The 142,874-nt window shown below is 48.1% G+C and overlaps 2 protein-coding genes and 1 long non-coding RNA gene across 4 annotated transcripts; 1 reads left to right on the forward strand and 2 right to left on the reverse strand.

The window, feature by feature from the left end:
* Positions 1-17,922: 17,922 nt before the first annotated feature.
* On the reverse strand, positions 17,923-43,021 carry IL10RB (interleukin 10 receptor subunit beta). Its single transcript, XM_053903117.1, has 7 exons — positions 42,870-43,021; positions 41,359-41,482; positions 37,620-37,777; positions 35,183-35,349; positions 30,653-30,800; positions 24,810-24,964; positions 17,923-18,439 (listed from the first exon to the last, which is right to left on the reverse strand). Exons 1-7 carry the CDS (start codon positions 42,916-42,918, stop codon positions 18,125-18,127), a joined length of 1,116 nt encoding a protein of 371 aa, XP_053759092.1. The 5' UTR covers positions 42,919-43,021; the 3' UTR covers positions 17,923-18,124.
* Positions 43,022-44,766: 1,745 nt separating this feature from the next.
* IFNAR2 (interferon alpha and beta receptor subunit 2) lies at positions 44,767-75,417 on the reverse strand. Of its 2 annotated transcripts, XM_019420221.2 has the most exons (10): positions 75,217-75,417; positions 68,142-68,249; positions 66,933-67,020; positions 65,854-65,895; positions 63,838-63,961; positions 61,851-62,023; positions 59,196-59,356; positions 54,420-54,588; positions 50,248-50,378; positions 44,767-46,575 (listed from the first exon to the last, which is right to left on the reverse strand). In XM_019420221.2, exons 3-10 carry the CDS (start codon positions 66,985-66,987, stop codon positions 45,871-45,873), a joined length of 1,560 nt encoding a protein of 519 aa, XP_019275766.1. In that variant the 5' UTR covers positions 66,988-67,020; positions 68,142-68,249; positions 75,217-75,417; the 3' UTR covers positions 44,767-45,870. The 2 variants fall into 2 exon arrangements, with proteins under 2 accessions (XP_019275766.1, XP_019275768.1); XM_019420223.2 differs by lacking the exon at positions 68,142-68,249.
* Positions 75,418-75,520: 103 nt separating this feature from the next.
* LOC109249713 (uncharacterized) lies at positions 75,521-100,644 on the forward strand. Its single transcript, XR_002072725.2, has 2 exons — positions 75,521-75,921; positions 100,193-100,644. It is a non-coding gene; the product is annotated as an uncharacterized LOC109249713 (long non-coding RNA).
* The last annotated feature ends 42,230 nt before the right edge of the window (positions 100,645-142,874 follow it).

The raw sequence follows: 142,874 nt of genomic DNA on the forward strand, positions 1-142,874 counted from the left end.
CAGTGATTCATTCCCTACATCTAATACCCCGTGCTCATCCCAACAAGTGCCCTCCTTAATGCCCCTCACCCGTTTAGCCCATACGCCCACCCAACACCCCTCCAGCAACCCTCGGTTCTCTGTATTTAAGAGTCTCTTATGGTTTGTCCCCCTTCCCTGTTTTTATCTTATTTTTGCTTCCCCTCGCTTCTGTTCATCTGTATCATTATCATTAACGTGACTTGTCATCGTTATGTTCTACTAAAAGCTCAGGCCATGAAACATATTACCGGACATAAAATCTGACCAAAAAGGATGCTTTTCAATGATCTCGTGAATATAGATTCTCACCACTTAGCTGATAAACTCAAAGTTGTTCGTTTTTATTTCGGTAAGAAAACCCCTTACAAGAATGATTATGGATCAGATGTTATTTGATGCACTTCCCACATTGAATCCGTAATTATCTCTGAGATGGGCATCCTTTTCATCACCTTCCATGTTACAGAGTAGAAAGCTAGAGCGGCTAGATGTTAAGCATCTTGCCGAGGTCACTCAGCTAGTAATGGCAAAGTCAGAATTGGAACACGAGCCAGGCTGCTTCCCGAGTGAGGTCATTTCCCCGTGGGTATGAGTTTCCCATGATTGCTGTAACAGATGTGAAAATCCATACAAGGAAACCTCATTTCGAACAGAATCAGGAGGCAGGCAGGGGAAGCTCTCATGCCCAGCACTAATCTCATTGCAGACCCAGCAGAAAGGGAGGTACCTTGCGAGTTGATATTACTCATTATCCCAGCAGGAGGAGGAAGGTTTTCTCCTCCCACCAGCAACAGTGCCACCAATGAGAGACAGCCTCAGCTCAGCCAATGAAAAGCCACTATTACTTCCAGCTCCCAGTTTACTCCAATGGGCTTTTTGTTTATAACGGCCCTTCCCACCTCCCTCTTGTCCTCTATAAGAGGGTGGTCTTCTTTGTTTTCCAGACTTGCCTATGGTTTTGCCACATCTTCCTTGTGCCTGATCGCGATTCTCTGCTATTCCCAAATCAACCCATCGTTTGCTGGTAAAATAACTGGCAGTTTTATTAATTAATTAATTGACTAATTCATTGTCTTTTAAAGCAGGCATGGTGTCTAGTAAGAATCCAGTGTGGGGCTTGAACTCACAACCCTGAAATCAAGACCTGAGCTGAGATCAAGAGTTGGACGCTTAATCGACTATGAGGGATAAGCTTAGGAACCCCCCTGGGCTTACACCAATGGGTTAACATGGCCTAAAGAAATACAAAGTCATAAAATGCTCACACCCGAGTTTGAGTAAATCAGATTGGCACCCCAAGAATAGGGGGTGCAAAGACACCTTGAGAATAGGGAGGTGCAAAGGCACCCCCAAATAGAGAGGGGGTGAAAGCCCCCAAAATAGAGAGGGAGAGACAAAGGCCTAAAATAAGAATGGCGCAAAGGTGCCCAATACATAGGTATATGAAATAAACAGGATTAGATAATCAGGGTGAAGTCACCCCAATTTAGTACTATAGCTGAAAAGGTGCTTTCACAGGAGGATAGGGCCAGGTTAGGTAAATTGGAGGACTATGGACCACTGCGCTGCAGGCAAGCAGCCCAGAGCAGAGATGGTTAACAAAAGAAAAGGTGCCTTGTCAACCCTGAGGTTATTGCTGCTGTCTCATCCCCGAGGGTAAGAAAAACAGAGGTGCTGCCTCCTGTCCACTGTAAACAACCTTCCTCCCGACTGCCCGGTGCCCGGATTTTGTTTTGTATTAACCCAAACCCCCAACCACAAATATCCTCAAGACTCCCTTTCCCTCAAGCCCACAAGTTAATGTTCACAGATTCATTGTCCCTTTGTGCACGTCCATCACCGTGTTTGTAAGCCTTCTGATCCTAATAAAAACGGGGCAAGGACCCTTATTCAGGGCTCTTGTCTTTTCCCGGACATTAGCCATTTCTTGCTTTCAATCCTGCATCCTGCTGTTTTACTAGACAAGAGAGAACTTTAGACCCAGAGTCTATGACAATCCACTGAGCCACCCAGGTGCCCCTAACTGGCAGTTTTATTTTTTCTTTGTTTTTTATAATTAATTTTTTTTCTTTTCAAATTTTAATTTAAATTCTAGTTAGTTAGCATACAGTGCAATATTGGTTTCAGGAGAATTCAGTGATTTAACACTTCCCTATATGTCACACCCAGTGCCCATCATAACAAGTGCCCTCGTTAATACCCATCACCTATTTAGCCCATCCCCCCTCCCCACTTCCCTCCATCAATCCTCAGTTTGTTCTCTACCTTTAAGAGTCTCTTATGGTTTGTTTCCCTCTCTCTCTCCCCCCCCCCTCCCATATATTCATCTGTTTTGTTTCTTAAATTCCACATATGAATGAAATCATATGGTATTTGTCTCTTTCTGACTGACTTATCTGACCTAGCATAATATACACTCTATCTCCACCCACATTGTTGCAAATGGCGAGCTTTTATTCTTTTCAATGGCTGAGTAATATTCCCATACACACACACACACACACACACACACACACACACACACGTATATATATATGCCACAACTTTTTCTTAAAAATTTTTTATAGTTTATTTATTTATTTTGAGAGAGAGAGTGAGCAGAGAGAGAGGGAGAGAGAGAGAATCTCAAGCACGCTGTCAGCATGGAGCCCGATGTGGGGCTTGAACCCACGGACCATGAGATCATGACCTGAGCTGAAGTCAGACGCTTAACTGACTGAGCCCCCCAGGCACCCCTACACCACATCTTCTTTATCCATTCATCAGTTGATGGACATTGGGGCTTTCTCCATAGTTTGATTATTGTTGATAATGCTGCCATAAACATCAGGGTGCATGTACCCCTTCAAATCTGTATTTTTGGATCCTTTGGATAAATACCTAGTAATGCAATGGCTGGGTCATAGGGTAGTTCTATTTTTCACTCTTTGAGGAACCTCCACACTGTTTTCCAGAGCAGCTGCACCAGTTTGCATTCCCACCAACAGTGCAAGAGGGTTCCCCTTTCTGCACATCTCATCTTGATTTGTCTTTCCCTGATGATGAGTGATGTTGAGGATTTTTTCATGTGTCTGTTGGCCATCTGGATGTCTTCTTTGGAAAAGTGACTGTTCATGTCTTCTGCCCATTTTATAACTGAATTATTTGTTTTTTGGGTGGTGAGTAATGCATTCTTCATGGATTTTGGATACTAACCCTTTATCAGATACGTCCTTTGCAAATATCTTCTCCCACTCACTGCCTTTTAGTTTTGTTGATTGTTTCCTTCGCTGTACTGCTGTACTGAAGTTTTTTTTTATCTTGATGAAGTCCTAAAAGTTCATTGTTGCTTTTGTTTCCCTTGCCTCTGGTGACCTGCCTAGTAAGAAGTTGCTCTGGCAGAGATCAAAGAGGTTGCTGCTTATGTTCTCCTCTAGCATTTTGATGGTTTCCTATCTCACAGTTAGGTCTTTCCTCCATTTTGAATTTATTTTTGTCCACGGGGTAAAAGAGTGGTCCATTTGCATGTTGCTGTCCAGTTTTCCCAGCACCATTTGTTGATGAGACTTTTTTCCATTGGATATTCTTTGCTGCTTTCTCGAAGATTAGTTGACCATATAGTTGTGGGTCCCTTTCTGGGTTTTCTACTCTGTTCCATTGACTTATGCGTCTATTTCTGTGCTAGCACCATACTGTCTTGATGACTGAAGCTTTATAATATAGCTTGCAATCCAGACTCGTGGTGCCTCCAGTTTTGTTTTTATTTTTCAGGATGGCTTTGGCTATTCGGGGTCTTTTGTGGTTCCATACAAATTTTAGGATTGTTTGTTCCAGCTCTGCGAAAAATGCTGATGGTATTTTGATGGGGACTGCATTAAATGTGTAGATTGCTTTGGGTAGCGTAGACATTTTAACAATGTGTATTCTTCTAATTCATGACCATGGAATGTTTTTCCATTTCTTTGTATCTTCAATTTCCTTCACAAGTTTTCTATAGTTTTCAGAGTACAGATCTTTTACCTCTTTGGTTAGGTTTATTCCTAGGTATCTAATTGTTTTTGGTGCAATTGCAAATGGGATCGATGTCTTGATTTCTCTTTCTTTCTTTCCTTCTTTCTTCCTTTTTTTGGTTTTTGTTTTGAGAGAGAGAGAGAGAGAGAGAGCGCATACAGGGGAGGGGCAGAAAGAGGGAGATAGAATCCCAGGCAGGCTCTGCATTGTCAGTGCAGAGCCAGATGTGGGGCTAAAATCCATGAAGCGTGTGAGATCATGAGCTGAGCCGAAACCAAGAGTTGGATGCTTAACCAACTGAGCCGCCCAGGCGCCTCTTGATTTCTTTTTCTGCTGCTTTATTATCGGTGCATAGAAATGCAACAGATTTCTGCACATTGACTTTCTATCCTGTGACTTTGCTGAATTCACATACTAGTTCCAGCAATTTTTTGGTGGAGTCTTTTGAGTTTTTGGCGTTGAGTATCATGTCATCTGGCAGTTTTATTTTTAAGGTTGACACAAAGTACTGCAAAACTGTGTGGCTTAAAACAATAGAATATTCTTCCACCACAGTTCCAGAGGCCAAAAGTCTAAAATCAGTACCACTGAGCCAAAATCAAGGTGTCAGCAAGGCTGTATTCCCTCCCGAGGCTCTGGGAGAGAGTCTGTTCCTTCCAGCATCTGGTGGTTCCAGACCCTCCTTGACTTGTGGCCACATCAATCAATTCAATCTCTGCCTCTGTGGTCACATGGCCTCCTCCTTTTCTGTCTGTGGAATCTCTCTCTGCATCTTTTATAAGGACACGTGTAAGGGCATTTCGGGCCCTCTACAATAATTCAGGACAATGTCAAGATCCTGAACTTAAGATCCTGATCTCAAGATCCTGAACTTAATCCCATCTGCAAAGACCCTTTTTCCAAATAAAGGCACGGTTCTCAGGTTCCAGGGATTAGGACCTGGATATCTTTTGGGAGTAGGAAGTTTTTAGCCCACCACGGTGTTATTCCCATCCAATAGCCTGATTAATTCCATGATGGAATTAATGCACGATGCTCTTGTGGACCGCGGGGAGAAACATAGCCTCCATCATGGCCCGGTCACGGAAAAGCCAAGCGGTACAGAAATCATAGACTGTAGGAAGGTCAGTTGGAAATGTTTTAAAATAAATTAAGGCTGCCACCAAGGCACAGTGGAGAGGAAGAGGCCCTAAAAATGGAAATTCTGACTGTACAGTAACATGTCAAGATGTAAGCGATGCTTTCATAAATAAATATTTATTTATCACACATAAATGTATTTATTTATCATAAAGAAATATTTACCCAGTAAGGTTTTTGGAGCCCTGACTCAAATCTCTAAAGATTCTAAGCGGGCACACAGCCAAAGGCAATTGTTTCCAAGTGGCCAGAACCTTCTAACAAGAGTCTTACCAGAGACTGCAGCACCAGAATGAGCGGAGAGTGTTCTGTGAGCTCTTGAGAAGCCAGAAGAGCAAAGAGGGGCAGGCCCTTTCCTCTGGGCAGAAGGTGTATTGTAAGTGGAGACCCAGGAGGAAGCAAAACTATTCACCTGTTATTTTTGCTTCTGGCTTGTCATCACAGAAACTGGAGGGTGGGAACCACGTCAAAGCCAGAGATGCGTGGGCGGGCGTAGTAAAGGGGCTGTTAGATGACTTTGCCGAGCCAGCCCCTGTAATAGCTGAGAAATGCCAGGGCTGGTGGGGGAGGGGGTGGGGATGGGCTGCTGGACAAGGGCTGGAGGAAAAACCCAGGAAACTGCAGATCAGGGTCCTTGTGTCATGAAATCCTCTGGTGTGATGCCTAAGGCAGGGAATCCACTCCCCAGGGGCCAGAGGGTAACTTTGAGTGCAGGGAGACCTGCTGGGGCTGGAGACTTTAAGCTGGAAAAGCACTCATGAGATTTATAAAATACTGGGTATACTGGGCCAGCTCACCAGCCCGCCAGTCTCGTCTTGCAGGGTTTATCTTCTGCCCTTTTCAAGGAGAATCAAGAATTGTGTATCTCTTGAACCCATTGAATTCAATTTTGGGGAACTCCCTCCTACTCTTCCCCCGCCCCCTCCCCCCTTGTTTCTGGAAGCCAGCCTGGATGCAGATCGTCTTGTGTAACCCCCCCCACCCATCACTTTTCCCCTTTGATGCAAAGAGGGGGAGCCCATAAAGGGAAGGCCCAGCAGACATCCCTTAGCACCTGTTAAAAAGAAACCACAGGCCCCAGATGGTGTCACTTAGACCAAGTTCCCAAAGTGGGTCTTAATACCTAATCTAACTGCAGTTTCAACCTCCCCCAGAAATGTAGTCTTAACTGGGCAGGGATTTTTCCATCCGTGGCAAGGGGTCTGCCACACGGACACTCTCTGTCCCCCAAAGGAAGATGAGGTAATTTCTATGATAAGACCCCTTGCTTCTCCCCCTCGGGGAAATCCTTGCCTGGAACAACCTTATTCTTCTGCTAATACCTTTCTTGCCCCTCCTCCGAAAACTTTCCATTTTGTACAACTCCTCGAGCTTCCTCTACTTGCTAGATGGGCGGCTGCCTGATTTCATGCATCGTTTATTTGTTTGTTTACGTAGGTTTCACGCTCGGGGCAGAGCCCAACGCAGAGCCTGAACTGGTGACCCTGAGACCAGGACCTGAGCTGGGATCAAGGGTAGGACGCTTAACCAACTGAGCTACCCAGGCCCCCTATGAATCGTGTAATAAAGCCTGCTTGGTCTTTAAAATCTATTCAGTTGAAGTTGTGTTATTTGACACGGCTTTGTGGTTCCAAGTGTTGGGGAGACAAAGATGAGACCAGAATATGGTCCTGCCACTCTAATAATGAACAGTGGGGACGGATGCTGCGGAAATGTAGCCGAACTAACGGGAGTTCGCTCCTTGGTGAGTTCCAGGTAGAGACTACACCAGGTGAAATTGTCGCGCAAAGGACATTTTATCTGCAGCACATAAGGAGATCGTGGGGAATAACTTCCAAAGCAGTGACTCCCTGAGTAAGGGGGGGTGGGTTTCTTCTATTTAGGGTTGGGATGAATCTTCAGAAAGCGGGGTTTTGTCATCGTGTGTAAAAGCGGGTGTAAGGTTCAACAGGCGTGCTTAGAAATCATGCCTATGCACGCATCCTATGTTATGTTAAAGAAGCTCGTGCTCCTTTTTGGGTGGAGATTTTTTCCCCCCTATTCTATTCTATTCTATTCTAGGGTGCACATGAGAGAGGGAGAGGAGGCAGAGGGAGGGATAGAGAGAATCCCAAGCAGGCCGTATGCTCAGTGTGGAACCTGACATGGGGCTCGATCCGATGACCCTGGGATTGTTACCTGAGCTGAAATCAAGAGGTAGATACTTAACTGACTGAGCCACGCAGGCGCCCTTTGGGTGGAGATTATAACATTATAATGAGGAATTGGTAACTGAGACACTCAGTTACCTGTGCAGGCGTGAGTCGGTGGTCGAGCTCAAAATGGTCCAGGCCACTGGAACTCTACTTGTTCTCCCCTAAAAGATGAGGTTAACATACCCGTGAAGAAGAAGAGGGGTCGGCGGGGGGTCTTGCTGGTGACAGGTTTAACCTCATTAACCCTATGGGGCATGGTTTCAGAAAGACTGTTACAAAGTGCAAAACTGCTCTGGAAAACAGTCTGGCCGTTCATCAAGCAGCTAAACAGAAAACTGTCGTATGACCCAGCAGTTCTGCTCCTGGGTGTCTCCTGAGCTGAACTGAAAACACGCGTCCACACAAACACCCGTAGGCAAATGTTCATAGCAGCTTTATTCATGGGGATCAAAAAAAGAAAAAGAATGGAAGTGTCCCGATTGCTCATCCGCTGGTGAATGGATAAGCAAAGTGGGGTCTCTCCGTACAATGGAATGACAACCAAGCAGTAATAAAAACAAATGAAGTTATGACCACACACTACAGAGCTTGGATGAGTCTTGAAAACATTACGCTAAGTGAAAGAAGCCGGTTACAAAGGATCCCATACTGTGCGATTCCTCCTGTATGGAATGTCCAGAAGAGGCAGATCCATTGACACGTCAAGTGGATTAGCGGTTGCCAAGGGCCAGAGGGGAGGGGAGAATGGGGAGGGGCCCCCTTTCTTGGGGAGATGAAAATGTTTGGCCATGGTGGGGCGCCTGGGTGGCTCAGTCGGTTAAGCGGCTGACTTCGGCTTAGGTCATGATCTCGCGGTCCCTGAGTTCGAGCCCTGCGTCGGGCTCTGTGCTGACCGCTCAGAGCCTGGAGCCTGTTTCGGATTCTGTGTCTCCCTCTCTCTCTGACCCTCCCCTGTTCATGCGCTGTCTCTCTCTGTCTCAAAAATAAATAAACGTTAAAAAAAAAAAAAATTAAAAAAAAAAAAAGAAAATGTTTGGCCGTGGATAGTGGTGTTGGCTGCCCAACTTTGTGAATACGCTGAAAACGTTTGCCCTGTACGCTTAACGGGTGCGATGTACCGAATTACATCTCAGGAAAGCGGGTATTATTGTTATTTTTCAAAGTGCTGAAATTGCAGTACACACAGGATGCGGAGGCAGGACCGAGGGGAGCCAATGACTCCCTTGAGGGTTCACGGAGAACTTCCTGTGTTCTTTGCACTGATATTAGCATTGGGTGTGTGCGCGGCTTCCTGGAGGCCCTCCCAGGTTGTCATCAGCCACAGGTACGTCCTCCCGTTTCCAATAGGAACCCTCCGAGTATGAACGTTCCCTGGTTGTATTTGGCAAATGCAACCTGTTGTCCTTTCTTTTTTTTTTTTTTTTTTTATTACATTTATTTATTTTTGAGACAGGGAGAGACAGAGCATGAACGGGGGAGGGTCAGAGAGAGGGAGACACAGAATCTGAAACAGGCTCCAGGCTCTGAGCCGTCTGCACAGAGCCCGACGCGGGGCTCGAACTCACGGACCGCGGGACCATGACCTGAGCCGAAGTCGGACGCTTAACCGACCGAGCCACCCAGGTGCCCCCTGTTGTCCTTTCTTAAGACTGAGTTCTACACAGAATGTCTGGAAGGCTAGAAAAAGAAAGGGAAAGCAGCGATTCTTGAGCTTTTCTTCCACAGTATTTGATCCACCCTCATCATAGCTCTGTTTTTGGCGAGAGTGAAGGTATAAGCTAAATGGCGTGTCTGAGGACTGAGGCTCGAGCAAACACCAGGTGATGATGGTCGTCTCAGGATCCCGTCTTGGGAGGAAGCTTCAGAGCCAATCTTTGAGGAAAAAACAAACTTGGGGGGCACAGCAACACCTTATTCTCACATCTGCCTCTAAGGATGATCAGAGCATTCGACGTGGCCTGAGAACGCCTGACTAAACACTGACTCAGAGAACTCCTTGACACTGGGCTCATCTTAAATGGCCAAAGCTTAAGGATGGCTTTTTTTTTTTTTTTTTTTTTTTATTTATTTTTGGGACAGAGAGAGACACAGCATGAGCGGGGGAGGGGCAGAGAGAGAGGGAGACGCAGAATCGGAAGCAGGCTCCAGGCTCCGAGCCGTCAGCCCGGAGCCCGACGCGGGGCTCAAACTCACGGACTCACGGACCGCGAGATCGTGACCTGGCTGAAGTCGGACGCTTAACCGACTGCGCCACCCAGGCGCCCCAAGGATGGCTTTTAATACGAAGACAGAGTTTACCATGGGGCGCCCGGGTGGCTCAGTTGGTGAAGGGTCCAACTTCGGCTCAGGTCACGATCTCACGGTTCGTGGGTTCGAGCCCCACGTCGGGCTCTGGGCTGACAGCTCAGAGCCTGGAGCCCGTGCCTCCCTCGCGCTCTGCCCCTTCTCTACCTACTTACTCTCTGTCTCTCAAAAATAAATAAACATTGAAAAAAAAATTGAAAAACAGAGTTTGGCATTGAGGGCGTGATTCCTAACGACTTTACCGCTTCTGACTACAATACAGGCTACATTTTAGCAACAAGCACCAAACGGATGAAAAATGGGGAACGGAATGGAGCTGCTGTAAACTTCTACGTTTTTTATTTATTTTTTTTTGGGACAGAGAGAGACAGACAGAGCATGAACGGGGGAGGGGCAGAGAGAGGGAGACACAGAATCGGAAACAGGCTCCAGGCTCCGAGCCATCAGCCCAGAGCCTGACGCGGGGCTCGAACTCACGGACCGCGAGATCGTGACCTGGCTGAAGTCGGACGCTTAACCGACTGCGCCACCCAGGCGCCCCTGCTGTAAACTTCTGAGTGACTTCTGATACGCAGCTGGACGTGACCAACGACTCCGTTTAAAAGCAGTCGGGGTCCCCTGACAGAACACCACCCTCTTCTTTCACCTGGAAAACTTTCACTGGTTTTGTTGGGCTCTTTTACGTGTTTTATGGCGTCTTGTTAGCCTCTTTCACGTGAGCAGAGTCAGCTCTGTTTAACCTGCGTGTTTATGACACGTGTCATTGTCACGTATTCAAGAAGGCTTCAGGTTGCCGCTTTTTATTCGCCATTAATTCGATAGAGGTCACTTGGTCCGAGGCTCCGTGACGGGTGCTGGCCCAGAGACAGGGGTAACAGCCCCAGAACTGCTTCCCAGGTGACCCCTGGCGAGCCGATCAGAAACCTGAAGTGGGGCTGGAGTGTGGGGCCGGGGTTAAGGCGTCAGCTTCCCAGAGATGTTCACGACCCCAGACCCCAGACGACTTCTGACCTGCCTACGAAAGCTGGGTAGTAAAAGCAAGATTAACCCTTTTGAAGGCTAGAGACCAGGAAGACAAAGGGAGCGCAGGTCAGCGGGTACGTAGGTCATACCGTTAAATAACAAGAACTCTACCAAGTAAATTGGAAGACCTAAGTGGTGCTATTAAATGATTCGTGAATGGTGCAGCATCCCATCTAGCGAGCAGGAGGGTGCTCTGCGGATTTTATAGAAGGAGGCGGGGCAAGACAATTATTAGCAGAAGCAAAAGACTGTTCCAGGCCAGGCTTTCCCTCAGCCCCGAGGGGGGAGGGGGGGAAGCATGGGTTCTTATCAAGCAGATTACCTCATCTTCCTCTGGGGGATGGAGAGGGCCAGGTGGCAGACTCCTTGGCACTTGGTGGCAGAACTCCTGACTGACCAGTTAAGACTGCGTTTCTGGGGGAGGTTTCTGCAATTGGGTCATGTATCAAGCCCCAGCTTGGGGACTTGGCCTAGGAGACGCCATTTTGGGCCTCCTTTTGAACAGTAGTAGCATAAATGCTCTAAGGGAGCCGCTCTTCTCCATCATGGTTGTGCACTGGAATAACCCAGAGGGGAGTTTTATAAAATAGAGACACCCGAATCCTGCCCCAGAGAGCTGGAAGTAACTGGTCAGGGCAAGGCCTGGGTATTGACATTTCTAAAGCTCTCCAGGTGGCCACAATGGGCAGCCACAGATGCCAAGAGGGGAAACAATGCCTTGGAGGCTAAGGGCAGCAGGGTAGCAGCCCCATGAGGAAGTGCAGTGAGTTCCTTTCCCACAAGGTGGGTCTCCCAGAAAGAGCTGGCAAGGGGAGGGATGGGGGTGGGGAGGGGAAGTGGGATGGGCTGGCTTCCCTCAGGGGAGCCTTTTCAACAAAAACAGGACACACGGTTCTGCCACAGGGTCTTAGAATTATCTTGGCCCACAAGATGATCTGATGAATCCCCTTCTGGTCTCAGACTTTTTGGACATTTTCCTCCCAAGTGGGATTCTTCCCTCCTTCCTGACTGTGAGGTTTGCAGCCTCAGCAGCCTGTCGGCCACATCTGCCTCAGTACAGCCGGGCTCCAGACCCTCAACAAGGCAGCAACCCCCCCCTCCACCCCCCCCGAACGACCTGCAGGGCTCAGGACACAACCCTTTCTGTGCATCCTGGAGGAACTCCTTCTGTCACATAGTTTCAGAGGGTCCTGCTGAAGGCTCAACCACAAAGGATCCATGAGATAATAAATCACAAAGCCTGGCACGCAGTAAGCCCTTAATACACGATGACTTGGTCAATATTATTTCTTCGTTACAAAGAAAAGAAAAAAAAAAAAAAGAAGGTTCAAGTCCGTTTGAAAGGAAGACCCCTCAAACGGTTCCATCACGGGAGAAAAAGAGATTTGAACAATTCTGGGGAGAAAAGCCTCTGGGGGCCTGAGCCAACAAAAAGCAAGAACACAAGTGAAAAGAAATCGACCAGGGGCGTCTGGGTGGCTCAGATGGTTAAGCGCCTGACTCTTGATTTCAGCTCAGGTCATGATCTCATGGTTTGTGGGATGGAACCCCGCCTCGGGCTCCACGCTGACTGTAGCCAGTCTGCTTGGGATTCTCTCTCTCTCTCTCTCCCTCTCTGCCCCTCCCCTGCTCACTCTCTCTCTGCCCCTCCCCTGCTCACTCTCTCTCTCTCTCTGTCTCAAAATAAATAAATAAAACATAAAAAAAGAGAAAGGAATCAACTGGACAGTTAGCTAGGACAGGACTCGGTTGCCCAGTGTCCACACCTGCATCCGTGTGGCGTGTGAATGTGGCGTGAATGTCAGGAGCCCCACTGTTTTCTGGGACTCCGCCAGAAAGCCCAGAAGGCTCTGCCAGGGACCCCGGCTCAGGCCCTCCCCCTCACCACCAGTGTGGACCCTTCACATCCCAGGGTGTGGTATCCTCTGCTTTTCCCAGTTTGGGGGCCACCTCTCCATACAGGCAGACAGCAACCCCTCAAGGAAGGTCCCCAGCAACACCTTCCCTGTCAAGCCGCGGTGGAAATGTTACCTATCAGACAGGAAGATACTGGGACAGAGTCACTGATAAGATTAAAGCCTCCACAGATTTTTTTTTTTTTTTTTTCTGAGTCAAAGACGCATTACCTCATTCTGAGCAAATTCTATGTATTTTGAACATATGTGGAAATCGAATACTTGATTTGTAAGTATTTGTATACTTATTATAATTTTCCCCAGCTATGTCTCGTGAAAACTTTTAAACCTACAGAAAAGCCGAATGTCTAGGCACCCTGCATTCTATTAACACTTTGTCACATTTACTTCCTCTCTGTCTCTCTCTCTCTCCACGCACGCGCGCACACACACACACACACACACACGCTTTAAAAAAAAATGTTTACTTATTTGGAGAGAGCGTGTGTGCACGAGTAGGGGAGAGGCAGAGAGAGAGGGAGAGATAGAATCCCAAGCAGGCTCCCCACTAGCCTGACACGGGGCTTGAACTCACAAACCGTGAGATCATGACCTGACCCGAAACCAAGAGTTGGATGCTTAACTGACTGAACCACCCAGGCGCCCCCCCATCCTCTGACTTTGAAACTCCAATTATTATAGTTTGCATTTCTGGAGGGTCTATTTGCATGATGCCCTCCCCCCTCCCCGCCCCGTCTCCCCCAATCTGTTTGGTCATTTCTCAGTTTGTAGCAGATTATAATTATTGCTCCCAATTCTCTCCCTTCCTTGTAAGAGGACTGTGAATTCCTGCTTGTTGCTCTATGACTCACAGTTCCCCTCAGGAGGAGTCCTTCCCCAGTCTCTTGACCTTGGCTTTGGCCATGTCTTTGACCCAAGGAATGTGGACAGAAGTGACATGCTACATGTCCAACCAGAAGCTCTAAGAACTATTGTAGGGTTGGCATTCCTTTCCCCATTTGGCTCGTCCGTCAGCCTAGATCCTAGAATGAAGCCACTGAGATTGGAACGGTCTCACAGTTGACCTCTGGCCACACATCAAATGAGTGAGAAACAAGTCGTTGCTGTTACAAGTCACCGAGGTTTGGGATTCATGTGTTACCGCAATAAAGCGGAAGGATCCAGCCTCTTGCGGTTCCTGATGTTATCAGGACCCCGTTACTTGTATTTAACTATCCTGTAGGGGCGCCTGGGTGGCGCAGTCGGTTAAGCGTCCGACTTCAGCCAGGTCACGATCTCGCGGTCCGTGAGTTCAAGCCCCGCGTCAGGCTCTGGGCTGATGGCTCGGAGCCTGGAGCCTGTTTCCGATTCTGTGTCTCCCTCTTTCTCTGCCCCACCCCCGTTCCTGCTCTGTCTCTCTCTGTCCCAAAAATAAAATAAAAAACGTTGAAAAAAAAAATAAAAAAAAATAACTATCCTGTAATATTCTCTGCTGTATATTCTCTGTTTATACGATGATCTGAATGGAGTCTTTGTGGGTCTGGCTCAGCTGCTTGTTGTGTCTGCTGGTTCTGGCTCATGATGCTTTCCTTTTGGGTTTCGTGATTTCTAACGAGTTTTCCTTGACCACCCAGACAGTGTGATTTGGGGCTGCAAAGCTTTGGTTTGAGATGATAACCTTTCAGGGAAGATGTGTTTTGCCCCTCCACTCAGAAAACACAGCTAACACCCAAAAGGTTCCCTTGTAATCCCTCGTAGGGGTATGCGGTAGGCTGAATAATAATGCCCAAAGATGCCGGGTCCTAATCCCTGACACTTGCGAATGTGACTTTATTTGGAAATAGGGTCTTTGCAGAGGCGCTTAAATTAAGGACCTTGGGATGGGGAAACTGTCCTGGATCATCTGTGTGGGGCTTGAAGGCAAACACAAGCGTCCTCATACGAGAGAGGCAGAGCGGGGAGCCTGGGTGGCTCAGTCGGTTAAGTGTCCACTCTTGGTTTCGGCGCAGGTCATGATCTCACGGTTCTGTGAGTTCAAGCCCCACTCAGGCTCTGCACTGCCCGTGTGGACCCTGCTTGGGATTCCTTCTCTGTCCCCCCCCACCATTCTCTCTCTCTCTCTCTGTCCCTCCCCCCCACACTCTTTCTCTCTCTCAAAATACATAAACTTAAAAAGAGAGAGAGAGAGAGGAGGAGGAAGACACACACAGAAGGGGGGAAGGCCATGTGGACACGGAGGCAGAGACTGGAGTAAGTCTGCCATGAACCAAGGGTCACCGGCATTTGCAAGAAGGAATGGATTGCCCCCCAAAACTCTGAGGCACGTTGAATTAGGCCTAGTGATACTGATTTTGGGTTTTTGGCCTCCGGAACTGTGAGAAAATACGTTTCCGTTAAGTCACCGAGTTTGTGGTACTTTGTCATGGCAACCCCGGGGAAACAAATATGGCGGTGGGATGGGATTCATTTATTCCTAGTCACCCTGACACAGAAGGCTGGCTCTTTGGGATTTCAGATTCAGGGGAAGGGCTCCTTTAGACCCCACCCTGGGTAAGCCCCGGTCTTTGTCTTCTGTCCCCTGAGGCTTCGTGAGGAGCTGATACCTACGGGGTTTGTCAAACGCCCCCAAAGGGAAAGGTGGCACTAGGTCAGCTTCTGTGGATTTTGGTCTCTGAATATTCCTTCCTTCCTTGTTAGGAAAACATTTGAAACGGTTTTTTAAAACATTACATCCAGGGGCGCCTGGGTGTCTCAGTCGGTTAAGCGTCTGACTCCTGATTTCGGCTCAGTTCATAATCTCACAGCTCATGAGTTCAAGCCCTGAGTCGGGCTCTGCGCTGGCAGCTGAAAGCCGGCTTGGGACTCTCTCTCTCCCTCTCTTTCTGCGCCTCCCATGCTCTCTCTTTCAAATACATAATAATCTTTAAAGAAATAAAAAGTTAATAAAATATATTAAAAATACCCATTACGTCCAGCATTTCAGTTGATTTCATCTGAGGGTCAGGGACATTGCGTAGTCAGCCATATTGCGGGAAATGGAAGTCTAAATGGGCATTCCTTATCACCAAGATTGCCAAAGGATAGATGTGTCCCCTATTTACTGTTGCAGAGACGTGAGCCAACTGCATCATTAGCGAGGTGGACAAGAGATAAACGGAGAGCTTAAGAGGATGGGGACTATGTGGGAGGACTTTTCAGCACCAACCAAATATCGACCAGCAGTGGGGTTGGGGCGTGTGTGGAGGGTCCGGGGAGCAGACAAAGGGCTTTTCTCAGAGTGCTTAGAATCCTCGGTCCCAGAGATGCCTCTGGTTCCACCGCCACCACACAAAATACCTGGGGGGCAGGGTGGGGGGCTCACCCAGCAGCATGGGGCAGAGGCTCCGTTGTTAGCTCCTGGCCCAGGAGGACCCCCGCTTTGCTCTCCCTTTGTCCTCCCTCCCTGTGTCTCTCTCCCATTCGAGGTAGGAGGCTGATGAGCCCCCCAGACTCCAGCTAGCCAATCTTGGGCTTCAACTCCTTCCCCTGAAGCCCTTCAGGACCTCCCACCTCTAGAGGGAAGGTGTTATTACCGTCAACTCCCTCTGCTGAGAAGCCAGACAGAGAGAGATCTCATTCCCACCTGCCTCCTGCGGTTGCTCGGTGGATTTTCAGGACTGGGAAATCGACATCCAGTCCGTTTCACTCTTGGAGGCCCGCTCCGAGTCTTAGATGCGAACACCAGAAGACGATTCTGACCGATATAAGAAGGAAAGGAATTTCTCAACATGATCTAGAGGAGCTCACAGATTCTCCGGAAGGCTTGGGGGAAACAGACTTAGCGGGGACCCAGGCAGGAACAAGGTCCAAATCAGACCCAGTCTGATGGGCACGTCGCTGCTGATGGTGTCAGCTCCCCTAGCCACTGGCTACGTCTCCCAGGAGCCCTGCCTCTTTCTGCTGCCCGTCTTCTAGGTCAAAGCTGGGCTGGAGCCTGGCTTGTGGGCCCTGTAGCCCAGCGGCGAGGGAACTAGGAAGCAAGCGTGCGGCATTTAGAGCCCCCAGAAAAGGGGAGGGGTTCACATTTGCAAGGTGACGGAGATTCCGGTGTCCGGTGGGCAAAAAGAATCCAAGTGTCCGCAGTAAGAGAGGGTCGACAACCGGGTGTCTCATTTCTTCCCTCCTGAGCCAGATGCCTCCACCCGTGGAGAACTTGGCAGTCGCCCCCTCCCCCCTACTCCACGTGTAGGGAGGAAGAACTCAACCGGGGGAGAGAATCAACGTCTCCCCTGTCATGAGACTAGCCTCACGCCAGAGGAAGATCTTTGGGGGCACCGAGAACTGAGAATATGGTGCTCGCTCCTTCACAAGGCTATTGAAAACAATGAAATCATACTGAAATGTCAAACGAGAGCCAGGAAGGTCAGCAATCCTCCGATCTCCCTCCGCCTCCCCCCTCCGAACGCCACCCATGATGTTTCTTTTTAAAAATGTCGAGTTATTTGAAGAGTTGTTTCTCCTACCTTTGTGGCCTTCGAGGCAGCTGTTTATTGGGCAGTCTGGCGCAGAGGAAGGGACATTTGTCGCTGACCTAAGTTAGGAGTTAAAGTCATACCCATGACTGGTTATGTTGCTGGTAAGAACAGCTACCATTTCCTGAGTGCCTACTATGTGTGGGCACCGGGAGCAGCACTTTTTTTTAATTAAAAAAAATTTTTTTTTTAATTGTTTTTATTTATTTTTGAAGGAGAGACAGGGCATGAGCAGGGGAGGAGCAGAGCGAGAGGGAGACATAGAACTTGAAGCAGGATCCAGGTTCTAAGCTGTCGGCACAGAGCCCGATGCGGGGCTCGAACTCACGAACTGTGAGATCATGACCTGAGCTGAAGTCGGTCCCTCAACCGACTGAGCCACCCAGGCGCCCCCCTTAGGTCTTTTCATCTCCATGTACAGATGAGGAAACTGAGGGGTCACAGGCTAGAAGTTGCCTGAGGTAGAATTTAAAGCTTTCTAGACTGATAGCTCCCAGATGCCATTAGACCCTCACACCCGGCACAGCTCCTGGATGATGGCAGGAAGGGACTAAGGATTACCTGGCGAATGAATGGACACCAAAAATGGCAGATGAAAGCCTCATTCAATATCTGACGATTACCCAAATGTAGTGCCATTAATGCATACAAACAGAGAATAAAACTTTAATAGAGCACCAGCACTATAGAAAATGTATACAGTAGAAAAATAAATCCAGGCCAAGTATCTCTGAGAACCCAGAGTTTGCTGACCACATTTGAGTTGAGGCTGTTTTTCGGAGGCAGTCTCTCGGCAGTCTGGTTGGATTTTACAGCACCTAGTCTGGTTGGATTTTACAGCACCTCGGTTTTTATTCCTCATTTAAAATATTTTTGTTTCTTATAATTAAAACTTATTGCTCATATTAGTGCCCTAAGAGGCTGAAAATTATACTCCCAGTGGTCAACAATTTTTTTTTCTTAAAGTTATTGAGGTCTTTATAAAGCAGCAAATTCCCAACGTGGAGTTATTTTTGCCAAGTGAGTCTTCAAAAATCTAGCTCTTTCATTGTTTAGATGTTGTCTCGGAATCTTCGAGATCCAGATTTGGGGTTTGCCCAGGTGGTTTCCCGCTCCATTTACCCTCAGATGCAGGCGAGAGAACCAGGGGGGTGCTGTACTCAGCTGGGTGCACTTCCCCTTCGGGGACCAGCCTGGAGGAGCCCTGCCCCGACAGGGTCCCCGGGGTACAGCCGTTGCCAGGATTCTGTGTGCCGCTTTCAGAGACTGGCGTAATGACGCTCAGTTTGTCAAAGACTTCACTGTCATCAGAGGGCGGGAAGGAGAACAGAAGTGTATTGTGATGAGGGCAGCCCAAAAACTGCAGGGAAAAAAAAAAAAAAAAGACAGTTAATGATCAAATTTTCCCATTTCTTTTTCTGGGCTTACACAGATTTTATACAGAACTCCTGGCCAGAGAATGCGAGTTTAAAGGATGTGACAATCGCAGAGGGAGAGTTCCTCAAAACGTTAAAAATAGAATTATCATATGATGCAGCAATTTCATTTCTGGATACACGCCCAGAAGAACTGAAAGCAGGGTCTCAAAGAAATATCTGCACACCCATGTTCACAGCGGTATTATTCACGAGAGCCAGGGGGAGAAGCAAGCAGAGTGTCCGTCAACGGTGGAATGGATAAGACGTGGTCTGTTCATACAGTGGAAAATTATTCAGCCGTAAAAAGGAATGGATTCCGACACACGCTACGTGGATGAACCTGGAGGGCGTTACACTCGGTGGAAGAAGCCAGGCACAAAAGGACAAATGCTGTATGGTTCCACTTACGCGAAATCCCTAGAGTAGTCAAGGTCAGGGACAGAGAGCAGGACGGGGGTGCCAGGGGCTGGGGAGGGGGGGGATGGAGAGTTCTTGTTTAATGGGGGCAGAGACTCTGTTTGGGATCATGAAAAAGTTCTGGTGACGGATGGTGGCGATGGCTGCCCACCAATGTGACCCCGCACTGTCAGAGCAGAACCTGACCCGGGGCTTGATCTCCCGAACCGTGACATCATGACCTGAGCCCAAACCAGGAGTTGGCTGCTTAACCCACTGAGCCGCCCAGGTGCCCCCGATGGCTCCTCTTTTAAGCTGGGATTTAGAGCAATCACAGCGCTGTGGCACTAACACAGGCCTGAGTGTCATTCCCTCTAGGAAGCAGGATGTCGCAGGCACAGGATGAACGTGTCTTGGAATAACGCAGAGAATCTCCCGTCTGTCTTCAGGCAGGGTTAGGGGCTCTCTTTGGTGTTTGCCAGTACCCGATGCGCCCCTAGTCTGAGCCCTCAGCCCTGTGCCGCCTGGCAGCCACGAGTCACATGCGGTTTCTGGCCACCTGAAATGTGGCTACTCGAATCAACACGTGAGAAATGCCAGATTTCGAAGACGCTGTATGAAAAAAGAATGCAAATATTTCCAAAATTATAAAGACCATTGATGACCGGTTGAAATGATATTTTGTAAATACCGGGTTACAGAAAGTACATTGTCAGTGCTAATTTCGTCTGCCCTTTTTTACTTAAAAACAAATAAACGACAATGTGGCTACTAGCCAATTTCAAATACACGTGGCTTGTGCTATCTTTCTGTCTAGCGCATCGAATGCACATGGCCTTGTTTATTTCTCTCTCCTAGGGCATGGGGCTAGTTACGAGCAGGAACCCTAGTCTAACCATCCGGGGCTTTCCTGCCCTTTGAAGCATGAAAGATGCCCAGGTGTTTCCTGGAATATCTGCCGACTTCATGTTTGCCGTTTTCCTCCCAGTAGGTCCACCGATGCCCTTGGATCTTCAGGATGAGGTGGAGACAGTCTCAGAGCTCTGCAGTTTCCCTCAACCCTTTGATGGGACTTGGTTTAATGCCGCAGGATTTCCACCTCCCACCTGAGGGAAGGGAGGGGAGGGGCAAGAGGAATTACACCCAGATCTCAGTTTGTGCAAAGGAAGACACTGCGGAGAGGAGTAACTTCCCCAAACTCTCAGATCCAGTGGATTCGTAAGAATGGGCCAAGGCCGCTCTTGATTCTCCTGGGAAAGGGGACAGGAAAGAACAGAGGAAGGTGGGCTGAGTCTCAGGAGAGCACATGTCAGGCTGGTATCCAGGCGGGACACGTACAGAAACGCAACAGATTGGTGTTGGATAAGCCTCTGTGTTGCTCTAACTCCAAGTCCCCGTCCCTGCTAAGTCCCCCGAAACCCAGAATTGTTCTCTGGGCTGTGGTTGGCGAACCTTTACATCACGCATCAGGCTGGAGCATCCCATGATGCAATGATCCCAATCTTTGTAGTTTCCCGGTGCTTCCTTCGTCCCTCTCCTCGCTGGCCCCCTTCTCCAGCTCCCCTGCCCGAATTTCTCAGCCATTCCAGGGGCTGCCTCAGCAGGCAGGTGGGGCAAGTCTTCTAGTCTTGGAGCAGGGGCTCGTTCCAACAGATCTGGCTTTGATGTGCCTTACGGCAGGTGGTCCCAGTTGTCCCTTCCTGTCTGACCAGTCTGTGACGACAAGCCACAAGCAAAAACAGCAGGTGAATAGTTTTGCTTCCTTCTGGGTCTCCAGTTACAAAATGCCTTCTGCCCAGAACAAAGGGCCTGCCCCTCTTTGTTCTTCCTGCTTCTCAGGAGCTCACAGAGGCCTCTTGGCTCTTTCTGGCTGAGGCGGTCTTGATGAACTGATTAATGATCTTGAGAGAAGGTTCTAACTGCTCGGAAACACTTGCCTGTGGTCATGTGTCTCACTTTCCCTCCACTGTGGACGGCGTGCGGCCTGGACCAGCCCTCACGGTGCTTCTTCCGCAGCTTCTGGCAACACTGGGGCTGGCCTGGCTCACAGCAGAGTCCGGAAACTGCCCTATACAGAAGGGCGCGGGTCGCGGGGGACCGCGTCCTTCCCAGGGGCAGTTGCTACCAACTGACCGGGTGGTGTGGGGACGGGGCCTGACACCAGCTGTCATGACAATATGGTAACGGGACCAGAAGAGAAAGAGATGGCAAGGCCTTGGTAAGACACATGCACCTCGGAGCTTGGGAAACTCCCCGTGTGGACATTCAGGGACCTGCCATATCAGTGAAGTTTTAGGGGTCCCCTGGAGTAGGACCCGCTGGACATTTTCTCTAAAGTAAAGGACCAATGGCTGTGTCTCACCCCTCCCACCGCTAACAACTAGCACCATTGCTAAGTGGGCCTCTCTGGGTCTGGAGGCAGCACATTCCATACCTGGGAACCCAACTCCAGGGTGTTTGTAGAGGGACACAGGACAGCTGCCAAGGGCAGGAGAGGCCCCCGCAGGACGAACGGGCTGTAGAGCAAGCCGCCCTGGCCGCATCTAGTGACCGGCCGACGCAGGGGCACGAAGGCCCGGCATTATCTGTCAGTGACGACGTGTTAACTGGACCCAACGAACACGAGGTGCGCATGGCTCGGCAGATCCTTGACGGGTCTGTGGTGGGGAGCCACGCCGGGTGGGGTGGACGGCAAATCCTACAAGGAGAATCGCTACGCGGATGACTGCCGTTTGGGGGCCAGGCCCGGCCGCTGCCGCAGAGAGTTATGCCCGATTTGTAAGACGGCTCCTGGACGTTACAGGGACCCAGCGGGGACACGGCCCGTGGCCAGAAGCGAGGTCGGAGGCTGCACGTACCCGGGGCTCGGCCTCCCACGCCACCCGCCCCCGCTGCACCAGCGCCCCTGCCTCGGTCCGCACCACGACCGCGCGGGGGGCCGGCCGAAGGAGGAGGAAAAGGCCAAACGCGGTTCACAGGGCGGCTGGCGTGGCGCGTGGGCACACACCCAAAACGGCCTGTGGCGGCACTGCGGCCCGAACCAGGGGGCCCTGAACGGCAGTGGAGAGGAGAAAGCCCTCCGTCGGCGGAGTTTCGGGCCACGCATCTGGTCGTCCTCTCGTGCTGGAAGAAAAGCGGCCCCGAGACCGGGCTCCCCGTGGACTCGCGGGCGGAGGTCGATGGCTGGTGGTCACGGACCCATTAAGGGGCGAGCGAGCCCGCGGGAGAGGCGTGTGTCTGGACTCGGGAGCGGCTCCAAGTGGCTCCGTGTCGTGTGTGGACTCTGAGACCACCACGGGACCCCGTGCCAACCGAGCCCACGCTCTGTCAGACCTCCGCGGCGCTGACCCAGGCCCTGGCAGACAAGGACGGCAAATCATCCCTCCCACAAGCGTCCACTACGGTCAAGTGCTTTACCTCCCCTTCTGGTGTCACCACCGCAGAATGTGACCCGATTTGGAGACGGGGTCTTCACGGAGGTATTCAAGTTAAAAAGACCTCCTCAGGGTGGGCCTCTAATCCGTATGCCTGGGGTCCTCGTAAGGAGAGGCAACGCGGGCACGGGCACAGGCATGAAGGACACCACGTGACGATGAGGGCAGAGGTTGGGGCGACGCATCTACAAGCCAAGGGATGGTAACGACGGCCAGAAACCACCAGAAGCCAGAGGAGAGCTGGGAACGGACTCCCCGTCACAGCCGCAGAAGGCACCTACCTACCGGTGCCCCGATGTCAGGCCTCTGGCCCCCACAACCGAGGCACAATGACCTTCCGCTGTTTAAGCCACGCAACCTGTGGGGCTTTGCTACGGACGCCCCGGCAAGTTAACAGGGACCCCGCCTAGTATTGCATGAGACCGGCGGCCCGCTGACAGCAAAAAAGGCCTGGAGCGGGCACACGTCTAAGGGGCCCACTGGTGATACCACGCGGCACACGACCCAGCCGCGGCCAGCCCGGAGGGGCGGCGGGCCGACCGGCGGAAGGTTCGGGTGACGCGCCAGCCGGGAAACGGTGCGCTGCCAGAACGGGGCATCGTCCCGCGGCACCCGGGGTGCACCCGGAAGCAAGGACTCTTACGTGACGCTGCATCTTCGATAGAATACAAGGGTTCAGGAACCAAGGGGGAGAAACCGGAGTGGCCGCGCTTACCATCGCTCTCAGGGACCCACTTAGGGTGCGCGCTCAGTTTTAGGCTAAGTCTGGAGCAGGATCCGCCAGCTGTGGGGAAGCCCACGGATTAAGAACGGTTTCAGGGGCGCCTGGGTGGCTCAGACGGTCAAGCGTTGAACTCTTGATTTTGGCTCAGCTCACGATCTCACGGTTTGCGAGTTCGAGCCCCACATTGGACTCTGTGCTGACAGCATGGAGTTTCTGCCTGGGATTCTCCCTCTCTCCTCTCTCTCTGCCCCTTCCTTGCTTGTGCGTGTGCACACGCTCTTTCTCTCACTCTCTCTCTCTCTCTAAAATAAATAAATAAACATTAAAAAAACAAAAAGAGAGAGAGAATGGTTTAAAAGTTAAACCATTAAATGATTACCTATAAGTGGTTGTATAAATACCTGCATGATATCTTGATTTTTGCCTCCTGGCCTACAAGGCCTGAAGCATCTGCTTATCTGGTCCTTAAAGGAAAAGTTTGCTGACCTCTGGTCTAGAGAGTTCCCAAAGGGGGAGCCTTCTTACCGGGGGACACAGTAGGACAGTCCTGGTAAACTTACATTATGGCTGCCACTTCTTCATGTCAGGAACCCAGCTGGCAAGGAAAGGAGTCACCGGATGTCTCAGGGTGTCCCCTGCACAGTTCTTTTTTTTTTTTTTTTTTTTTAACATTTATTTTTGAGAGAGAGAGAGAGAGAGAGCACGAGAGCATGGGGGAGGGGCAGAGAGAGAGGGAGACACAGAATCGGAAGCAGGCTCCAGGCTCTGAGCTGTCAGCACAGAGCCCGATGTGGGACTCAAACTCATGAACCGTGAGATCATGACCTGAGCCGAAGTCGGACACTTAAATGACTCAACCACCCAGGTGCCCCATCCCCTGTGCAGTTCTAACGGCAAGTGAGTCACTGGGTGTCTCAGGGTGGTCTCTGTGCCATTCTGATGGCAAGTGGACAAGTGCAGCCGCCCAGGCTTTTGGTGCCCCGTGACTAGAGACTCAGAACTTCTCAGGGCTGAGGGCCTGGGGCACCAATGAGACAAACAGCAGTCATGGGAGGGGAGTGGGGAGAGGGTCCCACAGGGGGACCAGCAGAGCTGTGAGGCCGTGTCACCTGTGCTCCTGAGACAGGCCCAGAGTGGCTCCATTAACCTTCCTCATGTAACTTTCCCCAGGAAGAGAGTGACTTAAGTCTCGGGGGTGCTGCTCTGGTGGGTTCCTGTATAAGGGGTGGACTGTATTAGACGCTGAGGTGTGTCCCCCCCCGGATCTCCTTCTGGAAGGAGGCCCTCACTGCCCTGGCCACCGGGGGACACTGCTGGCAGGTGTCTCACAGCTGAGTGCCCCCCTAACGACTTGGGGCTTCAGGCAGGGAAGGTCAGAGAAGGAATGACATCCAGGTTGGAGGGACGGTTTGCCTCCTCCCTGTGGGCTGTTCCGTGACCACAGACTGCCCTGCGGTGGTGTCCTTCTCCAGGACAGTCCGCCACGTGGGATGAGATGGCCCTGACTTAAAAGGAAGTCCCCTTCCGGGGCACTTGGGTGGCATAGTCGGTTAAGCGTCCAACCCCCGATTTCATGATCTCACAGTTTGTGCGTTCGAGCCCCACATCGGCCTCTGCGCTGACAGCATGCAGCCTGCCAGGGTTCTCTGTCTCCCTCTCTCTGCCCCTCCCCTGCGTGCTCTCTTTTTGTCTCAAAAATAAACATAAAAAAAAAAAAAAAAGAGGTCCCCTTCCAGTCAGGCCCCCTCGTAGGCCTACCTCTTTCAGGTGCTGAGGCAGACAGTTCCCAGGGGAGAAGGCGTGCTTGGCCTTCTTGTACAGGCACCACAGCAGGGCGGAGCAGCCGAGGAGCAGGAAGGCCACACACACCGAGGCTGCCAGGACGATGGCGACGGTCCAGGACGGGGCAGTCTCTGTGGGAACGCGACAGCGGGCTGCGTTACCTGCTGCTCAAGTACACACGGGTCACGTGACCTCAACACCATCCCACCGTCACCATCCAGTGGAAATCCCGGCAAGCAGGGCCAGCCGCTCATCTCGGAAGGGGTGAGAAGGCACCACAGGAAAGCTGCTCAAGCAAGAATCCAGGCGTTTCCAGCAAGGGTCACCCCCTCCTATCTGTTCCCAGGTTTGGCTTCTGGCAGGACCGCTGACACGCAGGGTAAGAGTAAGCAAGAACCCTGAGCAGTGAGCCTCCCCGTTCTGAGAAACCTCTTCTGCCTTGAAGTGGGAAATGGGACTCCCTGGGGCCCCAGAGCCCCAGTAAAACACACGCACTGCAGTGATTTGTACTGAGAACAGCAAAAGGTCTTGGCATGACGTCTCCACCCGAGCCTCTGTGCCCAGAGACGCGCCCAAACTCCAACGTTGTCTCCTAGTGGCCTAAGGCCACGCTGCTGGGACGGGACGCCCCAGCACCTGCCTTGGGTTTCTGTTGGGGGAAACTCAAGGCTGCCAATACCCGGCCTTCCTTTCTTAGAGCGCTTACCATAAAAAGTTTATGACTGTGAATCCTTCCTCTGCCCCTCTGAGATGCATACGTATCTCGTGAAACCCAGGGGTGTCTTTCTCAAGGACCCACAGGCCATTCCTCTAAACTGCAGCCATCAGGAAGGCAGGCCCCTGTCCCCCAGCCTCCGAAGGAAGGTAGGAGCTGACCTGTTAATGCCAGTTAGCGATAGACACTGATGGCCTAACTGCATTGACGCTGACCAACCCTCTCACCTGCTTTTTGTAATTTTCCTCTTCCCTGATTCTCTCTTCTCTTCTCCTCACTTCCCTTTAAATTTTTTAAAAATGTGTATTTGAGAGAGAGACAGAGTGTGAGCAGGAGGGGAGGGGCAGAGAGAGAGGGAGACACAGAACCCGAAGCAGGCTCCAGGCTCTGAGCTGTCATCATAGAGCCCGAGGCGGGGCTTAAGCCTGTGAACCGTGAGATCATGACCTGAGCCAAAGTTGGGCTGAGTCACCCAGGCGCCCCCTTGTTCTTCCTTTAAAACGGCCGGGCAGCTCAGGGCGCCTGGGTGGCTCAGTCAGTTGAGCGTCTGACTCTTGATTTCCACTCAGGTCATGATCTCACGGCTTGTGAGTTCGAACCGTGCATTGGGCTCTGCGCGGACATCACGGAGCCTGCTTGGGATTCTCTCTCTCAAAAACAAACAAACAAAAAAGATAACCTGTCCAGGCAGCTCTTTCTCTCCTGCAGTCCTCACTGAATAGGTTTTTACTGCTTCAATTAATGCCCAGCTTTACCTCTGACCTGGGTATCTGTGATCCTGGCTCCCCTCATGCAGCACCAGGAGGCTTCCTCTGTCGCCCGGGGCCACCTACCCTCCCAGTGCCCAACGCCTGGCAACTGGCGCCACCCTCCGATCAAAACCCAAAGCATCTGGTGCTGAGAGAGGAAAGCAAGTGAACCCTGCCCTCTAAGAGCAAGTCATTTTAAAGGGAGTCATTTTATTTGTCGAGAATATGCTCGCACGGGGCAGACCAAGCCTGCTGGAGCCTCATCAGCTGCTACCCTGCCCCTGTCCCCCTGCACTTAGCAGTATGAGGCCCGCAGGCACCGTCCTCAGATATCTGCTCCCGGGTGGCGTCTGCAGGGGACGCAGGGGCTGGGCCCAGCCTGCCTTCCTCCCTCGGCCCCCTGTGTTTTCATTCACAACAGTGGCCTCATCCTCCTCCTGGCCAAGGGGAACTCCTCCCAGAATTCCCTAGTGAATTCTTGCTTCATTTGCTGGACCCAGGGGTGGTGCCTTCCGGCCCCCAGTTTCAGCACTCAAACAGGTCCTTTCTCGGTGAATGCAGGGTCACGTGGCGATCGAGCTGGATGCAATGGTCCCGGGGCTGTACCTCAGTGAACGACAGGAGGCCGACTTGGGATCTGCTATCTCAGCTCTCAAGGAAGCCCCAGGCCCCTACTCGTCCACCTGTCCTTCCATCTAGCATTTTGGCAGTTCTCTGTGTGGCGTGCAGCAGGCTTACTCACTGAGTGCTGACTAAACACTGCTGGCCTCGACCCCAGACCCTGCGCTGTCGATGACACTGTGCCGAGCCCCCCACGTCCCCCTCCGAGGGCAGCGCCTGGGCTCCTTGTGATCCAGCCAGGATGTGCCGGCATCTTATTGGAGGACGTTCCATGGGCACATCTGGTTGGTGGTGACAAAATTCAAAAGATGCACTTGTGACTCACCCCGAGAGAGAAGGGGTAAGGACAGGTCACTGTGTCACACGGGCTGAGAATTACAGGAGGATCTGTGAGTCAAAACCCTCTGCTCTCTGACCTGCTGCGGGTCAGGAAGGACTCCCTTCCTCTGTGTTACCTGCAGGGAAGTCATGCCTGCGCTCACCTGCGGAATTCATCTGTAGGCAGTAAAATTACAGGGAAGATAACCTGCTCCATCCCTGGTCATTCACTGGCTGAGCGACCGACCGTGGGCAAGTTACTTCCTCTCTCTGAACCCTGATTTTCCAGTTTGTAAAAGGCGCAGGGCCCAAAGCTCTCAGGGAAAATCTGTCGTGAGGTTTAGAAGAGAAGACTGTGTTTGGGGGTGCCTGGGTGGCTGAGTCGGTGAAGCGTCTGACTTTGGCCCAGGTCATGATCTCGTAGTTCGTGAGTTCAAGCCCCGCATCGGGCTCACTGTTGTCAGTGGCAGAACCTGCTTCGGATCCTCTGTCCCCCTCTCTCTGCCCCACCCACCCCTGCTTGCACTCTCTCTCTCTCAAAGATAAACATTAATTAAAAAAAAAAAAGAGAGAGATAACTGTGTTTAAACAAACCTAAGATGATGTTTGACAAAGCAGGTTTTCAGTGGGTGACACTTTTCTTTTATAAAATGTTTGGATTTTGTCAGTTCGTGGGTAATCACTTACAGTCAGAAAATATTTGAAATATTTCTCTTGTTGGTCAAATTGTAGGCCTCACACTGTGTCTCGTGACATAAACCTTGAGGAGCACCTGACAGTGTGATTGTAATAATGTCATTATTAGTAACCATAATATCTAACGTATTAAGGCCTCACTTTGTCCCAGGCACTGTTCAAGTCCCCCAAGCCCCGCGTGTGGTGGCAACATACTGCTCTCCCTATTTTGCAGATGAGATGACTGAGGCAGAGGGCAGTCCGGGACTTGTCCCATGGCCCATGTCATGTTAATGGGGGAAGGAGGGGACACCGGGTGATCCCGAAATGTACTCAAGGTTTTGGGAAAGCAGATGACAGGTGTTCAGAGCAAAGGATGATTCTAGACCAGCGATTCTAGTGATTCAAGCAGGATGGGGGCTCCCAAGGTACAGAATTCTAAATCAAGTAAAAATGATTCAAGAGGGGAATAAAATGAGAAAAGACTTAGAGGAGGTCTATAGAAACAACGTGTGGGCTAGCAAATAACTTGTAGCACACAGACAGGAGGCTTTTTATTATTTAAAGGCACGGCAGAGAGGCTCAGCCAGCTCAGACCGTGGAAGCAGGGACACAGGCAGGTGGACTTGGGCACTGACCTTGGGCCTACAGATGCGAGGCACTGAATGGGGGGGCTAGAGAAAAAAAACAGAGTGACAGAGAATGCCCTTCAGGGAGACCGCAAGACTTTCATTCTCTGTGTGGCTCTGTAGGCCTGAGAAAATTTCCTACTACAATTGCAGATCTTTGGATGACACCGCAAAGATCATGGACCTGGAAGGTGTGAAAGCGTCCTGGATTCAGGCAGAGCGCGCCTGGGTGGCTCAGTCGGTTGAGCAGCTGACTCTTGATTTTGGCTCAGGTCATGATCTTGTGGTTCGTGAGTTCGAGCCCCGGATTGGGCTCCATGCTCACAGCTCGGAGCCTGTTTCAGATCCTGTCTCCCTCTTTCTGCCCCTCCCCCACTTGTGCACACTCGTGCATGCTCTCTCTCTCTCTCTCAAAAATAAGTGTTAAGACAAAAAAAAAGAATCCTGGATTCAGGCAATTTGTGCATTTAGAAAACAAAGGGAACAACAACAATAAGATTCAAGACACTACAGGCCAGCAAGCTTGATGCTGATCTCCAGAAAACAGTAACAAACATTCCAGAATGGAAAATTAAGGGTTAGTTATCAACACTTAAAAAGGATAAGGATGGGGGCACCTGGGTGGCCCAGTCAGTTAAGCGTCGGACTTCAGTTCAGGTCATGATCTCACGGCTCGTGAGTTCGAGCGCTGCATCAGGCTCTGTGCTGATGGCTCAGAGCCTGGAGCCTGCTTCAGATTCTGTGTCTCCCTCTCTCTCTCTCTCTCTCTGCCCCTTTCCTACTCACACTCTGTCCCTTTCTCTCAGAAATAAATAAGCGCTGAAAAAAAATTAACAACAACAACAAAAAAGGATAAGGATGATAACTGAAAACAACCTTAGGGCACCAAGAAGCAATTAGTTCAAAATGGCTGCCTTTCCTTTTTTGGGCACGGTAACCTGTCGGTAAATTACGGCATATGATGGGCTGGTTTTTCCCAGGCTGTGTTCCTCGGAATGCTAGTCCTCAAGAAAAGGTGGTGAGAGGTCAAATACGCTAAAAGTCCTAATATACAGGGTGGCTTTTCTGACCGCGCAATCCAGCGCCCCATCGCTTCTAAGCACCCTCAAGATTACAGGGCTCTTGTTTTGAGAAACATTCATAAATAGTCCTGGAACACAGTTGGTGAGGAGCAGAGATGATGAATCAATGAGACTGTTGTTGCATTGCAGTTTTGTCCGCTGCACCGTGACACGGAAGATGAAAAGTTTTGTTCTCTCTGGAGGGAACTCTTTCTGACTCTCCTTGGTATTTCTGTAGCCTCCAGATCAGCGCCTTGCTGCCAGGAGGGCCTCGGTAAATGAAAACGGCCAGGAGTGGACCTGCCTGTATTCATCCTTCCGTGGTCTGAGCTGGCTGAGCCTCTCAACGACGTCTTTAAATAATAAAAAGGCCTGCCGTTTGGGGGCAGACACGCAGCCGCAAGTTTGCATGACCCCGTATGCAATGTGCCTGTATGTAAATGATCACAGCGTCCGGGCCAATGGTACTCTCCCCTCTCCCTCTTTTCCTCCTTCCCTCTCTCTTTCCTTTTAAGAAACAGGGAGGATGGAGGCACTGTGAGGGACGGTGTTGCGATCCTGGTAGCCAAGACAAGTAGCCTTGCTGGAGACAGTGATAAAGGTCTCCAAACTCTCCCTCATGCATCTGGAGACATGCAGCCTGGGAAGGGAAGGCTCCTGGGGGTGGGGCTTGACCCTGCTGGGTGGTCTTGTGGCGGGGGGGTGGTGATGAGACTCGCACCAGGAGGCCTGAGGGCACAGGATGGACACGGTGCGGGTGGGTGCCAGGGGGCAGAGCCCAGCTCAATGAACGGATAACGTGTCCATCCGTCCCTTTGGTCTCAGAGTGTATGAGTTGCCTCGGAAGGTGGTGTGGTCTCCTTCCGGCGGGAAGCAGATCGGTGAGAGCTGACCTGGGCTGCAGTTTGAGCTGGACGTGTTCCTGTCTAAGGAACTTTCCAACGCTAACACTCGGTGGGTGTCTATAGGCTCAGAGGAGGTAGAGGAGGCTCTGAGGCTCAGAGGAGGCTCAGAGGAGGCAGAACCACAGACGGTGATTTTCAAGACTCACCGGCATTGGTTGTTGGCTCACAGACAGGCTCGCTCCATTCCCCGGTTTTGTTCCGATCAGGAAGAAACCCTTGAACTTGAACACAGTAAGTTGTCCATGGCTCAAGATCTCTGAGGACCTCAAAGTCATACTGACAAGTAATCGGCCACTAGGAATGAAGACAAAAATGAAAACATGCCTCCGCAGTGAAAGGACACCAGCTCTTTTTCCTCCCCCATTTGCCAGTTATAATCTTTACTTTGGGCTCGAAGCAGGCAGGTGAAGGAAGCGGGTGCTCCTCCCAGTTCACGTCAGGGGGCCCCGAGAGCATTTTAAGGCACGGGGCAAGGATTGACTGTGGTCCCGATGGAACCACTTCATTTCCTGAGTCCTCTAGTTTAGATGCCATCTAAACAATCCTACTCCTTTTTTAAAAAGAATTAAGTTGTAGGGGTTGAATATGTGCAACCAACACATTCATATGCTGAACGGCTAACTTTCAGTACCTTGGAAAGTGACTTAGTGGGAGCCTGGGTCTTTCCAGAGGTGATTAAGTTAAAATGAGCTCATTAGGATGGGCCCTAATCCGGTGTGACCAGCGTCCTTACAAGAGGAAATGTGGACACAGACATGCACATGCCACAGAAGGACGGAGGCAGAGATTGGGCTGTCACTTCTACAAGCTAAGGAGCCAAAGAGAGCCAGCAAGCTGGAAGCTAGGAGACAGGCATGGAACAGAGGCTCCCTCATGTTCCTCCGAAGGACTGGCCACCACTGCTGACACCTTGATGTCACACGTCTGGCCTCCAGAACCTTGAGCTGACGCCTTCCTGTTCAATCTGCGGTACTCTGCTACAGCAGCCCCAGAACTGCTGCCACCGGTCATTTACGGTGAGACCCCGTGTGGTTTTCCTTCTAAGTCAAGGGCAGGTTGCCGACCCTTAGCTGCCCAGCCTTCTCCTTCGAATCGCTTCTCTGCTTGAGCCCCTGGGATGCTCTCGTCCAGCGGCGGCCTGCCTCCCCTGCAGGGCACACGTCACAGCCTGCCTCTGGAGGGACATCCCTGACTCAGCTTAGTTTGAATAGAAGGTATCATAATTGATATATTCCTGAATTTGGGAAACCAAGACAGTTTCCGGCAAAAGAAAGGAAACAAGAAGAGTATCTACCAGCCACATCTCCATCACGGTTATCATTTCTGGATAGAAGTAAAACGCATTACAGGCATAGGAACTTCCACAGAAAGTGAGCACAGACTCTTCTTTTGCTTTAGTAATTGGTTCTTTTTCTTTTTTTTTTTTTTAATTTTTTTTTTAATGTTTATTTATTTTTGAGACAGAGAGAGACAGAGCATGAATGGGGGAGGGGCAGAGAGAGAGGGAGACACAGAATCGGAAGCAGGCTCCAGGCTCTGAGCCATCAGCCCAGAGCCTGACGCAGGGCTCGAACTCACGGACCGTGAGATCGTGACCTGAGCCAAAGTCAGACGCTCAACCGACTGAGCCACCCAGGCGCCCCTGGTTATTTGTCTTTTAGGGTTGGGCTTGTTGAAAACTTGTCTCTATTCCTTTATTGTACGAGAAAGTTAAGCTCACTGAGGACAAGAACTGGATTATACCATCGACTAATGAAAAGCATGGTGTAACTTCCAATAATGAAATTTATTTTTTTTAATGTTTTTATTTATTTTTGAGACAGAGAGAGACAGAGCATGAGCAGGGGAGGGGCAGAGACAGAGGGAGACACAGAATCGGAAGCAGGCTCCAGGCTCCGAGCTGTCTGCACAGAGCCCGACTCGGGGCTCGAACTCACAGACCGTGACATCGTGACCTGAGCCGAAGTCGGACGCTCAACCGATTGAGCCACCCAGGAGCCCCGTAACTTCCAATAATTAAAAATAAGAAAACCCTGGCTTTCATTTCTAGAACTCCAATACCCCTAAGACCTTACGGTGCTCTTTTTTTCAAAGACTAAACTCAGGGCTGACTCACAGTGGCAGGCAGGGAAGGACAGATAGGGAGGGCTCTGTTCAAGTCCCCTCTGACTGCTTTTTTCCGGTTGTCTTTCACACCTGGGCAACTTCTCACTTCATCTGCCCACTCTCTCCCAGCAGGAAGAGACAGAATTTCCCGAAGCCTTTTATGCGATTTGCTTAGGGATCTAACGTGGCAGCCTTTTAAGCCTGCATATTCGAGAAGGGAACCACACTGTCCTATTCCTTGCAGGCTGCTGTAACAGAACAGGTGGCTTATAAGCAAGAAACACTTATTTCTCGCGGTACTTGAGGCTGAAGAGTCCCAGATCGAGGCACGGGCAGATCTGGTGTCCGGGGAGGGCTGCTTCCTGATTCACAGCCAGCCATCTGCACGCTGGGTCCTCACATGGCAGAGGGGGAGAAGGGGCTCTCTGAGGTCTCTTTTATAAGGGCACGAATCCCAAGCCTCCTAAAGGCCCCGCCTCCTAATACCTTCACTTTGGGGGTTAGGTTTCAACACAGCACGTATAAGCCAGTAACGGTGACAGGGTAGACACCAGCGAGGGAGGAGCGGGGGAGCAGGCAGCCTCCCCAACACTCGGCATGTCACAAAAACAACAACAACAACAACAACAACAGGCAGAAGTGACAGGACAGACGTGCAGCCAGACGCCTATCCTGTGGGCACATCCTGGATGAGAAGCTAAAGATAAACGAGGCGTTGCATTTCATGCCTGGTGCAGGAGGCACTCAGGCACGACAGCGGTGGAAACTGATCCTTAATAAAGGTTCGCTAACTCCTGTCTTATCTTTGCATCCCGGAGCTTAACAGAGACGCCTGCACTTGATAAGTGGCTATAAAACTCATTATTCTGGGGGAGTTTGGGTGGTTCAGTCGGTTAAGCGCCCAACCCTTGGTTTCGGCTCAGGACACGATCTCCCAGTTGGTAGGATCAAGCCCTACATTGGGCTCTGTGCTGACAGCATGGGGCCTGCTTGGGGTTCTCTCTCTCTCTCTCTCTCTCTCTCTCTCTCTCTCTCTCTTTCTCTTTCTCCCTTGCTTGCGCATGGGGTTTTTTTTTTTTCCTCTCTCTCAAAATAAATAAATAACCTTAAAAAAAAAAAAACCCTTATTATTCTGTATTGCTTTCTAGGCATACATTTCCTGGGATCTTGACTATAAGCAAAAATCATCTATTCTGTGAAGAAGGCTGATATCCTACGCCATTTAATGGAGCACTTTTTGAGGGAAAAATTAACTTGAGATTCTGGGGGGCCGAGCAGTATGTACCTATAAATTTAATTACACAATTCCTAAAACAATACACATAGGTGACTCTTTCCTCCCAGACGCTTGAGAATTAAGTGATAAAAGCACCATTTAATATAGAAGGGATAACATATACATAATCTAACTTATATGACATATACATATGTCAGTTTAGGACCACGAATGGCATTCGGCTTGGAAGCAGTAAGTATAAGAACAAAACCTGACCAAGGATGAATGAAAATAGCCTAAATGCATCTACAGAAGGGGAAGGGAACCCCATGTATTGACCATATCATTGTTCAGGTAATGGGACAAGTTTATTTTTTTTCATTATGCCATTAAACTCCCCCAAATCCTGTGAAGGAGGTTATTAGTCCCACTGTATTAACGACGTGGGTTTTCATGCCCATTCTGCAGACAGGAAGGAGCTGAGGTACAAAATGTGACCGGAGTCACAATGGCAGGAGCAACATCCAACCAGGTCAAACTCCTAGCTCCTTTTTTTTCGTTTTTTAAATGTTTATTTTAATTTTGAGACAGAGAGAGACAGAGAGAGAGAGAGAGAGAGCGCACAAGCAGGGGAGGGGCGGAGAGAGAGAGAGAGAGAGAAGGAGACAGAGAATCCGAATCAGGCTCCAGGCTCTGAGCTGTCATCGCAGAGCCTGACGCGGGGCTCGAACCCACAAACCGTGAGATAACGACCCGAGCCGAAGTCGGACGCTTAACTGACTGAGCCGCCCAGGCACCCCCTCCTAGCTCCTGTTTTTAAAGGAACCATCCCCTGGAGAGGAGGAGAGTGATGGGGAAAAGTGGGGTCAGATGGGTAACATGTGACACTCTTCATCTAGCATCCAGGGGTGGGGCTGCCGTGACCACGGCCTTGACTGTTCTGTGGTGTACATGGGGCACAGGGGTTCATACCGTGGAACAGCAGTCATGTAGCACGTCACCTGATTCAGCTGACTCCAACTTCTGTCAGGTGACTGCTGAGTCAGTTCTATCTTTTCCTACAACTTCCCTTCAGGGAGAGGAAGGTTTGCTCTCATTGAGCTAGTACCCTGGAAGTCATTTCCCTTGGGGCCCGGGAAGCAGGAGCCAGATACTAGGCACCCTTCAGACTGGGAAGCTTCTGGCGCTCAGAGGAACTGGCCTTAAACCCTTTGGACCATAAGGTGCTACCACCTTGCAAGACCCTGACCTGGATGGCCTCCTAGCTCCCTTTCTCCATAATCACGGCCTCAGATGAATACTGGGCAAAGAGGGGGAGGCTGCACATGAAATGCATACGATTTGCCGAGCTTACCTTTTCGTCAGAGCCATTTTTCCAATATTGCACATTATAAGCCCACGAGTTATAAATATTCCTCATGGTCCATGTTTCAGGTTCATTCTCTATTTTGGGGGCTAAGAAACGCATATGTAAGGAATTAGCAAGTGCTTCCACTTGCATCCCAGGTGGTCCGATCATGGCTAAGGAAGAGAACAAAGCAGAAAGGCTGTCAAAAATCACATTTAAAAACGCCAACATTTCTTTTTCATAACGGTGCAGACCAATGGTCTACGGAAGGACTCTGCTCTTTGATGTCAGATTGCTATGACATTGACTGATGTGGCCAAGGAGGGTAGTTGGAGTTTGTTTGTTCCACAGTCAAATGTGTCATAAAGTATGTGTCTATTTATGGTCTGATTTCCCTCATTAGAGTGTATACTCCACGAGGGCAGGGATTTTGTCTTGTTAACTGCTACAGCTTCTGCACTAAGAATGTGCCTGACACACAGTAGGTGCCCAGTAACAACTGTACCGTGAATAATAAATATCTCTCGGTGACTGTGCTATTTGAGTCATATCCTGTATTCTTCTCTGGCTGTTGTTACTTCTTTTGAGGCTGTTAGTGGGCCTGCTTCCAGCATTCTACTCTTGTTTTTAATCTGCCGGTAGCTGAAAACCAGAGAAGAACATTTATCATTTTTTTTCAAAGCAAAATGTGTAAATAGATTCGACGTGACATCTTGCAGCACCTTCCTGTCGTACCAACTTCAAGAGGCAAATACCCAGAGAAGGGCGGTTGTTGCTAAGAGTGTGAAGAGAGCAGCCTGGTTCTCAATCCTTGCTGGGCCACTCCTTACTTGCATGACCTTTGGGCAAGCTGCTCAGCTATTGTGTATCAGTTTCTAAAGGGAATTTCCACAGATGGGTCCCCAAACGGAAACTGGAACCAGTCAGGACCCGGTCAGTCCCTTAGCAATTACAGGAGCAGGAGACTGGACTATGTTTTGAAAACTTGACTACTGTTAAGCTGCTTGTTATTTTTTTTTTTTAAATGAGATGGAAGGGAAGGGAAGGGAAGGGAAGAAGGGAAGGGAAGGGAAGGGAAGGGAAGAAGGGAAGGGAAGGGAAGGGAAGGGAAGGGAAGGGAAGAAGGGAAGGGAAGGGAAGGGAAGAAGGGAAGGGAAGGGAAGAAGGGAAGGGAAGGGAAGGGAAGGGAAGAAGGGAAGGGAAGAAGGGAAGGGAAGGGAAGGGAAGAAGGGAAGGGAAGGGAAGGGAAGGGAAGGGAAGGGAAGGGAAGGGAAGGGAAGGGAAGGGAGAATGAGCAGGGAGAGGCAGAGAAAAGAGGGAGATGGGGAATCCCAAGCAGGCTCCATGCTGCCAGCACAAGCCCAATTCGGGGCTCAATCTCACAGACCAAGAGATCATGACCTGAGCTGAAATCAAGAGGTGGACACTTAACCGACTGAGCCACCCGGGCGCCCCAAGCTGCTTGTATTCCTCAATGTTTCTTTTTCTTAACTTTCATAAAGATAACCTTTAGAAAAGATAATACAACTTTGATGACTTCTGACTCCGGAAATAAGAGTTCTGTTGTCCAAGGCTGGGACAGAACTGGGAAAGAGTGGAAGGGTGTCCTAGCTGCATTCCCCACCGGGGCTGGGGGGGGGGGGGGTGAAGGGGGCGAGGCAGGGGGCAAAGTTGTGGGAGCCCCGGGGGTCCAGAGCAGGGAGCAGAACAAAGGCCCCACCCCGCACAGACACAAGCCTTCCAATGCTTCTCTCCAGGACTCCTCGGAAGACTGCACTTGAGTCTTGTTAGTGAGGGTACCCGGCCCCTCCTGTCCTCTTCCTCTCTCCATTGCTATAAAGTGGTTTAACTAGTTTTCAATTCCTGATGTTCTAATTATGTTCATCTTGTGACCTCTGGTGAGTCCCCACGACCCCCCAGATCTAACCTGGGAATATTCTTTTTGATGCTTACCAGCCTGCCTGACTCAATGTACCTGACATGCACTGAATCCGTTGCTCTGTCCTTCATTCTGCGCAAGCTGGCTGTCTGCATCCGGTCAGCCTGTCTCCACACCTGCCTTGAATAACCTTTATTCTTCTGCCTGCCATGTCACATTTCCTTACGTCCTAACTTCTAACTGATTTCCTCCCAGAAAATGCACTACATTAATCCTTCCAGTTCTTTTCATTAACAACACTGGCCTCAACTCCCTCTTTACCCACAAGCCTTGACATTCTTAGATTTATATTTCATTATCGTGTTGACTTTGTGACTGTGCCTTCCTGTCTCTCTCATAAACTTCTTTACGACCATAGCCCTTCTTATATTCCCTAAGCTCCTTGTGCAAGGCCACCCACTTTGCGGGAGCTCAAAGAATTCTTGCTGATGGGCTACCCCATGGGGAAAAAAACCCAAGGCATGATGATGGCATTGTAATGAAATGGAAAACAAAGCGACTTACTGTCATCCACAGGACAGAAGGTGATGTTCACCCAGTCTGAGTGCTCATCTGCAAATTCAGCCCTGACTCTCAAGGTGTGATCACCATACTTGGAAAGACTTGAGAAATCACATTCCATCAAGACAGTACTTGTGCACATATCTTGGAATTTCTTATAACTGTAAAATCAGAAAAATAAAATCATGAAAGTTCTCACTCTGGTCTGAGTCTGACTGTTACTTTATTAATCCCCACTACCAAAGGATAACGGAGACTAACATGAGAAAAATACACCAAATTCGAAATCATCAGTTTTGATGAGTAGCATGCCTCGTCTATAAGAGCATTTCCCAAACTGTGCTCCATGGGACTTGGGTGATCCTTGAGATATCATAAGTTGTTTCAAAAATAATCTGTCCAAAGTCAAACGACGCGGGGCAGAAACTAGGTTAAACATAAAGAGGCATCTGTCTTCATAACAGAACTTCTCAGTGACCTTTGTATCTTAGTGAGCACGAACCTCTCCAAAACAGGGTTGAGTATTCAATACATTTGAGGAAGAAAGCTTCCCTCCTTGATTATGTGGGACACGGTTTGTGAATACTGATATACCCAGAGTAGCCAAAGTAAGTATGTTACAATAATTTCAAACAATGTCCTATAAATGACTCTTGCTGCAATTCCTCTGGAAAAACCATAAAACAGTTCATTTTTATACAGATGTCTTTTTTTTATTAATTTTTTTAAATGTTTGTTTATTTTTGAGCGAGAGAGAAAGAGCGTGAGGGGGGAAAGAGCAGAGAGAGAGAGAGGGAGACACAGAATCCGAAGCAGGCTCCAGCCCCGAGCTGTCAGCACAGAGCCCGACGCGGGGCTCGGACTCACGAACCGCAAGATCATGACCTGAGCTGAAGTCAGACAGTTAACCAACTGAGTCACCCAGGCGCCCTACTCCTATTTTATAGACGAGGCACAGGTATGGAGGACCTAAGAAACCCTCCCAACGGAACTCAGATCTGTTGGACTTCACAGCCCACAGTCTTAGGAGCCACACCACACCTCGCCACATTCTTGGCAACGGGGCCCAGAACAATCTCCTGCTAAAAGTAGGCAGAGATCATTGGGATCATACTATTCTACAATCTGCTCTTTTCACTTAATATAGCACAAATCTTTGGTCAATTGACTCTTCACAGTCGCCTGACATCCCACCATTTGGAAACTCCAGGGGTCACTGCATTAAGGGGGCTTTCTCATATGTTGCCACTTCCTTCACTTAAACTAATGCATCAAGATGCCTGGGTGGCTCAGTCAGTTAAGCATCTGACACTTGATTTCAGCTCAGGTCAGGATCTCACGATCTGTGAGTTGGAGCCCCACTTAGCGCTCTGCGCTGACAGCGTGGAGCCTCCTTGGGATTCTCCTTCTCTCCCTCTCTCTCTGCCCTTCCTTCCTTCCTTCAATCTTTCCTTATCTGTCTCAAAATAAATACATAAACTTTAAGAAAATATTAAAAAAAAATAAACTAATGCATCAACTGGCTGGAACACAGGGTATTTCGAAAGCTGTTCTGCAACAATTTCTCCTTCACGAGTCATTTTTATTGCACTTAAAAAACATTTTTCTCGGGGCGCCTGGGTGGCTCAGTCGGTTAAGCGTCCGACTTCGGCTCAGGTCACGATCTCGCGGTTCGTGAGTTCGAGCCCCGCGTCGGGCTCTGTGCTGACAGCTCAGAGCCTGGGGCCTGTTTCCGATTCTGTGTCTCCCTCTCTCTCTCTCTGACCCTCCCCCGTTCATGCTCTGTCTCTCTCTGTCTCAAAAATAAATAAACGTTTAAAAAAAATATGTTTCTCCCCGTGAAACAGGTAATATGACCCATTCCCCATATTTACATCTAGTTTTCAAAGACGATTCCATATTCGAATCACCCATACATCCTCTGAAAGTGCCCCTCCTCTGGTCACCCCTACCCAGCGCACATATATGAGAGAGTCTGTGCTATCTAACCCCTCAGGCTAAGTTCGAGCAAACCTTTCACAAGCCATGGAACAGTCATCAGATTTTTCAGGGTCAAATTTCTTCCCCAAGGGCGCCCCCAGCACATGTTGTGTTTTCCTCAGCACATCCCGTGCTCGGTCTACGCTTCCATGCTAAGGACACCTGGAGCCCAGGGACTGACCTTTGTTTACTGGGAAGCCACTGGGAATTCGCACCTAAAAGAGGAACATGGAAACCAAACGCCTCTACCACAAGGGCACAGAACAGAACGCCAAATAATAAACTATGGGGGAGAGAGACAGAGGGAGAGGGAGGGTGATTTTTCCACAGTGAAATCTCTACTGCTGTCACCACCACAGAAACAGACATGAAATTATCAAACCACTGTCAGTGGGAGAAAATACACAGCAGGGAAAAAGGAGACACAGGACGACCCTTCCTAAATCCTTGAGAAAATGGACAAAGCTGGACTACGGACTGGAGGTCAGAGGGAAGTACCCGCATTAAAGCTGTCAACCTTGACAGCTGCCCTGATGTAAAAGATTACCCTTGCTCTTAGGAAGTTCACCGTGGAACATTAAGGGCAAAAGGGCATGATGTACGATAGAGAGAGAGGGAGAAACCTTAAAGGAAGGCAAGCCTTAAAAAACGGTGAACTGGATGTAGGCTATTCGGGAGTCCTTTGTACTGAACTTGAAATCTTAAAATGTTCTGTGAGCTGGGAATTACTTGGGATTCACAAGTTACAAGACAAGTAAAGACTGCCTTGTCCAGCTTCCTACTTCTTCTCTGACTTAGCAGGCCTGGGATAGGTTTGCAAAACAGAGCCGGACGAGAAGCGTGGGATGAATGGGGTCTGGGACCTGGGTTTCCTCCTGTTTCGCCGAAGGCGCTGTCTCCGTATGTTTCTGAGTCACACTGGAGGCAGGTGTGCCGGCTCATCACCCTTTGGCCTCCCGAGATTATTTGCACTTGGCATAAAGGTGCGTCACCTGCAGTCCAGACTGTGGTGCGTGACGGCAGGCTGCTGAGGGAGGGCTGGCAGAGGGGAAAATCGGCGGGCAGGGCAGGTGCTGGGAAGTCAGAGCCCCACTGAGATAATAGTCTTGGTGACACTCACCCTTCCTTCATAAGCCTCTGTGCTGTTTTCAGAGGCCAGAGCTTTTAACAGTCAGTAGGTGGCTGACTTTCAATTTGGGGACACAGCCACAGAGTAACTGAGCACCCACTGTGCAAATGATCGGCACCCCATAGCACGGGAGTGTTCGGTTATAATCTGCTGGAGGGGGTGGGTGGTCCGATGGCCAGGGCTTTCCTGTTCCGCATACCTCAGTTTTCCTGGATGGCTTCCTCCTCCAAATGGCTGACTTCTAGCAATGCTACTCTAGTAAGTGGAGACGGTATCGGTGACATTTTTCTCTTAAAAAGTGTCAAATGTGACAAACCTGATACATTCGCATTGCAACTGCTACCACTGTGGCCAGTGACATCCATAGCCGTGTGATATAAGGTCATCATCTACCGGTGGCCCCGCGATTGTCAAGCTATGGACCAACACGACAAGAAAAAGTAAAAAGGGCTTTCCCTGTCTTTTCTCAGAGAACAGAACTTTCACGAGAATTTCCCGGACAGAATGAAGGTCAGCCGGGAGGCTCCCTGTGGGATATCACGGTCATGCAGGTGACAGCAGTCAGACCCTCTCCTGTCGTCCAGCCCAGTGACCAGCTCAGGGCCTTCCTGCCCAAGGGTGCCCCAGACTCACCTTTGGTACTGAGCTGTGAAAGTCAGATTCCCTTTGGGAAAAGCAGGCACCTCCCACTGTAGGACGTTCTTGAAATTCACTGACTTCATTCTGACGTTTTCGGGAGGTGGCACCATTCCTAAGGCTGGAAAAATAAAAGGAAAAGCTTTGCAACCTGGTTCCTCAAAAGAGTTGCACAAGTAAATGACCATGTCCAACATGCAGGTCTCCCTTATGGCTCCATGCCTTCAAATGGGCACACAGGTGAGGGGAAAAGACCCACATCAGCCGTGCCGAGGAGTCTGGATTTTATCTGGGAGGTTGGGAGTGGGGTGGGGCAGAGAGTGACCACGAAGAAGGGACAGATGGGGGTGACCTGGATTTGGGTGGTAGGAAAACGGTGTAAGGGGGGGGTGGGTACAACGGGTTTTTTTAGATATATTTCCAGAGGTATAGACTTGAGACGTTCTGATCCGTTTGGTGTGGAGACATTAATATTCATTCCTGGCTTAAGCACCTGATGCCCTGACTGGGGCTGGGGACAAGGACATCGAGAGTCCCATTTTTAGCTGCATTAGGTTTGAGATCCTGGAGAGCTATGCGAGCAGGGACGTTCAGGACAGCTGGAGGAAGGGGCCTGGTGCACAGAGGAGAGAGCTGGGCTAGAGACAGAAAGCATTTTTACAGGTGCTTGGGTGGCTCAGTCGGTGGAGAGACCACTCTTGATTTCGGCTCAGGTCATGATCCCTGGGTCGTGAGATCGGGCTCCTGGCTGAGCGTGGAGCCTGCTTACAATTCTCTCCCTCTCTCTCGCTCTGTCCCTCTCCCCCCCCCCCCCAAAGAAAGAAACCATTTTTAAACTTTTTAATAGAAAATATCAAACATACACAAAAGCAGAGGGAAGAGTATGATAAACCACCACGGGCCCACCACCCAGCTGGTGCCAACAGAGATACATGTTTGCATCATAGGCCGGATAGCTGGTATCCAATGCCAGGCTTCTGCTGGTATCCCCTACAGGGATAGTGCGGGGGAAGGGGGTAGAGGGCCTGGTTAAGAACTTGACCCCGACAGGGATCTGGCAGAGGGGCAGGATCCTAGGTAGAAACAGCCTAAGAGGCAGGAGGAAAACCGGGACACTGTGGTATCCTGGAAGTCTGGGGATGAGTTCATCAGAAAGGAAGGGGGGTGGGGGTGGGGGGGTCCATGGTTATCTCAACCCGGGCAAGAAATCTAGAGGCGGGCACAAAAGGTTTCAGTGGATTTTGAACTCATAAGCCCCGCAGCTGTGAAGGTGAGGGGCAGAGCTCAGGTGCTGGGGTGCTGAGGACTGAATGGGAGGCCCGGACCGGGCACTCGGTCACTTCCAGGGCGCCCATGGGGTCCGCTCAGGGTTGGCCCTGGGGCCATCGCTGCCGGCGTCGCGGCCCGGCCTCCGGGTCCCCAGCGCACGTCGGGCCGCGCGGCGGCCGGGAGCCCCGCAGGGCGCGGCGCAGGGACCCGCCCGCGCCCCCTCCCCGCGGACCCCTCACCTGACACCAGGAGGCAGCCGCCCAGCCAGTTCCGCAGGCCCCGCGCCATGGCCGCGCCGGGAGCCGGGAGGGCGCTCGGGGGGCCGCGGCAGCCGCCGGGCCAGCGCCCCGGTGCCCGCCCCCGAAGCGCCCGTAGCTCCTCCTCCGCCCCCGCCGCGGCCGCTTCCGGGGACTGGTGGGGCGGGGCGAGCCGAGGCCCCGCCCCCGGCCCGGGCCCCGCCCCTGCCCGCCCTGCGTCCTGCGCACCCCTGCGCCCCGGGGAGAGAGAGATGTTGGTGGGGCCTGGCGACGGGAGACGCGGAGGGAAGGGGACTTGCTACCCCCCAACTCGTGGGTGGAAAACACCGGTGGTAAACCTTTTGCAAAACTGTACGTAAGGTACCCGGATTGGGGGAGACACCCCGCCAGCATTAAAGGCGTGCTCTTCCAAGTTAGATAAATAGCTTACAACGCCCACCCAGAGGTTCTATCTGGGGTCATGGGTGGTGGTGGGTTTTCTTGACACCATTCCGTATCCCCCCAAGTTTTCTCCAGTGCAAACTGCCTCCAGGGTTTCTCTAGAACCCCCTTTCCCTGAAAGTAAGCTGATTTTAAGGCGCTCTATTAGCAAAGACGGTTTGAAAGAGTCTACGTCACCCCCTCCCACCTAGGGGTAAACGACAGAGACCCAAGTTATTTATTGGGCAAAAACTGGTTTCTCTCACGAGATTGCTGAGAAACGTTTAATTTCCTCTTTCAAGGCTTGAGCAGTGGTGAGGTTGGAAAGTTCAGAGCAGGGTATAAAGTACGTGGTGATGTAAGGCGCTGCTTGACGTCTGACCCTAGAATGCCCCACCACGAGCACAGCAAGGGACGAGGAATGTTCCCTTGGTCCCTACAGGCCACCGCACACAGAGGGACTTCCGTGCAACCCTAGAGATGCCGGCAGAGCCACAAATCATCTGTGTATTTACCCCCTCTAATGAGAAATGACTCCGAAGGCATTACCCAGTTTTATTAAAAAGTATTTATTATCCTTCACCAACTTATGACAATTATACAAAACTGAAGCACACACACCTACATAAACACAGCCTTAAAAAGTTTATCCCAAAAGATCACTCTGGAAATCTTTCAAAATATGATAGTTGCTTTAAGAGGACAGAGAAATGGACACTTTCCATCATAAAGTTCCTTTCCTAGGTGATTTCATTAGGTTATTAAATAACCCCTTCCCCTCTCACATCCCTCTCCTTTGAATTACTTTTGTTTTTGAGAAAGGGAGAGAGAGAGAGAGAGAGAGAGAGAGAGAGCACGCATGAGAGAAGGGGAGGGGCAGAGAGAAGGGAGAGAGAGAGAATCCTAAGGAGGCTCCCTGGCCGGCAATGGAACCAGACACCAGGCTCTATCCCTTAAAACATGAGATCATGACCTGAACCGAAATCAAGAGTTGGATGCTTAACTGACCAGGCTCCCCTCTGAGTTACTTTTGAGCAGTTACAAAAATATTCTCTTCAAAGTCCTTGAACTAGGACTCATAATTGTTGTTTTCCCCCTTTTGGATGGACCTAGCAGATCTGAGAAGCCTGCTCTTGGGGTGAGGGGAGTGGGATAGGAGGTCCCGCACAATTCATTCACCTTGGGGGCCTCTCAGGGTTGCAGCACCTTCACCGGAGTCTTCAATTCCTGCGTATTTTCTAGTTTTTAAAAAATGTTTATTTTTGAGAGAGAGAGGGGGGCAGGGAGGGAGAAGAGAGAGGGAGACACAGAATGTGAAGCAGGCTCCAGGCTCTGAGCTGTCAGCACAGAGCCCGACGCGGGGCTCGAACTCACAAACTGTGAGATCATGACCTGAGCTGAAGTCGGATGCCCAACCGACTGCGCCACCCCAGGTGCCCCAATTCTTGTGTATTTTCTACTATTTCTCCTAGCACCACAGGATCTTGGAGATTACCTAGTCCAATCCCCTTATTTCCTAAATGAAGAAACTGAGGCTCAGAGAGGCTCAGCAAAGTACCTGGGGTCACACAGTGAAATAGCAGCGTCAGACTTCGGAGTCCTAGTTCTTGTACTGTTTGCTACATGATGTTCTAGAACTTCTCTTCCCCTGCCCCCCCCCCCCTCCTTCCACAGGAACTGTGGTCACACATAGGACAGTTGGAATCAGTGCACACAGCTCTTCTTAAATTGCTAAGTAGGACCTCCAGGAATTTTCTTTCATACCTTATTTCCTCTGAAGACCTTGAAACGATTTTGCATTTGTTCTCTCGCTTTTTTTTTTTTTTTTTAATCTTAAAATTTGGCACTGAGATTCTATCCCTCTCCCTCAGGCAAATATTTCCTAGTAGTCACCTGCCTGACACTAGAGTTATTTCTGTGTGCGAATGTGTCCTCCTCATTCAAATTGAGGAGAGCTGAATTCTGAGTGTAGGTGACAGAATGTGACGTCGGGGAGGAGCCCAAGACTGGGCTCCACTTTCCCCACTTCCAACTCGGAACCCGTGCTTCTGTTTCTTTGTGGGTCCCCTTTCTTTCCTTCTGGTGGCCTTCCCTTCCTGCTTCTTCTCTGCTGGCCCCTTCCTTAAGCCTGCTGGACCCACCACTGCTGACTGTACCTGCTAGGAGCCCTGCTGAGTGTCTTCCTTTTCACTCTCCACTCCCACCCTGGCTAATTTCATTAACTTGCAGGGTCCTGGACCACCCACGAAAGATGCAGGGGACCCTGCTCCTTACTCTGGGAGACAGGATGCAGAACCATTATAAATGCGGGAGGGTGAAGGAAATGGACAGGACACTTTCCTTCAAAGTGCATCCCTTGGGACATGTAAACAATACACTGCAGGATAGGAGGGTCCCATGTGGCCGTCCTGGGAATCTGCATAGATGACGTCACCAGGAATCACCCAGCAGACTGCAGTCTCCAGCACCTTCCCTCCGACATCGCTGGCAGGCCCCGGAGGGGCTGGTGACCGTACGCGGAGGGAGAACCTCATCGGTCCTTGTTAATTAACTATCCTTGGGATCATCTCATTATATAACCATCTCTGATGTCCGCATCTGACTCGGAACTGTCACTTTTGTCAGAAAGAGCGTCTTCAGGCCACGGGCACTCTGCAGAGGGGCTGGCGAAGGGTGGCTGTGTCCCTTCCCCACTGGCTGCCAGAAAGCTTATTTCCGTTTCATCTGAATCCTCTAGGTTGGCTGTCTCTTCTAGAAAAGATGGTGACGTCGGGGGTACTTCTGAGTCGTCATCGGGGATCCTCACAAACACAGAGTTTAAATTTACATTGAAGGTAATTCTGTCCCCAGACTCCTCGGTGGAGCTGTCATCATCCTCGGAGACGGGGTCCTGTGGCAGCCTCCCTCTCTCCTTGTAGGCCCCACTCTTGCAGCATTCCGACTGCTCGGGGCTGGGCCACGCTGCCATCAGGCGCTCGGTGTCAGCCTCAGGTTCGGATTGATCCGGTTCCTCAGCGTCCGGCTGGATGCAGTCTTCCAAAGTGGCCGAGGAGGCGGAGGCCGGACCCAGAAGCCTGCCCGTTAGCCCGTGCATAGTATAACCACCTCCGCTTACTGGAGGGGCCACCTCCTCATTGCTGTCGCTCTCATCGTCGTAATTGTAATCCCACACTTTCTTCTTCCTGTTAACGTGAATCACCTCCACGAAAGCCACTGTTTCCAAGGGTGGCCTCTCGAGAAAGACCCAGGATGACAAGTTATTAAAATTCTTAAAAACAAGAGAGAGAGAGAGAGAATCAATTCTGAGTGTTTGCTCTTTATTTTTTGACATAATAAAACTCAGTGAGATGAACTGTTCAGTGACGAGGATGAGGAGGTGAGGCCAACGGCAAGAACAACAGCAGCTAACGGTTACACGGTGTTTCCCACCTGCCGGGCACTGGTCTCTGTGCCTCACTCGTGTCATCATTCGTTTTACCCTCACGGCCCTGCCACGAAGCGGGCTTACTATTCTTATCCCCATTTCACAGATGACAAAAATGAGGCAGAGAGGTTAAGAAACGTGCCCGGGGGGCACGAACACTGAGCAGCCGAGGCTGCCTGCGGCAGAGGCTACGTTCTGGCCTCCACTCCTTCCCGCGGGGCTCCCCTCACCGCTTCCTGCTGCTCAGGGGACTCCGGCCACTTAGATTCTGGATTGCCATCTAAATCTGTCCATTGAGATTCTCCTAGGGCGTGTCAGGGAACCGTGGGTGAGGAGAGACTCTGGGGAGCCCATTGTATCTGGGTCACAGCCCCCTGGACTGGAGGATCTTAAAGATGAAGAGGGGATCCTAAAAGAGTTGGGAGGGTTAGAGGAATGGCAAGACCGGAGCTCACTCTGTTCCAGCTCTCGGAAGAAAGCACCACCAGGACACCAGCCGAGCAGGGAGCTGTGGAGAACACAGGAGAACAAGGCTGAGTCTTGCCCCGTCGGTGGGTCTGTCTCTAGGTGGGGCGAACGAGGAGGTGGTCAGGAGACTCCTTTCAGAGACCTGGAATCGTCATCAGCACCATCTTCCTATTTTCCTAAGGCCTACTTGGGCTGCCCACTTGGGCAAACCTGCTCTTCCCCTGCTCTACCCAAGCCAGGCGTAGGGACAGTTTTTCTGCTGGGTTGTTCGTCTTTTTTCCCACAGGATTCCTAGGGGCGCTTCACATCACCTGGATGCTAATTGTTTGCTGATTATTTATGTCACACGTGTTTTCCCCTAGCCCGTGGTTCACCATTTTACTCTCTTTGTGAGGACATTCGATGACAAGAAATTCTTAGTTTTAACGTAAGAAAACGTATCGATGTCGAGCCTCTATGGTGTCTGTTTTTTGCGTCTGAGAGAATCTTCCTTACCCCAAGGTCACATAGAATCTCCTACAGTGCCTTTCATAGGACAACCTTTAATATACCTGGAACTGGTATTTGTGTGTGGTGTGAGGTAAAGTTCCAAATGCATTTTCTCCCACATAGATACACTTATTGACCCAGCCAATCCTGTCCCCATGGCAATATCATTAAACATGTTTCCATACGTGTGGGTCTGTTTCTGGGCTCCCTATTTGACCAAATCTTTGTTAATGTCTCTCAAGACGCCATTTTCTCCACAAACGACCTGTAACATCCTCTGTTAGATTTATTCTTTAATGTTTTAAAAATATTTTTTTATTACTATTGCAATGGTATTTAAAATAAACTATATGATTCCACTTAACTGTACGATTTCAAGTTCAAAACCAGATAAAACTAATCTATGCTGTTAGTAATCAGGATAGTGGTTATCCTCGGTGGGGGTTAGTTACTCGAAGGTGGCAGGAGAGAGACTTCTGGAGAGGCTGATTATATTCTCTTTCTTGATTTAGGCATGAATTACATGGGTGCATTGAGTTTGCAAAAATTCACAGGGCTTTATACTACGAGTTGTGTACCTACTTAATTTCTTGGAAGTTGAAAAGCAGCTTCATGTTTGTTTTCTGATTATTGCTGGTGTATAAAACTGCAAGCATTTTTTATATTGACTATTTTGTATGTACCAACGTCACTAAACTTATTAATCCTAATCATTTATCTCTAGATTCATGTGAATTTTTTACTTTGCCAGCTATATCATCTATAAATTGTCACAGTCCCTACCCTTAGTCCTCAGACTTTAAGATCTAGGAGGGCAGAAGTTTTTGTTTGTTTTGTTCTTTTCTATATCCCCAGCACCTAGAACATGTAAACACATGGTAGGCACTCGGTAAATATTTGTTAAATCCAAAAAAAAAAAAAAAGAAAAAGAAAACTTTAACATCTGTTCTCGATGAAACACATATACACACAAATACACGAGGCCTAGAGTGTTCTGCTTTGCCATTCCTAGAGTTTTTACTTAGACACAGAGCAACAATTTTTCATGAAGAAGTATGAGAAAGACACAATAACAACGCGTCCTCTCAGTACTTGGGGTCAACACCATAACAGGATTATTTATAATTGGTGTATAATTTGGACACGCCTTAGGGATGGGAGGAACCCCAGGGAGACCTGGCGCGGGGGGGGGGGTGGGGGGTGGGGGGGGGGTGGGGGGGGGTGGGGGGGGTGGGGGGGGGGACTAGTAACCATTTTAGGTAAGTCAGGCAGAGAATTTATCTAGAAGGGAGTAGGTGTGGTAATAAGGACCTTTATATCTCAAGGCTACAGTGAGACATATCGGGGTAGGATTTGTCTAAGACCTCAAGGCCAAAGGAATAAATACTTGGCAGACAGGAAGAAGTGGATTAAGGCAGCGATAAGGCCGCAACTAACGGCTAACATAAAAGACTGAAAGATACGTTTACACTGAAGGATCAAAACTGTCCGTACGTGAAAGGCAGGGATCACAGTGTGGATGAAACCCAACACAGAGTCCTCTGCGTCTAAGGCGTCTAAGGCGGGGCCAAATGCGGGCTGGGTTCAAACACCCATTGTAATTAAAATCTCCCCAAGCACACTCACCACCCCCTAAACAGCCCCCAAACCCAACCCGAAGGAGTAAAAACACAAAGAAAAAGAATAGTACAATTTTATCAACTGGGGAGGAATATTTAAATGTGCAGTTGTTTATAAAAATGAGAAGAAAAAGATGAAATGAGTTTAGAGAAAAATAAGATATCTCTGAATGGAAACTGATAAAATGAATATAGGAAGACAGCAATGGGATGGAGAAAATGACAAATGAGGGGCAAATTAATTCTTTTATCTTTTTATAAGATAAATCCAGGGGTGCCTGGGTGGCTCAGTCGGTTGAGCGTCTGACTTCGGCTCAGGTCATGATATCGCTGGGTTTGAGAGTTCGAGCCCCACGTCGGGCTCTGTGCTAACAGCTCAGAGCCTGGAGCCTCCTTCAGATTCTGTGTCTCCTCCTCTCTCTGCTCCTGCGCCCCCCCCCCCCCGCCATGCTCATGCTCTATCTCTTTCTGTCTCTCAATAATAAATAAACGTTAAAAAAAATTAAAAAAAAAAAAAAGATAAATCCACCTTGTGTATATGTTCCATTGAAGTAATCCAAATTGAAAGATAATCTTTATAAAATGTTAATGAAACATACTGCATTATTCATAAAGTCCGAAGAATAAAAAGGAAGGAAAAGAAAGGAAAAAGAAGTCAATTCGGATGGCCTACAGCGGGCAAATGATTAAGGGAAAAATAAGACATTAATAACAATGGGATACTATGTGACCATTAAAAGTAACACGTGGGCCAAATATAAACAGAAAGCATCAAATGTAAATATATATTTATAGGGATGGAAAAGTCACCCAGAGTGATAATGCATCTTAGTGTTTTTAGAAAACGTTTTTTTTCCTTCTGTGAAAATAGTTAAGAATATAATAAAAATTCTTAAGTTATAAAATAAAGATAGAAATTAAAAAAAAAAAGACTACATACCAAAACTTTGGGGAAATCATTTCTTAAGCATATGTAACCAACCCGTTTCAGTATTAATATGGTGCTTATGAAGACAGCTGCTATTAAAAACATAACAATTATTCCTCCTATTTTGGCGGATTCTGATGACTCTGTTGATGAAAAATGAAATGACTTTATTTCAAAATAAATTCAATAAATTATCACAGTTGAGTGGAATAAGATATCAAAGAACAACAAACTTGGGAAAAACTATTGTTAACAGACGAAAGAGTGAAAGTAATCCAAGCATACATATTCTTAAATGATGAAAATGGCAGATTTATTTTTAAAAGTGAAATCTCTTCCAGTTTATAATGATGTTTTATGACTGCCCCATGCAATACAGTAGCCATCAGCCATATGTGACTACTTAAATTTAAATCATCAAAATAAAAAAAAAAAAAACCTGTTTCTCATTCATACTGGCCATATCTCAAAGGCTCAAGAGCCACCTGTTAATACGGTTAAAAAGAAAACTCAAGGCCCAAAAAGGAGTCATTTTATGCCTGGCCCACATCACCAAACTGTAATCTTCACTGGTCATTCTGGAATTTCCAACTCAGCACCATGAGGTAATCCACCTAATATAATAAGATCCTTTTGTCCCTCAAAGGGAGGTGACCTCACCTGAAAATAATCCTATTTTTGGTCTGACTTCCGCGTTCGGCCTTTAAAAACATTTCTCTTTCTGCAGCCCTCTGGAGCTCCTTTATACAGATGGGACGCTGCTCAACGCACAAATCGTTCAATAAAGCTAATTAGCTCTTCAAAATGGACTCGAAAGTTTGTGATTGAACAGTAGACATGACGGGCAGAAAGAAGTGGAGGAGGGGAGTTTGTCTGAGGAAAACAGCTCGGTTATTCTGAGGCTAGACTTTGGCCACACCAGGGCTCTACAGAGACCACTTTGTCCTACTGAGTGCCCCTCGAGCTTCTTGTCAAAATTCCTTTTGGAGAATTGCAACCTTCTGACGGCAAGTAGCTTTTTAAGTTTTGTTTTTCTGTCTCTCTATTGCGATGTAAGTTTCACGTGGTCAGGAAGTGTTATTTTTATTTGTTTTGTTCACTGCTGTTTCCCCAGCATCTACAAGAGAATCCAGCAGACAGTGGGGCCCCAATAAATATTTGTCAAATGGACGGGCACAGCTTTCCCTCAGGGCCTTAGCAAAAGAACCAACCGGTTAATCTGGGACTTGACCAAAGGGGAGACATTTCTCTCAATCTCTGGGCTAAACTCCCCCCATACGAGTGATGCCCTAAGCCCGTGGTATTCACCACTGAGTCTGAGGAAGTTAACGCTGGTCCCAGGTTGTCTTTCAAGCCCCGCCCCCCCCCCCCCCGCCATCCTAACCTGTCTGGTTCCCAAGTTGGGCCAGTTGAAGGTAGTTCAGATGGCAAATCTGGACAGTGAGGAGTCCACATTATGTGAACCCGCTTGGTCCCTGAGTTTCAGACAATAAGAATTGAGACATCAAATATTTGGATAGCGAGGGGTACCTGTCCTTTCACTGTCTGGGGCAATGATACAAGAAGGGAGGCTGACTTCATGTGCAAATGATGTGTTCACACCACGTAAAGATGAAATGACACGACGCCGTGCTATTGCATGACTCTTTCTCGGCAGGGGAATCAGAAAAGGCAGGGCAAAAACTAAGTAATCACAGCGCATGTCAGCCTCCAGGGAACGTGTGCCTTTGGTCAGTCTTACATTCGTCTTCCAAGTGGGGGCTGAGTGTTAGCCAACCATCGTCTGTCACGTCACGTTACTAATCTGAGTTTTTATTGCTGCTGTTGTGATTTACGATAAAAAATATTTACTTATTTGGTCTTTGTCCCCGGTTCCTGCAGGGCATAGAGCTCTGAGACCCCTGACAACTTTGCCCTGCATGTGAAGTGGTGGTGGAGACAGTCTTGTGGGACTGAGCCCCAAACACCAGGTAGACAGTGCCAGACTTGAGTTAAATTGCAGGACCCCGAGCTGGTGTGGGAGAATTGCTTGGTGTAGGGGAAAAGCCCCTCACCGGAGGAAGTACAGAAGTATTCCATGAGGAGACGAGAAAATAGTTCTCTATTCAGCTGGCTTTGCAGTTTCGTTTGTTTGTAAGATCGTTGTCTAATAATAATAATAACAATATAAATATAGTAACAACAGTACGAAAAATAAAATAATAATAATACAAATCTGGTCTTTGCCCCTGGTTCTTGGCGCAGACCATTAAAAACCCTTGGAATTTCCTGAGCGACAGGAGTGTCTTTGGGGGACCATACCTGAGTTTATGCTAATGAACCAAGGGAGGGTGCTGGATAGCTCCAGGAAGGGGGCTGGTCACCAGAAAAACCAACCTGGTGTTTAGAGAGTGGGAACGGCTGGGCTCTGACTGTTGGGGAGCGGGGAGGGCTGGGGATGGGAGTTCAATCACTAGTGGATGATGATTTCATCAATCATGCCTGTGTAATAAAACCCAGTATAAACTCTTGGACGGCAAGGCTTGGGGAGATTCGGGGTCAGGGAACACACGGACGGATTGGGAGGGTGGTGCACCCTGACTCCATGGGGACAGAAGCTCCTGCACTCGGGACCCTTCCAGACTCTGTGCCTCTGCATCTGGCCGTTCATTGTATTCTTATGATAAAACAGTAATCCTGGGGCACCTGGGTGGCTCAGCCAGTTAAGTGTCAGACTGGCTCAGGCCATGATCTCATGGCTCGTGATTTCAAGCCTCACCTTGGGCTGTCTGCTGTTAGTGTGGAGCCTGCTTGGGATTCTCCCTCTCTCTCTGCCCCTCCCTTGCTCACGCTCTGTCTTTCTCTCTCTCTCAAAAATAAATAAACATTAAAAAAAAAAAAAAAAAGTAATCCTAAGTATAGTGCTTCCCGAGTCCCATGAGTCCTGGTGAGTTATTAATCTGCAGGGGGAGTGTGGGACCCTCTGAATTTGTAGTTAGAGTGCACAGAAGTTTGGACGGCCAGACTTGCAGCTGGTACCCGAAGAGGGGGCAGTCTTGAGTCTGAGCCCCTTAACCTGTGGGGCCTGCTAACTCCAGAGAGCGTCAGAAAGGAATCAAATCACTGGACACCCGGCTGGTGTTGGAGAATTGGTATTAGGGCATACGTATGTAGATTTGTTTGGGGTTCCCATTTTCCTAAGAGCTACAGGCATAAGGAATTTATAGGCAAGTTCAGGTTTGCCCATATTTGACCGACCCTACACTAATGATTCAAGCTAATGCCTTTTTCCTTTAAAGATACTTGAAAGGAGCTACTTTTTCCTTTAAAATCGCTCCGGGCGTCGTTGGACCCTGCGGAACACGGGAGAGTCAAATCACACTGAGCATCTCCAAGCACTAGGTGCCAGGCCTGTGTCCACTGAATCCCCAAGGAAGCCACACCATTGCGGTTGCTTTCTTCTGTCCCACCTGATCTTGTCTGTACTCTGGCAAGTGAGACCATTAAAGAAACTCTCGTCGGGGTTGGGAAATTCAGAAAGGCTTCTTTGGTGGAGATTTTCACTTTTGGCAAAACAATTAGGGGCCTCGTCACTTCCCAAGCAAATAATCAGCAACAAACGTCCCTAAGCCTGACTGTTCTCACTGCAGATTTCTCCACTCAGAGGAAGGTTCGGGGACTAGGCTGTTTCCCGTTCTGATGCCTTCGCAACAGAAGGACTTTTTAGTCTTCGTGAGGGACTAGGTCATACGCACTGGTGAGGTTCCCTTCCATCTACAAGCTATAGCGAACTTTCCTGCAAGCTGGCCACGTCCGTGGGCCACACCTCACATCCATAATTTGACCCTCTGATACCTGTGCGTGCAATTGGTCCCGGTAACCCTGCCTCCTGCAGCAGCTAGCTTGAATAATGGCCAACCCAAGGGCACCCAGAACTGAATTCGATCCCGACTCCCTGAGCTAAACTAGAAGCGTTGCCACTTCAGAGGATCTGACTTTATAAAGACAGACACCTGATTGTCCCTCTGCTATGGCAACTTAAAAGTGACTTCACCGCATAGTAGAGACTGACCAACAGAAAGCATCTCTGTGATGGGCTTTTCGTGGAAGGAATACCTTCAGGGCTCCACGACTTTCAGATTCTTTTCATTAACCAGGTTTTCCCTCGGAGTGAAAGCAGAACATGAATTTTCAAACACTTATACCTGTTTCCTGTCCAGGTTGAAGGAAGGTACATTTGACTGGAGATCTATTTATTGCTCCCATATCTTTAGACTTAAAATAGACAGATACACAGTAGTTTGTGTTTGGAATCAGCTTGTCGATGACATAAGTGACATTTCCAATGATGTTTCCATTTAGCTTGGGGTGATGCTGTAAAAAAGAAGCAAAAAAATCAGGAAGGCTTTGAGTGAGAATTTCATTTGCAGGCAGGCCCTTCAAGCCTCCTTGGGGATTTGTCCTCAGATCTTAAATGGGGATAGAAAGATCTCAGGCTTGAAAAGAAAAAGTATTTTTAAGTCATTTGGGGCCAGCAGTTTAGCACAAAACTAGATGCACATTTTTGAACCATGAAATCTAGTCTAGCAGCTGCACTCTATAACGAGTAGAAAAAGTTTCAATGAGGAATAAAAGTTTCCATGATGTTTGGGCACCTGGGTGGCTCAGTTGGTTAAAGGGTTGAGAGATCCACACTGAGCATGGAGTCTCCTGGAGATTCTCTCTCTCTCTGTCTCTCTCTCCCTCTGCCCCTCTCTCCCACTTGTGCTCTCTCTCTCAGGCAAATAAAATGAAAAAAAGAAAAAAAAAAGAAAAAAATGTTTGTTTCCATGATGTCATTTTTACAAGATTATTTTGTCATGCATTAAGATAATCTTGCAAAACTAAGAACATAAAAAAGTGAGATTATCTTTTTTCATTAATGATATGTGTCTACTCTTCAGGAAGTGCCTTCATACATATTAACGAATGTGATTATGAAAACAGTCCACAGAGTTGCAATGATCTCCATTCTCCAGATGAGGAAACTACCACTCAGAGTGGTTAAGTAACTTTCCAAGGCCACACAGCATGGCTGTGGCAGAACTGTGGCTGATGTCTAATTCCTCATCTTCTCCCTTTAGACACCTTGCCCCTTCTGTTCCTAGGTAGTTCTGTTCCATTTTGGAATTAGAGAGATGATACGAAGTTTCTTTCAAGAAAAACAACTTCGGGGCACCTGGGTGGCTCAGTCGGTTGAGCGTCCGACTTCGGCTCAGGTCACGATCTCGCAGTTTGTGAGTTCGAGCCCCGCATCGGGCTCCGTGCTGACAGCTCAGGGCCTGGAGCCCTGCTTCGGATTCTGTGTCTCCCTCCCCTCAGCTCTTCCCCTGCTCACGCTCTGTCTCTCTCTCAAAATAAATAAAGATTAAAAAAAAAATTAAAAAAAAAGAAAAACTTATGTGTGAAGTTTTATGGTTTTCAAAATACTAACAGTTCTACGAATCAGGATTTTCCAGCAGTTCATATACGGCCTTCTGTAATAATGTTTTTCTGCAAATTTCTATTTGGAAGGAGGAAGAATTGAAAGAAAGAAAGAAAGAAAGAAAGAAAGAAAGAAAGAAAGAAAGAAAGAAAGAAGGAAAGAAAGAAGGAAAGAAATAAAGAGAAAGAAAGCTCTAACAAATTAAACTCTCATGCAGTGCCAATAAGCAGTGAAGAAGAAAAAGAGGGCAGAAATAGAAACAGTGTCACGGAGGGAAGGCTCTTGCCTCCAAGAGAAATAGCCAAAAGTAGCTGAGAATCAGACTATCTGGGTTTCACACCTGGTGTTGCCATTGTGTGATCTTGATGAAGTCTGCCATACTTACTTCCTGTTTCACCAGGCAAACAGAAGCTCGCCTGAGTATTTTGCCCCCCCGCCCCCGCACTCGCCTTGGATGCACAGTCCCTGCTCTGCACTAAGGTCAATCCCTTCTTGTGCTTATGAGATTCCATCCCTCCTCACTTCCTCAAGCACATGGTCCAGCAATCCCTTTGGAACATCCCATCTGCATATGAACATGCTGTAACTTCTTCCATTTTCTTTTTCTTTATTTTATTTTGAGAGAGAGAGAGAGAGAGGGAGAGAGAGAAAGAGAGAGAGAGGATCTTAAGCAGGCTCCACACCCAGCATGCGGCCCGATACGGGGTTCCAACTCACAACTGTGAGATCATGATCTGAGCTGAAATCAAGAGTTGAATCACCCAGGCACCCCATAAGTTCTTCCATCTTAAAATGTCCCTCTTATGGGGCACCTGGGTGACTCAGTTGGTGAAGTGTCTGACTCTTGATTTTTTTGGTTTGGGCCATGATCTCATGGTTCATGTTCCAGCCCCGACTCAGGCTTTGTGTGCTGATAGTGCAGAGCCTGCTTGGGATTCTCCCTTTCCCCTGCTCTCTGCCCCTCCCTCATTCCCTCTCTCTCTCTCTCTCTCTCAAAATAAATAAACTTAAAAATAAAATAAAATAAAATAAAATAAAATAAAATAAAATAAAATAAAATAAAATCCCTCTCTCTTGACCCCAGCTTCCCCTATAGCTACCACAGAGTATCTCTCCTCTTTACAGAAAAACTCCTTAGAAGAATTAGTTCTCCTCACTGTCTCTAATTTCTCTCTTCCTTCTCTTTCTGGAATCCATTCTTACCAGGTGCTCACCCCATCACTCCACTGAGATCACTCTTATCAAGGTCACCAGGACTTCCATGTTGCTAAATCCAATACCCAATCCATAGGCCTCATCTAACGTGTCCCATTTATAGCATTTGATTCAGTAGATCACTTTCTCCTTCTGGAACTTTCTTCTCTCAGCTACCAGGACATCATTTTCACCTAGTTGTTCTCCGACCATGCTGGTTGCTCCTTCCCAGTCTCTCTCTCTCTTTTTTAAGGTTTTATTTTTAAGTAACCTCCACACCCAATGTGGGGCTTGAACTCACAACAACCCCTAGATCAAGAGTTGCACACTGTACTGACTGAGCCAGCCAGGCACCCCTGTAGCCTCTTTTGCTGGTTCCTCATTTGCCAGATCTCTCTATTTTGGGCTTCTGGGGCTCTGACTTTGGACGTCCTCTTTCCTCTCTGCATATCCACTTCCGGGTGATCTCACCTTGTCTCAAGGTATCAATACGCACCAAGAAGCCAACGACTCCCCAGGACGTCTCTCCAGCGAGGAGCTCTCCCCTGAACTCCAGACTCAGAGCATCCAACTCCTGCTCACTATATCCTCCTGGATGCCTTACTGGCACCTCAAACTTAATATATCCAGATCCAAGCTACTGATACCCAATTATCCACCTCCTCCATCCGTAATCTTCCCCATTTAAAATTTTTTTAAATTTATTTTTGAGACCGAGAGAAAGAGAGAGAGAGAAAGAAAGAGTGAGAGTGTGTGAATGGGGGAGGAGCAGGGGGAGAGGGAGTCGAAGTTGGACGCTCAACCGAGACACCCAGGTGCCCCTGTAATCTTCCCCATTTTAATTAATGGAAACTCCAGCCATCCAGACGCTCTGGTCTCTTTCTTCACCCCATGGCACATCCAACCCATCCAAAAATACTGTCAGCTCCACTTGCAAGATATATGCAGAATTTAACCACTTCTCATTACCGCCAAGTGGCCCAAGCCACCACCATCTGTCACCTGGATTACACCAGTAGTCTCTTCTTTTTTTCTTGGTCTAATTTAATCTAATGATTACTTTTCTTGGGGCGCCTGGGTGGCTCAGTCGGTTGAGCTTCCGATTTCGGCTCAGGTCATGATCTCACGGTCCGTGAGTTTGAGCCCCGTGTCGGGCTCTGTGCTGACAGCTCAGAGCCCGGAGCCTGCTTCGGATTCTGTGTCTCCCTCTCTCTCTGACCCTCCCCCGTTCGTGCTCTGTCTCTCTCTGTCTCAAAAATCAATAAACGTTAAAAAAAATAAATAAAGATTACTTTTCTTTAATGAAGAAGATCCTTATTAACCGTCATTTTCCTCTCATGGTGTTGTCAATATCCTAATACCCATAGCTTTCTTATTTTAAAAATAATAATCTCAAACAGAGTTAGTAGCTCACGGGTTGAATATCAATGAGATGTGACTGGTTTATGATATTTAAAGAAGCTTCGTACAGTCTCTGAGCTACATAAGCTGATTTTCCCCTCTGTTATTTTCATTTTGTTTTGATTAGGGCGTTGATTATATCCAGGTAGATATTACAGCGAAAATTGTAATTTGCCATTTCCTACTAAGCAATTACCATCTCCACAGCCTCTTAACTGGTCTCCCAACCTCCACCTTTGGCTCCTGTGGTATATTCTCAATACGCCAGCCAGGATGCCCTGTTGAAGCCTCCGGACCTCCAGCAGCTTCATGATACTTCAAAGCCTCAGACCCACAAAGCCCAACAAGATTGGGCCCCACTGGTTCCCTGATCTCACCTCCTTCTAGTCTCCTGTCCCAGTTACTCCATACCAGCTCCCTGCCCTGATTCTCCAATCTACTGGGTCCACTCCAGCCTCAGGACCTCTGCTTCCTGTGCCCTCTGCCTGACACGCCCCTGCCCCTGGTGACTTGTGGGCTGGTACTTGCAAGGGTTTCTAATCGGCAAAGGGCTATGCACATGTCAGCTGCTGTTCCGGGAGGGCCCACTTCCACTCATCCCAGCACCCTGGAATTTCGCCCTAGTGTGCTGAAATTAGCCTGTTCTCTTTGTCCACACCACATTCCTTCCCTGTGTGCCCCTCGATGTTGCGCATGTGGCCTCTTCTTTGAAAGAAGACCACACTGCTAGGCTAAGTCAACGTATTTCCACAATGAATGAACTATAGAGACTTCTTTGCTTTAAAGTCAGACCCCGCGGATTCAGACCCTTGAGGCTCAATTGCTCAAATCATTACAAATGTCTTTTTCCTTGTTTTGTTTTGTTTTTAAGAAGACGGTCAAATATATTCACTGCCAGCTCAGAACTATTTCAGCCACTCACCTTCTTAACAATCTTCCCTGACTGTTCTTCGATGACGAGCGGTAAGTAATACTGTAAGATCTCGCCATTCAGTATCTTGGGAATGACTGGTGGAAATTTCACTATTACGTTGATGTGGTTGGTAGAGCCAACAATATCAAAGTCCGGTGGTTCCAAAGACACTGTGGAGAAAACGAAACCAGAAACAAACCCCAATGATGTCAGCCAATGACTGCATCGCAGCAACGCTCCCGTGGCTGTAATACAACCTGACCTCTTGACAACCATCTTCTCTCTAACCTACGGTCTTAGGTGAGGCATGGGTTGTATTCTTTTTTTTTTTTATTGGTGAAAAACTGAGACTAAAAGCGATGTGATTTCCTTACTATTACCACAAGAAACGGAAGGTTCCAGGATGGAAGTCAGGCCTTTCGGAATTTTCAGCCTGTATTCTAAACAAAATGACTTCTTATCATATCACAGTAACAATGATACCCAACCATTGGAGAAATATCAGAAAATACAGTAGGCAAGTGTCCCTGAATGTGGTTAATCGTGTTTTGTCTATATCGTATCAGCGTAAATATATACACACACGTATATAAACTGAACTAGTGCATACACACACACACACACACACACACACACACACACACAATCTCATCTAAAATTAAATCATTCTTACCTATAGCTTTGCATGGTATATATTTCACTTAACTCAATTCACAAACATATCCATGCATATTTGTCTACATCAAGGGGTGGAAAATGGGCCTGTGGGCTGGAGTTTTGCACAGCCTGCCAGTTCAGAATGGTTTTTATATTTTAAAGGGTTGTGGGGCGCCTGGGTGGCTTCGTTGGTTAAGCCTAACTCTTGATTTTGGCTCAGGTCATGATCTCACGAGCCATGAGTTTGGGAGCCCCAGCACTGGGCTCCAGGCTGACGGCGTGGAGCCTACTGGGGATTCTCTCTCTCCCCCTTTCTCTCTTCCTATCAGCTGCTTGCTCTCTCTCTCTCTCTCTCTCTCTCTCTCAAAATAAATAAATAAATAAATAAATAAACTTACAAAATAATAAAAGGGTGGTAAAACAACTGAAGAAGGACAGCTGATATGGTGTATGATATGTGGCCCGTAAAGTCTAAAGTATTTCTTTTCTGGCCTTTACAGAAAGTTGGCTGACCCTGGATCTTCATCGTTAACTTTTTAGGGGTGACTCTATTCCACTAAGCATCTGGCTGCACTATGATTTAACTGATCTGTTGCTTTGATTAATTTTTTTTTAACGTTTATTGATTTTTTATTTATTTATTTATTTATTTTAATTTTTTTTTCAATGTTTTTTATTTATTATTTTTGGGACAGAGAGAGACAGAGCATGAACGGGGGAGGGGCAGAGAGAGAGGGAGACACAGAATCTGAAACAGGCTCCAGGCTCTGAGCGGTCAGCACAGAGCCCGACATGGGGCTTGAACCCACGGACCACGAGATCATGACCTGAGCCCAAGTCGGCCGCTTAACCAACTGAGCCACCCAGGCGCCCCGATCTGTTGCTTTGAATATTTAGATTGTCTCTACATTTTCTGAATAGACCCACTGTGTCAATGAGCATTCTTAGAGCTAAATCATTACATTTGTCCACAATTATTTCTGTAGGACAAACCATTAAAGAGGAACTCTGGATGAGAGCAGGGACACGGCAAGATTTGAATACATCCTGCTGCAGATTTTCAGATATTCAAAGTACACTCTCCGCATTTCCCCTAAGCCTGGGTATTTACATGTGTTTGACGTTTACCATTTTGAGTCTTGACAAATGACGTCTCATCCTTACTTTAATATACTTTCTGTAATCGTCTGAGCGCCACGATCTATAAGTTGTGCTTTTCTTTCTTTCCTTTTCTGGACGCACACGTAAACACACACACACACACAAATCCAGGGAATCTCGTCAGCACCTGAGTTGTCTGCGACAGTGGGATTCGGTTATTGTCACTTTGCTAAGCACGTATGTGTGAACGCACATCCACACAGCCTTTAACAGGGAGCTGAAACCAAATCTTTCTCTTGGAAACAGGTTGCAAATGAGGACATCGAAGAAGAGCTGGAGTCTGGCCGAGGGCCACCAGCAGCCACCCTGGAGCTGTTTAACACAAGTGCCACAGGGAGCTGCCTCCAGTCATTGGGAAAGAAAGATAGGCAGACCCACTCTCGGGCTCCGGTCTCCGAGTGCCCCGGGTGCACATGTGTTTTGGGAACTAACATAGATAAGAACTATTGGGTTATGATCTGGGGGAGGGGGTACCGTATTAAGGAAAACATTGGCCCGAAGAGTTGGGACAGCTCAGATACAGGCCTTCTGGACCTCCCGGCCTACTTCCTGTCAGGTTGTGACAGGAAATGAACCGGAACAAACCAACCATTGCTGCCGGAACGCCTGCCTTAGACAGGCAGTGAGGAATCGCCGGCAAAGGACAGATCATCGTCCCACTTTTTGGATAAGAAAACCAAGGCTCCGAGAAGCAAACACTTCACAGGTCCAGGGCCGCGAAGGGGCAAGGCCAGCTGGTAAACATAGCCCTGAGTTTGAGACACCTCTGCAGACCTATGTCACGGGAAAGCAAATAATGGTGATCTTGATGATGATGATGAAAATGATAAGCAGAGATGAACTCACCGTGTGTTGCCAGGAAGAAATCGCTGATACAGCTGACCAGCATTGTGTTTCCTCTGAATCCATCAACTCTGGGGATGTATGTCTCTGGCAGGACTTCCCACACATCGGTTAGGTCGCAAAATGATGCTGTGATATTTGAACAGTGCTCCACGATCTTCATATCGTCTGGTTTACTTTGAAAGGAAAAGACATGAGACAAGGCAAACTTTAGTATTTATGTGACGGAGATTCCGTTAACTGCATGCCTCACTTCCTCATTTCTTTACGTCTCTGCTCAAGCATCACCGTATCAGGTCGCCTGCCCTAACCACCTTATTTAAAATGCAACACTTTGGAAGATGCCTGGGTAGTTCAGTCGGTTAAGCGTCCGCCTTCCCCTCAGGTCATGATCTCACGGGATCGTGGGTTCGAGCCCTGCGTCAGGCTCTGTGCTGACAGCTCAGAGCCTGCAGCCTGCTTCAGACTCTGTGTCTTCCTCTCCCTCTGCCCCTCCCCTGCTTGTACTCTGTCTTTCTCCCTCTCCCTCTCTCTCAAAGATAAACATTAAAAAAATTAAAATAAAAAATATATATATATAAAATAAAATGGAACACCTAGGGGCGCCTGGGTGGCTCAGTCAGTTGAGTATCTGACTCTTAGTTTCAGCTCAGGTAATGATCTCATAGTTCATGAGTTCAAGTCCCGCATCAGGCTCTGCACTGACAGCACAGAGACTGCTTGGGATTCTCTCTCTCTCTCTGTTTTTCCCCCTGCTTGTGCCACTAGTTCTCTCAAAATAAATAAATAAGCCTAAAAAAAAAAAAAAAAAAAAGGAACACCTTACCCCATCATGTCCACCCCCTCTCTCGCTTGTCTTCATGTTCCTGCATTCCTTTACCATCACCTACCACATTATATCTTTATTTGTTTTTTTGGTATTTCTGTCTATTTTCCGAATGTCTGCTCTAGGCTCCAGGAGACCAAGGGCTTTGGTTCATGGTTGGTCCCCTCGCAATGTAGTCGGTGCTCAGTAAATATTTGCCGGGTGAATAAATGAGCAAACGTTACACTTTCATGACAGAAGTCCCAGATCTCTCTGCCCCTACAAGACCATCAGGAGTGTCCTCCCTGAGACACATTCTCTCTCCAGCTGAAGATCACATGGTCCAGGCCTAAATCAGCCTGTTCTATAGGGACAACACAGATGTCTGATTTCTCGAGCCTCAGAAGGGTAAGTAGGTGATACACGTGACCACCTAACGCAGAGAGAAACTAAGACTTTGGCAGGCACCAGAGAAACTCACAAGAGGCCTTCCATGGGCCAGTCAGTGGTAGTAACAGCTGTTAGCCAGATAAACAGCAAACAAAAGAACGCAGCTACTAGATCAAAGTGACAACTTATAAGGGTGATGTCAGACGTCGGAAAAAGAGAGCCATAGAAGGCTCCCTCCATTATGTCATTAATCTCTGCAGCAACCTATAAGTAGGATACTGAGCTCAGAGAAGCCGAGCTCTGTGCCTGAAGGTCACGGCTGATTAGTGATTAAGCCAGACCGTGGACCTGGTCTGGGCCAGGCAGCTCTCTGATGTGCCACCGCCCGCCCGCCCCGCCCCCCACCACTGAGTAAGGAAAAGTGAACAACACATTGATATGGTCACCAGATCTTTGGACTCCTGTCCTCAGAAAACAGTGCTTTTAAACATTCAGACTTACTGAGTCAGAGAAATAATTATAAAAACCATACGCCGTAATTATTTTGCGTCTGAGGCTTTGACCTGTAGAAATGGTTATAAATACAAGTTTTGTTAGAAGTGGTTTTGGAATATGACAGTATTCAGCTTAATTAAAAATGGACTTGTGTCTTGTCTTTGGACTTTTAAAGCTCTGAATACAAACCAGAGAGAGGAGGAGAGAGAGGCTTTATCACAAGATGACGACTCTTCCCCACTCCCCAATTAGTAGAAAGATAAGACCTTTAGCAAGAAAAAAATTAAGCGTCAAACCAACCTCATGACTGTGTACCATAACGTATAGTGAGTTGGTGCAATCGAATGGTTTTTTAATTCCCATGACAAGATAAGCCGGAAGCTGCGAAATGTCACCTTTAAAGTGCAAGATTCGTCTGACAAATCTAAAGGAAACAGGAGAAAAAAAAAGAAAAAGAAAAAGAAAAAGAAACGGTGAATCTGGAACTCAAGGTATAGCTTGGCTCCTATCCCATCCGTTCCTTGGGATTTGGAGCCCACACTCCCAGCACAGAAGCCCCAGGGGCCTTGGAACCACAGGAAGGAAATGGTTCTGGTGGACATGAAAAATAAAGTCATATAACTAATTGACGAACAACGCATTGTTAGGGCAGGCAAGCTTAGGATGCAGGAACTCGGCACTGTGCAAGCAGAATTTCGGCTCACGCTTAATTATCATGGACTCTCAGTGGCCCGCTGAATCAAAATGATCTATGTTATCCTGTCCCGGGCCACCTCATTCTCTCAACTCCACTCCACCTCTTTCTGCAGTCCCCTAAGCAGCTCGCTCAGCCCTCTGCCTGCCTTCCCTCCACTGAATCTCCCACCGCACTTGTCCCCCAGTCATGGAAGGAAGGGACAGATAAATGTATGCCTAGACTGGCCCTTTCCAGGCATTGAATCTGGGCAGCAATGCTGAAGTGGGTGCTGTTAAGAGACTCATCCTACAAACCGTAAGGCTGAGAGTTGGGTTATACAATATTATGCAGCTGGGAAGAGGCAGCGGTAAATGAGACTCTGAAGCTATACCTGTCGGGCACCTGGGTGGCTCAGTCGGGTTAAGTGTCCAACTTTGGCTCAGGTCAAGATCTCACAGTGTGTGAATTCGAGCCCCATATTGGGCTCTCTGCTGTCAGTACCTGCTTTGGATCCTCTGTCCCCCTCCCCCTCTCTCCCGCCCCCACTCCCGCTTGCTCTCTCTCTCTCTCTCTCTCAAAAATAAATAAAAACATTAAAAAAAAAATAAAGCTATAGTTGTCAAATCCTGTTTAAATGCAAGTCTTTTTTTTTTTTTTTTTTTCCAAATTCACTTTTTATGATTCTTGAAGCTTCCAGTAGTTAGGACCTAGGGCCTTTGCTTCTTGACTTCGAACTCTTCGTCCTCTGTGCTCATCACAAGGTTGGATATATAGTTAATGCACAGTGAGATTATGGGGGCGGATTTATATATGTAGGCAAGGTGTTTAGTTCAAAAAAATTATTTTCCTTTACCTGGCACCAGATAACAGGTGTAAGAATGCAAATTAAAGGGAAATTATGTCCGGGTTGTTTTTTGTTTGGCATAGTCTGTCTCCTCAATCTTCGATGAAGGGGCTTTAAGTTGAAAATTCCTTTAAAAATGTTTTTAAAGATTTTATTAAAGATTTTATTCTTAAGTAATCTATACACCCAACGTGGAGCTCGAACTCACGACCCTGAGATCCAGAGTCACACGCTCTGCTGACTGAGCCAGCCAGGCACCCCTGAAAATTCTTTTAAGGAGTCTTAAAATGATCTCTGGTGTGGGGCACGTGGGTGGCTCAGTCGGTTACCGGTCTGACTCTCGATGTCGGCTCAGGTTGACCTTGCAGGTCATGGTCCCCTGGGTGGTGATCTCGCGGTTCGTGGGTTTGAGCCCTGAGTGGGGTTCTGTGCTGACAAGGTGGAGTCTGCTTGGGATTCTCTTTCTCTTCCTCTCTTTCTGCCCCTCCCCTGCTCACAGGCACTCTCTCTTCCACTGAACGTAAATAAACAAACATTAAAAAAAATAAATAAAATGATCTCTGGTGTTAATTTCTTATAAGAGTTTCGAGAGACAAATGAGAAAACGTGGCTACTGTTGGCTCCTTTGACAGAGAAAAGGAGAGTATTTGAGAAAATCTGGGAAAAAGGATCCAGACAAAAATGGGCAACAGATCTGGGATCAGAAATCAAGCTCCCCGCATTTTAGACTTCTGAATGGTCACCCCAATCCTCTGTCCCTTACACGAAATTCAGCCAAGCCAAGAAAATCTCTTACCAGGCCACGCCGATACCACACCAACCATGAGGCCGATATATACTAGGAAGAAGAAAAAAATATTAGACCAGCAAAAATACTCTCTCCAGGCTCAATTTGTAATTATTGCTCTGGGTCTGTCATTCTTTTGTACACACGGCTTAATTAACGTTGGATTGCGACATCCATGTGTTAAGAAAAAAAATGCTCCAGTAAAGGGTTCTTAGAAGGTCACTGTTTGTATCAGCAGCACATGGCCCAAGGCTTTCAACCTGAGTGAATCCAAAATAAGCTCTGTTTGGGAGCTGGTGCTAATTCCAGGGCTGGTTGGTTGAGAGAATGTCCCGAGAAGCATTTACCTGCCTGGAAAAAGTCTCAGAATATGAATTCACAGGCATGTTGTTGGTTAAGAAACGTTAAAGGTAAAGGTGTTTGCCAAGGGTGGTGTAGGAGGCGTAGGAAGAAAACTGATGGGATTTGGGGGCCCTCATTTGTTTTCGGGATGACACAGTGACTTGGGAGGGGAGGGGTTGCAGGCATTTTTAGGACGCGGAGGCCAAGGAGGTTACACGCCCCCGTGCCTGGGCCGTCTGCTCAGGGGAGAAATATACCGCCCATGGATCCCCTACCTATGAGCTATGGAACAGACGACACGGTGAGAGTGAAATAGAATCAAAAGAAAGGTGGAGAAAAAGTGGACCAGGATGACAGAGAGAGAAAAAAAAATCAACGATAGAAACACGGAAGCCAAAGTTCAGGAATGACTTCTCGGTCTGGTGACATGGTAGGAGATAAGGGGTTTGGCCTCCTCCTAAGTATGGGAGTCGAGTGATAAACCCCTCCCTGGATTAGAATGAGGGTATTAAGAGAAATTGCTCTTGAGGTTGCTCACGAGGATATTCTCCGTCACTGTGGAGCCTGAAGTCACTCTTAGTTAGTTGTTTGTTTTCCTACCTACGTTCCATTTGGCTCTTGGCACCGGATGGGCTGATACTGGGCCCCTCATCGGGGAAAGCCGTTTGCTACCCCCAGCAGGGCTCCGGGTGGTGGGGTGGCTGCTGGCTTGGCCCTAGGAGCACTGGGACAAAAGTGACACTTACCCATGGGATACAAATCACGGGGTCTAATCCAGGAAGTATTCTGGCTCCAAAGCATCTTTGGTATCAAGTCTTTTCTTTCCTTTCACATCTGAAAGGAAACAGATATCAGGTGATCCAAATGCTGAAGTGTTTACTTAAATTACAAAAGATAAAAAAGGACAAAGACAGGACAACGTGGGAGGAACAGGAATTTTCCTGTTCCAGGCTTCCTCTGCCTTCCCAGGAGCTGGACCTGGGACCAGTTCCCTATCTAGCTCTGGGAGAAGTTTTAAATTTAATTTTTGAATGGGCGACAGAGTTACTCGCTTCCAAAAATACACAAAAGCAAAGAGCAAAAGGTCTTGATTCCTTCAGAAAACTACTTCTATTAATTTTTTGGTGAGTCCTTCACATCTTTATGTATAAGCAAAACCAAATATATATTATTTCTCCTTCTTGTTTAAAAATGTTTTATTTTTTTTTAATTTTTTTTTCAACGTTTTTTATTTATTTTTGGGACAGAGAGAGACAGAGCATGAACGGGGGAGGGGCAGAGAGAGAGGGAGACACAGAATCGGAAACAGGCTCCAGGCTCCGAGCCATCAGCCCAGAGCCTGATGCGGGGCTCGAACTCACGGACCGCGAGATCGTGACCTGGCTGAAGTCGGACGCTTAACCGACTGTGCCACCCAGGTGCCCCTAAAAATGTTTTATTTTTGAGAGAGAGAGAGAAGAGGGAGAAACAGAGCATGGGGGGGGGGGGGGCGGGGCGGAGGCAGAGAGAGAGGGAGACACAGAGTCTGAGGCAGGCTCCAGGCTCTGAGATGTCAGACAGAGAGAGCTAGCGGGGGGAGGGGCAGAGAGAGAAGGAGAGAGAACCAACCCCAAGCAGGCTCCATGCTGTCAGCATGAAGCCTGATGGGGGGCTCAAACTCACAAACAGTTGAGAACACGACCTGAGCCAAAACCAAGAGTTGGATGCCTAACTGACTGAGCCACCCAGGCGCCCCTAGGTGTTCCATTTTATTTTATTTTATTTTAATTTTTTTAATGTTTACTTTTGAGAGAGAGAGAGAGAAAGACGGAGTGCAAGCAGGGGAGGGGCAGAAGGAGAGGAAGACACAGAATCCCAAGTTCACGCATTAGTTTCATGCATTCGTTTCTGAGTTGTCTGTTTTCAGATTTAAAGGTATTTTCTTTCTCGGCATCCGCATTGTGAGTCCTAGTTACCTTCTCTGCCTCAGGGCTTTTGTCTCCATCCAAGCAACTGCGCCCCATAGGTTCTGGGTGTCCTGTCCTCCCAACACTTGTAGCAGGCATCAAGCCCCCGTGCTGAAACTGGAAAAGGGCCACGGGGCGGCAGACCTGAGTTCAAGCTCAAAACATGAAAAAGTCCTCTCGACTATGAGGTAACAGGTCCCATCCGGGTATTCTACAGGAATCCGAGAGATTCCAAGTCAAAGATGCCTTCCCTGCTGCAGACTCCCCCACCCATGAGCTATCTAGGCTCCTCTGCTTACAACCTGTCCCACAAGACTGCACCCGTTTAGAGTGTCTACAGGGATCTTTGAGACACAAGACGTCATCTCCCACCATTACTCCCCGAAGGAGGGCCTGCAGGGCTGTGGACACTCCCTAGAAGCTGGCCGCAGCTAGAGTGTAGAATGCCACAGGGGGGTGGGGGGGGGGGGGACGGGACTCCCTTACACTTGAACATCTGCCCTGCGGCTTCTCAACCCTCTGTCTTTGCCTGACGGTACGTCTTCACCTTTGTTCTACATCTGTGGAACATTCGGGTTTATTCAATGGCTGAGACACACACACACACACACACAATTACACAATTAGAAGTCCTCACCCCCTGTGGGCCAGGGGATGTCGCCTCCCCTTTATTCCTGATGGCCCATACTCTACTTCCAACCCAATGTCTAGTAACTAGATTTCCTGCTTGCTTGGAAAATCTCATTTCCTGTCTTGGCATCCTGTCTGGGGTTGTTAATGAGGTGCCTTAAACCTCTCCCTGACTACAAATCAGCTTTCTAGAGCAAAGCTGTTGCCATTAGGAAGGGCTGGCTTTGCTCTTCCCCCATCTCTGTGCCCAGGTCCTACACGAAAAAGGGTCCACCCTCGGTTTACTGCTCTCCAATGGCTGCCTTGAAATTCTTAATAATTGTAGCGTTGAACTTATGTTTTGGTAGTGAAGTCTGATGGGCCATTGGACACATGGTGAGTTTGTAGTCTCAGCTCACGCTTGGTCTCACCCCCTGCCCCCCGCCGCCTCTGGACGCTGGGCACCATTGATGCCCTTCGTGTGGGGTGGCAGCTGGGTCACACTGTTGGAAAGTCCCACGTTGCACTGACGCCCTCCTGGTGTGTAAGCAGACAGAGAAGGGGCCAGGCAGAGTGGAATTTGCTCCTGCGCCAGGCTGGCAGGGCCCTGCTTTGCCCAGGGCGGTGGGGGGGGGGGGGGCGACTAGCTGGACTGGGGGTGGTAAGCATCTAGGTCAGCCTTGATCAGGTACCTAGCATGTCCAGGGGCAGAGGTTTAAAGACCTTTGGGCATTGCCAGTGAGCTATGGGTTGAGATAGCAGGTCCTTGGGAAGGAGAGATTCAGGGCTGGACTTCCCAGAGCCCACCCCAGGCTGGAGTGCAGGGCGGGTAGCAGAGAGCGATCCTGGCAACCTTCAGGCCCAAGTGCATGTGTGCCCAGAGTCGCAAGGGGCAGAGTGGCATCGGGCACCTGCAGGGAGCCTCACTGGCCCTGACGGTAACCCAGGGAATGCTTCTTGGGCTGTGTGCCTGGGGGGGACCTCTCTTCTCCTTGCCACCCTCCCTCGTCTGGCTTGAGTTTGCTTCTCCTGGCTAGTTCGAGGTACCCTCTCAAAATGTGCTTGAGTTGCCAATTGTGTAATTCGGTGACTCCCCACATGAACTAAACGCGCTTACGTTTGCATTTAGATCTGTGCGTTTGCACCATACAAAGCAGAAAGGTTGAAGCTCCTGCTGATAATTTCAAATTTTATTTATTTTTTTACTCAGGACGACATTTAAATGGCAAATACCAAAGTGACCAGTTGAGAGGCAGAGAAGGTGGAAGAAAAGAAAAAGCTTTGTATTTTAATGCCTTCGTGATGCTTCTTGCTTTTTAAACACGTGGGCCCTGCATTTTTATTTTGCTCTGGCCCCTGCAAATTCTGTGGCCAGCCCCGTCTGTAGCTCACTGTCACCTAACAAGGCATCAAGCAAGTGTCGCAGGTTGAATTCAAGGCTGTCATCAGCCTTTCTAGGTTTCCCTGGAAATCACTGTCCCCTGCAAGCCAGCTCTGGGTGCGGCTCGCCCAGAGCAACCCTTGCCTCTGACATGTCAACAAACACTGCTGACTTCCAGGGCCCCTTCTCTGAATTCCAGCTCCTCCTAGGCAGAGACAGACAGACAGACAGACAGCTCCCACGGAACTTGCTGCCTCAGTCTCCTGAAGGAGAACATAACGGTCTTTTCTTCTATCTGGCCTGACGCCTGGTATATCATTGGTCGTCAGGGAGTCATGAATGAACTGAATTCAGAAATACTACGCAAACACAATTACATAATTTTTTTCCTGGAAATCAGGGGAAAAAAACCCCAAAAAAGCACAAAGAAGAAAGTAACAATCATCCTTATTTCTACCACCCAGCATGAACCACTGTTAGCATCTTGGCATGTTGGTTTCCAGTTTATTTTTCAAACGTCTTTCTTGTTTCTGTAAAATTTCTTTTCTGTGCTCATTAAGAAACATTAAAAATAATGTATGAAAGTGCAAATTCCAGCATCCAGATGTTTCCATCATTAAGTTTAGGTGAACATAATCCCAGACATCTTTCTATGCGCATGTGCGTGTGTGGGCGCGCACACACACACACACACACACACACACACACACACACATACACACACACACATTTCTGTCTAAATTTAATTGTACTTGGAACAAAACTGAAGGAAAGACCGAAGGGATGGTTGAAATTTAAATTATTCTCTTCTGTAAGACAGAGTAATTTCCTAAAATATTCTTCTAAGGTTTAGAAAAAACAGTTATGGAAGACATTGGGAAGTTAGGATATCATATGTTCCCAGCACTGCTTACTATGTTTTTATATTTAAAAAAAAATCCTTATTTATTTTTGAGAGAGAGAGACAGAGCGCGAGCAGGCAAGGGCAGAGAGAGAAGACACAGAATCCAAAGCAGGCTCCAGGCTCTGAGCTGTCAGCACAGAGCCTGATGTGGGGCTTGAACTCACAAACTGTGAGATCATGACCTGCGCTGAAGTCAAATGCTTAACTGAGTCACCCAGGCGCCCCCAGCACTGTTTACTATTAAACCGTATTTATTGATCCATGCTTTCAAAGATGAGAATGTTGCTACTCTCTTTTTTCCTCCCATCTGCCTCCCCTATTTCCTTATTCCTATTGTTATTTTTTTTTTTTTGCTTTATTGTTTTTTGTGTCTAGATTTATATAACGATCACATTTTTTTCTACCTACAATTTCCAAACATGTCTGGTATTAATTCTACATTTAGATCAATACTCACCAACAGTCCTTTTGAGCGTGAGTTCTCTACGTCTGGGGTCTTTAGTTTGATTTATTTCTTAACTTGTTATTTGCTGGATTTTTCTAATCCAGTAGTCCCTCCCTCCCCCAAAGAGAGCTCACTGGGTCTTGAATTCCCTTTGCTCTTTTATATTTGAGAAGGCCTGCCTATTGATTACCTTGAGTGACATCTAAGCTGGATGAAAATACCCTCCTGGGGACAGTCTCCTCCATTTAGAATGTTTCTCTCAGAACCATCATATTCTGGAATTTAGCACTAGAACGTCTGAGGCCAGCTTGATTTGGCTTGCCCTTCTTTTATTTACTTTTTCTTCCTGGATTCCTAAAAGAATTCTTTTTTTTTTTTTTAATTGAAATCACTAAAGATATCTTGGGGCTCAGCATTCCCATATGAATATTTGGAAAATGGCAATTTCCTGAAAAAATGTTCTTTTGACCTACAGGCCATTTTTTCTTCATTTCAAGAAAAGTTCTTTTAACTTACTTTTATTTGCATCTTCTGTCCCATTTGCTGGTTTCTGTATGACAGGGATCCCAATTATCCGAATGTTTGACTGTGCTTTTTTTTAATTTCCACATGGAGATTCTTCCTAATTGACTTGATCTTTTTCTTTTCATTTGCATTCATTGGGCTTAAATCAAACCTTTCCTCTATTAAAAATGTCTTTATTTTCAAAAGTATCCTGTTCTTTCTTCTTATTTCTTCTGCAATTATGTTTCTAGGGTGCTCAAATTATCTGCTTAAGTTTGCAACTCCGTCTCCATCACATTTTAAAATATTCTAACCTTTGAGTTTATTTTACTGAATTCGTATTTTTACCAACTCGTAGGATATAAGGCTATTGGAAACAATTTTTTACCAATCTAGGAGTAATATTATTTTTTTAGTAAGACTCCTTGCGGGCTATGTTTTTGTTTTTGTTTTTGTTTTTCCCTTCCTTTTTAGCCAGCCACCACACCCCACTTCTGTTCACCTTGCTGGTACTTAGATGGCTTTGTCACCGGTTACTGTGATAGAGTGGACTGAAATTTTAACCTCCTTGCCTTCCACACCAGATTCGAGTTTGTTCTGTAAAGACCGGGCAGTTTCTAGAGCCCCAAGGCCTGACGCTGGGATGGGGGAGGTGAGGTAGGGCCTCCCTCTGGTGGGGGTGGGGGGATGGGGAGGTGAGGCAGGGCCAACCACAGGGTCCTCGGAATGGTTTTGCTTCTGGCACTGCTTTTCTCCGCCACCCCCTCCCCTAGCTGACAATCCCCATCTCACTGCCTCTGACCACTGCCCCTTGCTCAGAAGGCCCTGTTTGCTTCTTTCCTGTGTATTAGGGAGCCTTTTTAAGATTGTTGTTGACTTACCAGGAAAGTTTCTGGTGGATGGGTACATTCAAATTAAAAAAAAAATTTTTTTTAAAACCCTCAGCATTAGAACAAGAATGATGCTTAAGCGTCTCTCTCCTATGTACCCTGGCTTATGGGGAAACTAAGTGCCCTCGTTTTCCTGCTGGCTCCAGAGACAATGTTCAGTGGCTCTCAACTGCTCCCTTCTACATTTCTCTCTCTTTTTTCTCTTCTTTGGACTTCTCATGACTGTTACTAAAGCCCACCTGCTCTCCCAGGGAACTACTGTTCTCTTATTCTTCCCAGATCGTGTGCCATTTAGAACATGCAGACAGACAGACAGACAGCCCTCAAGGAACTTGCTGCCTCCAGTCCCCTGGTGGAGAACATAACAGTCTTTTCTTCTATCTGGCCTGACGCCTGGCATATCATTGGTCGTCAGGGAGTCATGAATGTCTCCGAGGTTTCATTCTCGTTAGGAATGAAGAGTCCTCAGGGAAAGTACTGTCAGGCTCTGCTTTCGTGCAGATTACCTTTTACAGATTATAAAATGTGCATTTCTTTCTGACATCCAAACCCCTCCGAAATCAGAATGCATGGTTTTTTTTTTTTTTCTTACTTGGTTACATAAAAGCGCATCCTACACTCAGTGGCATTTAGGTTTAGTAAAATAGGATGACTGGTAGCCAAGAATATATATGCCGCTGGCTCTTTAATAGGTCGAGGGTTTATCAATATAATGGGAAAATGAGTTCACCAGGGCTCTGTGTGCAAGTAGGAGGGATGAGGTAAGTTTCACTTCTAGGGGAGTCTGGGTGGCTCAGTCGGGTAAGCCTAACTTGGGCTCAGGTCATGATCTCACCGTTAGTGAGTTCGGGCCTCGCGTGGGGCTCTCTGCTGACGGCTCAGAGCCTGAAGCCTGCTTTGGATTCTGTGTCTCCCTCTCTCTCTCTCCCCCTCCCCCACTTGTGCCCGCGTGTGCTCTCTCTCTAAAAACGAACAGCCATTAAAAAAAAAAAAAAAGTTTCACTTCTAAGACTACTTGTGGGGCTGTGCTTCTCCTAAAATGTTTTTAGACAAAGCACCAGGAACCCAATTTCGGGCACATTTTAACTTTTTAAATAAATACAGGAGGAATTTGAGAGGAAATACAGCTAAGACCAAAAGGGCCGTGCAGATTTTTGATAATTTAAAATGAAAAACCAGCTTGTGCACTACAGAACTTAAAAAGTTCAAGCCATTTCCTGGAACAAACGGGTCAAACTTTATCAACGTGCGCATATTGCTAGGAAATTTTAAAAGATGTTTTCTTCAGAGCCCATCTTGGTGTGGCTTCCCCTTCTGAACCCCTTTGCTCCCCAAACCCGAACAGTTCGTGGCGGGGGGGGGGGGCGGGGGAGGGTGCTTAGAAACCTCGCCAAGGTGTGGGGCAGGGGGCGGCCTGAGGGTCTTAGTCCCCGGGGGACAGTCAGTAGGACGCCTCCAGGGCTCCCGGAGTCTGCACCTCCCGGCGGGCTCGTCTGGCTCCGATCAGAGCCCTCTGGCGCGTCATACTAGCTTCTAAGCCCTCTTCCCAAACAAAAGCAAGGACATCAAACAAATACTAAAAGAAAAAAAAAAAAAAAATGAGGCGGGGTGTCTAGAGTCTTTCAACAACGCCGCCGCTCACCTCCTAAGCGTGTTGAGGAATCGAACTTCTAACTGCACAGAACTGGCTGATCTCTCCGGGTTGAACTCCAGTATCGATTCGAACCGGGTTCCCCTAATTCCCCGGCCCCTCCCCACCCCCCGCAGCGAGCCCGCTCCTCTGTCTCCCCGCCCTCTCCTTCTCCCAGCTTCCAAGCGGTGAGTCTCGAAGGGCGCCGGACACGCCACCCCCGTCGCCCCTCGGTGACCCTCTCCCGCTAGGCCACAAAGGCTGGTTAATTCCAGGGGTTCTCTTGGGGGGGTGGGGGATGGAACTCGAGGCCCGAGAGGGTAGCCCAGTTTCGCAAGGCCGGTGGACCTTGAGGCGTGTGACCCTCACACTTCACCACGGCTCACATCTTGCAGCCGCGAGTGCCCGGGTGTCCCCGGCGCCGTTGGTGGGAAAGTGGGGCGCAGGGCCGGGTGCAAAGAAGGCTCCCGGGGGCGGCGAGGAACAGACGACGCGGGGCACAGCGGCCGGGGCCTGGCACGCCCTGCGCGGCGGCGGGGGGCTGGGGGGGGGGGGGTGGGGAGCCGGGAACCCGGCGAGAGGAGGAGGAGGAGCAGGAGGAGGAGCCGGGGCGGGCGAGGAGCGTGCAGGGATTCCGGGAAGCGGCTGCAGGGTAGCGGCGTTTGCCGGGAGGTCAGGCGCACCCGCGGTCCCCATCCCTCGACCCCGCCAGCCCGTTTACCTCGGCAGGGTCGCCTCGCCTCTCCCCGCGGGGGTGCCGGCCTCCGAGCCAGCCCCTGCGGCCGGCGTCCTCGCACCTCCGGACCCGGCTCGGGAGCCCCGCGGCCCGGATGCGCGCTGCGGGCGGCCCCGGCGGCGGTGACGGCCGGCGCCGGCGGGCCGAGGGGCTGCCCGCAGACTCCGCCGGGGGAAGACACCGGGGTCGATCCGCGGGGTGGCGAAAGTCCCCGCGCTGGGTACGCGCGCCGAGCGCCGGCCTCCGGCCGCTAGGGGAGGTGGAGCGCGCGGGCCGGGGGCGGAGCCCGGGATCGGCCACTCGCCTGACGTGCGCGGAGCCAGCTCTTACCACTCCCCCCAGCGTCCTCCCCTCGGGAGCTGCGTGGGGCCCGGGGGCAAGGGATGTGCGCTTTGCTTTCCTGCGGGATCCTCAGGGGTTAGACCGGTGCTTGGCCCTGGGAACAAAGCCTCGCTAGCACCTTTTATTTACTCAGTGAAAGTGGGATGAATGAATGAGTGAACGAATGAAGGAGTGGATGGGTTCTCTCCTGGCTCCCGCACCTGCCGGTTCTCTAAGCCACTCCGATCACAGTGCTCCCATCGATGAAACAGGGATAAAAGTAGCCACCATCGAGCTGCAAAGGCTTGGTGTAGTTCCAGGTTGGAGCAGGCCTTTGCCGATATTGTCAATGCGCTTCCCTCCTCATCGGTGAGTCCTCCCCTCTGCGTTCCTGTTTCCCCAGTCCCCCACGGATCAAAGTGTTCAGGGTAGGAGAGGAAAGATAGTCCCCCGTTATTTTGCGTATCTGTGGTTTATATTGGCAATTTTCAAAATAGAATATAAGGTAACTTTCAGGAAAATGTATGTATGCTTGGAACATTAAAGCTACTCATATGGAAATGTTGAAAATCCCCTCAAAGGGTTAGGAAAAGAAATACACGAACCCCTTAAGTTCTCATCGAGCATCCAATCTGACTTTCGGCTTTCTGGACTCTGTTTCAGGAAAGGGGGAGGAGGACGTTTCATAGTTTTTGTAGCTGAAAAAGGGGACATTTGCACCCGTCCAGTCAACTAATGTTTGCTGACCCTCCTCCCTACAATAGGCACCGAGGTGGTCATGAGAGAATGTCAGTCTGCTTCATGTGTGACCTTCAGTCTTCAAGAGGAGAATTGTCACCAGCCCCATAAGACCTGAAGGGAACTCGTCACCGGGTCAGGGTCCCCACAGAAGACATTCAACATTGGAAATATGTTCAGCAGCAGTTTTAGAGAAGCTTCAGAAATAGTCCCTGACAGTGGGGGAAAGACAATACAGAACTCCATCCTTTTATAAAAACATAGTTATGAATATAAATATGCCCACAAATAGAAACATGACGAATAGAAATATATACAAATGTTAACAATGATTAATTATAGACTGGGCGGCTCAAGGTGATTTTTAGGTTCTTCTTTTCACTTTCCAAATGTGTAATTCCCAAATATTTTTACTTATATAATCAGAAAAAAGATTTTATTAAACATTTTTTTTTATTTTTTTTTTTTAATTTTTTTTTTTTAATTTTCTTTTTCCAACGTTTTTTATTTATTTTTGGGACAGAGAGAGACAGAGCATGAACGGGGGAGGGGCAGAGAGAGAGGGAGACACAGAGTCGGAAACAGGCTCCAGGCTCCGAGCCATCAGCCCAGAGCCTGACGCGGGGCTCGAACTCACGGACCGCGAGATCGTGACCTGGCTGAAGTCGGACGCTTAACCGACTGCGCCACCCAGGCGCCCCTTAAACATTTTTTTAATGTTCATTTTATTACTTTTGAGAGAGAGAGACACACACACAGCATGAGTGGGGGAGGGGCAGAGAGAGAGGGAGACACAATCTGAAGCAGACTCCAGGCCCTGAGCTGTCAGCACAGAGCCCGACGTGGGGCTCGAACCCACAAACTGTGAGATCATGACCTGAGCCGAGGTTGGACCCTTAACCGGCTGAGCCACCTAGGTGTCCCATGGAAAGAGATTTTAAAAAACAAACACGGTCCGTTCCAAGATGTAAAGTGCTTAGAAATTGTCACTCCACATCTCACAAGAGAAAAGCTGAGCCAACTGGAAATCTCTTCAATCCAGCAGTGAATCTCTTCTTTGATCACAGCACAAACTGCAGCCAGCAACCCGGAGAGGCAGACCAATGTAGAGAGAGAATCGGTGTGCAGGGAGCAGGGGTCTTGGAAACCGTAGGAAAAGTTAAACTGCACTTGACTCCTGCTGTTCCAAGGTTGTATCCTGTACAGTAAGCCAGCAATGGTAAGTAAAGCACTTTGGTGAGTTTTGTGAGTCGGTTTAGCGAATTTTCAAACCTGGCAGGGTGGTCATGGGAACCCCTGACTCTGTAGTCAAGTCGGAGAGAAGGGTGGGTGGGCCGGGAACCCAAAACTTGTGACTGGTATCTGAAGTGAGGGCAGTCTTAGAGGACTGAGCCTTACACCTGCCAAGTCTGATGTGAGTTCTGGGTACTTAGTGTCAGCGTTGAATTGAATTCTAGGACACCAGCTGGCATTCGAGTTGGTTGGTGTTGGGAGGAAAAATACAACAACAACAACAACAAAAAAAAACAGATGAGTAATGTAAGTAGAGAGATGAAAATTCTAAGAAAGAGTCAAAAGGAAATGCCAGAAATTTAAACAAAACAAAACACTGTAACGGAAGTGAAGAACACTTTTCGCAGACTTATCAGTAGACTGGACATAGCCAAGGAAAGAATCAGTGAGTGTGAAGATATGTGGATAGAAACTTCCCAAACTAGGGGCACCTGGATGGCTTAGTTGGTTAAGCATCCAGCTCTTGACTGGGGCTCAGGTCATGATCTCATGGTTCGTGAATCTGAACCCCGCATAAAGCTCTGTGCTGGCAGCATGGAGCCGGCTTGGGATTTTCTCTGTCTCCTTCTCTCTGCACCTCCCCCTGCTCATGCACATACTCGCTCTTGCTCTCTCAAAATAGATAAATAAACAAAACTTAAAAATTAGAAACTTCCCAAACTAAAAAGTAAAAATCAATCAATCAATAAAAAAGGAACAGAGTGTCCAAGAACTGGGGAACAATTACGAAAGGTATCACATTCGTAGTAGGAAAGGAATATCAGAAAGAGAAGAATGAGAGAGAACGGAGTAGAAGTGTTTGAAACGATAATGGCTGAGAATTTTCTAAAATTAGTGACAGACACCAAATCATAGACTCAGGAAGCTCAGACAATACTAAGAATAAATACCGAAAAATCTACATGCTGGCATTTCGTATTCAAACTATAGGAAACCAAAGACAAAAAGAAAACCTTGAAAGAATCCAGAGGAATGAAACATCTTACCTTACAGAGGAGCAAGGATAAGAATTTCATGTTATTTTTCTTCAGAAACCGCAAGCAAGAAGAGTGATGTAAAGTAAAAAAACACCCCAGTAACCTGAAATTCTATATCCAGAAAAATCATCCTTCAAACAATGGAGAAATAAAGACTTTCTCAGGCAAACAAAAATGGAAGGTTTTGTTGCCAGTATACCTGCCTTGCAAGGAATGTTAAAATAAGTTCTTCAGAAAGAAAAAAATAATAATATAGGTTGGACACTCTTCCTGTATAAAAATGGAAAGACTGCTAGAGAAGGAATAAATAAAAGTAAAATAAAATCTTTTATTTTTCTCATTCTAAATTGATCTAATAGATTATTATTTAAAATAATAACCATAGCATTGAATTGGGTGATTAGAGCTTATGGATAAATGAAATGTGTAATAATAAAGTTTACGAGGCATGGGGAGGAGGAATTGGAAACATATTGTGGGTCGGTACCTGCACTACTCATGAAATGGTGTGGTGTTCTCTTAAAGTGGATTTAGATTAGTTGTAAATGTATATTGAAAACTCTAGGGCGATCACTGATGATTACACTTCTTTTTAATAGATATACTAATGAAGGAAAGAAAAGGCAATCATATAAGAGGCTCAGTTAAAACTAGAGAAGGCAGAAAAGAGTAAAAGATTAAAGGGGCTCCTGGGTGGCTCAGTCAGTTAAGCATCCAGCTCTTGGTTTCTGCCCAGGTCATGATCTCACGGTTTCATGGATTTGAGACCTATGTCGGGCTTTGCAGTGGCAGCAAGGAGCCTGCTTGGGATTCTCTCTCTCTGTCTCTCTCTCTCTCTGCCCCTCCTGCTCACGCTGTCTCTGTCTCTCTCAAAAATAAGGAAATAAACTTAAATTTTAAAAAAAGAATAGAAGATTAAAAAAGAAACAAAGAACAAGTATAAATAGAGTAGAAAGCAGCTACCAATATGGTAGACCTTAACCCAACTATGTGAATAATAACCTTAAATGTGAATGGTCTAAATATGCCAATTAAAAGACAGAGACCGAGTGTGTAAAAAAGTAAGACCCAACGACACGTTATCTGCGAGAACTCTACTTTAAATATAAGGCACAGATGGATTAAATGCAAAGGGATGGAGAAATCTATGGCATGCCAACATGAATCAAAGGAAAGCTGGAGTAACTGTGTCAGTTTCAGAGTAGCAGATTTCTGAACAAAGAAAATTATCAGGGATAAACAGGACACTATATGATGATAAAGGGATCAATTCTCCAGGAAAGCATAACAATCCTTAAGGTGTGGGTGCCTAACAAAGTGTCAACAAAATGTCAAAATATGTGAGGCAAAATTTGATAGAATTGCAATGAGAAATAGACAAATCCATGAGTAGAGAGGCTTCATGACCCCCTTATCAGTGATCGACAGGCCCAGTAGTCAGAGAATCAGTAAGCATATAGTTGAGCTGACCAACATCACCAATCAACTGGCTCTGATTGACATTTGTAGAGTATTTCATCCAACAACAGCAAATTGTACGTTATTCTTCATCTCGCTTGGAACATTTGCCAAAATAGACTATATTCAGGACTGTAAAACACACCGTAACAAATCTGAAAAAAATAGAAATCACACGAAGTGTGCTGTCAGTTCACAATGGAATTAAACTCAAAATCACTAATAGAAAGATAGCTAGATAACCTTCAGATATTTGGAGGTTAAACAACACATTTCTAAATAACAAATGGGCCAAAGAAAAAGTCTTAGAAGAAATGAGAAAACATTTGGGCCAAAGAAGAAGGCTTAGAAGAAATGAGAAAACGTTTGGACTAAATGAAAGTGAAAATACAACTTATTGAAATTTGTGGGAAGCAGTGCAAAGAAGAAAGATATCAAATCAATAAGCTTCCACCTAAGGAAACTAGCGAAAGAAGATCAATATAAGCAAGTAGAGGAAAAGAATGAATAAATATGAGGACAGAAATAATCAATGAGATTGAAAACAGGAAATGAATAGAGACAATCAACACAACTAAAGCTGGTTCTTTGAAGAGATAAATAAAACTGATAAACTTCTAGCCAGGCTAACCAAACAACAACAACAACAACAACAACAACAAAGGATAAGACACTAATGACTACAATTAGAAATGAGAGAGGGACCAATCACTACTAATCCCATGGATATTAAAAGGATAATAAAGCACTATTCTGAATAATTTTCTATGCCCATAAATCTGATAACTTAGATGTCTTAGACCAATTTTTTGAAAGACACAATCTATCAAAAGTCACACAAAGAGAAATAGATAATTGAAATCATTCTATATCTGTTAAAGAAATTGAATCAATAGTTGGTAATCTTCCAAAAAGAAAGCCCCAGGCCCAGATGGTTTCACTGTGCATTCTACCAAATATTTAAGGAAGAAATGATGACAATTTCTTGCAAACTCTTCCAGATAAGTGAAGTAGAAGGAACACTTCCTAGCTCATTCTGTGAGGCCAGCATGACCCTAATACCCAAACTAGATAAAGACAATACAAGAAAATAAAACCACAGATCAATAGCTCACGTGAATACAGAAGTAAGAATTCTCAACAAAATATTAACAAATCAAATCCAACTATGATTAAAAGAATTATAGACCATGTCCAAATGAGATTTATTCCAGTTATGTAAAGCTTGTACAATCTTCAAAAATCCACGTATCTAAAATGAATATACGCTATCATATCAACAGGCGAAAGAAGAACAATCACATGATTATATCAATAGATGCAGAAAAAGCATTTAATAAAATCCAAAATTCATTCCTGACAAAAACTCTTAACACACTAGGAATAAAAGGAAACTTCCTTAACTTGATAAAGAACATCTACCAACAAACCTACAGCTAACATTATAAAAACTGTATTCTCCCACCATCGGGCACGAGGCAAGGATGACTTCTCCCTCCCGCCTATTCAACACTGTGCCAGAAGTCCTACAAATAAGGAGGAGAAGGGTTGCAGATTGGGAAGGGAGAAATAAAATGGTGTCTGTTTGCAGATGGCATAATTATGTAGAAGATCCCAAAGAACTCACCAAAAAATCCCAAACAAACAGACAAAAAACCCTCCTGAGAGTCATAAGTGATTATAACAAGGTTGCAGGATACTAGGTTAATATACAAAGGTCAACTGCTTCCTATACACAACAATGAGCAATTGGAATTTCAAATTAAAAGCACAGTACCATTGGGGCGTGTGGGTGGCTCAGTCGGTTAATCGTCCCTCAGGTCATGATCTTGTGGTTCATGAGTTCAGGCTCTGTGCTGACAGCTCAGAGCCTGGAGCCTGCTGTGGATTCTGTGTCTCCCTCTCTCTCTGCCCCTCCCCTGCTCGCGCTCTGTCTGTCTCTGCCTCTCAAAAATAAAGAAACATAAAAAAAAATTGAAAAAACACGTATTAAAAAAAAGCGCAGTACCATTTACATTGTCACCCCCAAAGTAAAATATTTTTCTAAGTGTAACAAAACATGCAGAAGATGTATATAAGGAAAACTACAAAATTGTGAAGCCAGAAAGTAAAAAAATATATAAATAAATAAAGAGATTTCTATATTCATGGATAGGAAGAATCAATATTGTTAAAATGTTAGTTCTTCCCAATTGGATTTGCATTCAATCAAATCACAGCAGATTGTTTTGTGGACATCAAGAAAATGATTCTCAAGTTTATGTGCAAAGGCAAAAGGCCCAGATAGCCAACACATGGCTGAAGAAGACAGTCAGAAGACTGAAGCTAGCTGGCTTCGAGACTTACCATAAACTACAATAATCGAGACAGTGTGATTTTGGTGAAAGAACAGACAACTAGATCAATGAAACAGAACAAAGAGTCCAGAGAAAGACCCACACAAATACAGTCGCCTGATCTTTGCCAAAGCTGCAGAGACAGTTCAATGGAGAAAGATAGTCTTTCCAACAGATGGTACTAGAACAGCTGAATACACACACACACACACACACACACACGCACACGCACACGCACACGCACACACAGAAAGAAAAGAAAGGAAAAGAAAGAAAAAAAGAAGGAAAAGAAAAAAGAAGCTAAAAACAGACCTCGCACTTTTCACAAAAATTAACTCAAAGTAGATCATAGGCCTACATATGTGATGTGCAAAACTCTAAAACTTTTATAAGATAACATAGGAGAAAATTAGATGACCCTAGGTTTGCCAATGAATTTTAAATACAACACCAAAGATACAATCTACAAAAGAAAAAATTGATAAGTTGGACTTCATTCAAATTAAACACTTCTGGGGCGCGTGGGTGGCTCAGTCGGTTAAGCGTCCGACTTTGGCTCAGGTCATGATCTCACAGTTCCTGAGTTTGAGCCCCACATCGGGCTCTGTGCTGACAGCTCAGAGCCTGGAGCCTGCTTCCGATTCTGTGTTCCCTCTCTCTCTGTCACTCCCCTGCTCATGCTCTGTATCTCTCTCTCCCTCTCAAAAATAAATAAACATTTAAAAAAAATTAAAAACTTCTGCTCTGCAAAAGGCACTGTTAAGATCATGAAAAGACCAGGTACAGGCTGGGAGTAAATATTTGCAAAACTTATCTAATAAAGGATTTGTATCCAAATGTACAAAGAACTCTTAAAACGTGACAAGAGAACAACCAAATTACGAAGGAGGCAAAGATCTGAACCCACACCTCATAAAAAAAGATAGGTAGATGACAAGGAAGCATATAAAGTTCTCAAAATCATTTGTTAGCAACGAATGGCAAATTACAACAACAATGAGGTACCACTGTATACCTATTAGAATGGCTAAAATCCCAAACACTGGCAACCCGAAATCCTGGAGCAGTAGAAGGAGTCATTCCTTGTAGGTGGAAGTACAACACAGTAGAATCACTTTGGAAGACAGTTGGGCAGTTCTTACAAAGCTAAACATACTCTTACGTCATATGACCCAGCAAACGTGAACTTACTACAATGAGTTGAAATCTTGTAGTCACGCAAAAATCGACGAGCGCTTTATTCTGGAAGCCACCAAGATTTCCTTCCACAAGTTAACGTATTAACAAATGGTGGCCACATCCGTACAATGGGATAGTATTCAGTAATAAAAAGAAATAAGCTATCTAGACAAAAAGTCATGGCGGGATCTAAATTTACAAACCTGTCAGTCTGAAAAAGCTACATGCTGTATGATTCCAATGACCTGACATTCTGGAAAAGGCAAGACTATAGACACAGTAGAAAGATCAGTGGTTTCCAGTGTTTTGGTATGAAGAGGGTAGGGAAGAAAAAGTGGACCACAGGGGACTTGGGGGCGCTGTAACTATCCTACGTGATACTATAGTGGTGGCTACATGACATTATACATTTGTCAAAACCCGTAGAATTGGGTAACACAAAGAGTGAATCCCAATGTAAACTTTACACTTTAATAATATTGTATCACTATTGGCTCATCAATTGTAACATGTATCACACCAATACAAGATGTTAACAATAAGGGAAACTGTATGGAGGAGAAGGGTTATATGGGAAATCTCTGTACTATATGCTGGATTTTTCTGTAAAGAAAGTCTACGACATTCTTAAAAATGCACCTTTGTTTATTCACTCAGAAATATATATTGGGCACCCACCCGTGTTAACTATTGTTGTGTGTTTTGGAGGTAGCACAGTGTATTACACAGGCCAAGTTCTGCTCTCCGGTGGGGCTTATATAACTAGTGGGTGGAGGGGGGCTGGGGGTGCAGACACAGACCATAAGCAAACAAGATACTTTCAGAGTGATGTGAGGAGAAAGCAACGGATGGTAAGCCGGAGGGGGCCTGGGAGAGCTACGTGGGACAAGCTGGTCTGGGAGGGCCTCCCTCAGCTGAGAACATCTGGGCTGAGACGTGAACAATGGGAAGTCTGAGGCTAAGAGTTCCTAGAGGGCCAGGCTGGAAGAAGAGCTAAGCCCAAAAGCCCCCGGGGCAGGAACCAGCCAAAGAAGGAAAGGGAAGAGCAAGTCTAGTGTGGAATCACGGATGACCGTATCGAGGGCTGGAGCAACGCGCTGGCTACTGGACTCGTGCATTGACATGGGAAAGGCTGAGAGAAAAATGGTGTAAGGGTAGAGGATGGAAATCTAACATTCTGCCTTGTAGTGTTAAGTTTGACAGGCCCCCTGATGCTAAGGCAGGTAGAGTCCTGAAGTTGCTAGGTGGGACAGAGCAAGACAGGGACCATGCTGGTGAGTGATGGGGGAGCCGTGGAAACCCATCGAGGGGAGAAAGGGGGCATCCGTGAGGACAATCTTTCGTGGAGGGTCAGAGCATGCCGGAGAGTGAGGGTTGCACCCACACGGGGGTAGGGGGCAGTGTGAGGTACAAAAGGGGTGAGGAAGGAATTCTCCTGGGGACAGCCCAGGTGGGTTGAGGAGGGCATTCATGCTGAGAAAGGGGGGGGGGCAGGGGAGATTGGAGATTGGTTACATACTACAGGGGGGATCAGTCATACTATCAATCTATCAAGGCTAATGGGAGCTAAGGTTCTGTTGGAGAAACAGGTAGTGAGAGGAAGAGACTAGAATCAACTCTGCGGTGTTGGATTGGAATTGGAGGTGTTGACGTGAACTCATGGTTTTCTCTAGATGGATGGGTAGACCCATAGAAAGATAGATATCGACATAAAATGTAAATAGGTATAGTAATATAATAGACACAATAGAATATATAAAAGATAATATGCACAATATAGAATGTGCACATGTGAATGTAAATATTTATAAGTAATATAAGTATGCGTGAGGCTATATATTTTTGTATATAATGGAAATATATAGAGGCGCCTGGGTGGCCCAGTCGGTTAAGTGTCCAACTTCAGCTCAGGTCATGATCTCACGGTTCATGAGTTCGAGCCCCGCGTCGGGCTCTGTGCTGACAGCTCGGGGCTGGAGCCTGTTTTGGATTCTGTGTTTCCCTCTCTCTCTGCCCCTCCCCTGCCCATTCTCTCTCTCTCTCTCTCTCTCTCTCTCTCTCTCTCTCTCTCTCTCTCAAAAATAAATATTAAAAATAAATATATATAATTATAGAATGAATATATCTATATCTATATCTATCTATCTATCTATCTATCTATCTATCTATCTATCTATCTAACTCTGCCCTCTGAGATATGAATGCATACATGTATGTGTGTATTTCCCCCCCTAGCTCTGCCCTCTGAGGGGCTTGGTGACATTCCAATAGTGATAGGCATACCTAGTTCCTAGATCTTTGATTCGAAATATAATTACCCAGTAAAAGAAACTGGTTCCTTGGAGATTCCAGGGTAGGGGCAGGGGAAGCACAAGGCAGATCTGGAACACCTTATGCAGGAAAGCAAGGAAGCTCTCAAAGAATGATAGGGGCATGTCGAAGGGACTGGCCCAAACAAGGACAATGGGGGTATCAAAATAAATAATGCCAGTAATGGATTATAACCCACTTAATAAAAAGGGACATCATGAGTCCACACTGGTGTTTTCCTTGTTTTATATTGAGTAAGTTGAAAGTTTGATGAAGACTAGGATGTTTACCTCCTTTCAAAGCATGTCCCCACAAAACATACTTATTAATTACAAAGGTGAAAAGAGTAACTTTACGGTGGCCTATGTTGTCAGAGTTCATTTTAAATCGGATGATGTAATTGAACACCGTCAATGTTGGGACAACGCTGCATAAATTGCATATGGCTCAGCAGGGAGCAATGTCTTCTTCAGATAGCAGACCACATCTGCGATGCTCCTGCCAAAGGTGTATAACCAAATATAATGATATTCTAGAAGATAATTGGCCAGTAGTCTTCTAAAGTCATGAAGGTCAAGGTCATGAAGGTCAAAGTCGAAGGAAAACTTCAAGACTAAAGGAGATTAAAGAGACATGACAACTAAAAGCAATTTGTAACTGAACTGGGTCCTTTTCAGAGGACTTGACTGGGGACCCCTGAAGGAGGTCCAGGGATTAGATGGTATTAACTCATTAAAATTAATTTCCTTATCATGAATGTTGTATTATAGTCATGTGGAAGACTGTCCTTGCTCCTAGGAAGTAAACATGAAAGTATTTAGGGGTGATGGGCCACAGGAAATGACTCAGAAAAAAAGCTCTTTGTCCCATAGTTCAACTTTTCTGTACCTTTGTGACTGTTTAAAAGTAAAAATGTATTGAAGACGTACAAAGAAGGTAGTGAGGTATACAGTTTTTGGCGTTGGCGTAAAGGTATAGTCTGGAATTCTAAATTTGCACATCGTCAGCATAGAGCTGGAGCATTAAGTCATCAGACGCGTCGGGTCACCTAGAGAACAGATGGGGAAGAGGGCTGAGGACTGGCCCTGAGTCTCGCCAATGTCTAGACATCCAGGAGAGAAGCGAGGCAAGGGAACTGCCATGCATGGTCAGTTGGATGGTAGGAAACCAAGAGATTGGATGTCATGGAAGTGAAGGGAAGAGACTTTCTCAATCAACTCTGTTGACTGTGGCTGATAGATTGAACCCGATGAAGGAGTGACCATTGGGCTTTGCAACTCAGAGGCTGCCAGGAACCTCTTGCCAAGAGCTGTCTCAGTGGAGTCCAGTTAGAGAGTGTGGCAGGCTGAAGAATGGTACCCCCCTCAACCCAAAGACACCCATCCCCTGAACTCCAGAATTTCTGACTATGTTACCTTAGATAGTAAAATGGACTTTGCAGATGTGATTAAGGATCTTGAGATGGACAGATTATCCTGGATTATTTTCATGAGCCCAAGGTAATCACAAGATCCACATAAGAGAGAGGCAGGCGGGTCAGAATCAGAAGAGAAAGATCGAAGTACAGAGGGAGGGGCCATGTCCTTGAAGACAGAGGATACGGCATGCAGGTGGCCTTCAGAAGCTAGAAGAGGCAAGGACACGGATTTCTTGCTGCAGTCCAGAAGGAAGGGAGCTCTGTCCTTGATTTTAGGCCTTTTGACCTCCCAAACTGTAAACTAATACATTTATGTTATCTTAAGCCACTAAGATTGTGATACTTCCTTTTCCCAGCAACCGGAAACTGAGAGAGAGGAATATATATCTAGAAAGAGAGATAGGGTTGGGAACAAACATGGAAGGTGAGAAAGCAGCTTTGGAAAAGTTCTGGTGGGAAGTGAGCAGAGAAATGAGGTGGGAGCCAGGATGGCCCCTGGAGACACAGGTGAATAGTTTTATTTTTACTCTTTAAAATAAATGATTTATTTTTTTAGAGCAGCTGCAGATTCACAGAACAGTTGAGTGGAAAGCGGAGCGTCCCCATATCACTCCTTCCCCGAGTTTCCCCTGTTAACTTCTTGCACTAGTGTGGGACATCTGTTACAATGGAGCTATACTGATACATGATTATCAACGTAAGTCCACCCTTTACATTAAGGTTCACTCTTGGTGTTATACATTCCCTGAGTTTTGACAAAAGAATAAAGCCCTGCATCCACCATTGCGGCATCTAGCTTGTGTCCTGTGCCCCACTTGTCATTCTCTTTTTCTCCTCTCTAACCCTGGCAACTATTAATCTTTTTACTGCCTCCATAGTTTTGCTTTATCCGTCATGACATATAGTTGGAATCATACAGCACATAGCCCTTGATAGCTCCTTTCTTTTCAGTGCCGAATAATATTCCATTGTAAACGTGTACCACAGTTTGTTCATCCACTCACCTATCGAAGGACTTCTTAGTTGCTTCCAAGTTTGGGCAGTTATGAATAAAGCCTCTGTAGACATCCGTGTGCAGGTTTTTGTGTGAGCAACTCATCTGGGTTTGTATCAAGGAGCGCAGTCGTTGGATCGTATTTTAAGAGTATGTTTCGTTTTGTAAGAAACTGCCAAGCTGCCTTCCAAGGTGGGCGTACCATTTTGCATTGCCACCAGCGGTGAATGAATGCCCCCTGCCCTTGTCAGCTTTTGGTGGTGTCAGCGTTTTGAATTTTTGTCACTCCAGTTGGTGCGTGGTGGTATCTCACCGTTCTTTGAAGGGGTGGGTGTTGTTTATTTTTTGTTAAAGTTTTTATTTAAATTCCAGTTAGCTAGCATCCAGTGTAATGTTAGTTTCAGGCATACAATGCAGTGGTCCAACAGGTCCATACAGCACCCGGTGCTCACCATAACAAGTGCCCTCCTTGATCCCCATCACCTGTCCCCTGTTTCACCCATCCCTTCACTCCCTGTCTCTCCGGTAAAAGGGTGGGAGATTACCAGGCATGTTCACAGTCTGTTGAGGATGATCTTATAGAGTGACAAGTTGATAATGGGGAAACAAGGAGATAAAGGCAAGAGCGAAGTTGTTCAGATGGGAGGGGGATCCCAAACACTGAAGGGGCTGGTTTTGGGTAGAGGCAGGGACCTTTTGTCCTTTGCAACAGGACAAAGGAAGGCAGAAAGAGTGGGTAGATTTGAAAACGGAAGGGAAGGATGTATCTGGCAGCTTCGGCACTTTGCAGGAAGCTGTATGGCAACATTTCTGCTAATGAGCTGAACAGAAAAGGTCTTGAAGGAGGTCTGTGGAGAAGGAACATTCTAGTCGTGAAATACCCTGGTAGATCAAAGTCTTCATGATGGAAGGTGACCCAGTGAAGGCATTTCTCTGGGCTGGAGAGAGTACAAGTGGGTTTGATCCTTCTTTTCATAAATGCAGAATCCCATGCCTTTCAACTCTTCTCGGGATCAATGGAAAGGAAACCGAATCAGGAGCCTGCAGGACAGGATCTGGCCTCAACTCTGGCATGAACAGTTTCATTAGTCAAGTTTACTTCTGGGGTGAAATGTTCAGCTCTAGCTTCCTCTTGGCAGTTCGTGGCTGAGGTTGTAGATGGCTGTGCCCATTATAAGCCATGAGCTCTTCCTCAAACTTGCATGTGTGAGGACAGTGTGGGCCAATTCCCCTGTCCCCATCCCCCCCGAGTCTCAAACTGAGAAACCATAGTTCAACCGCACCGAGTTTTTTTCTCTCTGTAGCTGCCTTCTGTGGCCCAGGCAGGTGGAAGGAAATGGGCCATGGAGGGGCTGCTTCTTCCGGCTCAGCTGCAAAATGTCTCTGATAATAGTTCCGGGTGTTCCAGCCTTGGCATTTGGGCCATTTTCTGGCCCTGGGTGACAAAGAGGCCCCACCTCCATCACACCCAACCTCAACTCAGAGACTAAGCCATATGCACATGACCTCTGATTCTCAGAATTAGTCATTTCCTTCCTCTTCAACTCTCTTTTTAGGCTAACATCATTCTCTAGGACTTGGCTCTGTTCATGCCCTCACCCTACTAGGGTCTTTATGAGTAAGGTGTCAGGGTCCTGGGGCTGCTGCAGTGCTCTGGAGCCCAGATCATCCTCCAAGATTTCTTGAGAAATGGGTGTCACCGGGGCTTGAAGGGAAAGGAAAAAGGAAGTAATGGGATTTGAGACAGCATTCTTATCCAGAACATGCCAGCGGACCAAGTGATTGCTAAAGTCTCTTGAGCCAATACGATGGCAATGAGTTAATTTTACCTATGTGTTATTGAATCTCAGCTAGTGAGTCACTATGGAAATGTGGATTCATTTTTTAAAATCCCTAAACCTCACTGTTTTCTCATGTACCTTGATTCTCTCAATGTTGCTGTCAGCGCAGACCCCGACGCAGGATTGTGTCTCACGAATGGTGAGATCACGACCGGAGCTGAAATCAAGAGTCAGACGCTTAAGTGACTGAGCCTCCCAGGCGCCCCAGAGCTGATGGATTTCTGGAAGACCCTAGGATTTTCTAGAGGAGTGGCTCAGGAAGGCAGGCAGCTTGTGTGAGGCTGGCAAGAGCCTATCAAACTGCCTTGACTGGATCCTAGGTCCTGGCATAAGTGCTGGGGAATGATAGTGTTTTTGGGTATGACAACGCTCCAACTCCCCTGATCTCACCAGAGAGGATTTAGTCAATGTCCCCCAGAGTGAAAGCTGTAAGGAACTCTAAGGTGAATACTAAGGAGCCCTCATGAATGACATTAATGACCTTATAAGAAGAGAAAGAGTCTCCCCGGGAGCTGATTGGCCAACACATTGATCTTGGACTTCAAGCCTCCACAGCCATGAGAAATAAACATCTGTTGTCTCAGCCACCCAGTCTAGGGTATTTTGTTATAGCAGCCCAAGCAGACTGAGACGGTATGGTTTTAATGCAATTGACTTTTCTAGAATTGTCACTGTTGTGTAAATTAGATTGCACGGTTTCCTTCCAAACGTAACCACCAGTTCTTCATTCTAGAAAAATTGCACACCAGTAACACCGCTCCTGGTATCTGAGCCAACAACAGATCATTCCTATATCAGACTGGGCGGCAACTGTGGTGCTCATGGTGAGTCTAGAGCAGGAAATGATCACAGGCCAGTTTAAGATCAGCAGATTCACTTTCACTGTGACCAGCGAAGGTGAGACGGCAAGGGCAGAGGGCGGGGCCGAGCCTCTTGTCGTAGCTCAGATGTGATGGGGCCCTGGACCAGGACGTCTATGGGTCAGAAGCGTGTGGGGATGTTAGACAGTGGTACCATTTTCCAAGATGGTACGTGTGATGGGTAATTTCCTGAGTCACCTTGGCTAGGCCATTGGACCTGGGTTTTGGCAAAATGCCAGTCTAGGTGTTTTTGTGAAGGTATTTGTTAGACGCGATCAGCATTGACATGAGCAGACTGTGAGTAAAGCTGATCACCCTTCTTGTGGGTGGGCCTCATCCAGTCATTTGAAGGTCGTACGAAAAGAGAGTGAGGTCCCTTGAGGAAAGAGAACTTGTGCCTCCAGACCGCCTTCGGACTTCAGCTGCAACTCTTCCCTAGGCTTCCTGCTTGCCGGCCTCTCCAATCTTGCGAACTAGTTCCTTAAAAGAAATCCGTCTCTCTCTGCGTATCCCATTGGCTCTGTTTCTCTGGACAGCCCTGTGAATAGAGGACACATCAAGGAAGGAGCAGACGTTGGGGGTGGGGGGTGGAGGAAATGGCGAGCCCAGCTTGGGGTACAGAGAGTTCTAGGTACAAGGGTTTGAAGACGTTTCCTGTGGCTAGTTGGTTCTGTGCACCCAGAGTGAAGAAGGTTGAGCGCAAGGGAGGATCTGGAGACCGACAGTGTACAATTGGCAACGGTCCCTTGGCATTTAGGGGACAGTGGAGGAAAACGAACCCGTGGATGAATCGGAAAAGGAGCGGTCAGGGAGGTGACAGCTTCTAAGAAAAAAGGGTTCATGGAGGAAGCGGTTGACAGAGTCAAAGGGTGCCAAAAGGCCGGGAAAATTAAATGCCAGCAGTGGTGGGTGGCTTGGTGGAGGAGGGCAGGTTTTGTGCAATGGAGAGGGCGAAAGTCAGGTGGCCGTGGGTGTCCTGAGGACCGAGACTCAGATTGTAGAGGATGTGTTTGCAACATCTTTCGCTAGTGCTGCTGCTGGAAGGGTTTTGGGGGAAGAGAGGTCTTGCTTCATTTCCTGCCCCACCTCTCCCCCCCCCCCAGGAGAGCCTTGGGTATGTTTAAATGCAGGGGCACAGGAGCCAGCGGCATTGGGGAAGAGAGGAAATAGAAAACAGGCGTAAGAGAGTTCAAGGTCTGAGTGGGTAAGAGTGGTATCTGATCACTGCAGATATTTTCAGACGAGCCTTTTCTAACAAATGGCCATTTCGACTTGCATTTTGGAAGTTTTCCAAGGTGGTGAGGTTGCCCTGAGGAAATCAGTTACTGCCTCTTTGGTGCTATCCGGAATCCAGCTGCCTCCCCAGCCACGGAGGGAATACACACATCCTTTTTTTTTTTTTAATGCTTATTTATTTTTGAGGGGGTGGGGGGGGTAGCCGGGGGAGGGACAGAGGGAGAGGGAGACAGAGGATCCAAAGTGGGCTCTGGGCTGACAGCAGAGAGCCTGATGTGGGGCTTGAACTCAAGAACCGCGAGATCAGGAGCTGAAGTCGAAGGCTTAACAAAATGAGCCACCCAGGCGCCCCTTTAGTGGTTTTTAATTCAGGGTCTTTGGGACTCTAGTTTTTCCTTATAATATTAAATTGCTAAGGAGAATCCCACCAGTTGCTGGTGGCTGTAACTCATCCCATTTGAGCTACATAATACTCATCAGGTGAACAGACCATTGAGGACGGCAGAAGAGTAAGGTGGCCACCTGGGCCCTGGTACACACACCTTATTCAGTCAAACACTAATCTAAGTGCTGCTGTGATGGGAGTTTGCAGATGTGATTCAGGTCCCAAATCAGTGGATCTTAAGAAAGAGAACTTGACCTAATCGCACAAGCCCTTTATCTCTGGGGCCAGAGTCAGAGATTTAAAGTTGCGGTGAAATCTCCCGACTAGCTTTGTAGAGGAAAGCGGTCATGCTGTGGACAGGGCCATGTGACAGGTGGCCTACAGAAGCTAAGAACGCCTGGCCGACAGCTATCAAGAAAGTAGAGCTTCTGACCTCCAACCACTGGCAATCGATTTCGGCCAACGACTAGTGAGCTTGCCAGCAGACCCCAGCCTCAGACGGGCTGGCTGCCTGTCCAGCGGCTTGAGCCGGCCTGGGGAGACCCTGAGCAGGGAACTCAGCTACCACCTGTCCAGACTTCTGACCTACGGAACTTTGGGGTAATAGATCGGTGTTGTGTTAAGCCACTAAATTTGTGGCAATTTGTTACACGGCAGGACAAAACAAACTCACCCATGATCTTTTCTCCTACTTTTCCTTGATGAGCTTTTAGGTTATTTCCAGGTCCACCCCGCCCCCGCCCCCCAGTAATCTCTACCATCAAGGTGGGGCTTGAATTTACAACCCTGAGATCAAGAGTCACATGCCCCACGGACCGAGCCAGCCATGCGCCCGCAGGTTTTTCGGACTGAGAGCAGTCCCGCTACAAACGTTCTTGTATATTTTGCCTGATTTACAGGTACAAGAGCTTCAGGTATGTTTCTAAGAGTGAAATTGTTGAATCGTAGGGTACGTGGCTATTTCGCTTTAGGCGGCCATGCTAAACTTTCCCCCAGTGTTCTCACATCAGTTTATATGCCCACCGGCAAACGTGCAAATATTTCTGTTTATATTAGCTTCTATCTCAGTTGCGTCTGGTCAAGAAGGTCTGGTTTGTGTGATATTCATTCTCTGAAGTTTGTTTAGGGCCTTTTCATGGCTTGGTATATGATCAATTTTTGTAAATGTTTCATATGTGATTGAAAAAACGCATTTTTAAAGCTTTGGATACATAACCCTGTATGTATTTTTAGGTGACATTCAAACCTTTTATATTTTTGCCCGAGTTTTTGTTTGTTTATTTGGCCCATCATTCACTGAGAATGGTGTGTTAAAATCTCCTATCATGAAGGTGGAGTTGAGCAATTTCCCCCTATATGTCTATCAAAAATTTTAAGTTGAAGTATGATTAACATACAGTGTTATATTGGTTTCAGGTGTACAACATAATGATTCAGTAATTCTGTCCATACTCAGTGCTCATCATGATAAATGTGGTCACCATCTATCACTATATGTTATTACAATATTATTGACTATATTCCCTATGCTGTACCTGTTATCTCTGTGACTTATTGATTTTGTAACTGGAAGTTTGTTCCTCTTAATCCCCTCTACCTATTCCACGCACCCCCCCACCTACCTCCCCTCTGGCAACCACCAGTCTGTTTCCTGTGTTTAAGAGTCTGTTTTTTTGTTTGTTCCTTTTTTCTCTGTCTTATCCGGTTTTTTTTGCTTCATATAATATTGAGGAGTTAAAACTTTTATAATTAAAAAAAATTTTTTAGTGTCTTTTATTTATTGTTTGAGAGAGAGAGAGAGACAGAGTATGAGCGGGCGAGGGGCAGAGAGAGAAGGAACACAGAATCAGAAGCAGGCTCCAGGCTCTGAGCTGTCAGCACAGAGCCTGACGTGGGGCTTGAACCCATGAACCACAAGATCATGACCTGAACGGAAGTCAGACGCCCAACCACCTGAGCCACCCAGGTGCCCTAAACCTTTATAATTTTTAGAAATCCTTCTTATCCTTAATAATACTTTCTGATTTATTTCATATTGCATGACTGACCATCCATCTTGCTTTGCTTAAGACAGTCCCAGTTTATTTCTCTTTTCCAGCTGTAATTTTTTTTTAAGTTTATTTATTTATTTTGAGAGAGAGAGAGAGAGAGAGAGAACCAACCAGCAGGGGAGATCAGAGAGCGAAAGAGAGAGAGAGACAGAGAGAGAGAGAGACAGAGAGAATCCCAAGCAGGCTCCATGCTGCCAGCGCAGAGCCTGATGTGGGGCTCGATCCCACCAACCACGAGATCATGACCTGAGCCAAGATCAAGTGAGTCGGAGGCTTGACCGACAGAGCCACACAGGTGCCTCCCTCCTGCTGTCATTCTTAAGAATACCTTTTGTTCTCAAAGATATGTTGCTTTAGACAATAAATTATGTATGGTTATTCTAATCTCATATGATATTAATATTGTTATATACAAACTGTCTTTTGGCTAGCATCTGCCTGGTATGTCTTTTTCCATGCTTTTGCCTTCAATCTTTGTGCGGTCTCGTGTTGCAGGTATTCAGATATTATAAGACAGCGTACATCTTGATTTTGTTCCCACTCGCTCAGCAATCTGTATCTTTCACTTGGTGCATTTTGTTCATTTACGTTTATTGCAGTTATTACTATATTTGGGACATTTCTTCTGTCTTAAGCAGGGCTGGGACTAGTGTGGTGAGGCAAACATGCTTCCCAGGCACAAAATTCAAGGAGGCACTCACTCGGGATCAGACGAGTTCAAGGTCGGCACCTGAGAGTGAGTGCTTCTTTAAATTTTGCACCCTGGGAACCATCCTGTGTCCCAGTTTGGCTCTTCATTTATTAATCATTTTGTCCCACATTTGTGATGTCTTTAAATATTAGAATTTGTTTCCTCCATCAAATAAGACGAATACTTAGCATACTCTCATAGTTCTTGGTGCCCTTCATGGCTCACGTGGCATTTCTGTTGGACAGTTCTGATCTAGACTTCTGGGTAACTATAAATGTGTTTTCTTTCCTGTTCTTAGGCTAAGACAACAACTGACTTTTCTAAGGTATTCAGTCACTTGTATTTCTATGTTTCTTGCAGCAACTTTTTTTGTTTTTGTTTTTGTTTTTTAACATTTATTTATTTTTGAGACAGAGAGAGACAGCATGAACAGGGGAGGGTCGGAGAGAGAGGGAGACACAGAATCCAAAACAGGCTCCAGGCTCCAAGCTGTCGGCACAGAGCCCGACGCGGGGCTGGAACTCACGGACCGCGAGATCATGACCTGAGCCGAAATCAAGAGTTGGACGCTCAACTGACCCAGCCATCCAGGCGCCCTGATAGTTGCATATTTTAAAATGCTTTTATTTATCTATTTATTTATTTATTTAGTACAAATGGGGGAGGGACAGAGGGAGAGGGGGACAGAGAATCCGAAGCCGACTCTGTGCGGACAGCAGAGACCCCGATGTGGGGCTCAAACTCACGAACCGTGAGATCGTGACCTGAGCTGAAGTCGGACGCTTAACCGACTGAGCCACCCATGTTAGCACTTACACATAAATCACCCATGTTTCTTTGCTTTCCTCTAATGGTTTCCTTTTTTTTTTTTTTTTTTTTTGGCCCTTCTTTTAAAGAAGTTCCTCAGGCTGGATTTCCAATTCACCAACTTGTTCTTGAATTGCATCCAGTCTGCTATTTATTTCCATCAACGTGTCTTTACTTCAACTACTTATGTATTTTTATGTCATATGCTCAGTTCCTTTTTTATGTTGTTTTATTATTGTTTCATTTCCCCTTCGTCCTTTCTTTTTTTTAAAGATTTTATTTTTAAATTTTCTTCTTAACGTTAATTTGGTTTTTGAGAGAGAGAGGCAGAGCATGAGCAGGGGAGGGCAGAGAAACACAGAACCTGGAGTAAGGCTCCAGGCTCTGATCTGTCTACACAGAGACTGATGTGGGGCTCGAACTCACGAACTGTGAGATCATGACCTGAGCTGAACTTTAGACGTTTACCCCACTGAGCCACCCAGGCTCCCTAAAGATTTTTTTAAAGTTTATTTCTTATTTTGAGAGAAAGAGTATGAGCAGGGGAGGGACAGAGAGAGAGGGAGAGAGAGAGAGGGAGAGAGAATCCCAAGCAGGCTCCATGCTGTCAGCACAGAGCCCAATGAGAGGCTCAATCTCATGAACTATGAGATCATGACCTGAGCCAAAATCAAGAGTGAGACACTTAACCGACTGGGTCACCCAGGTACCCCTCCCCTATTTCTTAATGATTTATCAGGTCAAGGTTTTAAATATAATTTATTTTTTAAATTTACATCCAAGTTAGTTAGCATCTAGTGCAACAATGATTTCAGGAGCAGATTCCTTAATGCCCCTTACCCATTTATGCCATCCCCCTCCCATAACCCCCTGTTTTTAATATTATTTTTGCTTCCCTTCCCTTGTGTTCATCTGTTCTGTGTCTTAAAGTCCTCATATGAGTGAAGTCATATGATACTTGTCTTTCTCTGAATGACTAATTTCACTTAGCATAATACCCTCCAGTTCCATCCACGGAGTTGCAAATGGCAAGATTTCATTCTTTTTGATTGCCGAGTAATACTCCATTGTATATTTATATACCACATCTTCTTTATCCATTCATCCCTTGATGGACATGTGGGCTCTTTCCATACTTTGGCTATTGTCAATAGGGCTGCTATAAACATGGCGGTGCATGTGTCCCTTCGAAACAGCACACCTGTATCCCTTGGATAAATACCTAGCAGTGCAATTGCTGGGCCGTAGGGTAGTTCTGTCTTTAGTGTTTTGAGGAACCTCCATGCTGTTTTCCAGAGTGGCTGCACCAGCTTGCGTTCCCACCCACAATGCAAAAGAGATCCTCTTTCTCCGCATCCTCGCCAACATCTGTTGTTGCCTGAGTTGCTCACGTGAGCCGTTCTGACAGATGTGAGGTCGTATCTCAGTGTGGTTTTGATTTGTATTTCCCTATCAGGCTAATTTCCACTTCTTGGACTTACAAACATCTCTGCTTCCAATGGACTCTGTAACCTAGTTTTTGTTATTTCCTTGCTTGTTCGTCTTGAAAATGGTTATGCCTCTCTAATGCTTTTTGCTACTTTGACCTGTGAGCTCATTTTCCATGGCGGGGCTGCGGGGCACTGGTGTCTCTCTCAGACCGTGCCTAGGCTACCACTGTCCCAGGGAGATACGGTGGTGGATGCATCGGTCCCTGCAGTCACTCCATACTCAGCCAGACAAACTCCTCAGGTTGGCTCCCCATCCTTTGCCCCAGGGAGAAACTATTCAGGAAGAGTTTTAGATTGTGATTCCTTTGGCATGGAGGTTTGAAAAGGGAGCTGTCAGAGAAGGGAATCAACTGTGTGTGTGTGTGTGTGTGTGTGTGTGTGTGTGTTTCCCTACGTGTTTTTCTTAACTCCTCACAAGCACAGAACTACTGAGATTTTTCTCCCGGGGACAACTGGACCACAGGTCTTAGCATGGGTCTTAGCAGGGTTAGCATGGGTCTAGGGAAGTCACTGTTTGTCCCTGACATTGGTTGGGGAGGAATAAGCACAGAGCCCATGGTTTCTGTTCTGAGTGTTTCCGTAGACCATCTGCCAACTCCTGCCTCTGGCCAAATCCTGACCCCCCCACCGCCCCCATTCCTTTCACAACCATATTCCCCCTAGGGCTTTCTCATAATTTTATCACTTTTCTCCTGGGTTTATCTCCGGGAAAATCGGGAAAATCGGCACTCTTGCTGGGTCAGCATCTGAAATGAGAACTGGAATCCGTGTATTGGCTATGTCCTGAGTGTCCACTCTGCTAGGTACTGTGCTGGGAGCCACAGGACCCTCACCGAAGGAGGCTGGCTCATTCCTCATCCCACAGGGCTGCTTTCAGACCAGAAAAGAAAGACATTCAATAAAGAGCTGCACAACCAAGTAATTCATAACAGTGATGATCAGTTCTGGAAAGGGACAGACTAGGAGCCATGAGAATGTATGGGAGCGCTCATCCTAGGGAAGGCTTCCTGAAAGATGTGACATTCGAACCAACACTAGATAACTAGGGAAATGTTAGCATTAGCCACTGGCGGGGGGGGGGGGGGGGGAGGTTGGTGGGGGAGGAGAAGAGAAGGAGCATTTGTTAAGGTGGGGGTGTCTTAGGATTTTTTTGTTTTTGCTTGTGTGATTAAAATTTAAATGAATTGCTTGTGTAATTATGGAGTAAAGATTTGGTTAACAGAATAAAATGTTCTTTGTTAAAAAACAGCGATTAGAGGGGTGCCTGGGTGGCTCAGTCGGTTAAGCATCTGCCTTCGGCTCAGGTCATGATCTCTCAGTCTGTGAGTTCGAGCCCCGCGTTGGGCTCTGGGCTGACAGCTCAGAGCCTGGAGCCTGCTTTGATTTCTGTGTCTCCCTCTCTCTCTCTGCTCCTTTCCCGCTAACTCTCTCTCTCTCTCTCTCTCTCTCTCTCTCAAAAGTATATAATAAAACATTAAAAAAAACTTTAAGAAAATAGTGATGAGATGGTTTATTTATTTCATGAACAGAAGCAGTAAGTGTATATTTTTTCACCGATAAGTGTCAAAAATGTTTCTTGGCACCAAAACTGTTATTTGAAGTGACAAAAGAGTTATCATAGCAGCCAGTATGTAGGGTGTCATGGACGAGTGGCAGAAGGTGGCTCAAGTAACTCAGCAAGGGTGAGCGATGCTGAAGAGACGTCTTCCTCACCGGCAGTGGTGAGGGCTCGGGGGCCGCATTCTGAGAGCAGCGGGACCCATGGCCAGGTTGAGCCGGGGTGTGGGAGGACTGGAGCTGCTGTTTTAGAAGATGATTCCAGTTGCTAAGGACGAGGACGAGGAAGCACTAAAGGCTGCTGATGCAGCCTCCGCTCCATCAGTGTGACGACCCCAATCTGCCTTCACACATTTCCCACGCCACCTCCCCATGACCGCCTGTTGCCGAGACAGACCATATAGGACAAAAAGGGAAAAGGACCCAGGATGGGACTGCCCATTGAGGTTTCGTAGAGGAAGCGGAGCTGGCAAAGGAAGCTGAGAGGTGGCCAGAGAGACGGAAGAAATGCCAGGACTGTGTGACGTCAGGTGGGAGCCGAGAGAAGGGTGTGCTTTAGGAAGAAGAGGGAAACAGATTGTATTGGACGATGTCAAGATGTCAAGCAGAGAACCAGAGTGTGTCCGTTGCATTTTAGAGCCTGGAGATCGGTGAGGATCTTGGCAACGCTGGGTCAGCGGAGTGTGGGCGAGAAGCGCAAGCCGCTGGGGGGGGGGGGGGGTGGGTGGACCAATGGGGGGGGGTGAAGACAGCAAGGGGGGCTCCGTGCGCCTTCCTACGTGTGTGCACCTACGTATGTCCAGACGTGATGGCTCCACGTTCTGGATTTTTCTAGCATGGCACCCTTGAAAAAAAAAAATGTAATTCTTTCTCACGAAGGTAATTCACAAAAAAAACACACTTATGTAGACTTGAACTTTGTGATTTTCACATAAATCGTGTACATCAGAACAATTAAGTTAAGACCCCTTGTTGTGGTTTTTAGTTGAGAAAATGTTGTTTTTTTCTTTTGTTTTCAAGACACAAATCCAACTCGTGCTGAATAGTCCAGGAGCCCTGCTATTTCTCTGTAAACTCCTGACACACCGAGGACCGAGCTGCGACTTGGTGGGAAATTCCTGAAGCGGGTTCCCACATGTTGGGAGCCGTGACCCGTAGCTGGCAGGAGCATCTGTGTGGAAGAGAAAAGAATGATCGTGGCCTGAGGGCTTCTGAGGTGACTGGTAGGAGGGTGAGTCACTCCAGTACTGGAGGCCCCTTCCTACCCAGGCCCCCGGGATGCAGGAGGAAGGACGGCTGGATTGAACAGCAACGAGGAAAAAAGTTGGCCGAGTGAAGAAACTGCTCAGCTTTCACTGAGTCATGATCTGGCAGAGTCCGACGCATCTGTGGGGGCTGGATCTCTTCTGTATTTCTCGGTCTGGACTTTCTTGAGTTGCTCCATTCTGTAAATTCTGTGTCTGAATCACTGGGCATGATTGATTTCCTTTGCCCTGCATTTACAGCTTTACTTATTTAATGGCCGTTTGGAAGTAAAAGCATGCATGCACACACACACGGCACATGCATGCACACACACACGGACACACAACAAATAAATCAGTACTTAACCTTACCATGTGCTCTGCCTGTTCTATTCTCTATTCTATTCCATTCCATTCTTTCTCTTCTCTTCTCTTCTCTTCTCTTCTCTTCTCTTCTCTTCTCTTCTCTTCTCTCTTCTCTTCTCTCCTCTTCTCTCCTCCTCTCTTCCATTCCTTCTTTCTCTTTAATGCTGTACGAGACTCACCAAAGTGATTTCATGACCCACTAATAGGCTCCAAACTGCAGTTGGGAAAACGCTGATTTGGAGAGAGGCACAGGAAACCCAAGGCCACCGTAAGCAAAAAGGTGATTCAAATCAAAATCTTCTTAGGGTCAGATTAGCCATGCAGCGAGGGGCCCTTTCCTGCCAGCTGTCCCGGCAGGCTGCGAGGCCCTGTGTCTCCTCACACGGGGAGGTGGCTGTGCGTCATGTGTCCGAGCCGCAGCCCAGGCTGTGGCCCCACCTGAGCCGAACACACCCTGCCTCCGGCCCGCTCTGTTTCAAAGCCCCACTTCGGGACTTCCTGTGCCTCCCTCTAAGCCAGTGTCTTCCAAAGGGCAGCTTGGGACTTATTAGTGGGTCATGAAATCACTGTAGTGAGTCACAGACAGCCTTAGGGAGAAATGGAATGGAATGGCATAGAAGGAAAAAAGCACAATAGAAAATAGCCCGGCACTTAGTGCATAATATGATAAATACTGACCTGTTTCAAGTGTGTATATTGTGTATGGTGTGTGTGTGTGTGTGTGTGTGTGTGTGTGTGTGTGATGTGGCTGTAATCAGAAGTGGCTTTATCCCGAGGCCAATGAAGCTTGGACTTCAGGGCCACTAGCCCCTTGCAAAGCCCTGCCCCTGTTTCGGTATTTGTAACGCCATTTCGTGTCATTTTTCTTAAAGACGAAGACGGTTGTGGTGCCGCTTCGCTCCCCGCGGGTCACAGGCAAACACAAAAACTACAAAAGCCCACGCTCTCGCTCGCTTTCCACACAGCAGCCAGCGCTGTTTGGCCAAAATGCAAATGCCATCCGCCTGCTCCCTTGCCGGAGGCTTCTGGGCTCCCGTCATCCTTGGAATGAAACGCAGACTCCTCCCCGGGGCCGAAGGAACCTGCTCTCGCCTCGTTTCGTGCTCCAGTCTTTGGGCCACTCCTCATGCCCACGAGGCTAAATTAGTGTCCGCCCTTGACCTCTGTGTTCCCTCCTCCCTGTGGGAGTGTGCGTGCAAATGCTGTTCCCTGTCCCCCAAAGACCCTTCAACTTCCTCTTTTCTGGCTCCTCCTTCCCTTCTTGGACTCTGCTTAGCTGTCCCTTCCTCCGGGAAGCCTTCTGCTCCCCAAATGTGGGCCAGGTGATCCCCCTGTAAAGCCCACGGCACCCGGCACTTCCGCCATCAGGGCACTGTGACACGCTGAGGGTTTACTTGCCCTGGGCGGTGGTTCCCTGGCTCATCCCGTGCCCACCACACAGCGTCACTGACCACGCTCTTACTCATGCTGGTGTTGCTGTGTGCTCCCCGCCTCCTGAGTCACGTGCCCAGCCCAACCCCGAGGGTCGGGGGCTGTTAGCACGTTCCCCACTTCACAGGTGAGAGAACAGAGGCCCAGAGGGGACAAGCAACTTGCTCAAAGTCACACAGTAAGTGTGAATCCAGGATTCTACCTTTGGGGTCTGGCTCCAGAGCCCCCTTTGTGACCACCTCGTAGAAGGCATTGGGTGAGAACAGGTTAAACAGATTGTTAAGAAAACAGAAAACACGAAAGCTATATGCAACCTTAGCTGATCTTTGAAGGTGGCTTGGGGCACCTGGGTGACTCAGTCAGTTAAGTGTCTGACGCTTGACTTTGGCTCAGATCATGATCCCGTGGTTTGTGAGTTCGAAACCCTGCGTGGGGCTCCGTGCCGACAGTGCGGAACCTGCTGGGGATTCTCTCTCCTTCCCTCTCTCTCTGCCCCTCCCCTGCTCACTGTCTCTCTCTCTAAATAAATAAAGAAGCTTAGAAAAGCAAAAAGGGTGGCTCTTGTTAAAAAGAAGGTTCAGGTGAGCCCCTAGATGGGGTTGGAAATAAGAGGTGGTGAGAGGGCTGGGGGAGAGCTGGATTCTCTGCGTGTGTCCGCCATAGTGATATGTGGGCTGGGGGTAGCCCCGGGAGTGGGGAGGTTGAGGATTGAGGAGGGGGACTCCAGTGAAGTGGACACGATGTGGGAGAAGGGGAGAGAGAGAGAGAGACAACGCTCAAGAGTGAGAGAGCTATTCCCCACCTCCCCTTGCAGGACACGGGAAGAGCCAGGGTATCAAAGCACATACTGTGAGGTTGTTGGCTGTGGATTATATAATGTAACCATTGAGTACTACCTTCCCCCCTCTGCCCCAATAGGTTATTTTCCAAGTGCTCATAATGTATTTTGTGTGTGTGTGTGTGTGTGTGTGTGAGTGGATTCCTTTGGCAGAGCTTAAAGAAGCCTCGAGATCATACTCAGGTGAAGGGAGGGAGATTCCAAGAATACATGTCCAGGGAGCACACATTCTGGGTCATGATAATGATTATGATGGGCCTGGGCCAATCACGCTTTGAGCTCCAGAGGGAAAGGGGCCCCAGCTGACTTCTGGGATCTGGAATGAATGGCTGAGCGAACCATGTTGATTCAGAGCTCCTCGTACTTCATGAGAACTGCCCCTGTCCTCCAGACCTGAGGGTGCGGAAAGGCTTGCTTGCCTCTGGATCCGGACTTGGGCTTTTAATCTTTTTCAAAAATTGAACTCTACCCCAACTGTCCTGACATGTGCAGTAAGTACAAGCAGTTTTCCAGGAAAGCAGGTGCACCGTAAGCAAAAGAATCCTACTTTAAGCAAATACGTGTCCTTCCCTGGTCTTATTTACTATATGAGCGGTAATGGTGCATTTTGCATAAATCCTCTAATACATGGATGTATAAGGAAGTACATACAATAATTTTTGAATGACATTTATTTGCAATGAACTGATTGTAGGGTAAGACAAGCGGTTACTATTTAGATGCATTTGTTCACCCTTTTTTTTAAAAAGTTTATTTATTTGTTTTGAGACACAGAGCGCATGCTCACGTGAGTTGGGGAGGGACAGAGAGAGAGAGAGAGAGAGGATCCCAAGCAGGCCTCACACTTGCGAGCCTGACGCGGGGGTTGAACTCATGAACCGTGAGATCATGACCTGAGCCGAAACCCAGAGTCGGATGCTTAACCAACTGAGCCACTCAGGTGCCACGACACATTTGTTCATCCTTAAGACAACTCTTCAGATTGGGTAGACCACATTTTAAGACGGCTGGGTGAGATACGTGGGGAGTCTAGGGGCCAGTTAACTTGACCCCTTAAGACACCTCTAACTGCCCGTGTCCAGCTCTAAGGCTCTAAGTCAGGGGTGTCTTAGACTAGGCTCTTTGCCTGGGGAGCAGAGAATGCTTCTCGGTCAGATTGCTGTTGTCTAACTGAAGGACTGATCCGGCACCCCAGGCCGTGAGGTGTCCCCGTGCAGCTCTAGGCCAGCCAACAGCAGAACTGCCCAGCCTTGATTGAGTGTATGAAGCTTCAGGGAGAGAAGGGGAAACCAAGAGGGAAGAGAGAGTTTTCGAGACCGGATTTGCCGATGCCTGGGGTAGCTCTTATTATCATCTGCAACTTCCCATTCCATGCCCGGAGACCTGACGTGGCCTCTTTAGGTGGCCACTGTGTCCTCGCCTCACGGACTTCCTTCTGTGTCTTTAGCTATGTGAACTTGCATGACTTTCCCTAGAGGTGGCTGCGTCTGCCCTTTCTGTCAATCTGAGCAAACCATTGATGTGTGCCAATATGGCGGCAGACAAAGACCTTTGAACCATGGGTTTATCACTACGGGAGTTAAAAAGAGTATAGGTGAGCGAACGTTTAGAAAACAGTGGAGACACATTTAAAAATATACAGCTTTTTAAAAGTTCACAAAATTGAAAAGAGCGGGGGTTGTGATGAGGGAGCCTAAGGCAAGCTGAGGACAAAGCACAAACTAACACCCCCGCCCCCCGCCCCCCATGGGATATGTGTGATATTCTGGCTGTTCAAGAACAAAGGAAAGAGGAAAACAAATGTTAACAGGACACGAGTCTCCATCAGTTTACAAATGTCTTGGTAAATTATAAGAAGAAACGATAATTATAAGAAGAAATATATATATATATATATATATATATATATAGTTATAAATTATAAGAAGAAACGATACCTTATTAATAGCCTCATCTCCAGAAACCTATAGACTCAGTTTCCTGGAGCCCCAACATCACCCTCCCCTCCGTAGTGATGTGGGGAACAAAGACAAGAAGGAAATGGCAGGTAAAATTAAATTTCTTTATAACCTTCAGCCCATTGACAGATACTTGAGGCAAATACAGAGTATACCATTTCTCCAGGACCCCCTACTTTCTTTTTTGTTGTTGGTTTTTGAGAGAGAGAGAGAGAGAGAGTACATGGGAGGGGCAGAGGGAGAGGGAAAGAGAGAATCCCAAGCAGGCCCTGCACTGTCAGTGCAGAGCCTGATGCGGGGCTCAAACTCACAAACTGTGAGATCAGGACCTGAGCCCAAATCAAGGGTGGGATGCTTAACAGGCTGAGCCACCCAAGCACCCCTCCCTACTGTCATAATAGTTAATGCCTTACTTGAGGGAAAACAACCTTAGCTTGACAGTATCAAGGCTTCTGGTATGCCAGAGTCCTCTTTAGCATAAGAAAGTCCTTCTGGGGGCCTCTCTTTTGCCTCTACCTCCCCAAACTCCATAGTATATAACCAGTCACTCTTTACAACCCCAGTGCAGCTCTTTCTGACTACAGGTCCTGTCCCCATGCTTTAATAAAATCACCTTTTTTGCACCAAAGTCGTCTCAAGAATTCTTTCTTGGCCATCAGCTCCAGACCCCCACCACTCCAAAACCCCATTGTCTGTTACAGGCTAAATTGTATCCGCCACCCCCCCCCCCCCAATCCATATGATGAACTCCTAATCCCCAGTATCTCACAACGTGACTGTAATTGAAATAGGGCCTTAAAGAGGTAATTAAGGTCAAATGAAGTAATTAGGGTGGGTCCCAATCCAAAATGACCGGTGTCCTTATAAGAAGAGGAAGTTGGGACAGGACACACACAGAGGGAAGACCAGGTAAGACAGAGAGAAGTTGGCCATCTGCAAGCCAAGGAGAGAGGCCTCAGAAGAAATCAACTCTGGTGACGACTTGATTTCGGACTACTGGCCTCCAAAATGGTGAGAGAGAGTATGTTTCCAGTTCCCATTGTTTAAGCCTCCCAGTCTGTGGCACTTTGTTATGGCGGCCCTAACACAGCGGCCATCTTGTGTTTCATAGCAACTTTTATGCTGGGAAATGGCTCCCTCTGCTGGGTCTTCATGCTACAGCCAAATGCCCTGAAAACAATGAATTTCCTGTTCAGAATTAAAAACAAAGTACTTAGGTGCTACTTTATAAAATGCTTTATAGAATCTTTACAGAAGTCTTCACCCGTAATCAGGGCTGATATTAAAAAATATACAGCAACTGGGGTGGGTCCCTACTGTGCCAAGCAGAGGATGCTGGTCTGTGAGGACGGGGTGGGAGGTCTTGGGGGAGGGCTGCTTGGCCAGGGCCCCGTGGGGAGGACAGGGATTGGAGGAAAATTCTGCACCAACCTGTATGGGAGATGCAACTTCCCAAGCTGAAGATCAGCTTGTAATAATATAACTATAGTTTCCTAATGCCTCCTTATGAAACTGTAGATCTTTGGGGGCTCCTGGGTAGCTCAGTCAGTTAAGCTTCTGACTCTTGATTTCGGCTCAGGTCATGATCTCACAGTTTGTGAGTTCGATCCCCACTTCAGACAGTGTGGGGTCTGCTTGGGATTCTATCCCTCCCTCTCTCCTTGTCCCTCCCCCATGCTCTCTCTCTCAAAATGAATAAACTTACAAAACCACCACCACCACCACCACCACAACACCCTGCAAATCTTTAACCTCTTCTAGTGCTTCCAGAAATAGTCCACAAAGAATACCCTTTTGTGAGCAGGAAATCACTGTCCTGTTGGTCAACACACATCCTTTGTAAATTGGATTGTTATTTATTTTTATTTTTTAAACATTTTTTTAGAACGTTTAATTTTACTTTTGAGAGAGAGAGAGAGAGACAGAGCAGGGGCAGGGGAGGGGAGAGAGAGAGGGAGACACAGAATCCGAAGCAGGCTCCAGGCTCTGAGCTGTCAGCACAGAGCCCGACGTGGGGCTCGAACTCACGAACCGTGAGATCGTGACCTGAGCCAAAGCTGGACGCTTAACCCCTTAAGCGTAACCGGCTGAGCCACCCGGGTGCCCCAATCAGATTAATGCTATTAACCGCACTCTCCTTGTCATGGTCAAGTTGCACTGCTAGAGCTGTGAGTGGGACAGCAGGTCTGGACCAAGTCTGGTGCACCGCAGTCAAGATGTCAGGCTTTCCACCACTCTCAGCCTGTGCTAATGCTGTGAAACAGAAGCAATCCACACAGCTTGGGCTCCAAAAGCTCTCTCGAGCATGGAAAAATCAGCCACTAGAATTGTGCTTGGTGCACCTAGGAGGCACCCCAATTAACGTTTGGGAATAAATGAGGGAAAGGTGACCAGACACCATGAAAAGAAAACACCGGCAGCCGTGTATTCCAAATGTGGGTAGTCCCTTGCCTGTTGTAGTTGGCCTCTACGGCGTGAGGATTTTTCTTCTCTTGTACAGTCTGGGAAGCACGTTTTTGTAGCATGCACAGAGTCCATGTCTTCCGGAGGCAAACGAGAAAAATAGGGGTGTGAGCGCCGACGAGGCTGGCCCATTCGGCCTCAGTTTCCGCCACCCAGCCCGATAAGGGGACCCAGCATGTGATATAGGGACTTTCCTGATATGTCCTGGGGCTGCACGGAGTGGGGAGTGGGGTCAAACCATTCCCTTTAGAAGGATAAGGCAGCTTCTTCTGACTCCTCTGTTGAACCTTCCATTCATTCCATCATGCACGTCTTCTGGAAGCATTTACTGAGTTGTATCACCTGTGCCTGGCACGCATAGGGCTTCAGGCAGTGAGCTGGGGGGGTGGGGGGGTGGGAGACACGTACCCTCCTCTCTAGGAGCCTACACACTCATCAGAGAAAGTTCCACAAATGCTGTGATTGTGATGAGGCTAATTAAGGAGGAGCACAGGGTGACGTGCAAAAGGAAAACGAGCAAGTTCAGCTGGGAGAGGCTGGGGAGGCTTACCCGGGTCAGTCACCTGTAAGGTGAGACTCGTGGCGGTGGCGTGGAGAAGCATTTCGGGAAGACCAAACAGCCCGAGTAAATGCCCAAGGAAGCTGGCGCCATCAGGACAGGGCGGGGTGGGGGGCGGCGGTGCATGGGGGCTCAAGTCCAGCCTGGCGGCCATTTTACCCAATTCCCACGGAGGCGTCCTTTTCACGCCAAGCCCACAGCGGGGCTGTCCTGGCTCAAAGGACACCTTTTTCCTTCACGTGCCCAAGTGGCCTTGTGGGCTGGCAGGTCCTGAAGCCTGGCTCATTCAGGGAACTGAAAGTTTGCCCAATCATGAAGAGCTAAAGCCTCTTTGCCAGCTACCAGTTGCTTCCCATAGAGGACGGTCCTCCTTTTCACCTGTTCCCAGTCCTCGGCTCTGCATTCAGGTAAAACCAGTTTCCATCCTTTGGGCCCTCAGGGAGATATCACTGATTCTCTGTTGTCCTAGGCGCCTGCAGGTCAGTGACTGTAAAAAGGAGGCAGGGGTCACTGAGGGTGGGGTGGAAAGGAGGAGAAGAGAAGGCTAGCAGGGTAAGACACATGGAAGGCATGGACAGTTGACAACGGGCTGTGAATTGACCGTCATCACTGGGTCTGGAGAGGGGTCTCGCTGGATTCCAGCCAGGATTAGCTAAGCCACTGCTGCCATTGTTGAGGCTCGTTGCACAACACTTTTTCCAGGAATGTGTGCCGTGTAGACATTTCTGCTTTTCTGCTCCTGTTCATGCTCGGTGGTTGCCTCCGTGGTGTGACCATCAGTCCCGAGCCGGGCTGGCTTCCTCCCATTTGTTTCCTCCTCCTTGGCCTTGGCTTCTGAGACAGTTCGGAACTAACGCTGTCGCTTCTGATCACATGCAAAAAAACTGGATAACCAGGGTCAGGCCTTTCTTTCTCAACTAACCCTAACCAGCTTCGACTACGTGGTCATCACTCAACCCTGAAAAACATGATTTCCTGAGTATGAGAAGATACTGTACTTAAAATTGAGAAATTCCTTGCTTACACAATATATTATTATCTTTTTTCTTTTTCTGGCAGCTGCCTCGTGGTTCAGATGTCAGATCTTAACTTTTCCTTCCCCAAAGGGTCAAGCCAACTGTGGTGTCTTATTCCATCTGGGTCTTTTCTGACTGCTACCCAGAACCCAAAGTTCACAGACACTTCCTCCCATCCCCCTTGTATCCAGGCTCTTTCCTTGGGCTCTGTCCTAAAATAACTCAGCTGTCATCTCGAATACGTCTGATCACCCCAGCCAGTATCATTCCTGTTTTCCGTACGGAGACCATACTTTTTCCCTTGACGCATCAGCCAGTATTTATGTGCCCAGTATTCTGTTTGGGGGGGCGGGGGAACAAAGACTGGAAAATTGATCTTGTCAACTAAAATCAAGTAGGCATATACGAATATAGGGAAGCGTGAGTTACGCAGCCCAGAGCCCCTTGGCACTGAACAGTGGCTCCCCACCTCTTTCCTCAGTGATGCACAGGGCACCTATTTCTGGATACGATGCATTCCCTGGGCTAGCACTTTCTCTGTGCCTTTGTCCAACCGAGAGAACCTATGGAATTTAGGGAGTGGTGGGGTATTATCAAAGGGACAATTTTAAATGTTCTATACTCTAGTTGTAGGAAGTGTCATCATTTCGAAATGGCGATGCTTAGTAACACATCGCCGTATCACACCTTATCCTGGGCCTCATCCAACAGCGGCTTGGGTCACGGCAACTGAGGATGGCTGGCAAAGACAGGGCCACTTTCTGCCTACGGCTCACGCTTCAAAGAAATGAGCTATGTTCTCAGACTGCCTTTGCTTCCAATCTGCTGATGGCAAGCGGCAGAAAACACCGTGCTGAGACATGAGCTCTCGAAAAGGGGCCGTCGCTATCATGTTCGTGGTTGACCGAGGCCCACCCCTACTCGGGAGGACCGTGTGAATGTGTGCGTGTCTGCATATTCAGGCCTGGAGGCCAGAGCTGTCGTTCTGGGCCTCTCTGACTCTCAATTTCCTTGTGCTGAAATATGTGGACCTTAATTCCTATCTGGCAAAGGCTGTTGTGGGAATTGAAGAAGAATACTTCTGTGAGAGCCCTCAGCACTGCGTTGGCATTGAGGGCCCTGAGCGGTTGGTTGCTCGACAAATATTTGCAGTGTGGAAAAAAAAAAAAAAATTATTAACTTAAAGAGTCTGTTGTGTAATTTTCCTTAGCAAAAGTATACAAGCACCGTCTCCAAATGGTCTTACTAAGATAAGAACGGGTGGAAACTGTCTCAAGTGGAAGTGTCGAAATAGGTATCATTGTCTGATGGGCTTCAGTTAATCCTGTGTGTTCCCTGCTTCCTTTCCTTCCACTAGGAATCGTTCTGTGGGTGAGCTCTGTTGGCTGGGGGCTATGATAATGAGGCCAAGGTCATGCGTCTGTCCCCCGTGGGCCAGTTAGCTCAGCTTGGTGCCATGTCCGTACACATTGATCTTAACCTAGCTGGCCGGCTCACAAATGTGTGGCCACATCCCAGAGGACATGAAGGGGACGGGTTTCTGTGAATCTGGCAAATACCTCTTGCCTGCTGGAGAAGCAATGCCCCAACAGCTCTGTTATGGTCATTGTGACCTGAAGGTGGCGCTGTTTCCCAAGGAAGAACCGCGTGTGGCTGCTGGCGCCTTAGTTTAAAGGACGTGTGAAGTGATAGACCGTCGTCGGAATTGGAGAGAATCTGCAAAGTAATTTGATTCAATTCTCCTTTCTTAAAGGTTTATTTTATTTTTGAGAGAGAGAGAGAGAGAGAGTGTGCAAGCAGGGGAGGGGTGGAGAGAGAGGGGGACTGAGGATCTAAAGCAGGCTCTGCTGACAGCATCGAGCCCGACGTGGGGTCTGAACCGACAAACTGTGAACTCATGGCGCGAGCCAAAGTTGGACGCTCAACCGACTGAGCCACCCAGGTGCCCCTCGGTTCTCTCACTTTCTAGGCAAGGAAACTGCGACCCAGAGATGTAGGACTCTTCCCTGAAGCCAAACCACAGAGGTGAGGCTAAACATAGGTCTCCCAGATTACAAACTTTTGGTGATATTTCCAAAGAATTCAATCGTCATTGAATTTTAAATGCCTATTATTCCTAATCACAGGCCAGATTTAAGCTGTTTATTTTATATTTAATTTTTTTTAAAAACACGTTTATTTATTTTGAGAGCAAGAGAGTGACAGCACCCTAGTGCACAGGCATGTGCACAAGCAGGGGAGGGGCAGAGAGAGAGGGAGAGAATCCCAAGCAGGCTTCGAGCCATCAGCACAGAGCCCGATGTGGGGCTCAATCCCACAAACCATGAGATCATGACCTGAGCCGAAATCAAGTCAGATGATTAACCCACTGAGCCACCCAGGCGCCCCCCCCCGCCCTTTTTTTTAGAGAAGGGGAGAAGGGGAGAGGGAGAGGGAGAGAGAGAATCTTAAGCAGGCTTCATGCTCAGCACAGAGCCTGACATGGGGCTGGATCCCATGACCCTAGGATCATGACCTGAGCTGAAATCAAGAGTTAGAGGCTCAACCAACTGAGCCACCCAGGCACCCCTGTTCCGGTTTTTATTATAAGAAGCATTTGTATATATCTGTGCCTAACAGATGATTTATTTGCCTTTTCCATACTTCCGAAGGAAGAAAAACAGCGGGCATGGGTGGAAATTTATTCTAGTCTACCTTTTTTTTTTTTTTTTTTGAAATGGCGGTAAGCATGAGTTCTGTTTAAATTATCACACCCGAGACTGCATGTAAATTTTAAAAGGTGTTCACGGATAGCAGCCTGATCATGAAAAGGACTCCGTGGTAGCTATTTTCAGCTCCTTTCCTAATTCGTAGAACATGAGGCATATTAGGGATGGGGTGTCACAGGTACGTTCCCACATTCCCAGACTCTGAATTCAATCTTTTAGAAGGCTTCTTCCGAGAAAACAATTTTTTGTTTGTTTGTTTGTTTTGGTGCGCTTTTGCTTACTTTCCGGGCATAGAAGTGAGGAAAGTGTCCTACGCTTTCATGGTGAGCACCGTCAAGGCGTGGTCAGTGAGGGTCTTCCAGGCGTTCAGCACCTGTCATACGGAATTCAAGGCCACCAAAAAAGGCAGGCACCACACCTCCGCTCGTGGCACCTGTTAACACTTGTGTCACCGCGCTGATGAAATCATCTCTGTGCCAGCAGGCACCGTTTCCTCTCTTCCGAGGGGAGAGGTGGTTTTTATTCTCCTTGTATTCGTTTTTGTTTGTTTGTTTGTTTCCTTCAGAGGTAAGGGAGCTTTAATAAGAACAGTTTCTGAAATACGGGCCTACTAGCTTCAGGATGACTGGCTTTCTATTTTCTGGAAAATATTGTTTTATCAAGTAACTTAGATCCCCCCCGCCCATTGGTACCTTCCTTTGAGATCACAGAATTGCGGGATCTTCAGGTTGTGATCTCTTTATTTTTACCTTTATCTTAAATACTCCCTTTGCCGCGGGAGCTGGTTAGTTAGGAAGGCAGAATCTGGAGCCCGCCTCGCACCTATGGGATGAGCAGGTGAGTCGAGCGCCCGTGAGCATCCGGGGAGCACCTGCCGGCGGGTCTACTGGGCGAGCCACTCAACTGCGCCAGGTTCCCTTGGTTCGGTCTCCGCTCTCAGGTCAGAGATTTGCTTTTGCCCACGTGGTCACTGCTAGTCACGCCCTGCCACAGATACTTCCCGAGGCCCGTGGAGCAGCGGGCGCTAGTCGGAGGGCTGGGAGTAAAAATAAAAGTCCTTGGCCTTGTGGAGCTCATGGGGGGGGGGGGGCAGAGAATGAAAATAAGCTTTACTTATTTGAAAAATTTTTTAATGCTTATTTGTTATTTTTGAGAGAGAGAGAGAGGAGAGAGAATGTGAGCGGGGAAGGGGCAGAAAGAGAGAGACACAGAACCTGAAGCAGGCTCCAGCACAGGGCCAGATGCGCGGCTCAAACCCACGAACTGTGAGATCGTGGCCTGAGCCCAAGTCAGGACACTTAGCCGACTGAGCCACCCCGGTGCCCCTAAACTTTACTTATTTAGAATGCATGGCGTGTCACACAGGGATAAGCTCTGGAAAGGAGGCAGGCAGGATGAGAGTGTGGGAAGGGGTGAGGCGGTGTATGCATGGTCAGGGAAGGCCTCTTCAGTGGGGGGGGCCTCTGAGCAGGGAGGGGTAGGAAGTGGAAGGGGGGCCACGTGGAGGGCCTGGGGCCATCCCCCCACCCTCTGAAGTCGCTTTATGCCGGGGTTGCCAGATTTAGCCAATAAAAATTACAGGACACCCCATATTTCTGAATTTGAATTATATGCTGCATTTCAGATGGACAATAAATGAGATTTGGGTATAGTAAACTTGTGTGTAATATTGTAAGTATATACAATTTAGAATATGTCCTGGAGCACAGTACGTGTACCAAATTATAGGACGATTTTCCGTCTGTTTGTTTTCATGTTTATTTTTGAGAGCCAGCCAGCGAGCCCAAGCGGGGGAGGGGCAGAGAGAGAGGGAGACAGAGGATCCGAAGCAGGCCTTGCGCCGACAGCAAGAGAGCCCGACCCGGGGCTTGAATTCACAAATCACGAGATCATGACCTGAGCCGAAGTTGGACACTTAACTGAGTGAGCCCCCCAGGTGCCGCTCTAGTGTTTTAACATTTGGGACACATTTATAACTAAGAGATTACGTTACTCACCTGAAGTTCGAATTTAACCGGGTGTTCTGTATTTTATCTGGCGAGTCTCCGGGTGACCAATGGCACTGGCGCAGGCCATGGCCGGAGGAGGTGGCTTTCTTAGCTGAATCACCATTACACTTCTTGATCAACCTTCACCTGGCTCCCTGTGTCCTGGGCAGGGGCACCGGGGGGACACCGTGGCCGCCTGTGGTCTTATGGCGCCTGGATGTAGCTGTCCTGAACCTGTCAGGCTAGAATTTTCTGAACTACATAACTCCTTAGAAAGCCTTTGCAAGTGGAAACCATCTTAGCACACATCTAGGTAGCCACTGCTTTGTGAACGTATCATGCCTCGGCCCCTGGGGGGAAGAAATGCTAATCATTCCTTTGTCTCATGTGTCCAGGAGAAACCCATCATGTATTTTGCAGGCAACCCCAACACCATGCAGTGGCCGCAGTTTTCCAAGTGCCCTTCTTGATGTGGGATGGGCAGCCCCTCCCGCCTCTTCCCGGAAGAGTCTCTCGTGGAACATCTGTGGGTCTGTGCTCAGAGTCAAGCCGTTAACCTTCCAAATTTAAATACGGGGAAATCCCCCTCCCCCCCCCCCCCCCCCCCGCCTTCATCCTACTCTGTCCTATTTATTTATTTTTTTAAAAAACCATACCAGTTGGCAGCGATGTGGCTGCTGCAGTAAAAACAGTGTTACATCACTTTTTGGTAATTACCAGGGGAGCCCAGACTTGGAGGGAAGGTTCTAGAACTGGAAGCTTTTGTGCTTTCTAATTCGGGAATGATGACCGTCAACAGACCCCCTGGCCTAGAGAAGATAACCTGAGGGGCCACTTTGCCGGCTTCCCTCTCTTGTGCCTCCAGACACCTGCCATTGCAGGTTAAAATAATCAATAATCCCCAATAAAAACAAACGTCCGCTGCATTTCGCGAAAGCAAGCCCCGCCGGTGAGGGGTTACAGCTGAGTTCAGGAATAGCCCTTCGTCTTCGAATCCTGACTTGGGACCTCCCAGCTCGGCAGCAGGAACTCTGTCAACCTGTCGCCATGAGTCTGTAGGTCTGGAACCGCAAATGTGACGGTTTCCTGGGGCTGGAGGGGTGGGGCAGCAGACTGCGTCTGCAGACATATTGTGTACAAATAACACCAACATTGTGAACTCAGCTTCACAACAGTCTTAAATACGTTGATTCTCAACTGCCCCTGGAGCCAGCAGTTTTTCCCAAGTAGTTGGGAACATACTTTATCTTGGTTTCTCATGCTCTGTTTTCAGCGCAAAAGTAAGAAGGTTGCTGTTTCCAGCAATTGGTGGCTCCACTGGAGATGTACGTGAATGTAGACTTTTCTGCTGTTCTCTCCTGCGCTAGGGGCATATTTGCTGAACTGGCTTGGTTTGTGATTTTAAAAAACGATTTCCAAATTTGGGATCGTGAGTACACTGTACCTTCTGTGTATGTGTGTGCGTCTGTGTCTTGCATTTATATTTTTCACATTCTACAGGCTTTCCTACTCATTAGTTAGCACCCGGATTTATACAACCGGGACCCTTTGTTAGAAACGTCAGGATAACAATATAGTCAAATGCTCAATGAAAGTGACGAACAGGAAATCCTACCAGCAAAGATCAAATGAAACCGACCGGCTGACCAGCTAACCGACCAATAAGTACATACACACAAGAAGGAACAGCTACATTGTCATTCCTCACTGGGATATATCAGGGTGAATTCGAAAACATTTAACATAAAAGCAAAATTAAAAAAAAATTTTTTTTTCATGTTCACTTATTTTTGAGAGAGAGTGAGAGAGACAGAGTGAGAGCAGGGCAGGGGCAGAGAGAGGGAGACACGGAATCCGAAGCGGTCTCCAGGCTCCAAGCTGTCAGCGCAGAGCCTGACATGGGGCTCGAACCCACAAACCGCGAGATCATGACCCGAGCCGAAGTTGGACGCTCAACGGACTGAGCCACCCAAGCATCCCAGCAGATGTTTGAATATAAAATGTAAGTAGGAAGATTGATGGCAATATTAAATATTTTGTTTACAAACATAGTTGTCACATTAAATATGTAAAGTGAAATTACATGTAATTTGCACGTGAACTACAGACGTGATGCTATTTGTTGCTTTAAAAAAAAAAACAATTGTTTCCTTATTACAGTCATGATACACACACAGTGTAGGAAATTGCGGACACAGAGATAAGCAAAAGAAAGACAAAATCACAGGAATCGTACAGTAGACGGAGAGGACCTTGGGGAATTTTGGTGTACATCTTTCCAGTTTTTGTCTATATGCATGTGTTTTTAAAAAGTGGTGTTGCTCAGATCATTTAATTTGTGTATGACACGAGGAAGGGCAGGACAGCCGAATAGACGGGAAGGAAGACGAGCTCTCTCAACGACTCTGATAATGACATACGAAACAAAGAGCCCCTGGACAGACAGAAAGCAGAGTGCCATAGTTCTCTGGTGCTTTTATCGATGTCACGGTAACAGTCCCTGAGACCCTGAAATTTCCATCGGCACAGCCACTGATATTTTTTTTGCGTGGGCTTAAAAGCACACCTCTGTGTGATTTCAGAACGAAGGAGTAGGATTTCTTTTTTAGCTGTGATTCATCACAGAAACCTCTGAAAGTTCCATCCTTGTCCTGTTTCAACCTTGCAACTCAATCCCATGGAGTTAGGGGTTAAGACGCTAGCACGCTTTCCTCTGTTTTTTGCAGACGAGAGCACCTGCCAGGAAATGTCTAGCTTCCGGCCTCCTGCACTGGGGGCGCGCACGATGAAGGAGAGGCTAACGCGGCATCAGGACATTTCCACCCAAGCCAGAGGCACCCCCGCCACGAGAGCCCTTCTAGGTTAAAACCCCGCTGAAACAAAATGTGCGGCAAAGAGAAAGTGAAAAACCTCACGCGTTCGCTCACATCTTGCAAATAACCAGGTAGCAAACGTGCTTCCCAGAAGGGTCTGCAGCGGCCGGCGCGCAGACAGAAGCCGGCGTGGAAGCCAGCGAGGACAAAAATAGCCCTGTGTTCCAGCTGGGTGTGTCACCATATTGTGCGGATATTAATTTCACAGTTTTCACAGATAAGTTTAAACATAGGAACATGTCACAAATAAGCAGCGGTCTCTGGGAGGCTCCATCAGCTGGGATTTCACAGTCTGCAATTTTTACATTCAGCCGGGTCCCCAAGGGCCAATCAATATTGGTGGCAATTATTCTTAGCACACAGTCCAAGTGAAATGGGTGTGTTTTTACTTCTTTTTTATCAAGGTGGGAGGCTGTGATATAGAAATAAGCAAAGTCCCTGGTGGATGGCAATTGGGCCTCCTACCAGCTGCAGCAAGGTGGGTGTGGGAGTCTGCTCCCTGGTCCTTGGGAATAGCCCCATAATGACCACATTATTTTAACCCTTCCGCGTGAGCCGTGTTTGAGAGTTAGGCTTGGAAAAGCCTAGCATGTGTCAAACAAAGAGAGGATGAACAATAAATGAATAAATACATAAACAAACAAACAAACAAGCCAGGGGCACCTCCCCAAGCAGCTGCCGGAGCATTGCTTTATACACAGGTTTTATTCTCCTGGGTGGGGGTGGGGGAGGGTCCAAGTTTGGGTCAGTTGGCACTAACCTTGAGGGATCTGGCTAGCCCTACGAACAAAACCCAAGGCATCGACGGAGAGAAGAGGGGTTGGAAAAACGGTTTCCTCCGTGGCAACAAATAAGGATTGCGTTTGAACTTCCTAATTCTCGGACAGGGACTTCTTCTGTCTTCAGGCCTGTCCCCAGTTGGGCTTTTCATCCAGTGTGAGTTTTTATCTAATTTCTCACGTAAAATGTCAGGGTGCTAGGGATCTAAAATTTTTCTCAGGTCATTTTCTGTTAGCTGATAAAAACCAAACAAATCAAAACTGTCTCTCCCTGTGTGTTCAAACCACCGGGTCTCCTAAGAAAAATGTCACGGGGAATGAAAATTTCTGGAAAAAAGACCAAGAGGTAAGCAGAAGAGGGTCCATAATAAAAACAACCCGGTGGTTCTTTCTATAGACACCATAGTCCATTCGCCATCTTGGAATTAGGGATTTTTCTTGTAGAATTTGGTTATTTTTCTCTCACATTGAAATGAAAACAGAAATGAATGAAAGGGAAATTTTAGGAGAGCTGAAGATCATAAAAATTGGGGCACCTGGGTGGCTCGGCTGGTTAAACGTTCTGATTCTTGATTTCAGCTCAGGTAACCAACCATCTCATGGTTTGTGAGTTTGAGCCCCGCATGGGGCCCTGTGCTGGCATTAGGGAGACTGCTTGGGATTCTCTCTCTCCTCTCTCTCTCTCTCTGCCCCTCCCCTGCTCGCTCTTGCGCTCTCTCTAAAATAAATAAAATAAACTAAAAAAAAAAAATCATACATATCTATTTGCCCTCTAAAAGTTTTAGGCACATGTGGGTTCTTATCTTTAACTTGGGGGCGGGGGGCTCAGGAGGGAGGTGGGGGTCAACGTACGAACAGAACTGAGCGCCGTTGAATCTAAGAGGGTATGTCATTCTTTCTCGCCTGAAACAAAGGTATGGATGTCTTCATTCACCTACTATTCTCTGTTGCCTTGTCAATCACAATTCTTTCAGTTTCTTAGAGGGAGTGGATCAAGGTTGCTCGAACTGGTGGTTAGAAGTCGGTATTCTAAAGCTCAAAACGACTTTGTCTTCCGCTCCTCCTCCCCCACTTTGAAAATGTGTGAGAATAAAGGTTCCTGATTGCAGTGGTGATTTGTGGTTAATATCATTAGACTTCTGGTTTGGATTAATGCTGCTAATTAGTTTCTGTCCTTGACTTTTTCCAATTAAAGCATAGAGGCCTCGGTGCTAAACACCTGGGCAGATTACCTAATTAGATGACAGAAACATAGACAATTGTTCTCAGGTAATTATTTTAACTTTCACTGCTTGTTTGGTATTAAACACACCCATGAACAGGGCATCGTTTCTACTCTGTGAACCACAGAACAGCTCCTGGGCTAAGAAAGCGGTACTGCCTTCCAAACAGAAAATGTTGAGTCCTTTTTCTTTTTGGTAAATATGTGCAGAGGGGACAGATTTGGATTGTTTTTCACCCAGACATAGGAGAAAACGCACATGCTTGTGGCTCCCACTCTTTTCCCCACGTGGTCCTTTGAGAAGGCAATTTCCTTTGAGGAGTCAAGTAGAACTTAAAACTCTTTGGGTGCACTGTGCTCTTGGGCATTCTGGGAGGCGTGCTTATCCGTCCCAAAGCTGAATAATATTTGGGGACCCCCACTGTGCTCTAAAGGTGGGATATGTTCGCTGTCTTAGAATTCAGAATTGAAAACCCAGCTTCTACATTCTTTAAAAAAAAAAAAAAAAGACAAAAAGCTACTGGGATCTTTCCCACCACGAGTGTGGACCCCATGGACCATTCCCAGCACAAGCGTGCTCGAGGGAAGGGTCAGGCCCAGATGCCGCTGAGCAGGAAGCACCTGCACTGAATCCTCCTGGGACCCAGGGAATAGTTTACCCTTGGAAGCGCACCGAAAGCTTGTTGCCACCAACCTTTGTAATTCACGGACCAGCCCAAGGACACCACTGGCCACCTGCGAAGCATGCTCTGCCTTTCCCTACCTGGGCTTTTGCTCTCACTAACTCCCCCCTCCAGCCACACCTCCCACCCCATCTTCATCCCTTGAGACTCTCTTCCTCCTCAGAGACCCCTCTCCCAGGGTATTCCTTCTCCCAAACCTTTCTGAGAACTCTCAACTGATTTATTTCTCTTCCCTTTTTCTTTCTTTCTAAATTTTCAATATTTACTTTTGAGAGACAGAGACTGAGTGTGAGTCAGGGAGGGGCAGAGAGAGAGGGAGACACAGAATCCGAAGCAGGCTCCAGGCTCCGAGCTGTCAGCACGGAGCCTGACGCGGGGCTCGAACTCACGAACCGCGAGATCATGACCTGAGCCGAAGTCGGACGCTTAACCGACTGAGTCACCCAGGCGTGCCTATTTCTCTTTCCTTTGAAGCTCTGTGGCTTTGTGTACCTTTCCTATGGAGTTTAGTATTCTGTTTAGCATTAACGTTGTTCGAGGCCCTCTCTTAGCTCTCTGGTATTAGCAGCCTCTGGACTCATTTGCTAAGCAAGTATTGACCGAGTGCTTGCTACGTGCTAGGTAGGCACCCTTCTAGACACCGAAGACTCAGTGATGGCAGAACAAATTCCCTGCCCGCATTTGAACTTGCAGCCCGGGAGGAAGCAGCCCAGACAGCAAACCCACCACCATAGCGAACCCACCAGAGATGTAATACGGTCACACAGTGATAGCAGCTGGGAAGGAAAGGATATCACTAGGTAGGGTGACGAAGGAGCTAATTCAGAAAATAATAACAAGCACTCACGGAGCAAGCCCCGTTGTTGTGATCGCTACCTTTAATTTGTCGGATCCTTACAATAATGCTATGAATTAAGCACCACTAGTAATCCCATTCTAGCGAAGAGAAGCCGAGGCCCAGAGTAGTTAGGGAGCTTGCCTGGGGTCACACAGGAGTCAACAGCAGAGTCTTGCAGTCTGGCTTCTGAGTCACGCTCTCAGCAAGCACCACCTGCACTTCCAAGGTCCGTCCTTCCCTCTCCTCGCGGCCACAACCATGCCTAGAGCAGGACCTTGGTGGTGGCAGGCCCTTGATAGACTATGTGGGTCACACGCCCGTGGGCTTCTTCCTCTAAAATGACTCCGGCGTCTGTCCCTTTTCCCCTCCCAACCCGCCACCCTAGATGAAGTCTGTAAGATCTTGGACTGGGACACCCGGCTTCTGCCTTTCTCAGTCTGGTCTTCCTGGTTTCCTGTATTTGAGCAGGTGCCCAGGCCTTGGGGGGGATTTGGCTCTATTGATGAGATGAAAACTAATGGGATACCCCCCCAGCCCTTAGGCTGATTCCAGGGAACCCCAGCAGGGTGTGCGGGGGTCTGGTCGGAGGGGAGCCGGGCTGCTCAGCCTGGGGGCAGCGCAGGAAGGCCCAGCCAAGGCTCTGATGCAGGCAAGAGGCTGCAGGGCCCGTCTCTGCCTGGGAAGCTCATGGAATTGGGCTCTGCTGTGACCCTTGGAGTCCCTGGCTGCCACCTTGGACCCAAGTGCCATCTGACCCCGCCTTGTCCTACCACCCCTTTTCATCCTGCCCCGTCTCACCTAGATGTCGTGAGCCTTCCTTATTTTTGCCGTCTGGTAACGTGGATGGATAACCCCGAGGACCAGACAAGGGTTGAGGCTCCTCTTGGGCCAGTGATTCCCCGGTCTAAGGCTTCCCTGATCTGTGAAATAGGCCAATAATAGGGCTGCTGTCAGGATTCAACCAAATGACCGAGTACTGAGCCGAAGGCCTGGCTCCCTGTAGGTGCTCAATAAATGCTAAGTCCATCTCTGCTCCAAGAGTTCTCCAGGCTGGCACGTGCATGGGCTTCTAGGCCAGTCCTCCTGACACAAGTCCTGATCACGGTCACCGGTGCAGCAAACCCTCTCCTGGCCCCTGTGCACTCGAGAAGACGAAATGCAAATAACTGCCGTCGAAGGTTCCCATCAGCTTTCTCCTACATCAACCCCGCGGTCAGCGCCTCATTGTTCCCCCTCGTAAGGGGTCTGAACTTTGGTCCCATCACCCGTTCAAGAGGCGCCCCCCGCAATGGCCTATTTCTGCGTCCCGCTAACGGGATTTCACCTGTCTGCAGGACACGCGCCCCAGGGATCTGCATCCCTTCCAACCACCCACCTTTCGGGCCACAGCGCAGTCCCGGGAGCTGGTTTGGAGGGGTGGGCGCTCTGCGCATGGGTGACCATGTGACCCAGGAGGGCCAATCAGATTTGCTTCCCTAGGAATTTGGTCCTGGGGCGGAGTCAGGCGCCCCGGGGGGGGGGGGGGGGGGGCTGTACTTAAACTTGGTCGTGGCTGCTGTGGACAGTCATCGCCTGCCGTGGGAGAGGCAAACCCAGCCCAGCACCTCCCTTTCCTCTGTTGCACAACACCTGTTCTCTTTGCCAGCGGTCTTATCATCCGTGCTGCACATGTGAATGGGGCTCACCAGCTTCCGCCCCCCACCACCCCATGTGGATGGTTGCTAGTTCTTCTCTTACTTAGCACGGCCCTGGGCTCACAGGTGGAGGTCAGTTGTCGAATAAATGCACGAATGAATGCTGGGGAGAGACGTCCTAACACTAGCGCAGGGAATCGCTTGGAGAGTATGTTACATGCTGATTCCCTGGCCCCAGCTTGATTTAGCAGATCCCAGGTGGCACCCGAGAATCTGCTTTGTAACAAGATGTTGCAAACGTTCTGCTAGGGATGGTCTGAGGATCACGGAGACCAGGCAGCTGTGGACTCCCGGGTGTGGTAACGATACCGGGTCTCACGGAGCATCGCATGCAGCCCACGCACCAGGTCCCAAGCCTTTGTCCAGGTCCTTCCACACACTGTCTCACCCTGCCTGAGAGTCCCGTGAGGTGGCTGTCCTCTGCTTGGGCAGTGTTGAGCCACGGGCAGGTTAAGGGCTGGTCTGAGCTTTCTGGCAAGGGGTCCACAGAAATGCTCTGGCCCTTGGGCTCCTTTGAGCACCCTTTCGTTGTTGGGAGAAGTCTCCATATCTTGGGTCGGCTTCTCCTCTGGAAGCACCCAGGCCTTTGCCTTCCCAGCCTTCTTTGCCAATGGGGCAAGTTTGCGGGACCCGACAGTCAGATGTCCCACTCGGGCTTTGGTTTAGGGCTGGCAGACTCCAGGAAGCTGAATGCGCACAGGGCGCCTCTGGTTGGGAGGTCAGCGGAGACATCCGGCTCTCGGGGCACAGCCATGGCAGAAGCTCTAGAACCGCATGCAGCGTCTACGCTCCCGGGATGGAGCTGGGGGTCTCTGCCCGGCAAGAGTGGCACAGGGTGTTCACTGCGGCACCCCGTGGGCCGTGCTTTTGGCTGCAGAGCTGATGTTCTGGTCATTTGTTGCTGTATGAGGAACCACCCCCAAACCCTACAGGCTGAAAACAATGGCAAAATTTATTTTGCTTGTGAATCTGCCGTTTGGGCAGGACTCCACAGAGACGGTCGTTTTGCTTCCACCCAGCGTAGAGTGACTTGAAGGTGGGGGCCTGGGACCCTCTCAAGCTTGCTCACCTGCACAGCTGGCCGTTGCTGCCGACTTTGGCTGGGCCCTTAGCTGGGGCCAGGGCCAGAACACCTACGTGTGGTCTCCCATGCGGCTGCCTGGCTTCCTCACGCCATGGCGGTGGGGCGGGGGGTGGGGAGAGAGGGAGCAAGCAGGGCAGAAGCCCTGTCACCTAGCTTCAGATGCCATGCAGTCACTAAGGCCCACATTCGGGGAGGGGAATTAGACTCCGCCTCTGATCAGACAAATATCCAAGAATTTTCAGCCAGTTCTTAAAACCAGCACAGCTGACATATCTGGTTTCCTACCTTTCCTGGAGCTTCCAAGAAGTAACTAACTAATATATATATACATATATATACATATATATATATGTATATATATATATATGTATATGTATATATATATGTATATGTATATATATAAAATATCATATATATTATATATATATTATGTATAAGAATATTATATTATATTATATTATATTAATATTATATATACATAATATATGTATATGGTGTGTGTGTATAATGTGATATATTATATAATTATATATAGTATATATTATGTTCTATATATTTATATATTATTGTATCTATGTATACAATATGTATATAATTATATATAATATATTATATTATACTATATATAATAATCATTATACTATATAATAAATTACATATGCTATATACGATATTATATATAGTATGACATATAACTAATATAATTAATATATCTATATAAATATATATTTATATTTAAGCCATCTAAAGTGGTTTCTATTATCTTTATTCATATAGCTTGTATGGGTGGGGTCAGGCTGCACACCACGTCTGTCTGATGCCAAGATCTGTTCTCTGAAGCCTACATTGTTGAGCTCCAGGAGGGCACAAGAACAGAGCTCTTTAATAATAGAGCTATTAATGGAATTAATAATGGCCAATTAATTAACCAATCAAAACTCACACATGTAACGAGCACCTCCCATTTGTCAATCCCCGAAGATACCACAGTGAAACGCTTCCCTGCATTATGTGCACAGTCCGACGAGAGGTACAACAGGCGGTGGGGCTACCTGTAGTGATGGGTGCTAAAACAGGGAAATTTCAGAAACATAGGTGATATACCTAATCCAGATGAATTGGGGATTGAGGAAGTTGTCTTAGGGAAATAACATTAAATCTGGGACTTGATGAATGAGTATGAATGAATTAGGCTAGCGGTGGTGGGGGTCATGGCAGTGGTAAAAGAAAGCTCCAGCAGAGAGAGCAAGATGTGCAAAGGCCCTGGGGCAGGGAGAGCCCTCCCCCCCCCCCCCCCCACACACACACTTAGAGGAGTGAAGGGAGTTCTATGTGGCTGGAGCACCATGGGTGAAGAAGGGAGAAGACAGACATGAAGTTGAAGATAAGAGTTGGGAGCAGGCCAAAAAGGGCCTTCAGTAGCCTGTCCCTAATTTAAGGGCAACCATGATGCTGGACGTCAGAAATACTTAAGGAAAAAGTAGAATTATTTGATAAAGTCAGGGACCCACATTTAAATTCCACATATTCAAATCATCATATCGGAATATCATTCCGAAACTGCCTCAATTGATGCCCATTCATTCATTCCACATAAATTTCTTTGACAGCCTACTACGTTCCAGGCCGAACCCAGCTCAGTCTGAGAAAAGAATAGCCAGCAGGGCAGTGTTTGTTTCTCTGTGACCCGTAAGGGGAATGTTGCTGTCTTCTCAACGGATGTTCCCGTCACCCTGCGGTCGGGAGGAGGTGCCAAATTAGTGCCAGCAGGGTGGTGACAAATGCCAACTGGCCAGGGTCACAGATGTGGTGCCATGAAGCTACCCAGGCCTTACCATCTTGGCTGTAAGCAGGTGAAGCCAGCTGGCTGCCTTCTTGCTGTGGAAGCCCCAGAACATCAGCATTTCTCCATACTGAAAGGGAACAGCGAACAGGCTTTTGGATTGACGGCTGCAAAGAGGCAGATATGCATGAGAATTGAAGAAGGCCTGATGATGGGTGTAGACGTGTAGCCAGGCCACCCCCACCACGCCTTCCTGTTTCTAGTTGACTCTGCCATCAGGAGGTTCTGTGAGTTCCCGCTGGCAGGGCACCGTGGGAGAGGATGGCTGAATTCCTCTTTGCACAGATGCGTGCACGGGTCCCAGACCATCAGTTGCAGAAATGAGTGAGAATATAAGGCTAAAGCCCCAGAGTTTCATTGCTCGAGATCAACATGGCCAGCACCTTTGGTTCGTTCAAACAAAGAAGGCCAACGCTGGTGGGCAGCCTAGTGAGGGGCTGGGAAACTGAGGTGTCTTCACCATGCAGGAGCTGATGTCCTGTCGCTGTGCCATGTGGCCCACCTGAGAGTCTCACCCAGTAGTTGCCAGTATATGCAAAGTGGGAACTGACCCATGACTTAAATGATGCAGAACAATAAGGGGAAATTCTTAGTCAGCTTGGGCTGCTGTAACACAGCAGATACCAACACGATACCACAGATGGAGTGACTTAACCAATGGGAAATGTATTTCTCACAGTTCTGGAGGCTGGGAAGTCCAAGATCAAAGTCCAGTCCAGGCAGGCCTCTTCCCTTGACTTTAGGTGGCTACTGTCTTGCTGTCTGTCTGCTTACATGACCTCTTCTTTGTGCACTCAAGGAAGGAGACAGAACAAGCTCTCTGGTGTCTTTTCCTCTTCTTATAAGGGCGATAATCCTATCATGGAGGCCTCACCCTCATGACCTCATCTGATCCTCATTAGCTCCCAAAGACCTCATCTCCAAATGCCACCACATTGGGGGTTAGGGCTTCAACATATGAACTTGGTGGAGGGGGGTGGGGAAGACACAAACATTTAGCCCATTACAGCAATGGTGGAATAAGCTTGCTGGCCTGCATGAAGGTCAACCTGTAGGAACTCTCTTTTCATATTCGATCAATCATCTGAGAATTTGAGAAGATCATGTGGAATACAGGAGTGGACAGATTTCGCCTTATTGAGTCCAAGAAGCTGGATAGATTTCATGGGTAAGCCTCAGGATCTCCGATGAAGTGGATGGAATTCAGAGGTTGCAAATATGACACCAGAAAAAAGCAAGTCAGCGTTTAAATATTACAAGATCTCACACAAAATTTTAGAGTTATGACTTCTCTTGAAGCATGGCAAAGATCTAGCTCAGTCTTGACATGTGACAATGGCTACAGCAGCAGCTGCCCACTGCTGGTCATTTTTAGCTTCCCCCACCCCCTGCTTTGGTGGGGTTCCCTGGGGAGCCGAGTCTGAGATGGGAATTTGCAGTCAGGAGTTTTTTGGAGAGTGGTCTTAGGATCATCACTGGTAGTGGGGAGGAAGAGGGAAGGATTGGATGGGGAAGTGGAATCATGATGGGGCAGATCGGTCACAACCAAGGGCTCAGTCTATCCCACAGAAGGTAGGATGGTCTGTCTGGGTTGTTTTGCTGCAAGGGCGGGAGCCAGACTTTTACATCCCACATGGAACATTTCTGGATGTGGGCTGCCCCGAGAAGGGGCATGCCCTTGGTCAAGATAGCTATTTTTTTTCGTTGAGGGCAATCCCCAAAGAGTGAGTTGCTGAGAGCCACATCAGAGACCAGTGGGTCAGCTCTGCGGGGGGATCTGGGCAGCACAGCACGGCATCTATCACACCACCACCCCTTTCCTTCCTGAGCTGGAGCCATGAGCCACTTGTCATGAGCAGCTGTCCTTGTGCTGCTGTCTGTCTTATGATAGGAGGCTGTTTCTCTTTTACCTGAGTCTCCAGCAAAAGTGACAATGAAACTTCAGGGAAGGCCGCCTGTTTCAAAAAAAAAAATGGGAGAACACATCGGTCCCTTTGGGAGTGAAGAATGTTCATTCCCATGTGATTGATTTGCAAACACTCCACCCACTGCATTGGTTCCTATGACTAGCCTTCACCCCTGTTAGCGTTGGGGTGCGTGACCCCCGGGAAGGCATGGGCAGAGCTGGAGTTAGGGGAGCCATTTTGCTCATGGGGTTCTCTTGGAAGGAACCTTTTCTTTTTAAATATTTATTTATTTTTGAGAGAGCACGAGCAGGGGTGGGGTGGAGAGAGAGGGGGACAGAGGATCCAAAGCAGGCTCTGCACTGACAGTGAGCCTGATGTGGGGCTTGAATCCATGAACTGTGAGATCATGACCTGAGCCAAAGTCGGATATTCAACTGACTGAGCCAGCCAGGTGCCCCTGGGAGGAGCCTTTTCAACAGGAGCCAGGCTTCTCTGACTACACTGTTCTTCGAATTTATGCCCAGGATGGACCAGACCTGGCGGGAAGGGCTTTTAAATGGAGTTCCTCTCGAGGCGTTGATTCTGCAGATCCCTGCAGTGGATTCTCTTAGTTCTCTATTGGCTCTACCAGAGCAGTGTCGTGTTGTGTACTTCTGCATAACGTATCCCTCCAAAATTCCATGACGGAAAGCGATAATAACGTATCAGTTCTCAGGACTCCGTGGTTTGGGAGGCCGGACAGGGCTCGACGCTGCCGAGCTGGGATGTCAGCTGGGATCACACGTGTGGCTACATTCACTTGGGAGCTTGACTGGGGCTGACATACCCAAGGTGGGTCCTCTCTGCATGGCTTCTCATCCTGCAGGAGTCTGGCTTAGGGCAAGGCAGCTGAGCATCGAGAGTGAAAACAGAGACGGTGAGACCCTTTAAAATCCAGATCTAGAGCTGGCAAGGGTAACCTGCCAACATGCTGTTGGTCAAAGCAACTCATAAGACCAACTCAGAGTCAAGGGGAGGCGAAACAGACCCTTCAGTGGAGGGACAGGAAGAATGGATGGCCATCTGAAATCACTGCAGCCACAATGCTCCCGTTCTATAGATGTCTGATGAACCGCTATTAGAAGCAGATAAAGAAAAAGAAAGGCACGTAGCCATCCCCTGGGTCTGGAAGCACCTTTGGGAACCCTTTCCTATGCTTCGTGATACTGGCCATACATGCCCTCGCATAGGTATAGAAAGATAGACCGGCTGTCTCCAGGGAGGAGTTTTTCCAACAGACCCTGGGGAGGAATCCACAATTGTGTAAATTTCAGCATCAGGAGAGTTTGACGTTTAGCTTAACACCCCTATGCGTAATTTCATTCAATTGCTCCCAGTTGTGATCATCATCATGGGCGTCACGTCATCATTACTGTCATCAGCAGTGCAGAGCCTTTATTAGGCACCTAATTGCATGTGGTGTGGTGCTGGGAGACGTAGAGCAGGTACAGGAAGGCACCGCGCGGGTCTGCATGGCTGGTGCCCGAGGCTGAAGCAGAGGAGCCAGAACTCACGGGGACGCCGGGCAGGCCAGCACCAGAAGTGAGAACGGGCACCCGAAGGCACGGCGACAAATGGCTTACGTGATGGGAGGCTCAGCGAATGCGACTTAGCGTCGGAGAACAGCCGCCCAGCATTTTGAGTTCAAGTTCTACTGCTTCTGCCGGTTATCAAGGGTCAAGGTCAGTGTGCAGAAAATTCACTCACGGAAATGGGCCGGGACAGATTCTGATTTCGCCGCAAGAAGCAGAAGCAGAGGCAGGACATAAATCTACAGAAAGAGGACGGTGAGATTCACACAGGGCCCAGCTCACGCATCCACATAGAAACATCGCGCAACGGGCGAGTGCTTGAGCCCAGAAATGTGAGACACCGATGCCAACATTCGGCCGTGCCAGACCAACCAATTTTGGGCAAACCAACTGCGGTACAAAGACTGGAGTGAAATTGTAATAAATCTATAGGGAAACAAAGACTTCCAGAAATCATCTACAAGTTCGGCAAATGACTGTGCGACCATCCAGGGAGGCGGTCACTCAGCCCCGGGGATCATGCGATGAGTTGAGTGTTGGTGACTCATCCGGCTTCCGTGCACTGCTCGATGACCTTGGGCTCATTTTCTCACTGGTAAAGTGGAGATGACCACGCAGTTGCTACCCCACAAGATAAGATAACGTATGAGGAAGTGCTCGGGAAAGTGTAAAGCAAATAGAAACATTAATCTTCCAAGGGAGGAGTAAGCACATTTTAGCGGCAGTTGAGGTAAAGGTAAGTTCACAGAGAAACAGGGCAGGGAGGTGAATCACGTTTACCTCCGGAGAGTGTGCAACTTGTCCAAGAGTCTCTGTCCTCTGGGCTTCTCTGCACGTGAGAAACAGGTTCTGCTCCTCCTAGGGAGATTTCATGGCAGAAACAGATTTTCAGAAACTTCCTGTTGCACTCAAATTATTCTTTCTTCCAAAGTTCACTTCATCTCTGCTCACTCTCCATCTCTCTTGAGTGCTTGAGTCTACCTTTTTGTAAAGTTTATTTATTTATTTTGAGAGAGACGGGGGCAGAGGGACGCGGAGAGAGAGAGTAAGTGATCACAGTAAGTGATTTCTGCCTGTTTCCAAAGATGGGGGACAAAAAGGAAGTGGAGTGCAGTTCAGGAGCTCCGGGGGCTGGCCCGTGTCGGGCAGGACCGCTCCCTGTTGATGGTAGAGTTCCTTAAGGCGACTTGTCTCGTCCACACTCTTTCCCCGGGGGAGTTAATCTGATTCCCGGGGCTTAAAATACCCATCTTTGTCCAGGTGACCCCTGAATTGATTTCCCCTCAGGTCACGATCTTACGCTTTGTGGGTTTGGGCCCCGCGTTGGGCTCCAGGCTGACAGCGTAGAGCCTGCTTGGGATTCTCTCTCCCAATCTCTATCTCTCTCTCTGCCCCTCCCCCGCTCTTTCTCAAAATGAATACGCTTAAAAAAAAGAAAAGAATATGTTAAATGCCATACACCCATCACACACATCCAACAGTTGCCAACATTTTGCCACACACAAGGGAGCCTTGTAAGTGAAGGAAGTGTTCTCTATCTTGACTGTGGTGGTGGTAACATAACTGTATATGTTTGTCAAAACTAGGCAAATTAAAACAATTTTTTAATGTATTTATTTTTGAGAGAGAGAGAGAGAGAGAGAGAGCGTGAAGGGGGAGGGGCAGAGAGAGAGGGAGACACAGAATCCGAAACAGGCTCCAGGCTCCGAGCTGTCAGCACAGAGCCCGTCGCGGGGCTCGAACTCACGGACCGCGAGATCATGACCTGAGCCGAAGTCGGACGCTTCGCCGACTGAGCCACCCAGGCACCCCACAACTAGTTAAACTTTAAAAAGGGAGAATTTTATTGTGTATAAATTGTGGATCAATAACACCGATTTCTTAGCTATCCGCCATTTTTGTTTTATTTACCCCTTTTAATACGCTAGAGTGTTTTTAAAGTAAATCCCAGACATCACATCAGTTAATCTCGAAATACTTCAGTATGTAACTCTAAGAACTGAGCATTTGCTCACAAAGCCACAAGCAATTATTTTAGCCCACAACACAGATCCAACTTCTTTGGTAATATGCTGGGTACACTATCCAGCCCATAATCACATATCCCTTCTTGTCTCCAAAGTGTCTTTGTATTGTTGGTTTGTACAAGTCAGGATCCAGGCAAGGCCTCCACATGGCGTTTGGTTGTTACGGCTCTTAGGTGGCTTTTAATCTAGAGTGGTTCTCGTCGTTTTTCTTCTTTTAATCTCCTTCCCCTTGATTTGTTGTGCAACCCAGATTAGCGGTCCCGGAGGAGAATGGCCCACATTCTCCACTTGTCTGTTTGCTTCCTTCCGGTGTCATTTACTTGTTACATTGCCAGTAGGTGGAAGTCAGCTGGAGGTTGGACTGGGTTCAGGTTCATGTTTCCGGGGCAAAGGATATTTCATGAGCGGTGCTGTGTGCGTTTACATTCATGTGGGGGCACACGATACCTGGTTGTAAACAGATCTTTAGATTCCTTTTTTTTTTTTAAGCTTATTTATTTGGGGGGCGCGGAGGAGCAGAGAGGAAGGGAGAGAGAGGGAGGATCCCAAGCAGGTGCATCGCTGAATCTCAGAGCCTGACGTGGGGTTGCATCTCATGAACCGTGAGATCCCGACCTGAGCCGAAATCAAGAGTCTGACGCTTAACTGACTGAGCCACCCAGGTGCCCTTGGCCTTGGGATTTTTGAAGCCAGTCCTTGGTGAGGAATGGAACACATGTGGGCATAGCTATCAGATATGAGAACAAGCATAATGAGGTAAAAACAGGCTCTTTGTTTCTGAAATAAAAAAGGAGGTTCCAGGCTGTGGGGAGAGATTAATCGGAGAAATGGGTGCACAATATTTGTGGTTCCTGGGAGAAAAGCACTCTGCACCCCTCTCCCTTGCCAGCTGAATCTGGGTGGAGGGTAAGGAAAAGGTTTGTGGAATGAAAGAATAGAGAAAGCTTGGGCCATGCTCTAGACAGATCCTAGAGACGGGGCAAGAGCCCAGACAGAAAAGGAGATGCTGGGGTCCAGGGGGGCTCGGCCTCAGGAGCCTCGCAGACACCCCTGCAGGCCAAGTGCTACAGGTACAGCAGCTGCCACAGCTGGTGACCAATGACCAGGTGTGCGTTCCCTCCTTCCCTGTCCCCGTGGAGCCACATGAGCCTCGTGCCCTCCTGGAAATCAGAATTAACCCTGCCGAAAATTTAGCCAAAAAATGGACTGAGCTGCCCTCCTGCCAGTTGAATGGGGTCTTGAAGGAGAGTTTAGGTGATGTTACTGTTGTCATCATGAGGAATTTGACTGGCTTTTGTTTCTGGTTGTGAGAGGGAGGCTCCAAGTCCTTGGGATTTTCCGAGTAACAGGAGGGGTTTCCTGAGTCTATACTAGCTGATGAGGTGATTCAGGATGGGGACTGGTCACCAAAAGCCCAGGCATGGACTTGGAGGGTTGGGTTTTGGGCAAGCCTGACCTCTGGGGGTGGGAGGGAAGCTGGAGATGGGCTTCAAACATGGCCAATGAGTCAGTCAATTGTGCCTAGGCAAGAAAACCTCAATGGAAAGCTCTGGACATCGAGGGCGGGTGGAGCCTGCTGGTTGGTGATGCCAGCATCAATGTGCTAGGGGCGTGACGCACCTGATTCCGTGGGGAAAGAGCACAGAAGTTCTGGATTTGGGACCTCTCAGACCTCGGCCTATACGTATGTTCATTTCGCGGCTCCCAGTTTGTATCTTTTATAACAAAACCCTAAGTAGAGCACTTTCCTGGGTTCAGGGAGTTAATCCTAGCGAGTTACCAAACCTGAAGGGGCCACGGGGACCCTTGAATCTGTCGCTAGTCAGTAGGAAGTGCAGGCAGCTGGTGTCCCAATTGTCACCACAAAAACAAAGTTTCGCACTCACAGGTGAGACCCAAGTACCGCATAGGGTCGGGTGTCGAGAAGCGGAAGCAGGTAAAGCAGTTTCCACAGAGCTTGGGACGCAGAGGATCCTGGGTAAGTGTCCGCGTTTATTGTTTTACTGTTAATATAGTTTTGGGGCAAAGCCTTGACGTACGACTCTTCCCTCAGGTCAGTTCGAGGTCTTTCCCTCCACCACATCACCTTCCTTTTCCCAGTGACAGAAGGAGTGGGCGAGGAGGCAGGAAGCACTCTTGAAAGATTCATCTTCAGCCCTTGTCTTTCTTTCACGGCCATCCATTCATTCAGTTAATAACTTATTCGCAAACCGTGTCTACTGTGTGCCTGGTACCATCCGAGGCCCTGGGATGTAAAAGTTACCGTGTTCCCGGCGCTTACCCAGTTACCCTGAGTGCGTCAGGGGTAGGGAGGGGAGACCGACTACACAGGAAACACATGATATCCTAGGTAAGAAGGGGAGGGGTGTCATGGGGTAAAATGGCGCAGGGTCTGGGGGATGGGAGTGCTGGGTGGAGGTTACAATTTTAGGTGGGGGAGGTCGGAGCAGGCCCACTGAAGAAGCATCTCCCGAGCAAAGATGGAAGGAGGTGAGGGAGTGAGTCACGAGGATGTGTGCTCCAGGAAGGAAACAGCCTTGGCATGTCTGAAGAACATGGGAGGCTGGTGTTCAGGGAGAAGAGTCGGGTGGGGGAGAGTTGTAGGTCCCGGATGGGGTCCAAGAGGGACAGAGGATGGGGTGCGGACAGGGGCAGATCTTGTAGGGCCTCAGGGCATTGCAGAGACTTTGGCTTTGACTCTGAAAGCAGTAGGGGAATCCCTGGAGGGGTCAGAGCAGAGCGGCCTGGATCTGACTAGGTTTTTAAGGAGACATTCTGACTGCTGTGTTAACATACATTTTGACTTGGAACGCCTGGGTGGCTCAGTCAGTTAAGTGTCCAACTTTGGCTCAGGTCAAGATCTCGTGGTTCTTGAGTTCGAACCCCGCATCAGGCTCTGTGCTGATGGCTCAGAGCCTGGAGCCTGCTTCGGATTCTGTGTCTCTGTCGCTCTCTGCCCCTCCCCTACTCACACTCTGTCTCTCTCTCGCCTTCAAAAATAAATAAACATTAAGAAAAAAAAAAGGAAAAAGAACAGACTGTGACTTGGGACACCAGGTGAGACAACGATAAGAATCCAGACACCCGGCATCATAGGTAGATCTGGCGGCCGTGGAGGTGTGAGAAACGATCATATTCTGCATATACTTTGAAGTTTAGGATTTGCTGGCAGTTGGATGCGAGGTAAGGGAGAAGAGTCAAAAGTGCCCCCAAGGTTTGGGCCTGAGCCACAGTTGCCCCCCACTGAGGAGGGAAAGAGGGCAGAGACCTTTTAGGGACCATCTGCTGGTCCCATGGAGTCCTGCCGGCTCTGTTGTCCCCAGGTGGGTTTATCACTTTTTATTTCTACCAGAATAGCCCCATGTGTTCCAGCCTTTGGTGGAACTTCCCAAAAAAGAGCTCTGGCTTTAATCTTACAGACAAATCAGCTGCTCTGCGTAGGACACGCTTGATTTGACCATGGAGAGCTCCCTCGGAAGTCATTTATTTCGAGTGTTTGCTTAGGAAAGGGGGCAGCTAGCTTGAGAAGAGGGTGGGAGAAGGTAAACATCCTCAAGTGCAGAGCTAGATCTAGATTTTTCTTAAGAGTGCTGGGGCAACCAGGGGTGCCTGGCTGGCTCAGTCGGTTAAGCGTCGGGCTTCGGCTCAGGTCATGATCTCGCGGTTTGTGAGTTCGAGCCCCGCGTCGGGCTCTGTGCTGACAGCTCAGAGCCTGAAGCCTGCTTCGGATTCCGGGTCTCCTCCTCTCCCTGCCCCTCCCTGCTCAGGCTCTGTGTCTCTCTCTCTCTCAATAATAAATAAACATTAAAAAAAAAAAAAAAAATATATATATATATATATATATATATATATAAAAGAGGGCTGGGGCAACCATTATTCATATTTGCACCTTTCAATACAATAGAGTTCTTTTAATTTTGGGAAATGGTGGGGAGCTGTTCAATGGTTGTATGACTTTGGTTACATTATGTGATCTTCCCAGGCTTCAGTTTCCACAGCTATAAAATGGGGATAATACCAGGGACGCCTGGGTGGCTCAGTCGGTTAAGCATCGAATTTTTGATTTCAGCTCAGGTCGCGATCTCATGGTTTGCGAGTTCAAGCCCCACGTGGGGCTCTGTGCTGATGGCGTGCAGCCTGCTTGGGATTCTTTGTCTCCCTCTCTCTCCGGCCCTCCCTGCTCATGTTCTCTCTCTCTCTCAAAAATAAATACATAAACATTAAAAAAAAAAGCAAGATTTAAAAGAGATGGGAAATATTAGCAGTCGCTGTCTGAGGGAGTACATACGAGGATTTTATGAATAATTCATATTTGTTCTCGGTCAATGGTTCTTATAATAGGCAAAATAATATTTGTTATTTTGACTCTTTCCACCATTCCCTGGAAAAGGGCTGTTCCCTTTCATATATGATAAGTATATGTATACACACATACATGTACATACACATGTATATTTACACATGCATATGCACACACACCTATACGTATATTTAACATGTACATTAAATGTACATGTAAAAACTACTTTTAGTTTTCCATCCTCTGGAGTTGAGCTCTCTCCTTTTACAGTGATTCTGTTTCAGTGATAAATAATGACAAGGTAATTTTCCTTTTTTATTTGAAAATACACTTGACATATAACATGATGTAAGTTTAAGGTATACATGTTGTCTTGGTACATTTATTTATGGCAATATGATTACCATCATAGTATTAGCTAACACCTCTATCATATCACGTATTTACCATTTATTTTTTGGGGTGGGAAGAATTCAGATCTAGTCTCTTAGCAAGTTTGATGTTTATAACACAATATTGTCCATAATCACGATGCTGTGCGTTAGATTTCCAGCACGTATTTGTCTGCAAGTTTCAAGGTCGTACCTTTAAATGACATCTCTCCCCTCCCCCCCACCCCCAGTCCCTGGTAACTCTTTTTCTCTTAAGTCCATCCCTCCTGACTCTAAAAATATTATATCCATTGCACTGGATTTCCAAGGTCATTTTGGAATGCATTTGGAAATACAGGCTCAGCATTTGTGAAATGGTTTTGCTTGCTCAAGTTCCAGGCTAAAGACGGGTTATGTGACATCGCTGTGTGCTCCCTTTTGGAAATCTGCTGATGACCCCTTTAACAGGACAACTTGAGTCTTTCGGAGAGCCTTTGGGAGCCCACTAAAATGTCCAGGCCTGCTGACTTATTTTACTATTCAGATCATTGCCACTTATTTGAGTACTATTTACATAGTAACAATGTAGGTACTCAATTGTCTTTTGAGATTACAATCAAGGTTTACATTTCCAGAGACTTTAAAATCATTCTGAACCACAGAATTTCCAAATTGTGCAGAAAAGGTGTAGAATGAAAACCTTAACAAGTGGTCACAGCTAAAAGCATCCTACCGACCAAACATGGAAGATGTTCCTTAACTCCAACACAGCATCATCCGAAGTAAAAGCATCTGTGGTTACTCCCCCTGCTTCACATTTTGTGCTAGACTTCTTGAAGTGATGGAACTCTGTTAGAAATTGGTTATTAACATCTTCCGTTACGCTTGTTTCCAAAAACGATTTTTCCAAGAGGGTTTGATTATTTCCCACGGTGTGGAGCCACAGAGGGAAGCATTGTCTTTAGGATTGCTTTTGCTATTTTTTCTTTTTAATCAGTAGAAAAAGTCATGGAAATAGTAATGGAATTTATCATTACTCATTTTTGGTGGCTTAGAGTTTGCATTTGCAAAGTATTGAGGAAGCGGCAAAGAACACTTTAAAAATTTATTTATTTCTTTATTTTAAGAGAGAGAGAGAGAGAGAGCAAGCAGAGTAGGGCTGAGAGAGGGAGGAGAGAGGGAATTTCAAGCAGGCTCCGCACTGTCGGCACAGAGCCCGGTGTGGGGTTCGAACCCATGATCCGTGAGATCATGATCCGAGCCGAAATCAAGAGTCAGACGCTTACCCAACTTGAGCCACCCAGGCGGCCCGCCAAGAACATTTTTGAACGTGGGTGCCATGCATATTATACTTCTTGGCTGGGATATGTGTGTGATATCCGTGTCCTAAGAGGGTAGGACACCAACCTCGTGAATTGTATGCTTCGTTTTTTCTAAAATTTCTATTTCGTTTCAATTAAATTTTTCCTAGGACCGCCTAATGAAAACACCTTACCGTGGAAAATTTCAAACGTAGTTTTGAAATTCAGCTTCTGAAGTAGAGACAACAGTTCTATGAATGCCTGTGTTCCCATCAGCCAGCTTCAACAGATACGCATCCACACGTGGCTAGTCTTCCTCTATCCATGCACCCAGTCTGCTGAGTGTTTTGAAGCAAACCCACACATTAGATTATTTTACCCGAAAATACTTTAGAATGGAAAAATGGAAGAACTTCAAAACACACACACGATGAAATAGGACAAAGGAAACGTATTTTGGATCCTGGGTCGGGGACTGGTGCTGATTCCAGCATCATTTTTTTTTTTAATTTTTTTTTTAACATTTATTTATTTTTGAGACAGAGAGAGACAGAGCATGAATGGGGGAGGGTCAGAGAGAGGGAGACACAGAATCTGAAACAGGCTCCAGGCTCCGAGCTGTCAGCACAGAGCCCGACGCGGGGCTTGAACTCACGGAGTGCGAGATCATGACCTGAGCCGAAGTCGGACGCTTCACCGACTGAGCCACCCAGGCGCCCCTCCAGCATCATTTTATCACTCTCTGTTGACTTGCATCTTGGGGCAGCCTTGCCCCAGTCAGTAAGCGGGCATAGGTTAGCTATTGTTTGTAAATTCTGGGCTTGTATTTTGAAAGGCGGATTTATTTATTCGACAAAAATTTGCCAATTCCTACTCTGAGCTAGGAGTGTGCTAGGCCCCGGGGACTCAGAGGTGGCCTGGAGCTGGGAGAGAATCAAGCAGATCGGCCTCGTTAAGCTCGTTGGCCGCGGTGGGTTTGGGAACATCTTGCTTACAATTTAAAAATGCACCTTGATCCTGGTCAGATTGCAAGTGTTGAGTATGAATTAATTGATATACATAATATACAGCCCATTTCACACGTCTATGGGTTTATCACACACAAAAAAATCCGGACCAAAGATGTCTTCCTTTTTTATTTTATTTAAAAAAAATTTTTTTTATTTTTATTTTTTTAAATGTTTATTTTTGAGAGAGAGAGAGAGAGAGAGAGAGAGCAGGGGAAGGGCAGAGAGAGAAGGAGACACAGAATCGGAAGCAGGCTCCAGGCTCTGGGCGGTCAGCACAGGGCCTGACGCGGGGCTCAAACTCACAGACTGCGAGATCATGACCTGAGTTGAAGTCGGACACTCAACCGACTGAGCCACCCAGGCGCCCTGTTTTCCTTTTTTAAAAAAGTTTATTATTTAGAGCATGTGTGTGTGCGTGTGTGTTGTGTGTGTGTGTGTGTGTGTGTGTGTGTGTCTGCACGTGGGGGAGGGGCAGAGAGAGAGAGAGAGAGGAGAGAGAGAGAATCCCAAGCAGGCTCCACGCTGTGAGGGTAGAGCCCAACAGGGGAGCTCAATCCCACAAACTGCGAGATGATGGCCTGAGCCGATATCAAGGGCCGGATGCTTAACCGACCGAGCCACTCAAGAGCCCCCAAACTGTCCTTCCTGACGCATGCAACTCCAGTTAAAATTAAAAGGCCGGAACTATTTCCCTTCAGTGTCCTCCCCAAACAGCACACACCCCGTCTCTGGTTGGAGAGCAGGAACCGTTACAATGAATTCTGTTCTTGGAAGCCAGGGAGGAGCCAGAGAGGGAACACGGAGAGGGGAGGGATGGGGGGAGTGGGGGGGGGGGAGGGGTGGGGAGGAGGGGAAGGCGGTGGGAGGGTGCCAGCAGCCACCCGGGTTTGGGCATGAAGTGACTGAAAAGTTGTCGCATGCCTGTCACGTGCACACACACACACACACACACACACACACTCACACACACGCAGTCTTTCTGAGGTTCCGTTTTTATTGGCCCCAGGGCAGGTGGGTGGTGGCAACAGCCCTCTCAAGCAGAGGGCCCTCACTCTTTCCCCTGCTTTCCTGTCCCTCTGTTCCTCCCCCTGGGTCCCTGGCACGGGGGGATAAGGCCCGGATCCGGGTTAGAAGCTGCTGCTGCCTGGCCTGGACAGTGGAGAGATGACCAGTTCCTGGGGCTTCCCTCTCCCTCCTCCTTTTCCTTTTCCCTGGGCTGGGGTCTCGGGGCTCGGTGGGCTCCTGGCTGTGCGCAGCCACGGGCTCAACCCCCAGGGGCCTCGGGCAATAGGCTTGGGCCTGAGCTGCTGAGCCGCTTAATTAGCGCTGGTCCCCAGAAAGCCCCATCTGTTCCCGGCACACACACTGTGCCGCCCCAGTCCGCCCCCTCCCTCACTCCCAGACCAGGCAGGATTCCTGTCCTCTTGCCCGGCCATCCCTGGAGATGTTTCCTCCTTAGGGGCCTTGTCACAGGGCCACGAGTCCGGGTTAATCCTGCTCTCTAGCCTGTCTACAGGACAGGCAGGATGGGTGGGAGGGACCAGGGGAGAGGCAGCTCTCTTTGGACCCTCGGCTGCCCGCAGACCCTGCGGCCACCTCCCTCCTTCGTGAAGAGCAGGCACAGCCCCCGTGAGGACAGTCTGATGGCAATCCTGTAGTCTGGGTTGGGATCCCCCGAGGCAAAGCCCGAGAGCTGCGCTTGGGCATAGGTGGTTTATGGGGGGGGGGGGGTGTGGGGCTCCAGGAAGCAGGGGTGAGGGAGAAGGAGTTGCAAAACAGAGAGGGAGGAAATAAATGCCAGCGAGAGACTTGTTATTAAGATTTTGCTCCTGCAGGTGAGAAGGTCTTTAAGAAAGTTCTTTCCCCGGCAGCTGGGATCCTGCAGGTGAGAAGGTCTTTAAGAAAGTTCTTTCCCCGTGTGGGTTCAGAATGGGTGAAGTCTTTCTGGGCGCCTCTGTCATCACCCAGAGGGCAGGGGAGGGTCAGGGGACTCTAGGGAAGCCCCGAATTGCATCATAATGGTTCTAATCCAGACAGTGGGTCGAGATTCTCTCTCCTACCTAAAGTGACTTAAACCCACCCGATTTAGCAAATATCAGTTGAACGCGTCCTACTGTATGTAGTGGAATCTTAACATATCCGTAGGCATGTTGCTGTTTTAAGAAGCACCAAGAAGAAAAGCTGCCGACTAAACCATAATACACTATCAAATGCAAGACACTCTCCTAGTTCGGAGATGAGAAAGTGTGAAAAGAAAGTGGGTTTTGGGGTAGGCACAGTGTCCGTTACACCTTAGTAGTAGGGGGGATTGAGATATAGAAACTGCCTTTGCGGGGCGCCTGGGTGGCTCAGTGGGTTGAGCCTCCGACTTCAGCTCCGGTCACGATCTCACGGTTCACGGGTTTGAGCCCCATGTCCGGCTTTGCGCCTATAGCATAGAGCCTGCTTTGGATTCTCACGTCTCCCTCTCTCTCTGCCTCTCCCCTGCTCACACTCTGTCTCTGTCTCTCTCTCTCTCTCTCTCTTAAAAAGAAACAAACATTAAAAAAGAGAAGAAACGGCCTTTGCTCTTGGGAGAGGAAATGGCAAAGGAGAAGAGGATGAGGGGGAAAAATCAAGTGACTCAGCGCACAGAGGAGGGAGAGAATAGTGCTGGTGGGGAGGAGTCAGGGGGGCCTTCCTGGAAGAGGGGTGGTATGTGAGCTGGGCTCAGAGGAAATCGGGGTTTGGACTACTGGGGATGGGGGAGAAAGACACCCCGTGCAGTGGAAACAACACGGAAAGAGGCTCGGCCTGTCCTAGAAATGCAGTAGTCGTACTTGTCTGGAATGTAGGGTTTGTGGGTGAGCGGAAGAAAAAAGCTGAGAGTCAGGACAGCAATGAACATACCGTTTGGCCCAGAAATGTCACTCCTAAGTGTTTCCTCCAGAGGAACTCCTACTCTAGTGCTCCGGGAGACAAATGTATCGGCGTTGATAGCAGCCCTGTGAGTGGCAGCAAAAAAATGAGGATGCCTGTTGGTGAGAGAAAGATCAGGAAGGGTCTCTTGTTCAGATTGTTTCTTTAGGAAAATCAAGCTGGGGGAGGGGGGAGGAGGGAGGCCGGAGCGGGAGGCCTTCAGGGACTCGTTCAGACCAGAGGCACTGAAGCCACACAGTGGCGGTGACAACAGGGAGGAGGGAGCAAGAATGGATGCCACCATGGGGGAAAGGCGACAGGACTTGGTGACAGGGAAGGAGGTGCCAGGAGCAGACTGGACACTTGAAAGACAAAGCAAGCCCGCCCTCATTTTCTTTAAGAGAGAGAGAGAGAGAGAGAGAGAGAGAAAGAAGATGACTGATCTGGTCTTGCACGCGAAACCCTCCAGGGCTCTGTGTCTTTCAATCAATCGGCTTCTGTGACCTGGTTCTTCTGTTTCTCTTCTCCTCGCGCCTCCTTCGTTAGCTTCTCTGGCCTCTGAGCCTCCGGGTACCTGAGGGCCCTGCCTTTGGGTCAGGAGGCTCCTCGCTTTGTCCACACACCCGCCCTGGGGCTTCTCATTCTGTCCCCTGAGCTCCACTTCGGGCCTGACCGCTCCGCAGACCTCGTCCCACATCTTGTGACGGTCCCGCAGTCCTTTTTTCATTTAGCATGTTGCTAACAAAGCCCCTTATGGTTCCAGTGCCCATCCCCAGGGGGACAGGGCGCCACCACCCACGCGATTACCCACTCCAGAAACTGGTCTTCCTTTCACTTCCCCTGTCTGGCCAGCTTCCTGGAACCCGCCCCCCCCCCCCCCCTTTGTGCCCCTTCTCGAACTCTCTTGGCTCCCCTCTGGGCCCTGGGTGTTGCTGTGACCACAGCTCTAAGGTGTGTCCCGACGGGGCAGGGGGTACCACTTGCTTTCAGCTCAAGCCACTTGGGTACCATTTGCTTAGCCATTCTGGCTCCCGTGTAAGCTTGGAAGTTCAAGAAACATGACATTCTTTAGGAAGAACCTTGACCAGTAGGAGGTGGGAGGTGATGGGTAAGTGTTTCCTCCATCCGTGTTCCGAGTGGATGGCTCTGGGGTCCCTACACATTCCTTCGAGGGCCCCCCCGGGGATCTGGGCCCCACTGCCCACTCTGGGAACCAGCCCAACGACACCCCCTTGACCTGACTCCTCTCCTCTCCCCAGCAACCCCCCCCCCCCCGCCCCCAGCCACTGCTGTTTCTGGGAAATCTTCCGAAACTGCCTGCCCAGTAAGTGCTTGTCACAGGCCCTGCTTCTGGGAGGAGTTCAAGTTCGACGCCCCTGAAAGATCCCTGAAACCCTTCCTCTCCATCCAGCGTACTTCCTCGGCCCCAGCCTCGCTGTGGCTGGTCGGACTGTGTTACAGCCTGCCGCCTCTCCTGTTCTATTTGAATCCGTCCCCGACATCTTAGCCAAGATGATCTCTATTGAGCAAAAACATGTCTTTGTTACTCCTTTGCTTTAAGTCTTTGAGAAACATCCCAATGCCTGGAGGCACAATTCTAAGCTCACTGCCCCAACTTGCCTCCCAGACCCGCCTGCTAGTTTCCTCTTCTTGACTCGGCTGCTAATTCTTTTTTTTTTTTTTATGTTTATTTATTTTTGAGAGAGAGAGAGAGACAGAGAGATAAAGAGAGAGAGAAGGAGTGGGAGAAGGGCAGAGAGAGAAGGGGACAGAGGATCCAAAGCATCCCGATGTGGGGCTCGAACTCACGAACCATGAGATCATGACCCGAGCTGAAGTTGGGCGTTTAGATGACTGACACACCCAGGCACCCCTCTCGTCTGCTAATTCTAAACCGCTTTCTGTTTTCTTGCACGTGCTACACTGTTTCGCATTCTGGTGCTTTTGCTCTTATGCTTGCCTGGATGCTGCTGTCTTCTCTGGCCTGATCTTACCATGTTCTTTAAGACTTGGGCAATAACCTGCAAACCCCCCCACCCCCACCCACCCACCGCGCCCCTGCCAACCCAGAGCTCTGTTCCTCCCCACTGCAGGGCAGGGCTCCCTTGATCTGAGTTCCTCCAGGGGAGGAACCACATCTCTTTGCCTTTACCCACCACCACTGTGTCTGGTATCTTTTTGGACTAAGTCCTCAATGAAATCACCATTGATACAAACTCTGTGTCATAGTGCTTGGTCCCATGGACTACGTACTGGGCTGCTGGGAAGTCTTGGGAGGAAGGGCTGGGAAAGGTGTCCTCGGCTACCAGGGGGAGGAGAGGATTGCACCTGCCCTGTGTGGGTGCCTTGCTTTACATGAACACCGCCCTCATCATCCAGGCCTTTGTCTAGCTGGCTCCTCTCTTCCTTTTCCAAAAAATTTTAAAGGTCATTTATTTCTTCTGAGACACACAGAGAGAGAGATAGCATGAGCAGGGGAGGGGCAGAGAAAGAATCCTAGGCAGACTCCGCCCTGTCAGCACAGAGCCCGCTGCAGGGCTTGAACTCATGAACCATGAGATCATGACCTGAGCTGAAACCAAGAATCTGACGCTTAACCGACTGAGCCACCCAGGAGCCCCTCCTCTCTTCCTTTTCAAAAACAGCAACCCACCCCCCCGCCCTGCCAGTACCAAAATGCGTATTAGTTTTGCCATCACAAGGTACCACAAACTGAGCGGCTTAAAACAA

The sequence above is a fragment of the Panthera pardus genome, unplaced genomic scaffold (assembly GCF_024362965.1).
Source record: "Panthera pardus isolate Hobbes unplaced genomic scaffold, ASM2436296v1 HiC_scaffold_16, whole genome shotgun sequence".
In the NCBI taxonomy this organism is placed as follows: Eukaryota; Metazoa; Chordata; class Mammalia; order Carnivora; family Felidae; genus Panthera; species Panthera pardus.

Excerpts from the sequence above, each read along its gene's own strand:
- IL10RB (XM_053903117.1), bottom strand. The coding sequence starts at position 42,918 with ATGGCGCGGGGCCTGCGGAACTGGCTGGGCGGCTGCCTCCTGGTGTCA. Across the intron at positions 41,483-42,869 it reads CGGCTGCCTCCTGGTGTCAG|CCTTAGGAATGGTGCCACCT; the intron begins GTGAGGGGTCCG and ends TTATTTTTCCAG. Across the intron at positions 24,965-30,652 it reads TGAGCCAACAACCAATGCCG|AGACTGCCCCGTCCTGGACC; the intron begins GTGAGTCTTGAA and ends GCGTTCCCACAG.
- IFNAR2 (XM_019420223.2), bottom strand. The coding sequence starts at position 66,987 with ATGCTTTGGAGCCAGAATACTTCCTGGATTAGACCCCGTGATTTGTAT. Across the intron at positions 63,962-65,853 it reads TGTGGTATCGGCGTGGCCTG|ATTTGTCAGACGAATCTTGC; the intron begins GTAAGAGATTTT and ends TGTTTCCTTTAG. Across the intron at positions 46,576-50,247 it reads ATGATTTCCCCAAAGTTTTG|AATTTTAATAACTTGTCATC; the intron begins GTATGTAGTCTT and ends CTTGTTTTTAAG.